We start from the raw sequence: 130,493 nt of genomic DNA, 5'->3' as shown, positions 1-130,493 counted from the left end.
GTATAAATGATAGTAAAAGATGAGCACAACTCTTACAATACCATAAAGTACTCAATCTTACAACTAAATTCACTATTATTTATAGATACCAAAAGTGAAAGTGCAAATTAATCCACCTAATCTCTATTTAAAGTATTATTTACTTTCATTACATGCATTGTTTACAGCAGGCATTCTATAGAATGTTTTGAAATATCTACGTTAAATGTACTTTTCACAGACAAACAATAGAAAACGCCAAGATTTCTCTACAATATTTAATTTATATATAAATACGGCTTGAAGCCTGCATGGGGGTGTCGTGGTTAGTTTTCCTCAAGCAAGATTGTGTGAGGTTCGAGTCTGACACTTTCTGAGTCATCCTCCTTTGAGTACATGGGAATTTTGTCCAGGTACTACAGTCTCCTCTTGTGTGTGAGAACATGATTTTTATTTTTTATCTTATTAGTAGCTACATATAGTATGTTGTACTTAAATATGAATTAAATCACATACTTGAAAATACTAATAAAAGTACAATTAGGCTAAGGGTTAGCCTACAGGGCCAACAGTGCTTGGAAGCACTGATTCTTGTGCCTGCCTTTGGCAAGTCGCAAAGATTACTACTATTTCTTATGCACACACAAAGCACACCAAAACTTGTGGGTTAGATTTTGAATAAATGCGAATAAATTTCCATTCAAAGCAGATGGGAACCGAGTGTAAGACCAAAGGACAAAAAAAAAAAAAACACTTTTCAAATGACATAGTTTAATGCATGACCCCATGTTGCAAGGATCTGTACACAATTCCTGGAAGCTGAAAACATCCCAGTTCTTGCATGGCCAGCATACTCACCGGACATGTCACCCATTGATCATGTTTTGGATGCTCTGGATCAGGATATATGACAGCGTGTTCCATTTCCTACCAATATCCAGCAACTTGGCACAACCTGTTAAAATATTGGCTAAGGTCATTTAGAGTACAAAGTACATATCCCTTTCGCCTTTTAAAAAGTCTCTGTAGTACTCATATCTGACCAGAGGAGGGCAGCATCACAATAGTGAATGACAAAAATCCAAACTAACAAGGTTTGTTTTTCCACTCTCAGGCGTCTCACATGGGAATATATAGTTGAAAGGGTTGGTGAACACAATGATATTAATATTCCTATGACTAGACATATTTCCATGGCTTTTTTCCCCCAAAATCTATCAGTGTACTTATCTGGACTTTCACTGTGTGTTTTGAGATATAGCATTCAGAGTTTATCACTGGAAAATGTCCATACTATAATTGGATAATTAATTTAATAATCGATATGTACAAAACAACAGTTAGAAATACAACAAAAAATCTTCATCTATCTTTTAACAAGATATTTAAACATTGTAATTATTTTATTGTAATATGATTGTGATGTGAATTCTTATAATTAGTTTGCTGTCACGGACAGTAATTGACATTCATCTGTGGATTTTTGTGTGTGTGTTATTTTGGGGCTTTCTAAAACTCTTTAAGGCTCAGCTTATCATGTACTGATAGTTAAAAGACAATATGAAAGTATATAAGATCCATAGCAACTACTAAAATCACTATAGGTACACTTAAAATCACATGTGACACAGTAGTAACTGGATGTCCACTTTTAAGATGGTAGCTTGCATTGATTCAAAGCAGGACTGTAACCGATTTGGAGGTGTTATACTACATTACTATGCATACGCATTGACGCAAAGATACACATTACTACGATGTGTATCTTTGTATCATTATCAAATACAACAAAATGCTATGTCTTCATGAACAGACTAGAAATATATTTGAAGAAAAGCTCAGATTTCTTCTGAATGTACGTCTACTATGGATTATTTATGTTTCAAGAACAATCTTGAAAGAAAACAATGAGCAGTATCAAAGGTTTATATATATATATATTGTATATTCTTTGTTTAATGATCAAGCACTCAATATATAAAATGTGTTTTAAATAATAAAAATACTGATAGTCATGTGGCGTCCTCATTCTATTCACGATAGAAATGTATATGGATAAGTCTGTTCATTTCAGAAGATGAGTTTGGAAATAAATCGTGTTTCTAAATGCTTGTTTTTGGAAGCTAAAAATATTATTAAAATGTTCCTGGATGACAAAGGACTGCTCAGTAATCGTCAGAGTATGTTTATGCAGTATTTGTCTGATATGTTGTTGAAAAACCACTTATTTTAATGAAATTTTATTTGTACACTCAGGATAATAAGGTCCTCATGGCAGGTACATTATACTGTATCCTATTTTGTCACACCCAAAAAACATGTTTTCTTCTTTTTTGACTTGTTTTACATTTGACTATGTGCATGTGTGTGTGCGTGTGTGCGTGCCTGTGTGATTTTTTTTTTTTTTTGCTTTAATCCTCAGTTGGATCTTGTGCACAGGCTGTGTGAGCTACAGCTTATTACAGACAACAAGGAGCAACGGATGCAAAGCGAAAGCGAGGTAAGCTGATTTCAGCTTTAAACTGCACATCTCAAATTTGTTTCTCTCATGTGAAGCGGTTCATTTCCACAAAAACAAAACCAAATCTGCCTGTATCTATGACTCCATTTGTAACGATTTTCTTTTTACCCACTTGTGTTTAAATGGTTCGTTTGTTAAAATAAGGAACAAAAGGCCCTGCATTTTCACTACTGCATCTGAACAATTTCAGAGTTCAAGTACAAAAAGCTTTTTGACTGATTGCTACTTATTCTTCTTGAACCTATATCAGGCTTTTGATCCGGGAAAAAGAAGATTAGTATTTTCTAAAACACCATGTGAAGTTGAATTTTCCCCCCCAACACACTAAAGCATGGTTTGGATCAAGTTTGTATCGATTTCTGACCCAAGAGCAGAACAAATAAGTTTATGTTGAGTGAATCTCCAACCCCTGTACCGCATCATCCAACTCAGGGTCTTGGTGGGCTGGAGCGATATCGTCTGACTGGGTGGAAGTTGGGAGGAAGACATACAATTTCGTCACTTCCATACATACAGCCTGTTTGAGTGTCACCAACTGACAATTCAATCAAATGCATGTTTTTAGACTGAAAGAAAACACACACCCATGCAAAGAGGAAAACATGCAAACTCCACACAGAAAGGCCTCTGTGCTCTATAACTCAAATCTTGGAAATGATTGCTGCTGCACTTTTGTCGGTTCATCAAAGACAGAAAAACAATGACATAAATGTACATTTGTGCCATTGGAATTTGTAGTACTTCTTTCTTGGTTTTTCGCCCTTTGACTCCTCCTTCCTTCAACATTCCAAAGCATGCATGTACAGTAAATCACATGACCACTGGCCGACAGCAGCTTGCTGTAATACTTTGACCGAGAGAATATCAGATACAATGTGTGACTTTTTCTTTTTCTACTTGATTAGTTCATTGGTGGCTGAAAAACAGCTGGTGCTGCATTACTGCCACTCTCTGAACTGGAGGGTGTGTTGGTCCGTCCATCCATCCATCCATCCATCCATCCATCCATCCATCCATCCGTCCGGCCGTCCATCCATTTGCTTTATCTAATCCAGGGTCATAAGTCATCCGAGCTGATTGCCAGCTGACTATGAGCCACACGCACACACGCAAACGCACACACGCACACAAGGTATACTTGCATTTCTGTAACACAGCCAATGATCTTCAGTATTGATCTGAATCACATTCTTGAAATTGTTTGCAGTTTTTTGTTCCACTCATTCAAAAGGAATCTTGAGATTATTAAATATGTCTTCCTTTAGTTTCCTTGTTCATTTCCTCCTGATGGTACTTCTTCAATAACCCATTGCCTTGCATGCTGCAGGATCCAGGATTTTAGTTAGAATGGCCAGCTCCAGTAAGAACTGAACATTCATCCGTCCATCTTTTACACTGCTTATCCTGTTCTAGAATCGTGGCCCACTGGAGCAGATCCCAGTGTTCTATGAGCCACTGCAGGATTCACCCTGGACAGGTCGTCAGAAAAACAAACAAAAGAAAATTGGATACTGTTTTTCTTCAATTCCTTTTTTTTATTTTTTTTTTTACCTAATGCCATCACTTCTTTGAGAACAATTGCTTAAGATGTTTATGTAAAAGTTGTTTAACAAATAGAATCAGGTGCAATCTTTTATTTTCTATGCCACAGATGGCCGCTGGAAAGTTTTCTGTGTGAATAAAGTGAATAAATGAGCAATCCAAACTGCTCTGTGATGCGTTTTAGTCACATTTTGCCAGTCAGAGAACCACGCCATCACAAGCGTTTGTGTTCGGTGATGGCATCAAGCAGACTTCTTAAAAGTTGGAACGATGATAATGATTTTAGCAGACTTTTTTTTTGTTGTTGCTTACTTACTACTGCGGGTCGACTGTAGGTTGCGAATGGTTGAAGTTTCTAGGTTACACAAAGATAAATTGTATATTTTAGATGTTTTTCCTATTTGTGTTAACCAGAGGTTACAATTATCACAAGTAGAATTTTGAAAATGCTTGGAATTTTTCAGATTATATGTTGTGAGTGTAAAACTATCTGACAATACAGTACCGGTGACTATTTATTTATTTATGTATTTGTTTGTTTACATGGAACCTCCATCCTCTGAAAGGAGTCCGACAGTGGACCTTAAGAAACTGTACACAGTAGGTGTAAAGTGGGCCGCTGAGAATATACTGATCGCTAAATATGTAAAGCTCTGGCTTATGGTATGGTATATATACAGTACATATACTAAGCCTGTTTAAACACTTGACCTCTTGTGTCTGAAGATTACCTTCAATCTGTGCCCTGACTGATTTAATCAGTGGGGTCAAAAGGACACGGATGTTCATCACAACTTTTTTAACTTCAGGTCGATTTTCAGTTATTACAGATTTTTTTATTTTTTTTTGCATCCACCAGAAAAGAAAAACCTGGTGGTTTAACCTCAATGCATTTATGATGCACAAACTGTAGTAACAGCTCCAGTTGGGTTTCAGGTGAATATCTCCAAACTCACTTTTATCAAACTTCTGGATACAACCAGACTTTATTGTTTTTACATTTTTTTAAAATAAGAAAAATTTCCCCACAAGTCAGTCATTTACTGTACATACCATTGACACCCATGCTACAAATCGATTTGTGAGTAAGTTATACATTTTCCCCCAGTTGAACAATATGGAATTCATAAAGAATATATGCAAAATACTTGTGATGAATCCATTACTTGTTATTGTTTTGGTTTTGGCTTTGTTTTTTGCAGGGCTGCCTCCTTTCTCTTTATGGTGCAATTAATTATCAAAAATCTGGGCTTTCAAATTCCTGAAAGCAGGCCTACATATGTCTCCACTTATAATACAGCGCATTAAAACGCTGCCTTTTGTCTGAAGTCTATCACAAATGATGAAGCAATCTTTTTTTTTTTTTTTTTTTAAATGACATGACTGAGGGGTGGGAAGGAGAAAACAATTTACATAATGGAAAAAAATCTGATCTAATCTTCCATAGAAATCAGCTTGGGGAGAAGATGAAGGAGAGGGTGGGGGGAGGGGGGTGGTGGCAGAGGAGAAGCCAAGGATGAGCCTCTAAAGCAGACTCGAACCAGAGCTGATGTCTCTTAGCTCTTCTTAAACCTCTTTGAATGCCCTTTATCTTTCAGCAATCCCCTGGACAATGCTTTATTCTCCAACAAGCTGCCCACTGTTGAAAAATACTCATGTTTTAGCTGTTTTTCCCCCTGACAAAATGGTACGCTGTTATCTAGTTTTTCTTTAAAAAGCAAAAACATGTAACTATCAACTTTTAACATTTAGTGTTAAATTAGAGATGCTGAATATATGAATTGCTTTGCATAATGTAAAATAAAAATCTGAAGTTCTTTATTATCGTATAAATTCATTGCAGATGCTCTGATACAATACACACTAACATTATGTACTTTCTTGTAACTGGTAAAAGCACCATTTATATACTTAAATTTCCTCTAACAGCCAAGGGGTGGCAGTGTTGTTTGTCCCTCAGTGGCCTGTATTTACTCCTGATGTACGTTCAAGATTAAGAAGCACATTAAGACTGTCTTGGCAATAAGGAAATATTTGAATGAACATAATTATTAAACCTTTTCTCCCATGTCTGTGCATTATATTGATCTCTTGTACCTGAATAAAACCCCAAATAGTTATGACTGTAATGTAATATTTACAATCTCTGTTCAGTCCAATGAAACAGTGAAATTTAAACTGAAAATCAAAGCTAAGATAAGAAGTAATTCGTAAAATCCGATTAAATGTTTGTGGTGAAAGAATGGGATAACAACACTAAAATATGAATGCTGATAATTGCTGATGTATGATGTGTGTATATTTTGTCAGAACACAGAGGCATCATATTAGTTTGATCTTAAGTATGAACGTTATACAATGAGATACTTCAAATCAAAATCACATGTGTTGATTATAAATGTTTGAGGTAAACATATTAGAGATTTAAAAAAATTGGTTCTATGTTTTGTATTAGTGATATGTTATCTTAAATTGGACTAAGGTTATGAATACAATGTTTAGTTTAGCTGACACGTTCCTCTTTAATGGAATCATTTCATTTCATCATGTCAGGAATCCACTCAAACCTCTAGTCTTGGATGTCACAGCACAGGAAGCATGATGGGAGCGCTCCACAAACTCCATCAACTATTAAAGTATATGTGCCTTTCAACAGATTGTTTTGGCCCGGAGTTGTATTTGATCTGAAAACACGTCATGATCATCCACACATTGCTGGTAGCTCCTAAAAACAACATATGGAGGTGAAGTTTAAAAAATATTGATTTGTGTTGCCAGCTTATACTCAGCCCCTTCTGCCATACTGAAAACAAGCCGTTGGCGACCATTAAGCCGCTGCAAGAAAGTTATCCTCGAATCGGGAGAAACAGCAAATATACACACTGGACTGGAGCTGATCTCGTTTCACTCCAGGGGGATAAGTCAAAGAAATGTGGCTGGTGATGAAAGGAGGTTAAGGCATGGGGAGGGAAAAAAAAAAAAAAGAGGACAAAGTGAGTGTTGTACATACATCTTAAAGGAGTCCAATATGGACAGCATGAAAGCAGAAATGTGTGTAGGGTTTTACATGTTAGCATCTGGGTGTGTCTGTGTGCCAGCTTGGCGCATGTTTGTCGATACATCAGCTTATACATCATCTGTCCATGTGTCCTTCTGCGCGTATGTACCAACGTATGTGCCACTCTTGTCTGTCTGTCTGACGGCGTGATAATGCTTGAGCCTTGCGAAGCCGCTTGCCTCTCTTTTGTGGCTCCTTGTTCTTGGCCTACTTTAGGTGAGGTGAATTGAGGGCAGCTCGAGTCTATGGGTAAGGGGATTAGGTCTCCAAACACGCTCCTCTTCAGTTTGGGATTTTGCCCTGATGCCAGACACTTAAAGTCTGCCAGGGATTAAGATAAAGAGAGAAGTAAGAGCGGCGTGTATTGTGCTGCGCGTGGGGAGATGTTTTCAGCCACAGGAAAGCAGGGACAGGGGCGGGTGGTGGTTAATATATATATGAAAAAAAAAAAAAACAATAAGATGCAGGGTGATGATATGATCTAATACAATAATGAAGCGTTTGTTGACCTATATGTCTATGGCTCGTGCCACGATGCCGGTCACCATGTTTTCAAGGGATGAGACACAATAGTGGAGAAGCTGTTCTTTTCATTTCCTTTGTATTAGTGGATGATCTCCGCTTAATTCAGGCGTTTAATTAGGAAATGGTTGAGATCTTTGCTCAATATTGTTCACCTCACAGTTTCCTTATTTAGAAAGACAAAAGAATTGCATTCAATTGGACCAAGAGCACAAAGTGTCGAGGAGCATCCCAAGAAGGATCACAAGCCTATTTGACTTGAAGGAAAAACTCGGGGACTCACTGTTTTTGCCACTTTTTCCAATGATAAACTTAATTCTAAAGCCGACAACAAATATAATATTGTCTGCATAAAATGATGTTTTCAGGAGTTCAATGTCTCCTTAAATAGAATGATATTAAAGGAAAAGGAAAAAAAAGAAATCTGATGCACGACAACAGGTGCAATTCAGAATAAATGAAATCTCCAACTAACAAATAGTTTGCACAGAGCAAAAAGTGGCACATCCTCTGAATTATTTATTAGATGGAAATGATAAGAGCATCAAGTTTAGGTATTAGAGGTCCTGAACCTCTTATTTGGCTTTCAGGAGTTATCATCGGAGTCTGCCTTTTCCTTTGTCTTAGCAGAGTGGGGGGGGCTACTCCACCCCTCCACCCCACGTCTGGAGGCTTCTCCTGAGTAAGAGGAGGCTCCTGCTCCATCATGCTCCTTCAAGAAAGTGGGTCATGAGTCTGAGACTGTAGGATTACCGACTGTCATGTAGGCGTGTGCCGGGCAGCCTCTTATCCGTAATGTTTAGACCACCCCACCCCACTCCCCTCCCTTTAGAGCAAAAAAGGGCAGAGAGAGAGAGAGAGAGAGAGAGAGAGAGGAGGAAAAACATGTCCTTTATCACTGAGTTGTACATAAGTCTAAGACAATTCTGTAACGATGCTCAACAATTACGACACAAAGAAAACAACGAAAGACCATGAGCACCATGGTTTGCAAAGAGAGAGAGAGGGAAAAAAGGCCAAATCCTTCGCTCAGTCTTTGCTATTAATTTATTTCTCATTTACCAAATCTTCACCAGCTCAGCAATAATAACTTCAAATAATGACATTATGATAAATGCTGGCATTAAACTAGTTGACCCCTATGATACTAAAGGCAGACTGTCTGTCTGCTCTGCTCCAACATGGAGTGTGATTAATCGGCAAATAAATTACTGATAATAAATACATTAATTTTGGGAATGATTACAGCTATCATCCCAGCTCCCTGCAGCAGTGTGTAGCGACTAATCAGTACTGCTCTCTCCATTCACCCCCAAATGAAGGCAATGGAGGAATAAATCAGTACAGGGGGAGTTTCAGGAGGATACAGAAATACAGAAATGTGTGGTTGTTATTGAGCTAAAACAGTTTTTTGTCTGGGTTTTAAAGTGGGGGCGAGAAGATTCTCAGCATTGGAGGGAACTCGATTAGACTTTGATTATTACATATTAGTATTAGTATTATTATTACTACATATCTATTACTGAGTACCTGCAGTGATATTTTAAACATCTGTGCTCTATGAAAGATATATTATATTGTGTGCTTGCTAAAGAACAGTGGTGAAATCTTTTATCAATTCAATTAACTATGTTGTTGCAAACGTCTCTCAAATATTGTGTAATTTGATGAAGATATTCACTTTAGCTGTGAATCAGCGCTTCGGAGTTTCTTGAAATCTAGGTAGTGAACGGAACAGTATAAAATAATCGCCTGTTGTATGAAGCAGCAACACCAGGCTTTTAACGATGTGTTTTGAGAAATGGAACAAATCATATATTATTAATGCCTTAGTTAATGCAATGCAACATCCCCATCAGTCCAGTCGCAGTCTCCTTAGATGTGAACCGATTTGTGTACACTTAACCTGTGTCATGAATCTCATGGGATCTTGGTAAATAATCATAGTGTGTGTAAACACTCAGATTGTCAAGATTTCTTTTCAAAAATAAATTCCTGATTTGCAATATAGACGTCATCACACATTGACACATTTCAAATATATCTGATTCTGGTAAGACAACTCAGCCATGATTCTGGATAAGAGAATAGCCTTGGCCACCCTGTTGTTCAAAACATTCAAATAAATATCCTATCAAGGGCTTGCAAAGCTGATTATGACTGCATAACTTACTTTGAACAAGCTCAGAAATGTAAAGCTTAGATAACCAATAAGCTCTTTAAAAGTTCTTATTCCCTCCAGTTATTTATACTGCAAAACATACCAACTACATACCAGAAAGACCCCACAGCAGGTCAACATCTGTAATGACGCTCCAGGTCAAGCCTCCGCTCTCCCTGAATGGTTTGAACTCTGACCTCGGGGGCATTATGTCTGCTTCTGGGGTGGCTTATCATTACTCTACAAAGCTGATATTTCCCACCCAGGACAAAGACGAGTAAAACACAACTCAACCAGTCGAGACCCCAGACGGTGCATCGGAACGGAGTAACAGCAACCCCACACAAATGGATGGGCAGTTGTTGGCCTTTATTGTCTGCGCATGAAACTAGGGACACATGTTGGGTGGTAAAAGTGTCAAAGCCTGACCGAGAGCCCATTGTGTTGGCTTCCAGTGGAAGCAGTCCAGCATTGTTCACTGTGTTGTTCATCATTAGCATATCAATATTCAAAGGGGCTGATAGTGGGCAGAGGTGGCAGCCTTTTTAGCGTGGAGTAGACCCTTGCTCACGAATAATGAAACGTGCATTCACCTCTTAAGGGCCAGCTGTCCAGTTACACACAATTATTTCTAAGAAGTGAGAGGATTCACAACTGATCGCAATGTTAAGCTGACTTTGAAAAAGATCCTCGACCATTTGTCATTTTGCGCTTTTCTTGGGATATCCAGCGACATTTTGAAATGTCTTGCAGTGCACATGACACACTTTTGACCTATTTCTTCAGAGCTCCTGCATAAATAACAAAGGGCTAAATAGTGTCACCCATTCTGCCCCACAACACCCCTCCAGCATACCTCCCTCCCTTATTCGACTCAGGCCAGCTGACCCTAAGGACTGGCAGGCCAGCGGACAGTTAGCCTTGTGTCAAAGTGTGTGTATGTGTGCACGCATGTGTGCGCATGTGTGCGTGTGTTTCAGGGGCAAAGCAAGCAGAGTGTCGGTTAGTCCGAGGGCCAAGCCTAGAAGCGGTTGGGCAGTTTAGCCAGCTGCTGGGGGAGCGAGCCACGGCCGGCCTGGTCAGTGAAACCTTGCCAGATGGAGCCATTTCAAAACAATGAGAGTTGCTTGCTATGGTTGGAAGCTGAACGCTGGTCAATCAGGAAACACACGACCAGTCTTTAAATAGTGTAAACACCATCCTGCAAAAGTCCAAGATATCATGTTTGATTTTCTTTGAAAAGTTGGTCACCAGTTGCACTCAAATACTTAACACATCCACTGTGAAGGCCTGTTTTCAGGCTGATCTTCGTCTGATATTCATCAGTGACATATTCTCGTGAAATTCTTGACGTTGTTTTTTGGTCACCATGTTGCTCTCCGCGTGTTTTTGTATCATCCTCCCTGACACACGTTTGTCCCCATCCTCTGTCCCTCCAGACAGCAGCAACAGGCCGAGGTGTCTTGGGAGTACTCCGCTTAAGAGTAACCAAGCCTGGTTAATGAGGCGTGTGATTGGACCCCTCCCTACTGGACAAGGCCAGTCATTGGAGGACATGATTGATCATGACAGGAGCACAATGGCAACCCGGTGTCAGAGGGGTGGCATGGGTGCACATGGACCCCCCGCGGTAGTCGGTCGCCCATCTCAGCTGTGCATAAGCAGTTAAACACACACGCACACACACACACACACACACACACACACACACACACACACACACACACACACACACACACACACACACACACACACACACACACACACACACACACACACACACACACAGAATTGTGGACAGAGCATCACTTGTTATAGAGTGGTGCATATATACAGTACAAAACAAAAAAGCCATGTGCTCTTCTCTCTCTCTCTCTCTCTCTCTCTCTCTCTCTCTCTGTATGTATGTATGTATGTGTGTATGTGTGTATATGTATATATACACACATACACATATAGGTTTTCTCATATATATATATATATATATATATATATATATATATATATATATATATATATATATATATATATATATATATATATATATATATATACAGGTATATATATATAGGAGAAAACCAGAGTACCTGGAGAAAAGTGCACAAGCATAGAGAACATGGAAGCTCCAAACAGATCGCCCTTCTTCTTATTGTGAAGTGGATATCTAATCACCACACCCTGCTGTGCATCCCACTTACCTGTTCATCACACCGGCTGACTCTCGCTCCAGAAATGGACTGTAATGGTTTCAGGATTATGAAAAAAATAAAAAAAATACCTGCATTGGTACAAGTACATGGAAAACATACAGTATCCTTAGTGATAGGATTCAGTTCAGGAAATAGTTGTAAGCTGCCCTCAATCCTTACACGACCTTTAGATGCATGCAAAGTTTTTCAAGATGTCATAGAAATATTCATGTAATATTATTTCAGAATTTACTTTTTGGAATACATTTTCCTCTTATTGATTACTGGTTATGATTTTAATGATACATTAAGCCATTTCCTCAATATTGATTCACATAATGAGGGTTAAATAATTTGATGATACATACTTGATGGAATCATTCAGAGTACCCTTTGAAATTGACATATCACAAAAAAGTGAATTTTTCTATGTACATTTTCATGATTTATTTTTTTTAAACACACAAAAATAGCTACTGGATATATTTTTCAACAAAGAAATTCACTTTGTCAGTCAAGATGATCTTATATTATGCTTGAAACACAACACATCTGAATAAATGTTTGTATTCATAAACTTGTTCTGGTAGCACTCCTCTTGAAGGACAGAACAGAGGTTTCATAAGCAGCATATCATTTGTTCTTTTGAAGACACCCTCATTGACAAAGCTCTTGAGAGCCTGTTGATCCAGCTCATATTCAAGGTCAAAAATTCAGTTCCCACATGTGCAAAAGGCAGGTCTTGATGGAGGACCATTAATAGCTGATTGCAGCCTCTTTCTCAAGTGGGTCCCAGGTGTATTAACACTTTACGAATTTCCTCTGAGGAGCTCTTGTGCTTTAAGGAGGACAAACAAAACATGACAAAAGCTTTTGCATGTTGTAGAGGTTTCATTCATCATAATATTCATGCATTACAACAGAGGATAGAAGATATGAAACCATTTATAGACGAAAAGAAAGTTGATATGAAAAAATTTTTGCAACTGTATTCCCATTCTGATTTCAGCATCATGTATAATTCTTCATATTTTCTTTGGCGATCTTAAAAGACAATAAATGCAAATCTTTGGTCATGGTGTGCTGAAATAATAAAATATATCAACAATATGTTGTTGTTTTTTTTGTTTAATAGGGACATTCCTAATATTTTCCAAGCCATGCAATTAAACAATCTTCCCTAATTGCTGCCTTTGTAAAAGTGATAATGTCTAATTTGCCTAAAATCATCAAATAGGTTTTAATATAACATGCTTGATTATGTAATCTGGAGTGATGGATTTGATCGAGGGGTGGTTCTAATATTTTGGATACACCATCAAAAAAAAGAAAGGGAGGTAAAACACTCTGGACCACTTTGAAAATGATTAACTAAGGTATACAGATAATGTGTAGGTTTTGGAAACCAGATCTCTGGATTGTCTATCACCTTTATGTGACAATAATTAAGTTGAGATCCTTCTTCTCTCTTCTATCAGTTCTTAACAGGAAAAAGAAACCCTTTTACTTGTTTGTGGTTGAAGTCTAAGCCCCTTTGAAGGCTTTAGGACTCTAGTTACTGTATACAGCTCCTTCCAGATTTACAAACAGTTCTCCCTTAATCTGTATATAGATCCGTGCTGACTTGTTGACCAGAGATTACTGCCTGCAAAAACACAAAACCTCAACCAGGAAAAACAAGCATTGATGAGATGCTGTTTTTGAAAACCCTTAGTACAATAATCTTGTCAATGGCTTGTGGAAGTGCGGCATAGCTGAGAAGAAGACAATATGTGGTTGAGTTTTGATGAGAAAAAAGATTTTGTTGACTTGTTGTCAAGTTTTGAAAGGTTAATTGCCCTGAGTGAACTAATGAAGAGCATAGCAAGCCTAATTGGCTTACGCCACTCCTGGGCGGGCTTGCTGAGCGAGTAAAATTGAATCAAAGCTGTAGGACTACGTCAGACTTGTTATGTGTGTTACGTTGTTAATTGGCACAGTCTAGAAGGCGTCAGGCATGGCACTCGGCCAAACAGCCCTGAAGCTTTCATCTTAAATAAAAATTCTTGATTACGTGTTAAATATTGAGAAAACGGTGTATATCCAACTGAAATGCGATTTCAATCCTGAATCAGATTTCTCACTGCCTAATCTGAAAACTTTTCAGGTTATACAGCTCAATAAATAAGTGATTTTGCGTTCGAACCAAATGAAAAAGAAAATAAATTCACGTACCTTAATATAAGTTTTGTTATAATTGTCTGAACAGTTTACATTACACGGGCTGAGATAACGGTATGCCCCCCCCCCCCCCCCCCCCCCCCCCCCATCCACTTGAATCGCTAATGTTATGCGTTTCTATTTTTAACAAAACAAAAGAGAGACGCAGCGATGGAAAGGCAGGACAACAATGTCTCGAGCGATGACCAATTGCCCCATTGTGCGCGTTGAAAGACGGACACGTGCAACACAACATAGATAAGGAGAAAAGGGGTGTGTGTGTGTGAGTGTGTGTGTGTGTGTGTGTGTGTGCGCGCGCGCGCGCGCGCTCCTCCGGGGATAGTGGAGCAGCACACACCCCTTGAGCCTGTTCAGAGGAAACTCCCCTTTCAGCACCCTGGACAGTGGCAGCGCTGACCGCCGCTGATCTCAGTTGAAGTAAAGTTGCGGGCTGCGGACGCACGGTCAGGTCAGCTGACGCCTCTAATGGTCACGCACTTTTCCCACCTCTCTCTCTTTTCTCTCTCTCTCTCTCCCTCTCTCTCTCTCTCTCTCTCTCTCATCTCGAGCTCATCGTCACCGCATCAGGAACTTGATGAATATTTTAAGTTTCACGGTGCTTGACGAGAGGAGAGGGGTCCACGGAGGTCCCGTTTTTTTAACGTTTTTAAGAAGTCAGGCTGCCGATTAAGATATCAACACACTCGAGAGGATACATCGCCAAGAAACACACCGTTGACTCTTTCATACACAGAGTGTGTCATATATATATATACGTCTATATATTTGAATCGCAGGTGTGCATCTTTTCTTTCGGCGGAGCGTCACCAAAATGCTACTTGAACACCCGGGTTCAAGTTGTCAAAACACCGGGAATTTCTCCCGGTACAGTTCAGGCCAAGGTAAGAAACCACTTCTACTATTTCACACTTAATATATAAATTATAGTTCAGATTTGGAGGGGAGCGGTTATGATATTAGAGCGACCTGTCGACTGCGAATTTGTCATGGCTGGTTGAAAAAAACAGGATAATGCAGCGAATCAGCACAGCAGGAGTCAAAGTTAAAGTGTGAAATTGATGTTGTAAAATGTTCTATTTCGTTTAAAGGGGCATTGAATGTCAGACGGTTGGGAGTTCCGTGCGTATTTTATGTTGAGTGTTTTGCAATGGGTGCATTGAAACGACTTCTCAAAAAAAAAATCGAGTTTACAGTGACAAACAAACAAACAAACAAAAAGCCTCATATTCTGCATGCAGGCTGTTCAGAGGCGCTTCTGCGTGTGCGAGACGTTATGAATCCGTAATGAGTTTTCATTGTTGGAGAATCGCACCAACAGATGTTATGCGCGTGCTGTCATTTCACACCGCCGCGTGCGGCCGTCTCGGGAGCCCACGCAGGGCGCGCAGAGGAGCGTATCTGGACGTGCGCACACCGGACCCGCTGTGGCCGGCAGCAGCTTTTCTCTGCGGATGTAACGACAGACTGCAAGCAGGCGCACGCAGGGCTGCTCCCACCCGCAGCCCGGCCTCGCGGAGGGATCAACAGGTGTCACATTCCTGCCCCGACAGGTGGGACACCTGAGGTCTGCGGTTTATATGGTGGTGGGGGTACGCAGAAGTGTTCGCCGTATATGCATGAGAGATATCTAGTATTTTTTTGTTTGTTATTTATTTGTAACAATATCAACCTGAATTTAATTTTAAAAGAAAAAGTCATTTGTGTGAAATTACGAACTCAAAGAAAAAACAAAACAGTTGCGATAATTTACCATTCTAAACCAAATTAAAAAAGAAAATTTCGGTTTACTTCAAACAAAAAAAAACAAAAAACGTGGATTTATGTTATCATCGTTTCAAGTTATTCTAACGGACGAACCATTAACCGTGATGGTCATTTTATGGCTTTGTTGTCACATTACTGTCGACTCCCTCGCTCAAAACTGAGCGATCAATATGACATAAAAATTATTACAAAGCTGAAAAGTAAGTGGGGCACCCATGAACCCCACACCTTTCTCCAAAACGACTTTCATATACTTCTGAAATACAGGCAAATGGGACATTGATTTTAGATTCATCAGTGGTCCGGCCGCGTGTGGCACTACCAGTGATTTCCCCAGGCGCTCTTTTGTGCCAAAGATCAGTGTCAATAAAATTCATTGGGGTGCTGGCCCGATCAACATGTTATTGAACATCCAATCTCTCCCCTAAATAAACACTTGTCTTTGAGAGCGCGACACACATGGGATGAAGATCGTGTGTGTGCTTGTGTGAGTGTGTGCATGTGTTGCATATTTTAAAATACAAAGTAGGTTTGAATCATTTCGATTTTTTTTTCTCCAAATAATGACAAAACATTTTTGATAATGTCCTAGTAACATATGGAATTCTTATACAGAAAGCGTTTTGGGGTATAAATTAAATCATACTGTTCACCAACTACAATTAAAATTTCAGTGTGGAACTTCACGTTGATGTGAGAAATGCAGCCACTTGATAGTGCTGATAGTACAGATATTTTATCTATATATAATAGTAATCACATCTAATAAGTTATTTTATTTTGCACCATTAAAAATAAAGCTTACAACTTGATTTGACACGAAACAGCAATAAAAAGAATCAACAGTTTATTAAACAGTAGTCTTAAAAACACAAAGTTACAGAATATAATATCAAAAGCGTTCGAAATTATATTTATCAATGAATTGGTCATAATTTACAAATAATATCCACCCTAAATAGTTTGCTGTTGCACACGCATTATGTCATATTATTGTGACACTTTTGACAAACCTTGAGCATTATCTTTCTTTTTCTTTTCTTTTCTTTTTTTTTCTTTTGTGAGCATTTGAGCCAAAACGATCCTTAAGTAACGTATTGAATACTACTTGATTCTAGGACACATAGAATCCTATAGATTTTAGTCCGGAAACCAAAATATAAGTGCAGATTAGAGAAATAATTCCAATAATTTCTGGTCCTCTCAGTTTTAAATGCAATAGGTTAAAACACATAAAGGCGCACCTGAGCACTGAAAGTCTATTGGTTTCTCCCGACTGACCACCTCTTTATTCTCCTTCCGGGTAAGGCAGCACTCAGTCTCAGTAGGTGATGTTAATCTATCCGCCTGTCGCCCAGGAAACGGCGCTGCGTAATCCTGCACAGGCTCCAACGCGCTGAAGCACAAAAAAAAAGCAAACTGCACCGCACGCTGGCGCGCCTGTGCTCCCCCATCGTGGGACGGAATTTTGACAAGTACCTGTCAGGTCGACAGATGCGTGGCAGGTTTGAATGAAAGATACGCGTAAACATGAACAATGGATGGACCTGCTGAGCGCAACTCTCCAAAAGAGGCACCGAAAGACGCTGAGATGCTTCTGGCTTTGCTGTCGCACAGTGAGGAGATACGGAAAGGTAGTAGTGTGGGGGGCATTTTTTTTTAGTTTTACGAGTTCGATTGCTTGTTCGCGTTGCATACGACTGCGTGTGAGTGTAATGACAAACAATGGTCGAGTAATAGGCCACCTTTTTAAAGATGTGGGGTCGGTTTCAGTCTGTTGAGCCTTTGTTAAAAGGCCATCAAATGTGCTATCCTTGGTGAAGGATGCTGCACAGCTGTTTCGTTTTGGAGACGTTGTCATGTCAGAATCGGTTTAAAACGACCGGAAATAAAAAAGGATGTGTTGGCTTGATGGCTCCAGGTTTCATTACTAGCTTTTACGCACCGGAGTTTTCTTTTTCCTTTTCTTCTTTTTTTTTTTTTACGTTTGACCTGCCTGAATGGTCATTTGAATTTTTGTGCACAGTTTGATTCCATTTCACTCAGATCCCTCACTGGTTGCATTTTGAGGTTGGCTGCGTGCATTTTATACCTATTTATACATGTTCGATAGTGCACAATCAATAAAAATAATTATTTTATCCAGTTTAATGTTTGTGATCACTGTAAGGATACGCGGGAAATCACAAATGATTGGCGTATATTTACTCCATCGTGTTATTGGGATGACGGATACATCCAAAATACATCTGAACTTTATGTATTTGCCTATTTATTTAATTGTAAATATCTGCACACATAATATTCCAACTGGGCCACAAGGTGAGCAAATTGCTTGGACAATGCGCTGGTCTGTGCCGTGAGACGAAAGGCCGCAGCTTTCTAGTTTTACAGAGCTCGATGAATTAATGATGACCTGGATACACCTGTTCTCCACGTTGCCGCCATCTCTCTTGTGCATCGCTTGCCGGTGATGCCAGCAGAAATGCTTCGTTAATGTTTCATGGACTGTCCACAGCAGGACAATGGGAATGCGATTCCTTGCACGGATGGAATATGAAGTGGTTGCAGCTTCCTTTAATTAGTAATAAAGACGCCTGATAAAGTCTCACCTGGCTTTGGAGGCTGAGTTGTTGTCCTCATTTTTATTCTTGTTAGTTTATTCTCAAACATATTTGACAGAAATTGTCAAAATACCTCGAAAGACGTGTTCACTGTGTGTTACATCACGTAGGCCTATTTGGACCTGACCTTGCGTAAATGTAGGCTGTTCCTTGTTGAAGCTGATTAAGAAGCAGATGTCTCAGTCTCAGTCTCTGATGTTTGATTTTTTTTGAAGACTTTGGCTCTGCGCAACAGGATTTATAGTCAGGATAGCTTTTAGTAGTTTACATGGAGGCTGTGCCGTCTTTGTTTTTGTTTTAAGTTATTTCCACACTCACACAAGATTAGTAAAACCTTTTTTTTAATAATCTCAGAATGAAAGCAGTTTTGCAGACTTTGTAATGAATGACAATTCATTTTAGATAATTGTATTGTATATAATTAATATGTCGGTTAAAAGTTGCATTTTAGGATAGTGGTTAAACTTTCCAACAATAACTTCCAATATTTAAAATATCAATACAATATGTTCACAAGGCAGATGTTCACAGTTTCACATTTTAGTCTCTTGTGTTTTTTGTTTGTTTGATTTTTTTTAATTACATGATATGAGAGCCGCTTTATGGATTCGATATCTTAGATTTTACGGACTTGATGAAATGTCAATACATCTCTGCATCTAGAAGACCCCGATAAATAACAATATTGGCAGCTCATGATAAGTTCAATATGCGGATAGTCGTGGCAGTCCTGTGAACTGAAACGGCATTCAAATTTTGTGAGATGTTTTAAAATGTCGATTCACACAGCGACAATATCCGTGCGTAAAAATCACTTTGCAGGTTATTGAAGGACGCAAGACTGATTGCAGTCAATGGCACAATCGATATATTTTTAATTTTAATTTTCCTTTCTCCAAAACAGCGTGTTTGTGTAATTATTTGATAAGAAAATATGTTAAAAGAAAATATAAACACTGACGCAAAATATTGAAACGGAAATAGACAATTTGCGGGTGAATTGAACAGTGGAACACAGCTCATAATGATGGCGTTTTCACGGCGCTGATCTGTAGTTCATCCGTAAAACACGATGTCTCCCGGTTGTCACTGTTGAATAATTAAACGACTGTGTCCATTAACGGGACAATTATTTGGAATTTGGCAGCTGTGCAAGCGGGTAAACTGTCGTCTGCGTCAACTTTTCGAAATGGCTGAATGTGCAGTGATTCCGCGTTGTCTCTTGCAGAGATCCCAGTCTGTGCAGGCTGCAATCAACACATCGTAGACCGCTTCATCCTGAAGGTGCTGGATCGCCACTGGCACGGCAAGTGCCTCAAGTGCAGCGACTGCCAGGCGCAACTGGCGGACAAGTGCTTCAGCAGGGGCGACAGCGTTTATTGCAAAGATGACTTCTTCAAGTGGGTAGCTTTTAAGTTGACTGTTCACCGTTGTGGTAATTATGACGTGAAAGAGTGCACTTACTGATGGAAACCGTGTGATTTCCCAAAAGGAGATTCGGAACCAAATGCGCAGCCTGTCAGCAGGGGATTCCGCCCACACAGGTGGTGAGGAGAGCGCAGGACTTCGTCTACCACCTGCACTGCTTCGCCTGTATCGTGTGCAAGAGGCAACTGGCGACAGGAGATGAATACTACCTGATGGAGGACAGCAGGCTGGTCTGCAAGGCCGACTACGAGACCGCCAAACAGAGAGGTGAGCTGCGGCTGCTGTTTCGCGTCGCTTCACGTTCAACATGCGCGTAAAGTTGCTTTTGACGCCATGATGAGGTCATCCGAAAATTCCCACACATCTGCACTTACTTGCTCCTTCGCCTGTAACAAAATCGATACTCAACTGATTTCAATAACTCTCTCTGTGTGTGTGTGTGTGTGTGTGTGTGTGTGTGTGTGTGTGTGTGTGTGTGTGTGTGTGTGTGTGTGTGTGTGTGTGTGTGTGTGTGTGTGTGTGTGTGTGTGTGTGTGTGTGTGTGTGTGTGTGTGTGTGTGTGTGTCACAAATTTCTCCATGCTGTCTGTTTTCACATTATAGGTGCAGCATTTCAATTGTAGCATTTAAAAAAAGCTCAAATTGGGGACATTTGTGTTGCTTACTGCTTTCAAAGTCTCAATCCTCGCGTTCATCTTACTTTTTTACTCTTATCCAATGACATTTACAGGGTTAAACTGTTAAAACATTTAAGTGAAATAAATAATCACTTCTCAAAACGCTGTTCATGGCATTATTCACTTTCGATTAAATTTACTTGTATATTTAGGTTGAAAACAGGTGTAAAGTAAATAATAGGTTAAAAACACCAAAGCACTGCTATTAAATACAAATGTAATGGTTTGCATGTTAGTTCAAATTGTAGTCATATAGAAATTTTAAATTTCAGTATAAAAAAACTACAAAAAGTACATTGAGAATCAAAGGTATCAGTAAAATTGCCCACTTGAAGAAAAAATGCTCACAGGTAGCCATAAATACCATAAATATTACTCTATCACAGTAATGTAACTATAGTTAATTCATTACTTTCATCACTATTATATTATTTAATAAATAATAATAATAATAATAAGTATTATTATTATTATTATTATTATTATTGTTATTATTATTATTATTATTATTATTATTATTATTATTATTATTATTATTATTATTATTATAGTTGTTGTTATTATTATTATTAATTAGGGAATAACAACATGCATGTTTGTTTTGTTTGTTTTATTTTCTGACCTACAATAATGCTTCACCTCAATTGTATAAATTCATTTAATTGCTGACCAAAAGTGTTAAATTAATCAAATGTGAACCTTCCAATGAATCCACAATTCTACAAAACCCAACTTTCAATTCCTGTTGTTGGTTGGGTTCACAATTCTTCTTTTTATTTGAACTGATATTGTATATTTTTTTCATTATTATTAACTGTAGTTGATTCATAATGGACGGCTGTGAAACTAAGTAGTAAAAATGAAAGTAGTTTGCCTTGCATCACATCAACTCCACTGAAAATCCCAGCATGCAGGCTCAGGCCCAGTTTTATCTCCCCATCTGTTTGTTTGAATTTACTGCGCCACACTACAGCGCAGATTTATGCGGCGAGTTAACACAAGTTTTCACAAAAAACACACACGTTTATTTTACTAATGACAGGGTGCAATTACTTGGGCAGCATTCATTTGGATGATGGTGTTTTTTGCTGTGCTGGCAAGCAGATGTGCAGACGCCATGCAATTATGCACACCAGTGCCAGATTAGGGTTTACAGGCATGAGAAAATTTATCCATTTGTGTAAAATGGTAAAGTGGTGTGTGAGTGTATAAATTGTAGAAGTTTTATGCAGTGAGCTGCTGTGTTGATGAGCTTCTACCAAGGATTTCCATGTTGCTCACCTGGATTTTCATTGGTTTGATTGTGTCTTCTGCTTTTTACCCTGTAACATTAAAATCAACAAGTCAATAAAATGGTAAATTAGTGAATGGTGCTGTACATAGAGATACAGGTGGATTTTTAGTGTTGCTGAGGCTTGATGCAATGGACAATGGTTGACACTTCTCATAATAACAATTGTTGTGTTTTGCCTCTTTGACACCATATTTGACGAAGTGCATTGTACAAATAAAGTTAGAGCAACCATTTATCCATAAAGTCATGTTTATTACATTAAACATGTATTGTTATATTCTCGGACATCAGTCCCAAGTAGTGCATGGAACGGGGAAAAAACCCAATGAATAACCTTTTCTAGCACTCAAGGAGAATATTTGTGTTCAATGAGGTACTTTGAAGACAAAACCCAAGTAATTTGCTGACAAATAAACCCTTCAACTTTAAAAAGCCATTAAAGAAAAACAGGTCAGGTATTATACTACAATAACACGATTACACTATTAGTGTGTGTTCTACAAAGGGTTAATATGTCATTCATTCATTCATTCATTCATGCATGCATGCATGCATTCATTCATGTTGTATATGTAGAGGAAGCTGCAAATTAACTTAGCAATTCATTAACAGGATATCTGTTGTTGTGATGCTTGTAAGGTATTTGTCAAATTAAAGGACAACATAACTATCAAATCAAGCAGACATTACATTATTGTCACACATTTCTTCACTATTTCATCACGGTGGATCTTATCATTTTGGCCCCCATGGATATAAAACCTGAACTCTGTCAATACTGTTGAATATTAACTTTGTCTGACTTTGTGTGTTGTTTTTGTTTTTGTTTCTCCATCCCACAGAAGCTGACTCAACGGCGAAAAGGCCACGAACAACCATCACCGCGAAACAGCTGGAAACCCTGAAAAACGCTTACAATAACTCCCCCAAGCCGGCCCGCCATGTCCGAGAGCAGCTATCATCAGAGACAGGCCTGGATATGCGTGTGGTGCAGGTACATTATAATCCATTAAAGGCTCTTCCATTAGTGTCCCGACTTCATTATCGGGAGACAATAGTCGCTGAACTGGCACAAGTGTGCTATGCGAATGTGTGTGTGTAGGTGTGTTCTGGGGGAATTTACGGCGAGATGGAGTAAAATGAAGTCCACATGAAAGTCAGCATGGTTTAAGTGCAAGCTCGTTAACAATGCTATGAGAGCCCCTCACATATTGTCTACTGCCGAGGAGCCTCACACTGGTTTCTCGGCGGCGGTCATATATATTGTTTTATTTGCAAGGACAAAAGTAGAGAGAGAGAAGCCACTAAAATGCTCCTCATTATTCAGTGAAAGGGAAGGGGTGAAAAGGGCCCACTCAGGGTGGAATATCATTAAAGAGAAGGTAGAACTGCTTCCTGTGCATGGGCCTGGGATGAATTAATTTTGTGTGCAAGATAAAATTCAGAAGGAATTAGACACTTTTATATTGGATTTTTTTTTTTTGCGAAATGAGATGACAACACACCAAATGCGTTGTGAATTTCATGTGTGTGTGAGCGCGCACACACACACACACACACACACACACACACACACACACACACACACACACACACACACACACACACACACACACACACAAATTACGTTGTATTGAAAGTGAATTCCAAAATTTCAGAATGATTTACGTCGTTGGCGGGCTAACCTGTCTGCTCTGCCGGGTGAGGACAACTTGTAGCTGTCGACAAGTTAATTAAATGCATGATAAATCTCATGTTGGTCCAAGGATTACTGTTCAGTGTCGCAACTCTTGGACTCGGAAAGGTTTGAAGTAGTGTCCAGACAGTCCTTAAACATTAATTTTAATGCTTTAAAGCCTAATGTGTGCAACTGCGAACAAGCACAAGCGTTTGATGTAGAAGGCTGTGTGAGAGAAGGAAAGAACTTTTTTTTTTTTTTTCCATTTGTTTATTTGTTGTATAATTCATATGGCTTTATTTAATGAGTTATGCTGCCACCGCAGCTTGCACTCACTATTTCCCAATGGAGGGCTCAGATTCTGCAGTTCAGCATATTACGGTTAAATCACCGCTTGCTTTGCTGATTCTGACACATTGTGTGTTTCAACCCGCAGGTTTGGTTTCAGAACCGACGAGCTAAAGAGAAACGGCTGAAGAAGGACGCCGGGCGGCAGAGATGGGGGCAGTACTTCCGTAATATGAAGAGGTCGCGAGGAAGCTCCAAATCTGACAAGGACAGCATCCAGGAGGAGGGCATGGACAGTGACGCAGAGGTGTCCTTCACAGGTGAGATTAATAAAAAAAAAGAAAAGAAAAGAAAAGAAAAGGCAGGGGCAACCACACCAACATCCAGAGATACACAGGTAATATCCAGATCATGGCAGGCTCAAGTGTTTCACTCACTGATATAAGAGCATAAAGAAGATTTAGAATCTACAGTGCTTTGTGCAATTGTCATTTTTCACGATTTTAAAGCAGAAATATGCAGATCCAACTTAGTAGAACCTGTAACATCTCATAATTAAGTATTCAAGAGCTTGAAATAAAAATGGGTGCATAGCCATCTGTTTTTCATCAATCGAGTTTCTGAAAATTAATTGAATGTATTACTATTATTTTTAAAACAATGACAAAAAATAGAATAATTTTTGCATGCAAAAAAAAGCTACAACAAAAAAAAATAATATATATATAAAATATGCACAAAACTTGAAGACATTAGTGTTTGTGGATTATTTCTTTGTTGTAGCAATACTTCTCTGCAGTAAATCTTATTCTATTGGGAAGTCTTCTGCATTTGTAAGGGTTAGCCACATAGCTGAACAATGTACAAAACATTCACATACTTCAGATTTGCCCAGATGAAGCATTGTTTGTTTATATCAATGAATAATTAGTCTAAATCAGATTTAAGGGATTGGAAGGTTATTTCACATTAAGTTGTGCGCGCACGTACATGTTCGTGTGTTTACTGGAGGATTTAGGAGTCTACATCATATTGCAGGGACGCACAGTGATGCAGCTTCTACTCTTACAGATGTGCCACAGTTGAAATACTGTAACTGCAGAAAGCTGCTAACATGTTAGCCAGCTGAGAGCTATGCTGCACAATCCCACTACAGCACCCCCACTGGCTTTCAGTTTTCTCTTTGCTGTGAAATAAATCTCATTTACTGCAATTTTGTTGTACATTTCACACATTATTTCCGACAAGGCAGGAATACTGGAAAAATAAATGTTTCTTGTTTATGTTGTATTCTCAGGGATATTCGTACCATTTACTTTTTTTACTTTAAATTACCGGAAACCAGGAATTGTCAAAACTCCATCGAAATTAATGATTTCCACAGTATACACAGAGACTCCTGCATGGTATGAAAACATGTTTTTAGCAGAAACTGTCAATCAGCTTCTTCATCTTCCTCTTCTTGTAAACAGACGAACCGCCCATGTCGGACCTCAGCCACACTAACGGCATCTACAGCAGCCTGAGCGAGTCCTCTCCAGCCATGGGGGGCCGGCAAGGAGGCAACGGCCACAACTCTTTCCCCCTGGAGCACGGCGTACTGCCGTCTCAGGACCAGTTCCATGACATGCGCTCCAACAGCCCCTACGGCCTCCCGCAGTCACCCGGGTCGCTTCAGGCACTGCCCAGACACCAGCCTCTCATCTCCAGCCTCGTCTACCCCGACTCCGGCCTTTCTATCATGGCCCAGGGTGGCGGCCCCGGGATCAACGCCGCCGGGAGGGTCTCCATGGGGGCGGCCAACGGCCCCAGCTCGGACCTGTCCACCGGCAGCAGTGGTGGATACCCAGACTTCCCTGCCAGTCCGGCCTCGTGGTTAGATGAGGTGGACCACGGCCAGTTTTGATTGGTCAAGAACAAGAAACCTGACCTGACACTTTTATTTTTACTTTTAACTCTCTTGGGGTTTTTTTTTTTGTTTTGGTTTTTTTGTGTGTCTTCTGTCGGGTGGATTTCAAAACTTGGGGAATAGTCACACAGGACAGTGACTGTGTGAAGGAGTAGAATCTCTCCAAAACCGACATTTTGATTCATTCAGTACATCTGAACTGAGTGGAAAGCAAGGATGAACATTAAAAGCACTTGGCTGATTAATTGTTCTTCAGTAGTAAGACTGTACGCAAAGCAAGGAAGTTCTCTCTATAGGCTCTTTTAGAATAATGTAGAGACCACAGAATTGGACGGAAATAAAAAGTTTAGACATCAAGTCATTTGCATTTTCACCAACAGTCCCTTTGTTAACTACAGCTGCAGATTTCAATTCGACATTCAGAATCTTTAAATGTCTGGTTGTTGCCAAATGTCTATATATAAATATATAATGGTTTATCATTGTGGAGACTTTATTTTTATACAAACCTCTTCTTGAACATGAATAAGAGCACGGACATGAGGACTTTGTACATTCTTGACCAGGGAATTAGGGGGAAAACAATGTAGATGTTGTCTTAAAGGGTACCAAGGGGTCCAATAACTTCTATGCATTTGTGTGTTCTCAGATGTATCTTGTTCGTTTTGTTCTACCGCAAACGGCCCCATGGACGAACTGTAGCACCCGGGGGTCTGATGTATATGTTTGTTTATGTGGAAAATGTTTTATGTCTTATTTATTCCTGCTGGTAATGAAAATGATGATGATGATGATGATTCCTAATTAAATGACAGGACTTTAATAAATTTGTCACCTAAATGAAAATGGGAGTTTGATCCTTTTTGATTAGGTCCAAACAAGTAATGGTCATTGTGAAAAAGCATTCAAGTCCCACCTTTCCAGAACTCTTTTCATTTTCAGAGAAAGGAAACAAGGTAGTCATCTTGTTCATTTGTTTAATATGCATGCAGCGTATATTTATGTTGCATTTATGGCACGTCGCTGCACTTCTGCTGAAACCAGAGTGCGCCTGCTGTTCTGCCTGTGTGTGCAAATTGAGCATCTGGCTAACTACCAACACTGTATCAGGGGTTCAACAGCCCTTTAGTGGAGAAATTTGATGCAGTCAACTCATCAATTCAGAGATTACTGGGCCTTGTTTGCCCAAATGCCCCTATGGGAAAGGAATCTCCAATCCATTATCCAAGAAGGGATCAAGTGCCCCTTGTGAATTTCCTCATTTGTTTAGTTATTCAACGTCAGGCTCAATTAAATAGATTAAATGGTAAATGTGTATGTGTGTGTGTGTGTGTGTGTGTGTGTGTGTGTGTGTGTGTGTGTGAGGGCGTGCATGTCTCGGTGCATCTAGTTGGATGTTTATGTAATTTCTTTTTCTAATGGTTTAGGACATGTGAGTATGGAAACACCCCATGCATAGCTTCAACTACAGCCTATATAATTTGAAATTAATTTCTATCATTTCAAACTCATCATTTATTTATCTTAATATTCAACCCTTTAAAACCATGACCTCCCAAATGGTGGGCAGCTGGAATCCATAAACAACAACATAAAACAATGCACTTATTTAAAATTATTAACATTTTCAAATATCAAATTTCAGTTATCAAATATAAAACACACAAACTTCATGTAGGAGAATAAATAGGCCATTTTTAGAGATCAAAATAGAACAACTCCATGTTCAACAAAATGAAATACCAAATATCTAAACTTGTCGATTACACTCCACTTAGCAGTGCTATGCTACTGTATGCAGCCCATGCTCACGCACACAAACTGCATGATAAATGAAAACAGAGTTAACAGAGATTACCTGAATAAAGCTTACAAACAACAGCCAGATTTGTTTTTGTCTTCCTTGGTGTTTATAGGAGGAAAGTTGATTTAACAACTCAATCCACATAAGATTGACCTATTCTCACAGATGTGCTCCTGTATCATCCACTGAGACTCAGTGAAGTAAAAAAAAGTACACTTTTTCAACTTTTTTTAATGGAACAAAGTTTCTTTTATTGTTTTGCCCCCCAAAATAGTTTTGTTAATAAAAATTACAAAAAATAAAATCCCTTCCATTCGTTAAAATATGACATTGAATTATTTTTGAGATGCAACTTTTTCCCGCCTTTATTGAGGTCCAAAACATAGTCTTGCTCTTATTGACCTATATTATATTTGACTGTGACTTTTGAGATTTATTCAACCCACCCTGAATGAAAATAAATTCTAATTTTGCCTAACCAGAAAGTGAACATAAGCACTGAATCGTTTTGACTGTTATCTTCTAAAAGCTAATGATCGCAACTTTTGCATGTTAATGAAAGCCCATTACATTTACACCATGCATTACAGCATTATTTGTATGTGATTGATGTTGTTTAAATGGCAACATTTCAAACTGAAGTTGTCAGAAAATGTGAAATAAGAGATTTAATTAAAGAAATATCAGAAATGAGAGGACGTTAAACAAGCTAAACTTTTTTCAACACGCAGAAAAAGTCACAACTTACTGCAGACAAAAGAACCGTGGCAGTTCTATAGATATTAAAAAATCACTGTGTTAAGCAGCTCATTCTTCCATAGTTTAAATTATTGTTGAACTTCTCTTTAACAGTTTAAGTGGATGTTGAATTCAGCCCAAATCAAAGTGAATTCATGGTTCTGTTGTGAAGTCTTACAACACGTACATGCAGCATTGAGCTGTAATGGAAACATGCAGACATTAACCATCATCCAGTGACACAGACAGGAGTTGTAGTGAATTATGAATTTATCTAAAAGATTAGGTAACACAATGATGAAGATGACCGGGCGTGTCAGGAGAGGAAAATCTGGTCGCAAAGTGTTCACATGATTCCCACGCTTACGTTTTTGTACGATAGCTTAAGTTATTGTTTAAATCCTTCTCAAAGTCAGTGCTACGGTGGTGTGCTTTCTTTTCATTATAACTTCTTGTGAGAAAAATTATCTTGGGAAAACTCATCCTGCCTGAAGCTCTCCACCATCGCTCCCATACACTTTGGAAACTGCTTCTTTAAGTAAAAGCTGCATGCCAGCAGTGTGTATATAAGTGTGTCCACGCCGAATTGTTCACCTTTATATGCAGCTTTGTAAAATACAAAAAAAAAAAGGTAAAGGATCCATTTACTTTTTGTTTGGGAGTGCAACCCCTCCAACTTCTTTCAACATTAAAAGCTGCATGTCCGGCTCCTCAGGTTCCACAAAACAAGAAAAGGAACACCCGGGTGGATATTCAGCTGGATCCGTCCAGCTGATTGGCAGGTATCATTGTTGCCTCGCACAGGGAACCGGCGCGTAACATGAGCCAAACTGTGTTTGGCAGGATTGTGAGGGGGTGAGAGTGAAGAGTCAAAAGCTGTGTTAATCTTCCACAACACTCACTTTGGCTTTTTTTTTTTTTTTTTTTTATAACTTGGTTGCTTGTATTTGTGTTTGTTGCAGACAAGAAGTACAGAGTCAACAAGTTGTTTATTGTGGCTCTTGTTTATGTGAGTGACGACATGATTTTAACAATAGGGCACCTGTGTGATGCTGGCATTTCTTTATAAGAAAACAAAAACCTACAAGTGTTTATGTTCTGTGGAAAATCCCTCTTTTCCTTCACCCTCATTTCTCACAGCAGGTGTGAGAGTTTTCTGACCGAGGCATGAACTCTTCCAAGAAAACCTGAGATTAGCTCGCCACACTCAACCAGATTAAGGTGGAAATCCACCGTATTCTGAGTAAAGAATTAGATTAAGTCAGGTATGCAATTTGACAGATGAGTTTTATGAGACCGGTTGACTGACACAGAAAGGAGGTTTTTATAGAGATGTTGAAGTCAATCATTGAATTGGATCACAGTAAACGGTGGGAAAACTGTGTGAGAAATAACATTATTATCATTTACACAGGCATGTGATAAAAGTTGCTAACTTTATAAAAAGATGGAAATGTCATGTTTTTAGACTATATCAAAAAACTCAATAAAACTAAGTGTTTCAAAGGGACGTTTCCTGCTTATTTACTGAATTTGCTTTGTTTTCATTCAACTTAAAGGCCACATGAAATGTTCCAGCAAATAGTTTTTAGTAAAGAAAGGAGGGATGCTGCCTTAAAAAACAATGTCTCCATGTTACATTTGGAGATATTCCCCTTACTCTTTTATTCAACATCATCGTAATAATCCTGTTTAATTTGAAGAAAGTGAAAGTTTTGTACAGCTTGTAAAGATCAAGGACTGCCAAAAAGCAGATAGAGACAAAATGTTCTGCAAATAATAGTTATCTGGCCCATTAAATAGGATGGGCATGAGGCTGGCTTCTTCTTATCTTCTTAATGGATTCCAGCTATAAAAGTGAATTTTATGTAAGAGATTGAAAAAAAAAAAACATTTCCATGCGTTAACTTCAGAAAGTATATTTCACACCCAGATTTCCATATTTTCCGGTCAAACAAGACTACAAACAGGATCAAAGAACACATTGCTGAACAGATATCTCAGTATGCATGAGTTTTCATCCTTTTATTTTGTCTTTGGCTGAAACTGTAATATATGAGTTCAGGCTTTATAAATGACACCTCAGAGATAAAAAAAAAATAAAAAGATAAAAAATACAGTCTCGATAAAGTCACGACTGCTAGCAGTATGACAACAGTGTTTTATGAATTACAAGGTGTAGAATATGAATTCCCAATGACTGTTAAGGTGGCCCATTGCTTTGCAGCTACTGTTAAACTGTTGCTTTTAAACTGTCCTTTCTCCAAAGGACTCCCGGCCTGGCAGAGGGCCTGTTGTCTCCTCAAATGGAGACACACACACACACACACACACACACACACACACACACACACACACACACACACACACACACACACAAAGCCCCCCCCCGTGCCCCATGTCAGATGGCGCTGAGTAAATCAGGCCTGACAATAACACCTCCCTTGGGTCCCACACATCACAGCTACAATTCAGACCTAATGGAGCAGCAACAGAGGGGTGTGTGTGTGTGTGTGTGTGTGTGTGTGTGTGTGTGTGTGTGTGTGTGTGTGTGTGTGTGTGTGTGTGTGTGTGTGCGCGCGTGCAAATGTATGCATGGGAGAACCGGCGTTGCTCCTTTATATTTTGGGCCCTCTGAAGGAGGGGAAGGATGAGGGTATGAGGGAGATCGAGGAGAAACAGGAGGAGGGGGAGGAGCACAGTGGATTAACTGTTACAGATATCAATCAATTAACGCAAGGTGTTAATTGAATACGATTATGGGAGCTTTGTAGTAAAGGTCCTGTGAATTAAAGAGCAGGTGGGTTTGTTAAGAGGTATCAAAAGGGAAGTTTACAGGAGCAGTTGGAGTATATGATTGTAAAATTGTATTTGGAGATTTTTTTTTTTAAAGAAATTAGAGCATACTTTAAAACTTAATATGTTCAGAAGCTAAAACGACAAGACAAATCCAAAAGACAAAGCCAGAAGTAGTCTTCATGATCCACACACACACACACACACACACACACACACACACACACACACACACACACACACACACACACACACACACACACACACACACACACACACACACACACACACACACACACAAACAAACAATCTGCAAACACAGCACCCACCCCAGCATGATACTTTTGTTCATGCTGTAGATTAATGGCGCCAGCAGCAGCATTAGAGCAATCTAACTAATCAACACGGTCATTAGCGTGTGTTTTCACTGACAACTTTAATCAAATCCATCACAGCTCCAAACCCCCCATTACGCCGCAAGCTGCATAATTATTTCTTCATTTCATTCTTAGACAGGAATGCAATATCCTGTAATCTGTCTGCAATAGTTGACTAAAATGCATTCGGGAACATTCATATTAGAAACGTATTGGCTCATGTATCACTCCGTTCGTCCTCTCACTGATGGAGTTTAGATGTTTGTCATTTTTAAAGCAATCATCAAAGCACTTTATATGGGCATTGACCAGTGAGCAAGTACATGAGACTCATACTAATTTTCATATGGGATTTTCTTGGGTTACAGAATTAACAATGTCATATTTGGGTTAATGACAAAAAAATGGTTTAGCCACATTAACTAATTAAAGCATCAGGTTTCATGTGTTTTGATCATATTATGATAAGATAGGTACAGAATAGAGTAGCATGTCTTAATTGTATTCATGTCTTCAAGGTATAATGATACAAGAACATAGAATCAGATATATAAAATACTAGCACGCACCAACAATATGCAATGTTTGATGTAAATGTAGCTTATAGGCAGAGACTGTTTATGAGTGTTAGCTATAATAGCCCTCTTGAGTCATTGATCACAATGTGAGTTAAGTCTGGGGATTTTTTTTTAAACTATAAAAATATTTTACAATTTTTTAATTTATTTTTTTAAGTTCAGAGTTTGTTGAAACTGGATCTCAGGGGATGCTTTTTCTCCAGGATCTTTTTTTTTATTTTCATGAGAAATTGCGTAAAAAAAAAAAAATAGGTAGTGCTATTCATTATTTCATTAAAATGCCCATTTTAATAGTTAATGGGTTATAAGTGGAATGAAGACATAAAATAAGTTTTGGTGCAAAATGCTAAATATGACAAACTCCTATTTTACATGATCTAATTTATTTAATTTGCCTATCTTTGTACAACCGTTCGGCTATATCTAATGATTAAAAAAAAAAATCAAAGAGGCAAGTCTCTCTTTAACTCTGATTTATTTGGCCTACTGTACATTTATTAATATTTCTGTGGAGCCACTCTCCAATCAAGTCATCATCTGCACATGAATTGTATTTTATAGGTAGTAAATCTTCCATTTGCACTGTTTTAATTCATACAATGGAGCAGTGATGGTGGTCAGAAGCTGCTCTGGAGTCAAAACTTGCAGATGATGGAGGGAAAAAAAATGTCTCGTTTCTTTTCCTGCTCGAATTCACCTCCTTCTTACTGTTGTCTAGATTCATCGCAGCACGTGCTCATATTTGCCTCGCAGTGGGATAATCACCCTTTTTCTCATTAGGAGCCTTGGCTCCGCAAAGGGCCAACTCGGGGGCCTTTTGGCATCTCCGAGGTGTTAACAGCTCCCCGGGGGAGACTGTCTGGCTTTCACATAACCCACGACCTCCCCCCGCCCACGAACGCAACACTCACCAAACCACTCAGACTCACAGATGGTGGCTTCGCCAGCAGCCAGCCATCACACTTTTCAATTATCACTATGCCCAGGGAAGGGCCATTGCTCAGCTGTCACCTCCGAGCCACGCGGCAAATCGGCGAGGAGCCAGCGATTGAAAGGAGGCAGGAAATTCCTGCATGCAGAGCTCGGATATCCCGAAGAGAACATCTTCCGCTGGGATGAATCCAAGCAGCAAAACAGCTGCGGCTTGTCGGCCATGACCATCAAAGAGGGTCTTCCTGGTGCACGGTGTGTTTTGATGTTTGGTCGAAGTAGGCGATAAATCACTTAGTTTAATTGTCGTTTTTGAAGCCAGCATTTGATGTGAGAAAAAAAGAAGGAAGGCATTGCTGAAGCACTTACAAGCTTACAAGCTTTGGAAGTAAGACATGGAGGGCAAGGCCTGAATTCGTTAGCGTGTCAATTTAAATATTGCTCCATGGGGGGGGGGGGGGGGGGGGCTCTATACTCCAGTTCGTTTATGAGGAAAAATTAACTTGCATAAGTTTTCAATTGAGGTATATTGTGTCATTCATAAGAGATTTTCTTTATTTTTTTTCTGGGAAAAGAAATTACTGAAAAACAGTGGCAATGTACAAATGTTAAAACAATTTCCAAAAAAATAAATCAATTAAATGAGTTAAAACGGGTGCAAATGTTGATTTTTTGGGGGGGGTTTCCTTTATCACTGTAACAATATGTTGAATGAAGACAGTTTTACATATGAATAATGTTGATGTGATGGATGTCCAGAATCCAGAAAGCACTGCTGCCAGTATTTTATGACAACTGATCTTTTCTTTTTCTTTTTTTGGTTCACCGAATAACATAATTATCATCAAACAATCTGTACTATTCAAAGGTAACTAAATCAACCAACTCTCACTTCTTAACAAGATGTGATGTGTGTTCATGGATAGATGACATAATTTTGGGATAGAGACACATTTTGAAATTTCTGCAGCTATCAATTCTAGAAAATTACCCCTGTATTTGCTGCATAAATAAACTGTTTATTCACAAACAAAATACATTCATCTTAATTATTATTACTAACAGAAAGGATCGGATTGCTCCTGTTATGAAGCTTTCAAATGAAACCTGAAATGTTTTAATATGCAGCAGACAGATGTTTCCACCTCTCTCCATGCTGACCCCTGTTAAGTGCTCAATCTGAAGCCCAACAAGTAATCAATGAAGCGAGAGGTAGTGGGAGCTGACGTTCCTTCCCAGGCGTCATCGCATTATAAAATATCAACCCAAAAAACTGTGATCGGCGCGATATTATACATTTATGATTTTGGTTGATTCAGTTTTTCAGTGGAACTGGTTTTTAAGTGGATTTTCTGATTTTTCTTCTGGGGGGGGGGGGAGGGGGGTTGATATGCTTTAACCAGCTGAAAAATTTTAATATGCTTGTAAATCATTTACTGCATCTACGATGAACATGAGTGTCGAGGTTTCTATTTGAGTTCACTTCCAGCCGTGCTATTCGTCTTTCCCTGAGGGAGGAAGTAATCCTTTTGCAGGCTGATGGCCCCCCAAGGTCGTTGCCATCAGTCGCCGGTACTCAATCCAGGATCCAGGGTTGACCATTTGTTTGTCTCTCTCTCTCTCTCTCTCTCTCTCTCTCTCTCTCTCTCTCTCTCTCTGAGCTGTTGTTTTCTTTCCCTGTTTTTTTTTTTTTTTTTCATAATTCATGTCAAAGGATCTCTGGAGAGATGAGTGAGAGGGTGGTGTGTGTTGGGAGGGGGTTGGAGGGGAGGTGGCGGGTGGAGAGGACAAGGGGGTGGAGAGGGCATACACTTAATCCCTGGGTCAAGATGTATTTATTGAAGATTAATAACCGAGCAGCAATCTCATCATGCTCTCGATGATTTTATAATTTGGTTTCTGGGGGTAGAGAGGGTGGGGAGAGATCAGGGACAAAGACAAGCGGGAGACGCTGAACTGTTGTTCATGCAGGAGCTGAATACAGTACAGTGCACAACTCCTCATTTAGTGGGGAAGGGGGGGGGGGGGGCATCTGGGAAGGTCTGTGCTTTGCAAAGAGCAAATAAATAGAGAAAAAATTAAATGAAACGTATAAAATGTCATGTAATGCAGTAAACTGCAGTGTTTCTAAATGACAGGATGCAACTACGCATGACTGCATGTTGAACAAAGCTTAACTCTAAACTTACTTAAGAGACAGAAACTTCTCCTTTGATACGATGCAGCCAAAACTCAAAAGCGTCTGAGTGCAATATTTGTTATAGCTGGGTTGACTAGCATCCCTACAATGCCATGCAGCCTTTTTTTGGACAATATTTAACCTTCTAGTGCTGAAAGGTGGCTTTAAACCCTTTAGATACATTCTTTAAGGTGTCCCAAAAAAAACTACAAATTAAGTTCCTTGTCATTCTATAATACTGTTTAATTTGAATGACATTGGAGACCTGAACAGGCCGCAACCAAGATATTTTCAATTCTTTCTCTCGGGAAGCAGCATATCCGAATACTGCATATGTACAGTGACAGCCTTTATCTCATTCGGCTAATGGATTTGTTTTGCGTGGTTGGAGCAGAGATGAGGGCACAGACAGGTTGAAGGCTGAGACACTTTTTGTCACCAAGCAACAGGGAAAAAAATGGTAAAAAGATAAATTTCAGCTGAGGGTGAAGGTTCAGAGTTCAAGGTGCAGCCCACCCCCCACCTCCATCCAAATTTTATTTATACCTCCTAATAATAATGAGTGGATTGAATAGATTGTTCGTCCCTGACCTTGGTCATCAGCCGAACCTTATGCCACTACATCAAAGCAGACAGGCCGACACGTCTGCCCGCCATGACGGCTGCCACAGTCGGCCCAGAGAAGGAAGGTAGGATGAAGTAAAGGAAGGAAGGAAGCGATGGAGGGAGGAGGGTATGTAAAGCAGAAGTGATGAGAGGTGAAGGGGCACCGTGTTTGCATTTTGTATGGCATGAGAAGAAGGCTGAAGGATATGTGAAGGACATCAGTGAATGTGCTGTATGTTGGGTTTTTTTGTGATTATTATTTTGATAAGTAAAGATCAGCACCAAAAAAACCAGATAAACAATAAAAAATATTTTCAGAATGTACGAAAATGTCCCTCTTCCAAAAATTACAACTCCAGAGTGGCGTTGGTTCATTTTGTTAAAGTAGTGTACAGCCTATAGTCATTCCCAAAGAGCATGTTTGTGATTTTGAATGACTGTAAAAGCAGGTTCTATTTGTATATGAACTGAAAAGAAATCAGGTTTCTTTTGAAATGCGCACACATTTTCACTCTGGCAATGAAGTCACGCTCGAATTTTCCCCTCAAATAAGCTAAGTCGTTACGAGATGAGGGGCTTGAAATTTCCCCTTCACAGCATATCTCTCCTGAGACAAGCCCATCACTTGAACCTCTGAGCATTAGCCATCAAATGACCATCCCCAGATACATTAAATGTATTTAGATCTTTCAAAGTGCTCCCCCTTGACTCCATCACTTCTTTAAATGACTTAGGAAGCAAAAAAAAAAAAGAAGAAGAAGAAAAAAGAGAGATGAGGAGGAGGGAGTGGCGGCACAGAGAAAAAAGGGGATTTACGGTGACAAAATGCCAGGGTCAGGCAGGATGTGTGGCAGTGGTATTGATCAGTGAGGCATGCAACGCATACGTGGCCCGAACCCTGACCCTTAAATAGCGAATGAATCTCAATCCAATAGACTGAAGTGTCTGGTACAGCCTACACACTGAGAGAGCCACATAAAAACACACACACACACCACACAAATATTTATGTACAAATACACTCTTGGTCTCACTGCCATTGCTAAAGCACGGCACACTCCCCCCTGCAACCTCGATCAATATTAGCAGAGCATGATTTCCACATTATGGATGGGCGGTTTCTTAATAAAAGAGACGGCGCACAACTGTGCATGAGCCATGATGTTTACACACTTGCGTCGTGTTTACCGTGCATACACATTTATACATACGTAGGAAGAAGTGAGATGTGCAACGTGCAAAGGAGGGGGGGTCACACAAAGGTATTTCCAAATGCAGCCACAGTCTCTTAGGAAAATATCATACCAACAAAGGGCAATATCCAAAAATGACAGAAAATAACAGATTTTTGTGACTGCTGAGTGGATCTCCTGATTAAATGTATATTTTTCAGCAAACAAACCAGAATAGCTGCATGTACCGATGCCAAGAAAGTATTGATTTTATATTCTCTTTTGGTTTCTAAATACATAAATTCACTAATTTGGACATATATGTTAGGAATTGCAGAAGCAGTGCAAAGTGAAGAAATAATAATACACACTCACATTGACTCAGAATTCAGTAAACGTCATGAACGTGATAAAGCATTGTATCTGCACAGTAGAATTGATCAACAGCACTATAATGAATATAAGGTAATTGAGTATTTGCAACAATACATTTAAAAATTTACATAATAAATGCCCAAATAAAGCACCGGGTATTTGTTAATAAAAATGATGAACTCTTTTGTTGCCATATCTTGCTTTGTAGCTTTGATCTGGTAAATTAAAATGTATAACTGAAGATGACTAAACATACTACACTTGTGTGGTGTTTGAACTGCAAAAAGAAACAAACAAAAATTATATATATATATATAATTTTTATAAATTATATATATAATTTTTGTTTGTTTCTTTTTGCAGTATAATTTTATAATTTTTATAAATTATATATGTATGTATATATATATATATATATATATATATATATATATATATATATATATATATATATATATATATATATATATATATATATATATATATATATATATAACAAAAATTATATATATATATATAATTTTTGTTTGTTTCTTTTTGCAGTTCAAACACACACACATATATATATATATATATATATGTGGGAATTTTTGCATTGATTGAATAGTATTCTCAATATGCTGATCTCAAAACACATGACGAAACACACTCTCCAAAGCAGACTTCTAATCTTCATTTACGTTTCTCATAAGGTATATCGAAGTTGAGGTCATATCGCATATTCATATTACTTTAGAATATTACAAATTATTGGGATCTGACCTTTTCAGTTCAGCCTCATATGTAAATGGCTCCGGAGCGCCCGGGCGAAATCTCCAAACAACAAACTGCTGGGATTATTCTAATGTCAATGAAAGGCTCTCCTCTTTATTTAATGCCTCAGTCCACTTTGCATTTCTGAGATCTTGATGTTGACACACATTCACCGCGCAGCCCCACGCGGCATGCGCAGACATGACACAAACAAACATAAGGCTTTACTAATAATCACTTCTCCCATCTTCTTAACCCCCCCCGCCACCATATACAGGAACACACACACACACGCACACATACACACACACCCTGCTCTCGAACAAACAAAAAACCCTTTTACGTAATGAAATTAAGTAGAGTCATATGTTACATCGTAGACTAGAGTTATGGGTGCATTTTACATAAAATTCACATCGGAGGCATTGTCCAGGATGTATGCATGTGTGCATACGGATTTACATTTTAGAGGGTATTAAATAAATGAGCTGGGTGCAGTAAAATAGGAAGAGGTGAAAAAAAAAAATGAAAAAGCGGCCCAATTTCCTGTTCTTTCATCTCAAATCCTGGCAGTCATAAATAACATGAACACACACCCACTTTCTTTCTTGACCACACACACACACACGCACACACGCACACACACACACACACACACACACACACACACACACACACACACACACACACACACACATCTGTGGAGAGTGCAGTTGTTTTCTCTTTTAGAAAAAGATTTGTTTGTATATTTAAATTTGAATTTTTTTGGGGGGGTGGGGTGGGTTCTTACTGGTTTATTGCACACTTTTTCAAGAATTTAATCCCTACAAAGGATAAAGAAACAATTTTACTTTGACGTGTGCATTATTTTAGCATCTGGAACTCTTGCACTGAATAAATCGCTGCTTTTCACACTTCTCCTGCCTTCCCATCCATCCAAAGCCATGATCACCAGGGGGCATAGACATACCGCCTCTGGGCCACGCTAGGCCATTCTTAATCCAACGTGGCTTGCCAGATTCCAACAAGTAAATCGCATATTTCTAAACACTGGATTATGCTTTTCTTTTATTACTGCTCGAGCTAAAGGAGAGGCGCAGGGGTTAGAGGGTAAGGCCGAACTGATGGGATTACCAGAAAAGCCTCTGGACTTAAGTATGGAGGGAGGAATAATAATAAAAAAAAAAAATACATATATGTCTTCATTAAGATGATGACTGCATGAAAAACCTGAATAAAAGACGGGCAGAAAAACACTGATAAAAGGTAAAAGTAGGTCTGACACAATCGTAATCCCAAGATAAGCTCAAAAGCAGTCCAACAATGACACACAAGACGGCAGGACAGTTGATTACACACCGAGCGCAGAACCTGCGCGTGTACCGTGTAAGCTCTTCGACGTAGAAATGTGCACATCGGCTGAACCAAAGCGTGGAGAAAAGGCCGACACATGGACAGCATGCAGACACTAACACACAGCCAGAGACCGAGGGGCAGATTCTACGATACCAGAGATCACCTTGGCACCTTGCGGACCTCTGCTCCTCCTGCATGTGTATACCCACCCACCGTTCACACTTTTATGAACGTAATAACACCATTACTGCTTGGTGTCACTGAGAACAGCAAACGGGAGAAGCTGAGAGAGACCCGGAGAGAGAGAGACAGAGAAAGAGGGAGAGAGAGAGAGGTTGACTGTAAGATGCTGGTCTGCTGCATGTCTGCAGATGGGAGTGGGGGTAAGAGTGACCTTGCTGGGGAATAACAACAGCAACCCTTAATGTGTTGCATTACAAGATATGTGATAAAACACTTTTATGGGGAGGGCTGTAAATGCCGTGGTCTCATCACACACGGTGCCCACTCAGCGGCCCATTTCGCCCACGTGTGTGTGTGTGTGTGTGTGTGTGTGTGTGTGTGTGTGTGTGTGTGTGTGTGTGTGTGTGTGTGTGCGTGTGTGCGTGTGTGTGTGTGTGTGTGTGTGTGTGTGTGTGTGTGTGTGTGTGTGTGTGTGTGTGTGTGTGTGTGTGTGTGTGTGTGCGTGTGTGTGTGCGTGCGTGTGGGAGGGGTTAGTGTCCACTCTGCGGCTCCAGTGATTCCAAATGGGTTCAGCAGAACTGACTGTCTTTGTTCTCACCTTGATGCAGGTCTGGCAGCTGCTTTTGTCCCCTGCTGTTTTAAGTCATGTAAACACTTGGACTACAAGGATTGTTTTTGATGAAGCAAGACAGCTGAGAATCATTAGTTTCATCAGTTCCTGTTGAAGCCCTGTATCATATCAAGGGTTTTATTGTGATGACGGAGATTTCAAGTTGGCTTGAGCACTTGTTTTCCATGTTTTCTTTTGAGTGCTGACAGAAGAGGATACTTTTATGGATTTAAACTCAGCATTGCCCCCTAATGGACCAGTCGCCCTACAACAGCATACTAAGCTTCTTAGGTCAGGTTTACTATTTTAAGTTCTGACTCTTTTAAGTTTTACAAACACTTGGATCGTACAAAGATTGTTTTTGATTAAACATCAGAGATGAGAACTCAGTTACCTCTTTATGTGTCATACTCCCAAAGTAGTGTTTTTAATCCGATTTTTAGGCACATTTTAGGGACATTTATTTATGTAGCACCATTCAGATACCAGGCAACTCCAATTGTATGCCATAGACCTGGAAATACATTAAATACAGCAAGGAAAACATTTTAAGATTATGATCATTATCATGGATGGATAACTAAAAACAAAGCTACAACCTGAAAATATAGTTTTCACAGAAATAACAGAAATTATTTTTTTAAGGTCAAAATGAGTTTTACAAAAAAATTAGGCATTAATTTTATTTCAGTTTATTTATTTATTTCATTAATTGAAGTTATTGTGGTTTTTTTTATTGTTACATGTATACGTAATACTTGGTTTTTGTTTTTGTTTGTAACTTCTGGAATTATTTGTAGTTTTTGATAGCTTTTTTTCTATTTTATTTTCAAGCGTGACTGAAAAACATGTAAAATAATTGTCTTTTCAGTAAATGAAAAGGCATCTTTTGTAAATCTGTATCATTTTAGATGGACAAGTCACTTTTGTTGCCATGTCTTTTCCTTTCCTCCATCATTTTGATCTGTGTAATTGGTTTGGGTTTTATATTTGGTCTTATTTGTAGCTTTTCCACCACAGACAGGTTGAACTGTCTTGAGGATTCACTTTCCTTTGCACATAATTTGCCTTGTCCTTTCATTAAGGTTTTCAGTCTCTGGTAGCGTGTCCACCATCGCTCCCCGAGTGCGCTCTTTGACCATCTGTCTTTCTATTTTTGTCACTCTTCTCTTTTTCAGCAATTCGCTTTCTTCCCCGTTTGTGGTCCCTGACACTCCTCCCAACCCTCACATCCAGGCAGTGTAGATGTTAGGCCAGGACTTATCGATCAGACGATAAATTATCCATGCATCACCTCTCCTCTCCTCATTGCATGTCTCACAAGCCGTCTGAGACCTTATAGAGAGAAGAAGAGAGGGGAGGGATGGGGAGTCGAACAGGGAGGGAGGGAGAGAGAGAGAGAGAGAGAGAGAGAGAGAGAGAGAGAGAGAGAGAGAGAGAGAGAGAGAGAGAGAGAGCGAGAGAGAGTGAGAGTCTCCAGCAAATTGTTAATTAAATACGAATCAATCCTCTGCCATTTATCAGGCCATGCGTCCACCTCACCTTTAAGAGAGGGGCTGAGGAAAGTGGGGGGGAGAGGGGGACGGGGGAAATCAATAAGGCGGACTGAGGGGAGGGATAAGTGTTTAATCCACCAATCAAACTATATCATGGCCATTATAGAGAGACAACTGGACATTATGGGGTGAACGGGGTGGGTTCACTACCTTTTTAACATCTTTACATCACTTAACTTCAGGACTTGTGATTTTTGTCCTTCATCACTGGATAAAAATATAAAAGATGCATCTGAATTTGAAAGCTGTGCTTGTATTTGAAAGAGCACTTCCCTGATTTATAGACAGACGATAGAAAAATGAGACTTGTGCAGTTTGTGTTTCCCACTTGATTTGTCCTTCTGACCCCGGACCCAAACCTTTGACTATACAGAACCATTTGTACGGAGGGGAAGTGACCTTCATGCAAATTGAAGAACAAGCTGGAGGTGACAGGAGACAAGCCCCATGATCAGATTTCCCTGTTAGATATAATGGATGTTGCTCATTATGCATTTTCTCCTTAGGTGCATGTCATAACAAGAAAAGGAACATTGTTTTGGATGCCATGATTAACTACAAAAACTCCCATTTGCCAGCGCCCAAATTCAAAAACATTTTTACTTTATGATGCGGATAATCTACATGCATGTGTGTGTCTGACTTACATTCTATATATTGTGGTGTGCACCTGAGAGGGAGGTTCTCCCAACCAGAATGGAGTGGGTGTGTCGGTCACGTGGTGTGGTGTTGATAGTGGGAGGTGTTTATAAGGGGAAGTGCGGTGACACTGGGGGTTGGTTATCTGACAGGTGAACTGTCAGACGGTTGGAGAAAATAAAGGAAAAAGCAACTCGACTCCTTCGTCCGTCTCCTCTTTCTCCGCCTCCACAATATATATATTTCATTTCTTCTTAGCTTTTTATTGCAGCTGCGTGTGTGTTTGTGTATCTGTGTGATTTCAGTGCTGTGGTAATTCTTTCAAGCCGAACCATAAATCGACAAGCGCTGAGAATAACAAGAGTTCTGACCCTTACAACTGTAAATCTGGGAAAGAGTTTAAAGAGTTTCCTTAATAGCACATTTACACCCACTGATAGTTAGAGCAGTTGGTCATTGTCTTTGTAAAAGAAACATCCAGTTGATAAGGTAGATTTAATTTGAAAATGAAGATGTCGATTATTTCTTTAGGAAGATCATATCAGGTAAGAAATTATGTTATGACTTAATATGAATAACCTGGATTTGTAGAAGTCAATGATTTGGAAGAGTCAGAACAGACCCCATCGGTCTTCAAATGCTGGAATTATGGAGCCTTTAAATGAAGAAATAGGTCAATCTATGGCATTCTTTCGGAAAAACAAAGCTGCTATTTACAGCATAACTCATCACACATGTGGAAAAATAAGTTTTTTGATGGGACAAGGTAAATTTGTAGTAACCATGAAGGTTATTGAAATTCAGACAAAGGTTTTGTTTTAAACTGCACAGATGTGAATTCAACATTGGTGTTAGGGAAAAGTGTAAGAATAAAAAAAAAAACAAGTGGACATATATCGTATTAGATCATTAAAAACCTTGAAATTTGACAAAGTAAAGTGACAAAGCTAAAGCTAAAAAATGTTTTGGTTGTTATTCATATAGACAATATATTCTGGATTTTATCACTGCGCTCATCCTATCATCAAGGAGCAGTGGGTAGTCACTACGCAATGTCCAGGGAGCGGTTGGGGACCTTGCTCAACGACCTCAAATGGTAGCATGGCAGCAGTGGGATTCAAACCTGCAAACCTCAAAGCACAAGCTCTGAAAAGTAAGTGGGTCAAACACATAAGATGATATTGTATTAGTACAACCCATTGGAAAGGAATATATCAATAGTCTGAAGCATACATTAATGGTTAATTTTAAGTAGACTCAAATTCACAATGATCAAGGCGTCCATCAATTTGCAAAACTATGAACTGACTGACACTGTGCTATTTTTGTAAGCACTGTCAGACCACGGCAGCTCGGGCTTCTCCTCTCCTAAGAACCCTGGGAGCTTAACAATCATCCAACATCTGTCTGGAGCCCAGAGAAAGGCAGAGGCCCAGATGTCAGAGAGATTGGTCTTATGGGAGTAGGCTTCTTGGCCCCTTTACTGGGCAGCCCAGTTAGTGAACTCGGATTAGAGTTACGACACATCCTGGAGCCAAAGACTGTTGGACTCTAACCTAAGATTTAGAGTAAGCAATAAGAAAGCTTCTGTGGTTTTACTTTTTGAGTAAAAAAAAAAAAAAAAAATGAACAAAAGAAGTCGATGTTTTGCTTATTTGATGCTCCAAAAACATTTTCTTCTGAAATGTTTATCTCCAGTTTATCATGGTGCAAAAGTAAATTTTGTTTTGACGCATTTTTTCCACCCTTTTATTAATGACTGGTTAAAGAATATATGATAAAGATTCACAAAATGAAAGGTAAATATGTCTTCCCCAGCAAAGATGCTGGTTCAGCCCCAACCAGCTACACTTTTTTTCACGTCACTCACATTAAAGCAACTACTATAAAACCTTAAAATAATCTATCTTTAAAGGATGTACCAGTTCGGGATTACTCACAATGACTAATAATGAATCTAAATTAGGATGACTTCACAGGTAAATACTACATGTCGGCCTCTCAAATATTGTTCCAGGCATACTTATGCATGTTTCCATTTCCAACATTTTATTTCACAGAATCCACAATAATGGTGCTATGTGAATGTTTTAAAGTGTATTTCTCCACGTGTTTGCATCTCTCTCTCTCTCTCTCTCTCTCTATTTTGCTTGTGTGTCTCACTGTGTGGGTGGGAGAGCTTGTTCCAGGCAGCTGGATTGTCCTCTATTAGTGTTGCTTCTGTTTCGCAGCTGTAATCCTCTCCACTGGAGCCTCGCCTCACTCCTAATCTGAAGCACAATCTCTCCTGCAGATGGTTCTATCCTTAAGCACGGCAAAAGAAGTGAGCTCATCCCTTTCTTCACCGTTATTCCTGTTTTCTCTCAAAGTCTCTCTCGGCCCTCTATCCTAACGTTATGCACTCATTTATCATATCCAATTCTTCATTTTCCCTATGAACCATAACATATAGAGTACTCATGATTGTGTCTCCCACTTCCTCCTTTAAACACACAGTTGCTGTCAATATATGAAGGCCATGTGTCATTTATAGCAGATACGACATATATAAAAACCATTGTTGTGCATGCATTGCAAACTGCACAACTGCTTATTTTTATTATTCACTATAACTACTTTAAAAAAAAACTATGATTGTAAGAGCTAAGGTAATGGGATTCTACTAAATCTTCTTTGGTCATTGTTCATTAAAGATTACGCACCTTCTCATTGACATGTCATACTATATATCAACAACAACTACATTATCAGGAATCGTGCATATTTTAAAATTCAGTTCAATATGTTGAACCTTTAATAGTGTTTTGCTTAAGGTAATCCCCAACTTTCGAGAGAGAAATAGCTACAATTTCAGGTCACTAATTTACGAAATATGATTAGAAAAAAAGGTTCCATTATTGTGATTTGGTGTAACTAACGGTTGAATATTTTTCAACACTATTTGAAATTCTCATGCTACTTGTATGTGTTGGCAGGCTTTAAGAATGTGAAAACTGGATCTAAAAGCGGAAGGATAAAACCCACTGAAGATAAATAGATATTAAATGCAAGCATTGCTTGAGGTCATACTAGTATATTTTGAATTATTTCCTACATTGATTGTCACTGATTGTCTCCATTTTATTGCATTTCCTGCATAATATTTTCAAAAAATGCTCATCATTGCTGGTTTTTAATAGTTAGAGAATTTTTTTAATTGTTATTTTTTATTTCATAAGATAAAATGTGGTCTTTTTCCAAAACATGGGACACTGCTATCTGAAAAATATATATAATAAAATCTCTACAGGTATGTGTGGGTTTTACTAAACTTGCACCTCATCCCACTCAATTAGACAATCTGCGTTGTTCTATCTTGAGGACTTTTACGTTTTCTTTCATTCGTCCCCGTGCAGCTTCAGTAATAGCCTTCAATTGATCGTTCACCCTCATGGGTAGCCTTCTCTAAATGCTGCGCCAGGAGGGACAAACTGAAGAAAAGAACACAGAATAAGGTGTGTTACAATAATCCCGGGCAGGTTTCTATGGCAACAAGGAAATGAAAACCAGGTACACAATGCGTGTCGGAAAAAACAACCAGGAGGCCAGAAGCCGTGATCAGGTGCTGTCAAGACTACTGCGGGAGCGGGAAGTAAAGCTTGGGTGTTGGAAATGGATTGCGGGGCGTGATTCACTGCAGAGAGAGGAGCCCGAAGAGAGGCCAAGGAGCGGGGGGGGAGGGAGGGAAGAGGTGGTGGTGGTGGTGGTGGCGGGGGGGAGTAGCAGAGATGAGAGTTGCGGCACCATTTTTCACAGCAGACAAAAACATTTGCTGGGATATCAATTTGGAGCTGAGAAGCAGTCTTCCCCTCCTGCCCCATCATCCATCATCTTTTCGTACTAACCACCACTTGGGCACTCTGCAACCCCACCTCCTCCTCCTCCTCCTCCTCCTCCTCCTCCTACAACCACCCACACACACACATGCACACTTAAACAGTCTCACCCTCTGTTTGCCTCCCACAGCCGTGGCCACACATATCAGAGCACATGAGCCCGCTTTTTCTGCAATCTCACGCGGCCCCCTGGCAGGCGTGCATGCACAAACCCGCCGCGCATGCAGAGCAATGCAAAAAAAACCCGGGACATAAAAGCGTGACCCTTAGGTGCTCTGTGTGAAAAAGGAAATGCAAAGTAGAGTTGAAAACGCAAGCACCTTGCGCGGCTGGGGTTGAGAAGGCGGGGCTGAGCGGCTGCCACAGCGGCCGTCTCTACTAGTCTTCTCCCATTAGCACCAGTAGGGGAGACCCCACCCTCCGGCTGCCCCCTTATTGGCACCTTTGCCTGCACCCCATCACTCATCTCCCAGCCATCATCCATCACCCATCGCGATCAATAGGAGGCCACGCATTCATCAGTCCCCGGGTGCTGATGGGAAAGAGGAGGGTCAGCGGGAAGGGAGGGGGGGGAGATGGAGTGAGAGACCACGTAGTACAGGGGAAAGGCAGAAACCTCTGAAAGTGAGGGGAAACTGAGTGAAAGAGGAAAAATGAAGGAGGCGGATTCATGTAGGGTTAAAAAAAAAAAAAAAAAAATCTTCTGAATTATAGCTACACCGAGAGGCAATGATACAGAAGCGCACTGTTATAGCAGCCGGGATGACAGTAGAATTTCTACTTATTTATTGTTTTTGGTGTCAGGAAAAAGACTACGTTTGTGGCACAGGGTATGAGAATATGAATAAATGCATTACAACCCACCCACCCCCACCCCCAAAAAATAATAATAATTGTGAGATCAGATGAAAGTCATTACTGTAGCAACTGTGAGAGAAGGCTTGTTTATTATACCAGAGTTACATTCCTGGATGACAGTGATGAAGCCATCATAATGATGAGTGGTATTTCTGTGCATCTCTTTTCAGCATGAGGAGTGGCATCAGAAAAAAAAAAAAGGTGTTTTAGGGTGAAGACAGAATTATAACTCATAACCGACGGAATGTTTAATGCGCACAATTATACACAACAAGCACGCAAACATGCAAACACACGTACAGAGAACATAATGGTGCAATGTCACTGTCAGTCATTCAGGGGTTGTCAGTTTCCGGCAAGGCTCTGCACTTTGCGCTGACAGCCCATAAGTTGTGCTGGGGTATACACACACACACACACGCACACACACACACACACACACACACACACACACACACACACACACACACACACACACACACACACACACACGCCTGCTCATTAGGCCCCCACCCAACCTCGACTGAAGGTGGACCGGAATAGATCGCACTTTAAGATGATGGATGCTCCCTCTGCCCAGAAAGGTTAGGGACGGGGCAATAAGTTACTGAGCACCACATGCAGGCCCGAGGCATCGAGGTGGCTGACAAATATACAGTGATTGTGATTGCTTGACAAGCTGTAGCATGAAAATATTCAGTGGGAAAATTCTCAAAGGATGTAACATTGTATTCTGATTTGAACTCATTAATCAAATTATGTATTTTTGACCATTTCCACAGGTGTGTTGCATGAAGAGGTGTGTCAAGTCCAAAAGCGGAGACGCTACGCCATTAACCACACAAGCTCATCCAGTCCACAGGTCCCCCATTCTGTGTGTGTATGTGTCAAATGTCACTCTCAGGTTTCGAACCCCAGGTCTCCAGCTGCCGGATGTTCTCATTGGATTATTCAGGAGAGGCTAAACGCTCTTTGTACCGAGCTGGCTGAGACAAAGCCCCACCTGGGCAGGATAAGCCACCACAAGCTCCGTAGCAGTTATAGCGTTGATATAAAGTCACATGCCAGAGACTGTGAAGGAACTAATTATTATGTAAATTAGTGTGATTTTGGATTCAAACACTGGATTTTATTATGTGTGCCCTCCCTCCACCCACAGTTGGCTGGAATTGGCTCCAGAGGCCCGCAAGAAGCGGTATAGAAGACGGATTAATGTATGATACTATTTAAAAATGTACCCATTTCTCCAACTCAGTATTTGAAACTAAGAAGTTGTCTGCATAGTATAAGGCTGGAGAAAATAGGACGTGTAGTATGACGCTCAACTATCACCCGTTATCAAACATGGGGCCTATTTTTACCCTGTATAAATTCAATATGTGTTTACTGCATTAAAGAATTATCCAAGCATTCATGTTCGATAAAGATCAAACCATTTGTGCACAGTGGTGGCGAAAATAAATCGAGTAAAATATGAAGTACATAGCTGAATATATTTACTAAAGTGAAAGAGGAAAAAGCTCAAAGATTAAATGAAAAATTAAAAGCAAAAAAATTGAATACAGTCATAGCAAGAACAATCTTGCTTGTGTTTGGGCTTGCTGGTAATGTCTGAGTGGAGTTTGCATGTTCTTGCCGTGAGTGCATAGTTCTCCAGTTTCCTCCCACAATCAATGCACAGGAGTAAATCGGTGACCGTAAATTATCCACGTGTCTCACTGTGTTTGCTCTCTGTTGAACTGGATGCAGTGATATAGAAGATGTATGGATTGAGAAGCTAAAAAAAAAGTTCTACTTTTCAACTTTGTTACTTCCTGCATTTGATTGAAAGCTATAATAAAATAAGTTATCATGCCTGTTTGGTTAATCATGAGTCTGTGAAGAAAAAAAGATGGATGATTTTGTGTTACCAAACTGAAATAAAATGTCTCGCTAGTATGGATACAGAGAAAATTTAATGTGAAGTTCCTTGTGGAATCAGACTCAAAACATTGTTGTTTTCACTTCACTGAATTTCTTTGCTTCAGCTTGCACAAATTTTAACAGTGATGAAGTGCTCAAAAAATTTACTTTAATTATATCTACACACATATATAAACTTCAGTCATGTTAAGTTTCAGCTGCCGAGACATGTCCTCTAAAAATCTGCAATAACAGGATACATACAGGAACTCTTTCCACAGACGTCAACAGGATCTCGAAGCGTATAACCACAAAGTTTGGTGCTGCCTGTTTCCTTTTCTCCACCTCTTTCTCATGACAATGTGACCTCTAACACCTTACAGACTCTTTCATAAATATTTCATTGTGAGCCCAATCATTGTCCTCAGTTCACACACATGAACATAGCACAACTAAAAAGAGCATGTACTGTATGCACACATAAAGGTGGATACTTGTGTATGTGTGTCTTTGTGTGTGTGTGTCCCTGTGTAAACGGAGACCAGTCGCAGATAATAGATGTCTGTTGTTTAATATTGGAGGAGTTTGAGGTAACCGCAAACCTGCAAACCTGGGGTCACCGTGTGTGAAGCCGGACACCTGATCTACCAGCGCTGCTGAACACAGCTATTGTAAAAACAACTGCCTAAAGGGCCGATATCCTTCACCTGATTTTCGTTTCACGGATACATTTTATGTTGGCTTTACTGTTTTGAGAATGCATTTTGTCAGCGGGAGAGAAGAAAAATGACAAATATGCAAAGGGATCAAATGCGAATAGATATTGCACCTTTCAATAAGAGACAGGTTGTTAAACAGGTTTGCGGGAATCCCATAAAGACTAATTGACGCTGGTAATCTCCCGTCAGCAAGTGAAGAAATATGAGGTACAACAGCAGTCAATCAGGTACTTAGAGTCCCCTGCTGACATCCGGAGCAAAGGATGGAGAGGGGCAATGTGCAGGACATGTTTGGACGGTGCAGTTAGCAAGTGCAAAGACAGGTGATGAGATTTGTAGATAGACATAGGGAGGTTTGAGATCCTGACTTTACATTTAATTGACTTCTATTGAGCAACCACAACACTAACCCACTGGTGATATACTGTAACCTGATGTAAAAATCAGTTTATTTCTAACTCCGTGACAAGTTAAGCATCATGGTTTTATCTCAAAGTCAGTATCTTGAAAAATAAAGTTTTCGCTTGACGGGATGAACGTATCCAGAATTTACCCACAATCCTTTTTTCTTTTCTTTTTTTTTTTTACTAACCTTTAATGCTTCAGCCTTCAAGCAAAGGTCACAAAAGGCTTTTTCTTCTTGAGGTTGAAGCAACGACTGGGGGAAAAAAAGGATAAATTAACAAGTGGGAAATGCCTTTGGACAAATACAACTTCATAAAGACCCACGGTTATAATCATTTCAAGGCATTTTACAAGTTTACTGAACTCACGTCATAAGCAATAAAGTAATCTTTGTAGATATAAAACACACGTAAGAATTCCTTGAAAAGTACAAAAATTAGATATGAATTATCAAAACTATAAATTTATAGGAAAACTTTTCTTAAAAAAAACTGACACCCCAGATAAGAAGTGAAAACAGCAAATGTTCAGGCAAAAGACATTTGCTCAACAGAATTTTTCCTTTTTTTGAATTATTATCATTTTTATCCTATTCGGGGTCAAAGCCAGTGCTAGCTTCCTGTAGCTTCCTGACTCAGCAGTCATGAAGCAAAACGTAAGACTTTCTTTCTTACTTGAAGTATTGCAGCAATTTCCTTTCCGGGAACTGCAGCTAAAACTGTACATTTACTGACAATTTACGTCTCTTGCAGCACACACTGCTCCCCGGATCCCCGGCTAATACTCTCTCTAATATGGCAGGAACTTGTGCACATTGAAGCGAATGTGGGAAAGCACCATGTCGGAGATAATCTGTTTTCTCTTTTCTACTTCTTCAGGCTCAAATCACTGACCATGTAACATTCTGTATGGAAGAAACACAACCAAGAGTGAAGCGCAGAGGTTCAAAGTGCAGGAGGACGAGCACCATCCTCACAGATGCCACTCTGCACATGCTTTGTTTAATACTGAGTAATACATTTTCGGGGATAATGTTGGACTTCGGAGTGATTTTCACATAATACGACATTAATTTGCTATTGGGAATGGACAGGCAGTAATAAAGGAATGCCTGTGCTGTGTTTACAGTGCGCTGTCTCCAAGTGGCAAAAAAAAAATCTAAATCAATCCATGTAGTGTTAACAAAGTTGAATAACAATCAATGAAAGAGAAACGATCCTACACAAATCCACTGGCACTGACATGTTGATTATCACAATTTGTGTTTTCTATGTCCATCATACCAACATACTGCACTTCCAATTGTCCAATAATTTTAGGTTCAAGCTCGAATGTCCACACAAGGTTCTCTCTACTTTAAAATGGCATCACTACAAAAAATAACTGTTAGAAATTCTGTCAATGGGGGGAAAAAAACGTATAATACAAAAAAATTATATTCAATGTTAGACCTTTAGAGTCAAACACAGAATATGATGTTCGATGTGTGTTAATGTTGTAATTTGTTTTTCTGATCTCAAATGTGTGACTATGCTTTAAATGGTTTTAAATGATCACGCCTGGTTTGCTGATTATAGTTTGTGCTCAGTTTGTATGTTGCTGTTCAAAACAGTAATCAAGCAGGAGCGGCACGAAACCACGCCTAGCCGAACCAACCTCCTGTATAAACTTCCCCTCCATGCTCATTTCTCACAGCCCTTTACTAACTTCTACCTGATGTTCTGAGTTCACTTTCACCAACATTTGACTTTTCAGTTATCAGCCTCATTATACTGCTTTCTTTCTTATAAACCACATCATGTCTCAATTACTTCACTCGCTGTTTTTGAAAACTGGATGACGTTTTTATTATTTTTGTCTTCCTTTTTTCTTTTGGTTTGTGATTCTCTATATTTCTCCATGCTGTTTCACTTCAAATAGCAGCTTATAAATATTGTGCATACAATCAGATTTGATCTTCACTGTCAAACTGTGAGACGTACGCTGGCTTTTGAACATTACAAATTTATGTTTGTATCCCTGTTATATAACAAATACACATTTTGTATAATGGTTTATGTTTTGTATATAAGTAACTGATTATACACATAATAAAAAAAATTAGGTGCTACTGAATGAGTTGGCTCTTTTTAGCACCAGCTGCACTGAAAGACACATAATTCCCATCACTGCTATGTCTTCTTCTTTTACAAAAACAGTACAACACCAAGGGGAGAAACTACAAACAGCAATTACTTTCATTGGAAAACAGTATTCTATTTTTACTTTGCAAGGTTATCAGGCAGTTTGGAATGAGTCCTCTTGCAGGTCTGTTTTGGCCCGATTAGAAACACTCACAATTTGGCAGTTGTTGTTTTGTTTTGTATTTTTGTTCTATTTTAAAAAGTTTCAGAGAAAGAGAATGTTTTCACTGAAGTAGCAACTGAAGCTTTATTGCTTTGATTGTACAAAAGGGAATTGCTGATTCCATTTCACAGCACTTGAAAAGAGTTTGCATTTCAGATGCGCCGTTCAATCCGCTTGAATCAATTTATGACTACATTCGGCTATGCAAAGACATTAGGCCGCCTGCTACGCTGACCCTTCACCTTTTGACCCGAGCATGGTGTCACTGGGTAAAGGTGGAGGTATTTCATTCTGGTGGCTCGGGCACGTCCGGATTTGGCAGCTTGAGGGAAGAGTGGTATCTGAGCTGCGGTACTTTTGTACGTGCTTTATCATTAATGGGGTGCAGATAAAGATACGCAGATCTCCTGACACTTTGCTGCAGATTAAGAAACGGGCCTCGAAAACCGATGCGTTTATCTTGTGTTTTCAATCAAGGCCACCGTTTTGGTTCAACTCCCAAGTAGGTCTGGCTTCTTTTTCTTTTTCTTTTCTTTTTTTTTTTTTTTAAAGCTGATGAGTGTAACTGATACAGGAGGGAAACTATGTGTGGGAGCAGCATTATATGTTGATTAAAAGAGTTAAATGAGATGGTTTTGAGAAAGAGGTTCTGAGAATAAATCACACTTAAAACATCAGATATTTTTATTTCTCTCCGGTTTGAAAAATCCAACACAAACACGGCGTTCAGATGTCACGTCCCATGCACTCATATTTTACCACGCTGAAATAATTTGCAGCATAAATCTTCTTGCATTAAAATGTTCGCATGAGCTGGTCAAGAGGGTTGACAGGGCACAGCAGTCCAAACGTAAATCAGCATAAGTGATCGGATAGATTTTTCTGTGTTAATGTATCGTAGTCTTGGCATGCGCAATAACTCAAGACGAGAGGAGGGAGAGCGAGTGTGTCCGGCATCCAGCCCTCTGTTTGCCAAGCCAGTGTGGTTGGGTCATCAAATCGACAATGTGATTGACCCATCAATTGACCCCTGCTGACCTCTCAGGCCAATCAGGCTAATGGTGGCAAGTGGTCCGAGCTTTACTTCACTAGTATACGTCAGTTGCACCACTTATTTGTGGGTCTGTACACAAACGCACACACATGCAAAAGCCAGCCCAACATCCATGCGGGTCTCGACATCCCGGGGGTTTCTAACCCATCTAAATTTGTTGGTATTGGCACGCTCTTAACTGGAAGACTGTCGTTAGCATTGACCTTTCTCTCTTTGCATGCTTGTTAAACTCGGCGGGCCTCCGAGCAGTCCGTTTTATGACGCAATAACACAAAAAGACTGCTGGACTCCACTTGATTAGGAATCGAAAGTTTATTTTTTCACAATCTCCGACTTATGTAAAATATACTAAATACATTTGGGACTACTTGTTCATATTAATCATAAAAATGCTGAATCACCAAATTGCCAGCAGGCTAGCTTCTGTGGATCGATATGTCTCTGCAGGTTGGATCACCATAAATCAATTATATAGTAAAATTCTTGGTGTGAGTGTGTGTGTGTGTGTGTGTGTGTGTGTGTGTGTGTGTGTGTGTGTGTGTGTGTGTGTGTGTGTGTGTGTGTGTGTGTGTGTGTGTGTGTGTGTGTGTGTGTCTGTGTGTGCGTGCGTGTGCAGATTTGAAGTGGGGACTGTATTGATTTGATCCAGTATGTGGTCACTGTATCATGCTTCCAATTATTTGATGTAATGATAGTGTATGGATTCTTAATTGACAGGAGACTTTACATCAGTGGTCCCCATCTGTACACTATCTGCACACACCTTTCAAAGTCGGATAAAAAAAAAATAAAAAATGTTTTAAGTTAAAAGCCAGAAAATAAAACAAGCCTCCACCAAGGTTTAATGTGATTGTCGCTGCTTTGCCAATGGCCATAAGCTTTAATTCTTAAAGAAATTTTACGTCTTGTCCATTTCTCCCATGTTGGCTCTGTTTAAAGACAGCAGCAGTAAAAAAAAAAAAGTCTACCTTAAAGGGCAATGCACACAGATCTAAATACAAAGTCACACCATGAAACTACCAGCGCTGTCAACATAGTCCAAATTCACATTTTTGAGGTGACTTTGCATTTTTCTTTATCCAAGCACTTTGCTTGTGTCATCACGAGACCATCTTTTCTCAGTTATTCCACATGGCATTGCGGGGTCTGTATGAGAAGTCCAATGCTATGTCCCGACGGGCAGAGATTCTTGTTCTTTGACCTTTTCACCCCAGCATCATGTCACCGGATAAACTTGGACGTACAGTATTTCGATCTGTTGGCTCAGGCGACCCGAGATACGGCAGAGTAAAGGAAGAGTGGTATCTGAGCTGGGGTGCTTTTGTACTTGTTTTATCATTAATGGGGCACAGATAAAGACAGTAGTACATACAGCTGGAGGCGGAAAAAAGGGTGGATCATCAATCCTGCTTTTGGTTATGTGGTATCGTAGGAAGAACTGAAGTACAGTCATCAGTTGAAAGTATTCCAAATGCCAAAGATATAAATCCTTTTCATTAAGTGTGCCGCATTTTTCATAAATCCTTCCAGTAATTTGGCCCCCTGGTAGTGAGGACATTTTTGCACCCCCTATAATAATCAAAGTTCCCCAATTCTGAGCTGACCACACAGCCTATACCTATAGAAGAGATAAAATATAGAAAAATATATAATTATTTTGCTAGTTGTATGGTTTTAATGTGAAGTATGTGGTAAGGCTTTATATATAATATATAACATGTAACAGTTGTAACTGATAAACCTATAATTGTGCATTAAAGTTGATTTATGATTTATCTTTATCACACTTACAATAAACTCAGTTTTAAAACTGTTAATTTAATCACATATTCAATAGTTTTATTCTCCATTCAATTCTTTAAAAAAATAGAGTTAACAACAATTTCAAAAAAACTAATGCCCACCCAGAACCCATAGATTTTTCCCGCTATTATCTTCAACCATCTACTCCATAGTCATACAGTCTCCGAAAAACATTTGCACTGCTGAATAACGCATCGAAAGCAAAACAGATTACAATGAAACACCCATCTACTTGCCACAAGCATGAACCAGGTTCAAGTATTTTTATATAATTTTATTGTCCTACTTTCATTCTTTCATCATCTCTAAAATCATGCAACTATAGATCAGTTAAAAGAAACAAATAGATCATCACTTCTGTTGACTAAGCTCCACCGGCTCTTCATGTTCTGGCTTCATCATAGAAATGTGTAATATTTAGGAGGTGAACGTTACAAACATGGAGGCAGAAAGCGATGAGTTTGCATGAACTGCAACAGCGCTTACAGCTTTGCTAGGGCAGCAAAAACAGGTTTTTAGACTATAATGATCTATGGATGCACTATAAGACTGTGAAAACAGCGACGGAATGGAACTTTATGCAGCCACACAATTAATTTGTATTGTAACAAAGCCCAGTCATATAAATAATAACCGCATTAACCATGCACAGAATACTGAAGAAATTGCAAGTGGTAAGATAAAACTAGACAAAACTTAATGAGTACCCTGTCGTATCATTCACAAAATGTTGATCAATAGTCCAGAAAAGCTTCCAGCTGAACCATTTTCTTTACTTTACAATGTGATGTTCACGGCACCTGCTTCTACAGTAACCTCATCTCAGCCCTCCTTGTCAGCAACAATCAATTATTCCTCTCTATGCTCCTGTGTTTCTCCCTCTCTAATATCAACTGAAATAAATTGAACATCTTTTCCAAACAGAGCAATTTCTCTGCCATCTGTTCACCAACGTAAATCAGGGCTTGTTGATGTAAACCTCCTCTTTCTCCAACCCCCCCCCCCCCCCTCCAGTGAGGACTGAGGCAAACCTAATCCCCCGGTCTCCCCTGCCCTCTAAATCATCTCCGCATATTAATGGCCTCCATGCATCACTACCGGCTAGAAATAGGTCTGTATGCAAAACATGCAAAACACAAAACCAGGCTCCTGGTCCCACTGGAGGGACGTGGCGAGCAACAAAAAGAAATAGAACTTTGATTTTGTGCATGAATGCACACAGGGATAAAAACACAAAAAAAGTAGTCATGTTTGTTCGTGATAGTTTTATATTTCCATGTGTTATTACAGCAAGTTGAGGTGAAATCAAATTCAACATCTTGACAGCAGAACGATAAAGGTTGAGATTGGAGGAAGTGGACCCACAAAGTCTTCATTTATGCAGAACATTTGTCCGGAGGTTCAACTAACCAATACATCAAAACTGCAAATGCCAAACTCTGACACTGAGTGTCCATCTAATCTTTATTTGTTAACGTCCCCGGCATCCTCTTTTCTGCAGCTGGTTAAACATGCCTCTACAAGTCACAGTCCACCCAGAACATCCCTGTCTCCTTTTCTAGGTCCAAGATTCATAACCCTCTCACTCACTCATACAGATGTTTCCACATCAGTCGATAATCCAGCCTAACCCCCTTATGCCAGGGATTAACACTCGCCAGGCCCAATCCAGCCACATGTGGTTGGTGACACAGACAAGACAGTGAACACCAATGGGAGAGACGACTTAAAAACTCCTCTAAACTGCACTGTTCCAGTGAATAAATTAAACTTCATGGGGCAGTTTGCGTCATTTAAGTTATTAAAAATATTTGTTGAATTTAGTTTATGTCCTCTTTAAGTTAAACTAAAACAATCTTGACTCATGTGAATTGAGGTTTTGTCTGTTTTTGTTATACGTTTTTGACTTGAGTTTACATTTTGGGATAAGTGTTGGTGGGGGGGGTAATTTTTTCAAAACTTTGAGATACAACAATCTAAAGTAACATCTGGCCAGATAAATACTTGGGATCTGTACTGCAACAGGAGCAGGTTTTAATGACAACAGATGGCTTGACAGGATTATGAAACACACACATACACGCACACACGCACACACACACACACACACACACACACACACACACACACACACACACACACACACACACACACACACACACACACACACACACACACACACACACACACGAGATGATGAAACTACCAGAAAAAAACACGAAAGAGGGCTTGGCGAGAGATGTGGTAAGTTACTTCGCACTTCATTGTGATATAGCCAAAGAAACAAAAGTTAGTGTCTGACCCAGCAGTTTTATTTTAATTAGTTCAATTGGGTACTTAATTTCTTCTCTGAAGCTTGACATACTCTGCACACCTCAGTATCCTGGAAGCTCTTCTTTGCCAAGCCCTTTTTCTCATATTCTATTTGTATTTATTTTACTTGAAAAATCTAAATAAATACAATGTGATAATCACATTTGCAGCTCAAACTATTCCTTGGAGAAAGAGACCTTGTCGGGAAGGTACATTTCCTAAATGAGACCATTGGACTGAAACTTAAAAAAAAGTTAAAATATGAAGACATAAAACTAAGCATATGCACACGTTTTAATAATATGAGGCCTCAGTTCTGTCTCACAGGCCTGATGGATCTCTCTATGGGAGATCCATGGAGCTGCTTCATAAGGCAGTGCGACACAAACACGGTTTTGATTAAACTTTCACTAATTAAAACTCCCCCTCATCTTATTAGCCAGACTAATTGATTTAATTTGTCTGAGCTCAACTATTGGCTGTGACCTCTACTTAGTTAATGAATTAATTGATTTAGCCCAAGTGCATTTGAAGGAGTCAAAGAGGATTTTGACATGTTGCCCCTTTAATCTCGCTTACTCTTGATGCTGGTTGGGTCATGGTGGCAGTGTATTGGCAAAGGGGCTTTTTTTTTAGGGGGGGGGGGGGGGGGTACAGCTTTGACTATCTTTGGCAAACAGGCAACAACAAACTTACTGGAAAACTTAGACTTCAATAAAGAAGTCGTCCAAACAAAACAAAAACTTTTTACTTTCTTTTAGTTACTTTTAAAAACTGAAAACTGTAAATCAATGCAGTATTCAGTTTCCCTCACCAACCTTCAGGAATACGAGTCAAACCACTAAAGGTCTACATGTTTTGGAGGAAAATATATGAGCCAATAATATTGCCATAATGCATGATTACAAACAGTATACATCCTTTGCAAGGGCACATGGATGGCTAAATTACTATCAGCCACTTTATTGACATCGTTTTTCTTAGTAATGGTGCGACACAGAGGAGCTTCCTCAGCTTGGAAGCAGTTATTAACCAGGGGAAAGGCGGCGTTTAGACTTGGCAGCGTTAAGGTGCTGAATGTGTCCATTTATCAAATAAGGCAATAATATAGCAGCTGGATTTTGTTCAAGGGAACCTCCTATAGGAAGTAGGTGAGAGATCTTGGTGCTTCGCCCTTGAATGAGCTGCTTTTCTTAAGGTGAAAAGGCCTACGTGCTGTGAAGTCTGGGCAAACAGCTCTCTCTAGTGGTGGAAAATAAAAACTCTGCATCTTCATGCTCTGTAAACCAACGGGCACTAAAGAAAAAGCTTTTCTGATTGTAACAATGAACATGTCATTATAGTTAGGAGAAAACAGAAATATAAATGACAGTGAAGAGGGGGGGAAAGCCTTGTATGGAATTCAAAGGAATATATCAACCAGGCCTGTGTTCTTTGTCTGCATATTATATCAGATCTCCCACTGGGCATCGCAAAAAAAAAATAAAAACCCTCAAACATTGCACTGCTCTGTTTCATCAGAGAGCCTTGTAAATAGGTCAACCCATGTGATTTGCACTTATTAAAAAGAAACGTTTTGAAAAGCAGTAAGTTGAGGATTTTAACTTCATACAACTTCAAGATTATCAAGAAGTGGATAGTTCCAGATTTCAAGTGTGAACAACACATATGAATTCTGTTAAACTGGGAACTTCCCGTTGAGAAAGTGGGGAGATTAAAAGAGCTGTGGCGGGCAAAGTTGACGACACTCAATCCAATGACTTCTGGGCATCGAGATGAGAGAATGTTTTTGTTTAAACGGGAAACATCAAGAAATCATTAGCCTAGCAGATATGCTTTCCCCATATGTCCATGCGTGTTTAAGGAAAGTCTGCCTCTTAAGTCTTATGTATTTTGATTTTTATAGGAAATAACTATGTTGTTTGTTATTGTTTGAAGATTTTTGGGCTGTCATTTGAACCCTTTCAAGTGGGCAGTGGGAATGAATGTTCCAATTTGTAACTGATTTTCCAGCTGCATTAACACAGTCACAACTTATTTTCGATCATCTGCAGCAAATCTTGTTCTTCCAGCTAGTTTTAAAAAAACTAAATCTTTCTTAAAAGTAGCTGTATATTTGCGCCACAACATATTCACATTCAAACAACTTCTTTATTTATGATCCAAATGTGTCCTTTTTCTATTGTGCTTTCGTAATCTTTTCCCCCAACGAAAGAATCGGCCTCTTCACCATCTGACAAGCTCGGATAACTGGTGAGACACGTCTCTAAATGCCCCCCATTAATCTTCCCACCAGGAAATACTGCAACCCATTATAAGTTCCTTTCTCAATGGGGGAATTGCAGAGAAAAAGACGAGCAGGAAAGTTTCTCTGTGAGTGGAATCAATTCAGCTGGGACAAATGGTTCAACAACCTGAGTAGAAAGTTTCAGTCAGAGATCCAAAGATTCAAGAATCCAATTCAGAGGATAGGAAAAAAAAGAAAGAAAAAGATTCTTATCCTGCAAAAAAGTGTCCAAATCTGTCCACTGGCAAAGGGGTGAGATAACACAGTGATTTACAGTACAGCCAAGTATGTAGTTCAATAACAAGCTGTGGCTTCAAGACAGCTGTGAGATAAAAAAAGTTTCAAAGATTCCCAGCATTGGGCTAAGTTGTATTCTTTGATATCGTAGAATCAAAAGCGAGCCTATGAAAGTAAAACCCAGCAATATTTGCCTGATCCAGCTCAACAAACTGTCTCCTCTATAACATATGAGCCATGAATTACAGCCATTGTCCTTTGTATGATTTGTTGATTCCAATAATAAGTAAATACTTTTTAACTGTTATTTTTCACAGTGGCACACATGACTCAAATTAACCACGTCGAAGCAATAGGGCTGCACTAACTCATGTTTCAATACAGCAGTGAAAATAGCTCTTAAGCTAAAGTCAACTTACATGTTTGGATTAAAAACTTGGGTTTTACATCAATATTTAATTAAAACGTGTCTACACAGAAGTCAGTTTCAACCATCCACACTATGTAAAGATGTATAAATCCTATTTCAGGAACACTTCGATTAATTCATTTGCTTAAAAATGATTGTCCTGGTATATCTGCGATCTTTGTTTGTAAGTTTGCAGCTTCTCAAATATGAGACTCGATAAGACTGGACCTGTTTCTACTTTTGTCGTCTAGTCAGCAATATTGAGAGGCATGAAGAGCTCGCTATAGTAAAATTGTAAATTCTTTCCCAGATCAATACATCCTACCAGCGACAGTACGAGACTACAAAAGACAGATTCTTTGTTTTTCCCAATTTATCATGTAGGTTATTTAGACATAACGTAAGTGCATTTCTTGGATGTGAATCTGAAAGCTGGTGTGTACTGGACTTTCTTTTAAGCATTTTTTTTTTTTTTTTTAAGATGTCATTAATTATTTTCCGCAGGAATAAAAACAATCCAACAAACATCTACACACACATTGAAGCAAAACCAAACGAAAACAACTCGAGGCACAAGAAAATTATCGAAGGAATATCATCCAAGGATACCAGGAACACTTCAGGGGATACTAATTAGTTTCAATCGTTGGAAGAGAAAAAGGAAAGAAACACCTTAAAAGAACATTAAACGCATCGTTTCACCATCTTAACCACTACCCTATAGATCTTCGCTGAGGGCATATTGGGAGTTATTTAATTAATGAGAATAATGACGTTTTATTGCTGAGGAAACAAACCGCTGATGCGTAGTGGGTTGTAATGGGGGAAACATAATTGAGTTTTATAATGAAAATACAAAAAGAGTTGGTTATGATTTAAACCTCAAATGACAAATGTTCTTTTCCAAAGTGGGTGCTCCATGAGTTTTTCCGTTTGAAAGGACCTGCTATGAATATTATATTTAAAAAAAAACTAAAATCTGCAGCAGCATGGTTTATATTGGAGTCATAATAAGTAAACATCCCTGGAATCTCACTGTGGAGTTTTCATATTCTCCCTATGCACGTGTTGTATTTTCTCTCGGGTCTCCACTTTATACTCACAGTCCAAAAGTCTGCATTTCAGTCTTGATGGTGGTCCAGATCGGTACCTGCATTCCCTCATGGTCAGCTGGGATTGGTTAACATCCCCATGACTCTAAGTTGAACAAAGCAGTACAGAAGATGGATGTTTGATGATGGATGTTTGTTTTCTGACAATAAAACAACAATTAAAACATTTTGACAGGCTGGTGGTCTGTGACTGTGGGTCTCTTGTATGATTCCACAGAAAAAATTGTCAATATTCTGAACAAGGGATTGTGTGATTAATAATCTGTCCCCTGAGTGAAAAACAGAACTAACTGCCATGAAAGGTCAGATTATAGCAACTGATGCATAAAGGTTAGTTGTGGATCAGGAGGCTGAGCTGGCCGTCTTCCAAACTGTCAGATCAGTAGTTTGAGCACTGATCATCACCTGTTTTAGAATTTTTTATTTTCTGTGATCTGGTTGAGTTTCTAAAAGCTTTTGCTGACTGGGATAGTAAATGACAAGTACGTTGTTTTGAAGATATTAAATATGACTACTTGATTGTAAAACCACTACTACTACCAAAACGGTCATATCTTCAATACAGTTCTCCAAGAGAAAAAGTGAAGTCTGCACGGTGGTTTAAAGTCTTTAAGTGACAGTGAAGACCGCTTAGTGGCCACATAAAATACTCCCCATTTTATCAAACATAACCTTTTAATTTTTAAGACCCCAACTGATTTCGGAATTTGGCTACCACTCAAATTAATGACCGATATAGATTTTATGACTAAACCCAATCATAATTTGAAAGCAAAATACACTGATTAATATATTCAGCCTCACTGACAGCTTAATGCATGTTTGATTAAATATTGCAAGGTTTGTTTTTCTAATTTTGCATAATACACCTTTAAATTCACAGCAATGTGACCCTGCACACTATTAACAACTGTAATAAACTCTTTTTTTAAAATGCCTGCCTTTATTATGACTTATGGATACCTGCTGCCATCTGGCTTGTTGACAGATAGCTGAGATGTAATCCTTCAGCGGTCCCATAAATCTGCCCAATGAAGGTTATATAGTCTACAGAGAGAGAGAGAAGACGCACACTTATGAGGACATGGAAGTGGAGACTCTGTGCGACCTTGAGCTGGTCGTACAGAGATGAATGGAGATGCACACAGGCCCCTTTTCACAATGTTTGAACCACATTTTCAAAAAAAAAATTCTTTTTGGCACAAATCTGTTAAAAACTAGTGTATATTAATTGTAATTATCATATGTCACTACTGACTTTGACTGAAACGCAAACCTAAGTCACTGTGCAATACAGAGCTCCATAATCACAAGCAACTGAAAGACTTTTTAATTTAATGTTGATGACTAGATATTTATGTGTATGGATGAAAAACCCTTTTTTAAAGAGGGTAGTAGTTAGTTAGAGAACAATAGTTTGAGGAGAGAGGTGAAGCTGTGCAGCAGTGGGTGAAAACCGACACCCAGAAAACTGCATATGCATTCCCATTAGAGCGCGAGGAAGAAAACACCTTCCAGTGCAGGTGGAGTCGTCACACGTTTGACATATTTCTTAGCATCAAAAAGGAAGGAATTTGATTTTAAAACAACCCCTATTGTAATTTGTTAGCAAAAGTAAGATTATTAGATGCTGGGTTTCCATAACTGAACCAAGAAAGGGAATAAAACTGTAAAGAGCTACTATCAGATATCAGATAGGAAGACACTGTTTTTTTTTATCAAGCAAAATACTGTAATCATTGGCTATAGACCCTTGGGCACTTTCACATGATTAAATGTGGCCCTCATTGGAAAAGGTTGGGACATCCCTCCTCTAAATTATCCCAAGGTAGAAAGTGAATTTGTGTGGTGGTGTGTCTCTGTTTGTTTGTATAAAATGAGAAACTAGAACGCCAGGGGTCATATATGGGTCCTGCCTTCATTATTTGTGGTGCACATTTTAAAACCACAGTTACACTTTATATCATTATTACTTTGTAAATATAGCATATCTAAGTGTACAAGCATCTTGATTTAATACACTTAATCTCAAGTCATATGAAGTTATTTTTTTAATAAACCATGTTTTTTTAATAGAAATGCCCAGTCACAATCTATTTTGAGAAATCATTTTTTTTTCATTCAAAGCATTTGTGTATTCTCGTTTTTATATAAAGCTAAAACACATATTAAAATCACTACAGACATCAAGCACAAATATTTACTTCCAGCATTAACTTCCAGCTTTCTTTAAAAGTGCTTAAACGACCCTACAATATTGTTATGTACAGTTCGTCATTCACGTTGGAGATTACTCAGAAAAGAAATGTCTTTTATCTCCAAGAAGTCTGATGTGAGTCTCTCACATGGAAAAAAGCTTAGTCACAAATCTTGTGACATACTGGGAGGACATAATCACGCATTGCATCTTTGTTTTTGTTTTTTTTGTTTTTTGTTTTTAATCAATAATGCTGAAATGTGGCCGAAAGGCCAAATGGTTGTGAAATTGACCTTACCGCTTCTTAAATCGGTGGAGTTTCTTGAACAGTGGAGTAGGCCCAAACTCGTATCGTTAATCACTCATACAAAGTCCAAAATATTGTGAGGGTGAATTTTTAAATGTGTTTTTTTGTTTTTGTCGGTGCGCTTTTCCTTTAATTACGCAGCTGTCGTGGCGTCACGCGCAGCAGGATGACTCGTATTTTTTGCGACGGTACGTGAACGCACCACACCGGCTCCCTCTGCGTCTCCGCCGGCTAAAAGCTAGCACATCTTGGTAGGATAAATTTAAAAGAAAATAAACACTGTGTGTGTTGCAAACACTACCGTCAGCTGTTTGCAATGTGCCGCGATGCCACAATAAGCCAGAAGTCATCATCTGCTTGATGTGGAAGAAAACGTCGTCGGATTTGTTGCATGTAAGGTTCTGCACGATCACTCATCTCTAAACCATAACACCGAACAGAAACTTGCTTTCTGGAGGTAAATGTGCTTATAGCAAGTAGCTTTTTCGTGCATATTTTTTTTAAGGTGTCTACTTATAGATTGCAGTGACTTGCATGCTTTCTGATGGGTTGACATCACCGCGCGTGTGTGTGCACACCATCGTGTCTATTAATTAATACAAACTGTGCTAGCTGTGTTTTAACTATTTAAAACCACTTTATTAATATTTCCTATGCATGCAAAAGCTTACACATGACACTGGATGTATGCATCCCAGTAGGTTAACAACACTGTGTCTGCACAATCATGAATGTGTGTTGAGTTTTACAAACTAATAATGCCTCCTGTGTTTTAACCATTCAAATCATGCCTCGGTTACTGTGCATGAAAAGCTTCAACATCTCTTGTGTTGGCTGTGTGTATGTGTATTTCATTATGTCTAGTATATATTGGGTTTTGCCCCCCCTCCCCATCAACACCACCACCACAACCACCACACACATCGTAACAACGTTCCTTTCAGGAATAAAATATGTGTTTAAACTGTCCAAAACATCATAAATAGTCTCATGTGCATGCACAAGCTTACAAATATCTCCTAAAGAACCTGGTTACAGTTACAGTATCCCTGGCCCCCATAGGTTTGAGTTTACAACATTTCGTCTGTGGCAAATACAGTGGAAGTTGGGGTTTGAGTAATATCCTGTTTCTGTTTTTATTTTTGCAAACACCTTCACAATCTTAATGTCAATATAAAACTTAACAATCGTCTCCCCCCGCCCAAACCCCCCCCCCCCCCCCCCAAAAAAAAAAAAACCTGGTATGCATTAACACAGGTCTGCATGCATTTGAGTTGGTTGAAAATATTCTGTGTGCATAACCTCTTAGTTATAGAGCAAATGCATGTTGGAGGGATGGAATTTGTGCGAACTGTGTTTGAAATTAACAATTATCCAAATAGCTTCACATATATGAAAAAAAACCAACTATGTAGCATTTCAACATTATTACTTATTTCTAGACCTGCATATAGTGGGAATGTGTTTGGTGGTTATAACTATGCTGTGCTTGCTGCGTTTTAGTGATTCAAACATCACAAGTACCTCAACGTGCATGTAGAAGCTGTACATTTAAGGAAAATATATATTGCCAGATGACTTCTACACTATTTATGGCTCTTGACGTCAAACAGTTCTTATATCTTTATACATATTAATCCACAACATATTGTACGCGTGTGCATTTTCGGCTTGCATGAAATCTGATACTGACTGTAATTTCTTCACAGAACCTTTGTTGCATTTCAAGAAGTGATAGAAACCACAGACAAGATTCCCGGACACCCCCTCCCTCCCCATCAGGAGCCATTCTGAATTCCACAACCAAATGAAGCTAACCTCCAGCCCAGAAGCAACTCTCACAGAAGACCTGCCCAGCGACAAGGACCCCCGTGCAGCGTGCTGGGCTCCGGTAGCCCATCCATGCCTATAATCCCCATCCCACGGCGGGTGCGCAGCTTCCATGGCCCCCACACCACCTGCATGCACTCAGCCTGTGGGGCGGCCAACACGTCCAAGCTCGTGCGCACCAAATACAACAACTTTGACCTCTACCTGCGTTCCCGCTGCATGTACAGCTTCCTACGCTTCCTGCTGTACTTTGGCTGCAGCCTGCTAACCTCTCTTCTCTGGGTGTCGCTCTCCGCCCTTTTCTTCCTGCAGTACATCAGCGTGCGCGTCCTGCTGCGGCTGCAGTACAAGTTGTCCGTCATGCTGCTATTGTTAGGCCACCGCCGCCTGGACTTTGGCGTGCTGAACGACCTGATCATCTACAGCATGCAGATCACCATGTTTCTGGTGGGCGGACTCGGCTGGTGCTTCATGGTGTTTGTGGACATGTAGCTGGATCACCAGCAAAAAAAAAAAATTCTATATGATTGATTGTGTTGATTCATGATGTGAATAATTAACGTGTATGATGCGGATACTTGACGCTGTAACTTCAGCAACATTCACCCTCTCCTTCAGTGCTTATATTAAAACAAAGCAAATACTTTGAACATCAGCAAATAGAATCTAAATTTTTTTTGTTTTGTAAAAACTGAAATCCTTTATGAACACTGAGTCAACTTAAAGCCACCGAATGAGTGGCTTAAAGCTCTTAGTCCTTTACTAATGTCAGTCCTGTTTCAATCAGCGAACTATCTGGACGCTGGGAAAAAGAAGCTCCGTTTGAACTTAAAGTCAGACTTTATTCATAAAGGGACCAATAGCATAAACATCTTGTATTTTCTACTGTATTTCTTGTTGTTTGTAAACTGTTTTGGGAAATATTCATGGAGCATCAACTTGTTTACAACTGTGGAAAATATGAATGTTCACGTCAATGTTGCGCGGAAAAGTGACACACGACCGGTGATGCGTGCCGACGGTGATGCAAGATGGTCACTGGTGCCAATGTGAGTCAAGCTGTGGTACCAGAGTTGACATGTTGTAAATTTAGTTGTGCATGAGCACAACAGCATGTAAATATAAATATACAACAGAAGTGAAGATCATATACGGTAAGATATTGTGGACTAAAGTGACCAAAACAAGGGAACTCATCAATAACAGTGTGCATAATGTAGCTTGTTGACATGACGGGCAGAATTAAGGGATCAAAAGCATTGTGTAGCTCATGTGACAAACATCAAAACAATTTTGTAAAGTTATTTAATAAATTCTTGGTTCATGCAACGTTTTGTGGTGTGAAATGCATGGCCGAGTGAATGCGTTTACTGTGTAGTCTAACACCCATGATGCCGTGCCCCGAGCTGTGTCATAAGAGTGTGTGACAGTTCAAATTGAGAACAGCTTTGGGTCAAGTGTTCCATCAGTCGCTCTTCACATGGTTTCAGAGCTGCTCTGACAGACTTCTCTGTTTAGCTTCCTCCAGCACACAAACACCAACCACAGCAAGACCCTGCTGGTTCTGCCAAGCATAACAATGGAAATGTCTGTGTCCCAATCACCTTATATAGCCTCATTTTCACATGGCGTGTAGCAGGAATTAATGAGGGCACAGCAGGCCGAAGCACTGAAATAAGCCTTTTAATGCCTCACCTGCCAAAATGTGTTGACATTTTACCTCGTTGTTTGCTCTTTGTGTATGAGCGTCAACTTGAGTTTACATGTTTTAGCACATGACGCTTAAGACAAAAGTAGAGACAGCACCAGTCTGAGTGGAGACGTGAACTTTCGACACAGTTGCACATAGGTTGGCTGAGACATGCTTGGGACCAGTATGGCCTCGGGCTGTAAATGGATAATCGGGGCAACAATACGCTTTTGTTCCCGAGGATCAGCACATCATATGCTTCATATTGTGAGCTGGCCTGATCGGACAAACTACTTACAACAGAAGTAAACTACAAAACGTGGGACTGTCTTGTGATGTTGACATTGTGCTCTTGGTAGACTTGATGATTAAGTCAGTGAGTGACGGATTTCATTTCTTCTTTTCGTGTAAAGGGCTGACGTTAAAGCCTTACTCGAAATGACTTGACACTTTTTATTGAGAGACATCCGGATTTGTTTTGTCCATTTCTCTCAGGAGCCTGACTTTTTAAAAACAGCATATAGGTATAGACTATATTTACAATACAGTGCCGTATATTGTTTAAGTTCATTTACAACACAGATACTGAGTTTGATCTATGATATTATTTAGAGACAACAACACAAACTAATAACATTAGATGTCATTTCCTTCAGGCTAAAGCTACCGCTTTCAATCATTTGCCATTGAGCAGCTAACCACAACAACAAAAACAACTTAATTGCTTGCGTAAACACCAATGAAATTTTAACTGTGCCAAAGTGATCAGCCTAAATACATAATAATTCCACTGCAAAAGGCAATGTACAGGTTCATACAAGGTCTTACAAAAAAGGGAACCTTGTGGAACAGATCCTATACAGTTATGATCAGTGATGAACTAATGAAAGACAAATACATACACACATCTTTTGTTTTTTGTTTTTACATTTTCTATACAGTTTTATTCAGCTTGTGGTCACAGGGTCCAGCTGTGTGAAGACATTGGCAGTCCATCACAGAACAAACAATCACACACTCCCATTCGCTTTTAAAGGGAGAGTTCAGGTTACCAATTAACTTGAAGACAAGTTTTTAGACTGTGGGGGTAAAGTTGAGTATGTTGACAAAACCTACACAGTTACAAATACGTGTACTGTTGTGAAGCATGTATTGTTCAAAGCATCATGTTTTTAGATTTTTAAACCACATTTAATTTCATTATCAAAAACATGACTTTTATTCTATCTTTGGCATCTACATATGAAGCAGATTTCTTATATAAAGTGTGTAACAACCATATTATGGTAATGTGCTTTGCTATAGTATAATGTGGATTAAAACATAGAATTTTCTTATTCAAATAATAAACTCATCAGCTGGAAAAAAAGGAAACATAATCAAAGGCATTTGGTTAAAATCAATGCATTTACTCAATTTGGTCATGTTTTGAGTTGATATTGAATTTGGCAGCTAATTGTTTTCAGTTTTACGCTAAGAAAAGCACATTTACATTAGTAGAGGAATTTAACTTTACTGGTATTCTTATGTAACAAGTCATTAAATTAGTCCATTGTCATTTTAGGGCAGTTTCACTTATGTTGGCTTTAAAAGTCAGGAAATCACGAGTTGACTAAAATGGAACTCAAACGCATTTTTTTTCCTTTTCATTTTAGCATGTCTCTCACTTGGTATACAATTTGTAACTAAACTAAAGGAGGAATGTTTCAGAGCTCAGAGGGGGGACGTGGCCTTATTCCAACTTTGAGGGGAAAAAATCATGACAAAGAAGGGTACATCAGAGTTTAAAAGGGAAATAAATCTCACTCAAGATACTTCTGTATTTGATTACTGTAATTCTAATATTAAATAAAATCACAGTTACAATATGTTATTTTGTTTTAGTGCAAAATCAAACTTATGACTTAATAATCTGCCTTTTCCAATAGGGCTTTTTATTCTCTACAAGGTTCCAGCTGATGGGAGGATGGACCTCCTTTTAACCAACTACATTTTATAGCAATTGCGATTGTTCTGTAATCATAGCATATCTAAATGTATTTCAATTTGAAACACACAAACCATATACATCTGTTCTAGCACCCTGCAGTCCTCAGCAGGATAAAGTGACAGAAGATGAGTGGATGGATCAAAAAAGTCCAGCATTCAACCACAAATTACTGCTTAACAAAAAATTTAATATGTGCAGTGCATGAGTGTGCACTTTAAAATAACAGCAGGGCATCGAGATGTATATTTGAGGATTTGTGTGTGACATTAACTGACAAATATTATGGCTGTTGGAGTAGATGAAGTAAACATGTCTTCGCACTTCATTACTGCTTTATCCAGTTCAGGGTCAAAGGGCACTGGGGTCAATCCCAGGTAACTGTGGGCAGTGTACATCACCCTGGGCAAACACAGAGACAGACAGTCACATACACACTATCTATCCATTTTTCATAATGTTTTATTCTGTTTAGGGTGGAATGGGAAGAGGAGCAAATCCCAGCTGAATATGGTCGAGGACAGGGTACACTCTGTTCAGGTCACCAGTGCGTCAAAGAGACAATGGTCACCAATCAATCTTACATGTATGTTTTTGGACGGTGGGAGGAAACCCGGAAAACAAAACCTGACACATGTTCTCGCAAATGTTCTCACCTGCACAGTGAGAACATTCAAACTCCACACAGAAATGCCTAGCCCAGATTTGAAACCCATGGAATCCTCCAAATAATAAATGAATACATATATTCAAATAAAGGGGTTTGAGAACAAAATGATCTAAACACAGACTGTAGTGAAGCATTGTTTCAAGAAAAAGCCAAGATAAAGGACGCGTAACGCAAATCCGAACAGACAGGGAGGCAGCGGAGCCTCCTGCAGTGATTTGCGTGCGGTGGTGGGGGTGATCGCATGCCTGCAGTAAAGAAAAGTTGACTTGAGGTCACACCGCCAGCAGTTGGCGCTTATCATTGAGCAGAGCAGCGCACATGCGCGTCGTGCAGCCTCGGCTGTCATCACAAAAGGACACGTGAGGTAACCACACATGTAAATGTTATTTAGGATCTCATCCGCGCGCCCCTGCCCTACTTAAAGCCCCAAACACACTCCTCTGTGCTGCCTTATTTTCCTTTTTGTTACCCCCCTCCCCCCAATAAAGCTCCACTCCTCTTGTGGGCTTATTTTAAAAAAAAAAAGAAGAAGAAGAAATAAAAACTAGTGGCCTTCAGCAGTGTACACCTTTAAGCCTGCGGAGTGCACCGAGTTCATGCGTCCGTAAAGGCGCACGTTATGACCGCGCGCGGCTGACGGTCCATTGCGCGCACAGATTATTAACATCAGTAGGACAGTTCAATGTGTGTGTGAGCATATACATCTATATGTGTGTGCGTGTGTGTATGCGTGTGTGTGTGTGTGTGTGTGTGCGCGCGCGCGCGCGTGCTTCCAGTCACCTCACAAGTCCAACATGTCTGTGTCTTTAAAAAGAAACTCTGGCGCATGATGTCAGGCTGCTCGCAGTCCCGTATACTGTTCATGTGAGAGCGCCGTTTACTTCCTGCACAGGGACCAGCGAGAGAGAGAGAGAGAGAGAGAGAGAGAGAGAGAGAGAGAGAGCGAGAGAGAGAGAGAGAGAGAGAGAGAGAGAGAGAGCGAGAGAGAGAGAGAGAGAGAGAGATGGGGGGGACGAGCGGCTATAGAAGATAGGACTGAAGTGATAGAGTGAGCCAGCGGACGAGTGAGGGGGGAAACCTGGGGCCTGCCTTCTTTTTTGAAACAAACTTTAGAGGTGATCCGAAGAGGAGACAAGCCTTGTGCCTCGCCTGCGCCAGCTGACAGCCGCATTGTATGGAGTAGCGACGTGTCGGGTAAATATATCCCCCCCACACCTCCTCTTGTCTTGGCTTCATATTTACTGTGCCTGATTTGTATGACGCATAGGCTTTTTTGGCCATGCATTTACTCCCTGGCTGCTGCGTCTCCCGAGTGCGTTTCTCCCGGGTTGCATGTGTGTCGACGAGCGCTGGCACCGCGGCACAAGCAGTCATTCCTCAAAACTCCCACCCCAACTCAGCCTTAAACTTTAGGAAGAAGCGACGCGAAGGTGTTACCCGATGTCTCGTGAGGCTCCAGGTGGATTTGATCAGTGTTTTTCTTTTTTCTTTTTTGGTTTCTTTCCTCCCCTCCACAGATTTGCAGTCTAATGATAACAACCGTCGGAAATAGTGTTGTCATTAGCTGCAACTGTATGAGGGTTGAAAGTGGCAAACTGTAGGCGTTGCGTCATTATGAAGTCTAAAGTTTAAAAAGAAAACTTCATTGTAATGCTATATGTCGACTTTCCTCTGCACACAGATCAATTGAAGTTGCTGGTGTAGTGTAGTATTTTGTAATAATGATATGATCCAGTGGGACTTGCTTCTCAGATTTCCCACCAATAAGCATTTTTCTTGCGTTATCCATATCTGTAAGGTAATTTCATCATCTTTCCCTTTATTGTTTTTGAATTTAAAATCTGCTTGCATTTTGAAAGCTGTATATCTTTTATCCGAAGTGGCATTTTAATTATGTTAAATAGGTTTCACAAGATAACATTGGTTGTAGCATTGAGTCAGAATTGTTTTATTTTAATTTAAAAAGTTACAAATGGAGCACTGTGTTGGAGCACTCTTGTTACGTCAGATCAGTGAGTTAAGAGTGAGTTCACCTCACCTGAACCCTGCAGGCTCTATCAGGCTATACATACACTCCTCCTCTCTCCTGTGTGTACATGGTTGCAGTTGTGTGGCTCACCAGCAAGTAGATTGTGGCAGTTTTCTTCATTTCCTGTCACTTTCCTTCCCTCAGCACACACAAACACACTTTCTCACTGTCACTGTGCTGCCATGGTTATTGTCTGGTCCTCTGTCGCCTTGTGTGATTGTTCCAAATATGCCTGTGAAAAGATTTTTGTAAAAAAAAAAAACCAAGTAGTGTTAGTTGCATGTTTTTTTTGTTTTGTTTCGTGTACATTTTGTTTTTGTCAGGTGATCAAAACCTGAAAAAAAGTGTAACTTGCAGTGTATCGAGCATCCCGCTCTCCAACAGGTGTTGCACAGGTGGGATCTTAAAACTACAGATTTAAGGGTTCCTTAGTTATATGAATCATTTAAAGTGGTGTAGTGTGAAGTTCACACTTCTGCAGTTTTGAATCCAGCATTTTATTGCCCATCTGTTTCTGTTTCTCCCATGTAAAAATATCACTGTTGATAATAAAATGCATTTGCCCGTGCTTCCAAGCAGCCCTTTTAAGACCAGCATGTATCCTCAGATGTACCTGCGTGCCCCAAGGCAACACAAAGACACATTTTTATCATGGTAGTTTATAGGACCCACCCTCCTCTACCAAGAAATCAGTTCAGCGTAATGTGGGTTTGTACTGCCAAGTTTCTATCTTCGGTGTTTAACACATACTGTACATACATGGAAAAAGTAGGACTTTTTGCTCTTTCTCTCGAAAAGGAGGCCTTCCAACACCACTCATCTTTGACTTGGATGTCTGCCAAAGGATTGTGATGGCTCTCAACAGCTGTATTTGTGTGTGTGTGTGTGTGTGTGTGTGTGTGTGTGTGTGTGTGTGTGTGTGTGTGTGTGTGTGTGTGTGTGTGTGTGTGTGTGTGTGTGTGTGTGTGTGTGTGTGTGTGTGTGTGTGTGCGTGTGTGTGCGCGCGCGCACTGGAGTCGTGTCCCGGGATGCCCTTCCTCCATAGGCCTCTCTCACTATACAGCATTCCACAAGGGGGCCCGGGGCTGTGTGCAAGTGGGGAGTGTCAAGGAGAGAGAGAGAGGGAGAGAGAGAAAGAGAGAGAGAGCGAGCGACAACACAGACTCAATAAATATAAGCACACAAGACCATGGGGCTCTTGTCTGATCTCTTGTTAGACCCATAAATGAGCAAGAGTTGATGATATATCTGCACATGACAAAAAAAAAAAAATCCCAGCAAAATTAAATAACTGAATAAAACCGAAGATGAAGGATAGTTTATATAAAATCCTTCTATAGCTTTGTTAGAAATAGGTTATTTGCACTGTTAAATCTTAGGCAGCAAATATTTAATATGAGTTCATTACAATTGTCATATACAGTATCCAATCCGAAATATGCAGCAATTGAACCATTATTCTTTAGTAAAGAAAAAAAAAAAAGCACGCCTATCAATTCAAACTGCATTTATAAAACATGGCAACCATGTTTGGTCCCAGTGCTGCTTCGTTTGCCGCCTCATACTTGCAGCACTTTTCTCTGTATATGCGTGTACACTTGTGCGGGGAGTGTGTTTATGCCTCTTTATTTTCCTTTTCCTGAGACAGTGATGAGTCACTGCTGATGGTATGCGATACAGGGCACCAGTCATACATCAAATTCTCATACATTAGTCCTGTGCTTGTGCAGAGGCCTGTTCAAGTTAAACCTCGGTGGATAAAAACCTGCCTCTGCTTGTGTGTTCAGGCTTGTTTTTCTGTTCTTTGACCTGCAATTCAAACAGTTATGAGTAGCAACTGCAAATTGCTTTTCTATTGAAGGCAATACAACAAGCACAGACTTAAGAAGAATCACATAACATCACTTATATTAGACTTTGAGGTATTTTTTTCAATGTATTTAAAAAAAAAAAGTCAACAAAATCATGAGTCTTCGCTGCTGTTTTACTCCTTGAAGTTGCGACAATTAAACCTGCCTGAAAATTACTCTCAAGATTTTCAAAGTACCGGTATGTCTGCACATTTGGTTTTCTTTGGCTGCCGAGCTGATCATTTGTCATGGAGTCTGTCCCCTTGCTGCATTTTTATTTTTGTGGGATGCTTATAGTAACAAACTGCTTTATGTATCTTCTTGAGGCTTCAAGGAGAGAAAGATAATTGGGTGTCTTTAATGTGGAAAAAAAAATACAGCTAGAACTTGGCAGGATTATACTTCTCTTAATGTTAAAGTAGTTCAGTGAAAATACTTGGCTTTTGATTACTTTGAAGTTGACTGAACGGTATGTTTGAAAGATAACATTGCCGGAGTATCTTCTTGAAGTTAAAGCACTGATTTATGTATCTGTGAAGCTCATGAAATGCATATGAATCGTACACAATGTTGGAAGCCTCTGTGACCTTGTCCTGTCTCAATATTTCCTTATCACAGCCCGAATTAAGCCGGGAGTCACATGAATCAGATGGACTTGCAAATGGTGGTATTTTGCCAGCTGTACTAAAGCATGCGCATACGCTAAATTGCGTCTAAATGTAGCCACAGAGTGACGAGAAGATACCTTGTCAGCTGACGCTTTACCTCTGAATAATTTGAAAGTTTTAAAAAAAGTTCTAAAACCATTTTTTTTTTATATTATACACCCAAGATCTGACTATGATTCTTATTTATCTTCATTTTACTATAGCACTATTGGTTTGCACTCAAACTATTTGCATGTCACATGTTTGTAGCATAGCTGGTGATTTCCAAACACAAGGTTTAGTAGTTCCTCTGATTACTTATTACAAGTGTAATGATAGTACACTGGTAGGTTTTTGACAATCTGGCGCTGATCACTTCACTCGATGGCAATAGACACAATGCTTAGATGAAGCATGTGGGATATTCTTCTTTGTGTATCTGTGTGCATTATCTCGAAGTATTTTCTATTTCCAATTGATGTGTTGTGATGCATGCACAGAGATAAGAATTTTGCCCGTGCTTCAGAAATACCAATCTCTTTTCCATATTTATTGCCATTTTCCAAACACACAATTCATGTCCATGCTGAAATACAGGGGAGTGGAAAAATAATGAGGGAGTAAATGAGAGAAAGAGAGGATCAGCCAAAGCTATTAGGAATCGTGAAATGTAACTGATTTGGGCTGCTTTTGGCTCGCTACACGCTTTTCAGGAAGCCTTCCAAGAATTTAGACAATGAACAGTAAACATGGCATGTTCCTTAGAACAATTCCACATTAGATCGCCGAGATCACGTGTCTCTTTTTTCTCAGAATTGACTGCCCCCACACCACGCCACACTACATTGCAGATAATTGTAGCAGCTAAATCTCATGTTCCCCGTGTATGTACTGTACTTACACTTGACAAGGAGCTCTCACAAACTGACAAATGTGCAGAATTTCTCTCTCTCTCTCTCTCTCTCTCTTTCTCTCTCTCTCTTTCTCTCTCCCTCTCACTTGCACTCTGTCTCGCTCTCTCACACTGTCTCAGAGATTTCTGGTAAGTGACATGTTTGGCCGTTGGCATAATGCCTTGCAAGATCACATGGCATGAATGTCGTGCCTGCATTGTGTGAGTGTGTATGTGTGTGTGTGTGTGAGACTGTGCATGTGTGTGCATTTGTGCTTGAGTATAAGAAGAAACAAAGAAAAGAAAGGGAGTATGTGCACATCTGATTGCTCCAAGTATTTCCAGCATGAATAGAAGCACGTAGCCATAGCAGAGAATTACAGAGTGCTAAGAACTATGACGAAGATGTGTTTCTGCAACAGTCACAGGATGGGAAATGGGATTTTTTTTTTTTTTTTTTTTACTTACTTCATAGCCATAGCCATTTATATTTGATGGTATTTCTGGCTATCAGTCCATTAAGAATTAATTAGGGCTTACCTGGTGCCACAGAGTGCAGTTCTGAAAAATATAACACATTTCCTATTTTTATGTACATATTAGAATGTATAAAACTTTCTAACCCTGACTATATTTGCAAATTCTTATCCTGGTTTGGGGCAAAACTGTTGTCTAATGCTCCTAGAGTTTCGGTGAAGGGCCGTTGGACGTACTGTGAAAGTCAAACTTATAATTCAGGGTGTGATGCACATGAACTCAAACAAACACACACATAAATACACATAAATAAACCCCACAGGACACACAGTCACACAGACAGACTGAGAGAGAGAGAGAGAGAGAGAGAGAGAGTACAGAGGATGGCATTTATCCTCGCAGCCCACCTCAATTTTCCGTGCTCTTTTGCTGTGTGCTGCACAAAATTAAATTTCTGCTAACTTCAAGGCTCTCTCAAGATGCCTGCCCGTAAACAAAGTGTGCTAATTAGTGCATAAGGTAATAGTGAGGGAAACAAATAGGTGCCCCCTCCTCTCTCCCCGCACTCCTGTTCCCCTCCTCTGTGGCAATGACCTGTCCTGTATGTGCTCCTCATGTCCTAAACAGCCTGGCAGAAAGCTCACAGGGGCCCAGTGGAAAAAGACAGGAATCTGAGGCGGGTGGTTTTCAGTACACAGCCCACCCTCCCTCGCTCCCATTTCCAAAGGATAACATGTGTTAGCAATTAGAGCTAAATTACAGCATTACTTACCTGATGCTTTCATGACAATTGTGCTCTCTGCAAAAGGTGAAAGCCACTTTGACTTAAAATTTTGTCTAAATGCTTCTGGCTTTTACTGCTCGAAATCCAGTGTGCTTTGTGGTTACTTCCACTGCAAAATGTCTCATAATCCCCTTTTTTGTTGTCTGACTTTTCATGCTTGTTTATATGGTAAGGAAATTTGCTTATTCCCTTTCTTGGAAGGAGTTACGTGTGTACCTTCTTTTTGCCATTCCTCCCTTTTGTACAGTCATTGTAAAGCTTAACATTAACAAAAAGAAACAAAAGAAAAAAAACTGTTTCAAAGGTAAATAAAGAAAATACATAAGAGGACCATAACAGCTTGCTATTTACCATGGCTCAGGATCATGCAGCAGCAAGTATCTAAAGTCATTTAAGTGAGGATTAAAACTAACCAGTTCCTGGAAGTATTATGAAAATAATGTCCTGTGTAAGCATTTCTTTAATTTTGTGCAACAGCCACACAACATAAATTACCCATCTTCAACAGAGAGACTCAAATCTATACTCCTGTGTATATTCTGAAAACTCAGGTGGCTTTTTTTTTCTTTTCTTTGCCATGTGAGGGCATTACTGTTTATTTAATTCCGACTTGAGACGGGGATAAACAAGCTCTTGTTCGCACGGGCATGCCATAGCTCATTTCAGCATTTTACCAGCGTGATGAGGTTATCCAAGGTGACATGTTATTTGAGCACATGTATGCTAGCTTAGTGTGGTGCTGACTGGGGGATTCTTAGGTCACAGTACAGTGCACGTTGGTGCGTGCCGGTGAGTGTGTGTGTGTGTGTGTGTGTGTGTGTGTGTGTGTGTGTGTGTGTGTGTGTGTGTGTGTGTGTGTGTGTGTGTGTGTGTGTCGGGCAGGGAGTTGTTGTTGTGTAAGCACTCAAAATAAATGTATTGCTGTGTACTTGAACAAGCCATCTTTTATGATACATTTTAACACTGGACAACATTGTGATTTTGATCATGGGAAATCTTTGCTGCATGTCATGAGACATCTTTTGATTCACCTTCCCTAATCATGATATAAAACAGCATTTTGCCTCACAGCAGTTTACCCCCCCCCCCCCTCCATTTCCATGCAGGAGAATGAATTAAAGCATTCTGTCTGCTCTAATTGAAAAATGTACATGGGGCACTGAGGCGTTGTGGGCACGGCTCCCTCTGTATGTCTTTGTCTGTGTGGGTGTGTGTGTGTGTGTGTGTGTGTGCGTGTGTGTGTGTGTGTGTGTTTGTGTATTCCTGTCTGTACACAGTGGGGCACTGATGCTGAAAGATGTGTCCTCATTTTTTTTTCGCATAGCACTGGGCTCCTCTGGCGGCCATGTTGCTCTGCTCTGATGTCACACATGTGTCATTGTAGAACATTCAGCTCAGAAACAACGGCGCAGGGTGATCAAAATGGCATGTTTATTCCCTCCGTAGCCCCCCCACCCGCCCTCTCTTTCTCTCTCTGTCTCTCTGTCTCTCTCTTCTTGTGTCACTCTCTTCCTGTCACTCACTCCTTTGCTAACTGATGGTGTAATATGGACTGGAAGGTTTCAAAGACAATTTGCCTACATTTATTTTGTCATTGAGTAACTCTGTTTTATCCAGAAAATTACTTTTGTGGAGGAAACGCGGCCCTATCCTGCGTGTAATAATCCTATCACAGATCTCGTGGGTTGTTGTTTTTTTTTTATTTCTCTCACCTTGCATGCCCTTGTTTCAATGACACTCTTGCCACAGCTGCTCTCCACCATTAAATACCTTTTCATTTATTTCAATTGTATAATGCAGTATGTCACATGTTGCCAATAAGTTGGAGAAAAAAAGAAGCTACCTGCTATAACCCTGGAGAGGAAATGAAAACTCATTTGAACTTGTTCAGAGGTTAATTTGACATACCAAAACAGTTCTTGGGGTTGAAATGAGTAATTATTGACAGAAGTTAAACAGTGTTCAAATGGGAGTTTGTATTCTTGTTAACATATCAGAACCTTTTTCAAATTTCATAGATTTATTTGGTCAGCTGAAGTATTCCTAAACAAATGGATTAAAAATAATTATAGATATTAATTAGTATAAGGCTTTTCTTTACTTGCGATGTGCACAGTCAGATTGTCTGCGTATTCCTTTAAAATTCAAATATTTGATATTATGTTGGTGTAGTATGCTCATATTTATGATGATAAATAAAATAGCCCACATCTATGGTGATTTCTCACTCGTCATTTTGAAACCACAATATTCTTGTTTCCGTTAATGTTTTGAAACTCCCCTTAGTGAAAAATAAGGTGGTTGATGTGAAAATGATCTGGAAATTCCCAACAGTTACTTGAACCAAGGAAACATCTTGACTAATAATACAACTGCAAAACAAGCTGCTGGTAAGAGTTGATTTATATATATGTGGACAAATGTATCATGTTGGATTGAAAATCTTGGCATGTTTTGCATCTTTGATGGTAGAGTGTCTTTAGAATGGTTGTGTCTTCAGATAAAACCAGAGCAAAATACATAACCGCTAATGTCTATGTGTGCATGAAATGGCAGCATGAGTTATTAGCACATTTTGAAAGTTGGGCCATTTGTAGAGATCAGAATATCTGAAAACAGTTCATCCAAGCTCAGTTTTTGCATTTACTCCTACTTAAGGATTGTCTTTGACTTGATGTCTATATTTATATATTTATTTATTTATCTATATGAGACACGTGTTTCTGAAGTACAGTCTTAAAAGACCCACAATAGGTGAGTCAATTCCCCCTGTTAATGGAGAAGGTCTATTTCAACTATGTGGAAAATGCACATACAATTTAGAAAAGTAGTGAAGTTACTTACTTGTCACTAAAATAAAAAATAAAAAAATTGTTGTATTGTAATATAGTTATATTGTTTTGACAAATGAGCTGAGAAGAACTGTCTCATGACTGATTCAGTTAATTAGAAGTGAAATGTTGCTGTACACATTTATTTTGATGTGTTTAAGTCAGTCTTTATTGATGTTTGGTATTTCAAACGGTCAGACATAACCTTGCATAAAACATTGATCAATGATTGAAAGAAAACAAGAAGAGGCAGCAACAAAGTAGTAAGTTGAGTATTATAAAGATAAGTTAAATACATCTCTGTACTCTGGGTCAGACTGATGTCAGTAAACTCTAAAACCTAGGAAGCACCCCAGGAAGCAGGACAAAGAGAAACTGCAACCTCTCTCTACCTCCCTCTCCAACCTCCAAGTAATTGTAGCATCACTGTTAATTTCACAAAAGTCACAAAACAGGAATGCGTTACTCCATAACAATGCTGCTCAGTGCTACGGAAAGGTAAAAGTCAGAGACGTCAATCCACAGCTTCCGCAATGAATTCTGAATTGGCAAATATGAAACATGATATGCTTTTATTAAAACAACAATAACAACAACAACAGATACTTGAGTTTGGACTGGAGCTACTCTCATGTCCACCCAAATATTTAAAACCTCCAATGATTTTTATTTAAAATGTATCTTGAGTTTCAATATTTAGTATGCAGTTTGTTGTTCAGCCTGAATCACCCTTTGTGCATTTGCAGGTTTTCTCCAGGTACTTTCAAAGTGTAAACACATCGTTTAAGGTTAAATGACGTGTCTAAATAGGCCAAGTGTGTGTCTGTCTCTCTGTGTTGCCCTGTAATGGTCACTTTGTGACCCAGAGTAGTATCAACTGTTTTTGACGATGGATAAACACGGGTGATGAGACATCCTAAACTGGTGTGCTACACATAATGTAGTTTATACACAGTGCATTTGCATGTGCAGGCCCAGCACTAATACCCTTTCATTTCACGCTGACTTATTCCATTTTCTCCGTGTTTTACTGTCTCATGCGCCACGGAAATCAAATCGTGTTTGGAACTAATGCATAGGGCTGATACTCATACTCTCACAAACATGCAGACATCCTGTGAAAATCTAACCTAATTGCAGTCCTTGTGTGACAGTGACACTCAACAGGCCATCTCATGGTCCCTGTGTCCCCAGATTGAGGTCATGTTGAACAGGCTATCCAAGGTTAGGTTACCAAGCAAGCAAAGTAATGTACGCATGCTCAGGATTGTCCTGAAAAGGTCCTGAAAATCTTGTTTAATACAGTTGTGTTGCATGAAATTTCTTTCTTTCTTTTTTTTTTTTTTTTTTTTGTTTCCTAGTAAAAAAGATAAGATTAACGTTTAAAGAGGCTGTTACCAGAGACTTTGGGCCTTGCCGCCTAAATAATGACTGTTAAATCTCTTATCAAAATTGCAGCCATGCCAGCCTCAGAGTACTTGTTGTTCTCTGTGTGGCTGAAGAAATATCAACACTATCGTGCATAATAAGGGTCAGCAGGGGATTCTTAGGGAGTTAACGGGCTAAATATATGGATGCGGTTTGAAGACCCTGTGTTCATGGATCAAAATTGGAAGCTGCAGCATTAATCCACTGTGTTTAAGACTATTAGATTATCATTTAGCCAGGTGTGCTTGCACAGCAGCAGTGACACACCCGTCTTAGGATTGTACTTGCAGGAATAAATTACCATGCGACTTCAAATACAGGCATACGGTGTGTAGCCAATTAGCTCCTTTTTGAGAAAGTACGATCACCTGCTGAGGCACAATCACATTCTGGAAAAGTGCCCCTTTGATATGCCAAAGTAGAGTCACAAGGCATGGCTGCAATAACCCAGGTGTGATGCCAAGGTCAAATCCAGTTTGATTTAAGATCGGTTGGGGGGGTGGGGGGCTGTTTCGTTATTTGTTCAAATTTACCTCAGTTTGAGTAGTGACCTGGTTTTATTACGATCTGCTTCAGACTCAATTGACTGAGCCTAAATGAGGTTACATTTCAACAAAACACGCTTAACTCTGCTCCAATAAGTTTTTGTTAACTATTATAGAAGTATTGACTCAACTTTATTATTGTTTCAAATATAATTTAGTACCTGAGAAAAATACATTGTGCACAATAGATAGTATAGTTAAGTTAGCAGTCTATTTAAATTGCAATTTGCATAATCCTATGTTCTGCTGATATTTTCTCATAATATCCATCCATCTTTTATAGAGACACACAAACACTGAGTGTGTACATATATATGTATATTAAAAAATAACAAGCCATAAAAAGCACAAAACAGACAGAGTTTGAATATTCTCCATCCTCTGCTCATTAAAACCGATATTGTACTGGCAACGCATCACAAGCATGAAATTCAATCTCGGAGGCTCATGGAAAATATATAGTTATGCGCTGTATTTTTGACACCCCACAGTCACGCGACAGCTGCAAGTTGGTATCGACGTAAAGGATTTATCAGTTCGCAAACACTACTCCCCCCCCCCCCCCCCCACCGAAAAAAAAAGGAATATCACATGATAGTCATTGTGCAGTACTTAATACTGTGTCCACACATGCAAATATTGCTGCTCTTTCATTCTGCTGATGCCTCCTGAATCATTTCTTGCACTTTCAGGTTTTTCTCTCGCTCTCTCTCTCGCTCTCTCTCTCTCTCTCTCTCTCTCTCTCTCTCTCTCTCTCTCTCTCTCTCTCCTCCCTCCTCATCCTCTTCTTGTGCTGCTTATGTAGTTTCCTTTTAACTTGGATGTCAGGGGAGTTTCTGGTCTTGTGTCAGTGCTGGTTCAAAATATCTCGGTCTTGCGTGAGTCCCAGACCCAAGTTTCGCTGCTGCTCTCACGTCATATTTATGTGTTGCTATAAACTGGAACGACCCGCAGGCCCCCATGGTTCTGCAATATGAGCTTAATATGAGTGAGAAATCCAACCTGTCCTTTTTTCTCATGTTATTTTATGACACCCCCCCCCCCCCTTTTTTTTTTTTTTTTTGTTTCTCTCTGTCCCAGAAACAAAAGGTTCTCTGGGAAGCCTCTTTGGTGGAACTGACATTTTAGAGTCCGTTATGTGCAGGTAGAATCTCTTTTGATTAGAACAAAGTGTCAGTTTGCTGATGTGACTTGGCTGTATCTGTTGCCCTGCTTGAAACAGCAGGCAAGAAATAGTTTTAAATTATACAATATATCAAATCTTTGCTGTAGTAGTCACAGCTTAATAGGAGTATGCCTAGCACAGCAAGTAAAGACTGTTTTACCTTCTGATTCTTTTTCCACCCTTCTAGTTTTCTGTATTTTTTTTTGTAACTCAATTTTTTTTCCTCTCAGCTCTTTTTGAGCTTTACATTCCTCTTGTCTCTCGGCTCATTTCATTTCCCTTTTCCTCTCTTAGCCGTGCTCTCCTTGTGACTGTGCCTTGTCAACTTCTCCCTTGTTTTCTATTTGCATCTTTCACACACACTCCCTCACTTTTTCCTTTTTTATTTTGTCCTCACTCTGCATGCTGTTGTCACTTTTCTCCATTCAAGTCCCCCTCCCTCCCTCCCTCCCTCCCTCCAGTACCCCCCCCCCCCCCCCCCCCCCCTTCTCATTCGCCATGTCCTCAACTCTCCTTTATATTTGTGCGATGTAGTAGCCACTGCTACTGTTTGTTGTTTACCTCCCACAACCACTTGGAGTCCATTAGCAATGCTGTTGCCTCGGGAGAATCACTCACACATACTCAAACAAGCACGTATATACACACACACACACACACACACACACACACACACACACACACACACACACACACACACACACACACACACACACACACACACACACACACACACACACACACACACACACACATTTACTGTACATACATAATCTTCCCCTTTGTCTGGTTTGCACTAAGACTACAGGCTGAACTGACAGGTAGTCCACTGTTAAGGTCGGTTTCTGGAGCAGCTTTGTGTTGGATACTGTCTCCAAACCACTGTGGAATGTTTCTTTGGTGCGTCGAAAGGTTGTAGTTGTGAATGTGCCTCCCTTCTGGTTTCTTCTCCAGGACTGCTGCACATTAATATAACATGTACATTTTTGTGTTGGAGTGTGCATGCTACTTTTTTTCTTATGGTTATGGAAAAGGCCTTCAGCTGTTTAATGATTAGGATTCTGACAGGGATTATAAAGTATAATAGCAAGACATTTTGTGTTGAGTGCAGTTGTGCAATGTATTGAAGAAGTTCAATGGAAATGAATTCCAATTGCTTGAAAAGTAAGTGCAACACTTTTATCATAGGCATGTCACATATAGACAAGAATCAGTAAGTCGTGGCATTTACCAGAGATGAGCAACTTTGAGCAATGTGATATTGTGCAGGAGACAAAAATGTGACCATCTCTACAAGAGTCAAATTGTGTTTACATTTTCTATAAAGACTTATAGGAAGAAGAGCAGCTGATAAGAGGACTAATTTTTGGTTTGTAATTTTACCCTAACTCAGACTTTGGGCTAAAGATGGTTGACATCCTTGTCAAGACACTTGTATATCACAGTGCGAACTCAGAAACACACAATATGCAATTTACAGTCCCCAGTTTAGCTCACAACCATGTCTTTGGTTTGTGGCATTTGAGGAAAAACAGCACATGCTCAGGGAGAACATGCAAATTCACCTGGACTGAATTAACCTTCTTGCCACGAGGCAAGCATGCTAACCACTACCCCACTGTGTCGCTCAGTTGTTAAATCAGTTACATTAAAAACTATGACGTAAAGTAAAAGAATAACAATACACGTTTTTTTCAATCTTAATTTTTCTTATTTGAAAAATGTGAAATGTGGCAATATGAGTTTTAAGTCAGTTTTTGTGTTTTATTTTTTGTGTCACTGCACTGCTTTAGTTCACACTGCAGTACAGCTGTTCATCTTATCCTCCTTCAGACCATGAGTTACATTATTGGTGCGTATTGAGTGACTACAAGTGGAACGATACCAGACAATATTCAGCCCACAACAAATCATTTCATAGTTGTCTCTTTGTTACATAACAGCAATGAATCATGGGGATTTGTTTTTTGTTTTTTTTAAAGGAAAAAAAAAAGATTTTGATCCTGACTATGCACAGACAACTTCACCCAGCAGGGTCTATACGCAGCGAATGATGTTGCATTACAAGCACTGATAAGCAACCTCTCTCTACCTCCCTCTCTCTCTCTCGACATCCCATAATGATACTCAGACAGACTCCGGCAGACACCCGCTCATCCCCGATTGGTAGAACTGTTGCCAGGGAGCGTTGCCGTCTCAACGTGGATAGAATCTGTTGTCTGGTACACTTTAGACATGAGAACAACTGCAGGATCTGAATATTTATAACGAGGGGACTGTTCATATTGAGATTGTATAGAGGCAACATAAGCAAGAGAAGGATGTGTGTCTGTTTGACTCAGTAGCATTTTATTTTTTTTATAATTATAATTAAGATTTTTTTTTTTTATGTGTTAGCTGTACTTTAGCAATGTAACTAATGTCAATGACTTTTACGTGCCATGACAAGACATGCTTTCAGTGAAGTGTTTACAACCAGGTCATGCGAGATCAGTATTAGTATTCATTGAACTTACTTGAGCTACTCCACAAAGCGGTAAGCACATGAATCACAATAGCATAAGACTTTTATGGTTTTATGCTTGAATGTTCAACTATTGTCAATTTGTAGACGGCTACAGTATAACTGATAATTAAAACCTGTGTGTGTATGTGTGTGCGCACACGCACGCGCATGGGTTTGTTTGCCATCTGGCGAATCGTCTCATTTCTTCATATTATTCAAATATGCCTGGACCTGCTGCTACAGTTAATAACACTGTGCGTAGGTATGAATCCTTGATTAAAATGGATGTAACACATTCCAACAAAGCAGACAGCAGCAATCAGAGCTGCATTCAAATCCCATATCTAAACTCACAAACTATGTCCACACACACACACGCACTCACACACACACCGCCCCACACATACACATGCCTAGCATAAAGTGCCAAAAGTCACAGCCGGGTATATTATGATGATTATAAAAACACGCCTTGGTATGCGAGAAACTTTGACATGGAAATGCAAACACACTCGGTTGGAAATGAGGACACAAAGTACAGAGAGGCGCACACACACACACACACACACACACACACACACACACACACACACACACACACACACACACACCACACACACACACTCAATCACTCATTAGACAAACAAGTCGAGGGAGTCTGTGCCTTATATTTTTTTATCAAGGTTGTGCAAAGTCTATATTTAATGTAGGCTGCATGAGGGTGGAATTTGCATGTGCATGTTTCTGTGAGTACACGTGCACATTATTCATCTGTGTGAATGTGTGTGTTCCGTGTGCGCACTCCGATAATGTATATGCACCTTTATTTTCATCACCATTCAAGCATACATTTACATGAACCTGCGGCTCTGTATATGTGAAATGTGGCACACCGCCGTCCTGTCTGCCTGACTCAACATATTCTCTGTTCACTCTCCTTTGCTCTTTCTCTCCCCCTCCCTCTTCCTCTTTTCCCTCGCTCTGCCCCCCCCCCCCCCCCCCCCCTCCCTCTCGCTCTGCCTGGCTGGCACGTACATGCATGTCTGTAGACTCTGTACTGTGCTTGCTGCCGTGGCACGCGCCAACCTCACTGCAATGCAGCCCTGTGTGCATTAATTGGCAGAGAGACAGTGGGTACGTGGTATGCAGGGCGGGAAGGATAGAGAACAGGGAGAGGAGAGAAGCACGAGGCAATGCGAGGACACAATAGGCAGAGTAATTGATGGACGGACCGAAGGACAAGCAGTGTGGAGGGTTCACAGAGGGACAGACAAGACAGACAAACAAGCAGAATTTGTACTGCTGAGTATGCAGAGGGAGATTACCTGACTGTGTGTGTGTGTGTGTGTGTGTGTGTGTGTGTGTGTGTGTGTGTGTGTGTGTGTGTGTGTGTGTGTGAGAGAGTGTGAATATGTCTGTTTGCATTAGTGTGTGTGCATATGCAGGCTTGTTTCTCCTGCGTTTTGACTGTGCTTTTTGTGTGCGCTCACTCATGTGTGCCTATATGTGCCGTGCAGATATCACACTGCTGGGGCACAGCTCTCTAAACCAAAGTCTGACTCACTGTATTCAACGCTTTGAGATATCCTCCCTTTCATATTTCCGCTGTGACTGAAGAGTAAAAGTTTGCTCAGTTTAGTGCAACTTTCTCCACTTCAGGTTTCTTTGGCAAAGAACGAAGCTCAATCTGCCTTGATACTTTCTGGTGACACCTTCAGATGTAAAAATGCTCTGCATCAGCTCTATATACACACATTTCCTTCAGATCGCATATTGTAACAGGAACGGACGCAATGAGATTTTAAGATAATTTATCACCATGTTTACTGTCTTCATGTCTCATCACTTAAAACACAGGGTGGCACTGAGCGAGCTGTCTCTTGTATTTTTTTTTTCCTCTACCGAGCAAGAATTACACAACATTCATGTGTATGTGTGCGTACACAGATACTGTAAAAATTCTCTTACTCATCCGTTACAGCAGTTTTGCATTTATATCCTCCCACACCATCACACGTCTTTCTGGAACTTCTCCTGTGGTAACTGTACTTCTTTTCGCTGTTGTCCTATCACAGGCTGCGACATCTGGCTCCTGTCCTCCCTCATCCACATCAAGTTACATTTAGGGAGGCCTTCTGTGTGCCGGCCAAAAACGAAACAAGAGAAAACACTGAAATGCCACCTGAATAAGCTGAGCGACCAAAGCGGAGGTGTAAATTAATCATTTAATTTATCAATTCATGCAGAAATACAAAATAGTCTTGCGTGAAGACAGTGCTTCGTTGTGTTTATGTGTAGGTGTTTGGCAGAGATAGCCTTGCATGATTCAGAGAAAATACACAACACTTGCTCAAAAGTAAAACCTCCTCTTTTTTTAAACTATTGTCTTCGAGAGATTGTAAGAAAATGGGAAATACCTTGACATAGCAGACGGTGTTTTTGATTAACCTTTTCAATTCTACATTTGGGAGGATTAGAGTGTTGCTGCATTGTGTATAATAAAGCTTCCACTTTGGTAAAGCTCTGTGACGCATTCTCCCTTGAATTGCGTCAAACAGGGATTTCAGAAGTTTCTCTATTCATTGTCTAATTAATTAATGGTGGCTATGACCTCGCCAAGCTTTTCCCATTTCTGTTTTGTCTTAGTCACTCTCCTCCTCTTTCTATCAGACCATATAGACATCTGTGTCCAGGGGCAAGTGGCAGAAGTTGCTTCAACCTAATTGTCTTTCTCTACTCGTACTGTCCTCAAATGACTTTCTCTCTGTCTCAACTCTCCCCTCCCCTCCCCTGATTCTCGCTAGCTCTGCCCAGTCTCTGTCTCTGTCTGTAACTGTAGCCTGTGTTTTTCTCTCCCTCCCACTCCCTGCGACGTATAGATACTGCATTGATCAGACACACGCGCGCAGACACATGCACACACACGCACACACTGAGCCTCCCACTCCTTTCATCATTGATTCGCTCTGCTCTGGTCTCTCTCTTTCTCTCCCCCCCCCTCCATTCTCTTTCTCCCTTTCTCACACTCCCTCTCTCTACAGCGGCACTTGTTGAATTCAACCCTTGGAGAATAGAGAGAGGGGAGAGAAACAGAGAGAGATAATGACAAGGAGGCAGAGGGAGGCTTTGAGACATTGCTAGAACAGACAGTGTGCAGAGAGAATGGGGCTTTGGAGGATATAGAGATAGAAGATAGGCAAGGGTAGACAGACAGAAAAGTCAGTCAGACAGCACAGAGATTCATCCTTGAGACAGGAGGAATGACACTTTAAGTGAAAGAGAGAGTCGACCAGACGGAGTACAGAGTGCTCTCTTTCCATCACTAACTCTTCCTCTTCTGTCCTGGTCCTGACTGCTGCTGCTGCTGCTGCTGCTGCTGTGTTTGTGTGACAAGACTCCATGGTGCTTTAACCAGAAGACTGGCTTACACAGGTCAGAACTGTCTGGGATAACAGTGGGCGCTCTTTTTGTGCATGTGGTAAAGGCTGCTAGCAGAGGAAAGTCATGTGGTGGTTCCTACACAGTGATGTCCCTATGCAGCCCCTACTGCATAGGGACATGTGTATTTATGCATGCCCACTTTTATGTAAGTAAGCCGGGTTGCATGGCTCTGTCTGTGTGGCGCGCATGAAGTGGGAGAGAGAGAAATCCAGTGAGTGTGTGTTTGAGAGAGAGGCGGTGACATTTTTTTTTCTTTTTTTTGTTCAGTTTGTATTCCTGGAAACTGTTCTGCAGCATTGCTCAATAATGAAACTAGTGCGTATATGTATGTGTGTGGGTTGGTGGGGAGACAAAAACAATGATACAAGGTTCATGGCAGGAGAGAAGGTGAAAATATGCCTGGAGAATGTTACTGAAAAGGAGACAAGGGAGCTATTAAAGTAAAGATGAAATAGCGGATTGCACCGGACGGATTCCTTGCCAGTTTAGAAAAAGAGCACATGCTGACAAAGGTACAACACTGTGTCAGCAAAATGAAGGAGAATCTCGAAAGCTATGACATGGAAAACTGATTGGGGTTTTCTTGCAAAGAAAAGTTGCTGTCCAGGCTGACTTGAAGCCCATCAAAGTCCATGCTGAGAGAGAGAATTGTTGTTGATGCATTTAGTGCAGGGAATGAGTCCAAGGTTTTAGACATGTAAAATAACATAGCCTCAAGGTGTTTCACAATCTTCTATGTACAGTAGACTTGGCATTGTATTTGCTTTTCTTCTTTTTTTTTTTTTTTTCCTTCTCCAGTGGAGTGGCTTGACTCCTCCTTTTTCTCTCCTGCCTCAACCCTCTCACCCACTATCGCCGCATATCCATCTTTCTTTCACACACCTCTCACTTCTCCCTCAACTGTATTCATTTTCTCACTTCATCTCAACTCTATTTCCATTCTTACTCTTTGCTTCCTCTAACGTTCTCTCAATTTTCTCTTCGCGCCTCCCTGCCTCCCTCCGGCATGTCTTTTTTATCTTTCACGCATTTTACATTCGCTCTTTCTTTCTCACTGTATATCTCTTCTACATATCTTCTCTTTTTTCCTTTGTTTTTACAGATGCCTCTCTCAGTGGCAAAATCTGCAGTGAATATCTGAAACCCCATATTCCTCTCCCTCTGCGGCCAACATGTCCCAGCTGCTCCATGTGGAGATCCCAAACTTTGGAGCCACAGTTCTGGGCTCTCTTAACGAGCAGCGCCTGCTGGGACACTACTGTGATGTATCCATTCTGGTCAAAGGTTGGTTTTCATCAATTCTTCAGGATTTATAGTGTATGAGGAACGTCGAAACATTGCTAAATGGGTGTTTGATCTATGTCCCTCACTTTTTTCTCCCAGGTCAAGCTTTCAAAGCCCACCGGGCCGTCTTGGCTGCCAGCAGCCTCTACTTTCGCGACCTCTTCAGCAGCTCCACCAAGACCCAGTTTGAGTTGCCTTCCTCAGTCACACCTGCTTGCTTTGAGCAGATCCTCAGTTTCTGCTACACAGGGAAGCTCACAATGGCAGCTAGTGAACAGCTGGTGGTCATGTACACAGCCGGCTACCTCCAAATTCAGCATATAGTAGAAAGAGGTATGGACCTGATGTTCAAGGCCAACTCACCTCACTGTGACTCCCAAACAGCAGGATCCTTGGAAGAAACAGGATCTGAGCCACAGAGTCCTTGTAATAATGGTAACGGCCTCACAGTGGCCGCCCTTTTGGGAACCCCAGGCTGGTCTCCATCCTTACTCATGCCACACCGCAAGATCAAGCTAGAAAGTGGTGACCCGACACCCGTGACAATACCCTCAACGCAAAGCAAGATTTCGTCTTCAGAGCTGGGGAGTCGTTTGTCAAGGGCAAGTTCACTCTTTTACACGACGGCTGGCGGGAACCCCATTCCTGGCATGCCTACTTTCCACCTTCATGCAACCAGCGGAGGAGGAGGCGGGGCAGGAGGAGGAGTTGAAAGATCAAGTCCTGGAGCATCCAGCCTGCCCACAACTGACAGCCCCACCTCCTACCAGAATGAGGATGAGGAGTTTGAGGAAGAGCCCTACGATGGGATCACTGAGGAGGCCTACAGTCACCTTTATGGACGTTCCGCTAACCCTTATGGGAGTGAGTAAAATCTTTGATAATATGTGCTCAGGTTTATCAAACATCACTATAAGTTTACTTTCTTTTTTAATATTTTACGACGAACCTCTCAAAAAATGCAGAACATTCCTTGTAAATGAAAAACTAACATTCCATTTTCATCCACAAATTTTTTTATTCTGTGACACTGACTTACTACATACACTTATAACACTGCCTTTCCAAGTCCGTGACTGTGCCCAGCTTCAGTTTTTTTCTCCTAGACATCCAAAATTTGCCTAAGTGCTTTATGTCCACCACTGTTCTTGGATAAGGGAAGTTCATTTGATATCAAACCAATCTTAAAGTAAAACTCAGCATGACTTGCCAAAAATATAATGATATATCCAGATCTGTTGTGGATTGTGCAGAGGAAAAAAAAAGACAAAGAACTGATGCACATTTATTTTATCCCACTTACATTATTTTCTGTTTCATAAATCACGTATCCTGCATGTCTTTAGAAATGCAGGATGTTGTGCCTCCAGTGTGTGTGTGGGTTCTCTCAGCATAAAGATAGCTTTATGGAGTTATGATTAGTGTGCATCGTGACCAACAACACACTCCTTATCACAGTTACGACAGCTGGTCTGTGCTGCCTTTTGTTATGGCATTCCACCACAATATCATATTAGCGTAGATCTGTCCACACATGTACGCATGGACGCTACATGCAAGTTTGTGCATGCACATAAGCACAGACTGAGTCCAGATGGATAGTCAGAAACTCACTTGTGCATACGCATGCCAGTATTATTCTTCACATCTGGCAGCTCAAAAGCATCACACAGGTTTGTCAAATTCTAGAGTTTCAGATATTTATGAAATACACTCTATCTGCAATCAGTCAGAGAGCCCGAGGGTGACATTGTGGGATATTTGAGAACCGTGCACATCATTCCTTTGACACACACACACACACACACACACACACACACACACACACACACACACACACACACACACACACACACACACACACACACACACACACACACACACACACACACAGACACACACAAGTTCTCCTAGAGGTTAAGGGAAAACATTTTTGTGAGCCAGAACCCTACACCCAGCTTTAGATATGTTCCCCTCCAAAACTGGAGTTGCTGATGCAGCATCATAACTTATCTGGGAGATATCTGCAATGCTCTAAAACATTCATGAAACACAACAAACTTGTATGAGATTACCTGAACCTGCTGGGATAATTATATCCTATAGCTTTCCCCTCTAATAGTGCCACAGAGGATGGGTGTATAACTGCTTCTGCAGATTGTATTGCACTGAGCTAATGAACGCTTGCACATTTATCTATAGCTGTAACACAAAACCACATAACTTTTTTGGGAGTTTTTTTTTTTGTTTGTTTCTAAAATCCGTTTTCCCTCTAACTTTGATTAGTCCAGGACAAGCCAGAGATGGCAGCAGTGCCCTTGGCCTTGGAGAACCGCAACTGCGTGCTGATCCGCCGGGACCTGGTGGCTCTGCCCGCAAGTCTCATAAGCCAGATAGGCTACCGGTGCCACCCTAAGCTCTACACTGAGGGGGACCCGGGGGAGAAGCTGGAATTGGTAGTTGGTAAGCACGCATTCACCCACTCACATAATTAAGTCATTTACATTTTTTAAAGAGAATCATAGTTATGGAGGTCGAAGGTGGACTGCCTCAGAGGGTTCAACTTATGTCACTGTGCCTGTTGGTCTTAAAGTGATAAAACAAAGCCAGAGAATGTATTTGCAGAGAGTTAGAACCGTGACAGAAGGAGAGCCATCTCTGTGGTTATCAATCAGGCTTTTATGGAAGAGTGACTAGATGGAAGTCACTCTAGAGTAAAAAAGCACATGACTGCCTGCCGGGCGTTTGCAGAATGGCCCTCACAGAACTCTGAGTATATGAGGAAAAATACTTTCTTAGGTGTGATGAGATAAAACCTGAAGTCTTTGGACTGGATGCCAGATATCGCTCTTGGCATTCAGACCTCAGACTTTCAAAGAGAACAGGTACCACTCAACATGTAGGTAATACATTTTTCCTACAGTGTGTGTGGCAAAAAAGTGGAATAAGTTCAGGATTGAATCCTTCCAGACAAAAGAATGGAGTCTGAATAGTTCCTACTATAATTCACAGAGATTGCTGAACACAATGGCACATGGCAGTTGCGGTCGATAATAAATAAAAAAAATGTCTGGTGCAAGAGTTCAGAATGTTACCACTTGTTCAGATTCAATCAAATCCTAATGTTATTCCATTAAAAACAGAAATGAATACAATGGAAGTGTGTAATTCAGTCTGGATGTAAGATGTAGAATACAAAACATAAATGTGAAAGAGACTGTGTTTTAAAAGAAAATGTAAAACTGTGTAATGTAATAGCCTGAAATCCTCGCTGCTCTCAGAGTTTCTGATCGCACGCTGGGCTGCTAAAGCTTTGTCTCATTCATGTTAAGGTCTCTGTGAATACAGAATTTAACTTTGGAAAAGATTGAAATGGAGTCTTTAAAAAACTCAGAAAGATATTGTCATGAAAACACATTTCCCTGCAAATCATTTCTGTATCCACGCTGCACAGGTACACAAGTGTTCATGACACGAGGCCAACTGATGAATTGCCATTTGTGTGCTGGTATCAAACACAAAGTCCTGCTCCGACGCCTGTTAGCCACGTTCTTTGATAGGTGAGTATAAAGACATGCACAAATAAGCAGTTTGTCTTTTTGTTTGGAGAAGTCTCTTCAATTTGAGGTCTGTGTGTGACTCCAACACTACTGCTGTTGTAACAAAGCAACTTTCACACTCCATCTGTGGCCATGTTGTGCAATGCGGTTAATTGTGTGAGTTCTCATGTTTTGTCTCCTTATATGCCTGCTGCTGACTCTGCCCCCTGGTGTCCACTCTTTATTCTTGCAGAAACACTTTAGCCAATAGCTGTGGGACAGGTATCCGTTCTTCTACTAGTGACCCAAGTAGAAAGCCCCTGGACAGCAGGGTCCTCAACGCTGTCAAACGTACGTGTATTATCCAACTCATCTAGTAATTGAAATAGAATTTACTACAAGCTTAATGTGTCTACATGGATTTTGCTGTTTTCTTTCTTTTACAGTCTACTGTCAAAATTTCAACCCTAACTTCAAGGAGAGTGAAATGAATGTGATTGCTGCTGACATGTGCACAAATGCAAGGCGTGTCCGCAAACGATGGCTGCCCAAGATCAAGTCTATGCTGCCTGATAGCATGGAAGTCTACCGTGCAGGAATGGGCATGGGTGCTGCTGTTGGTCTGGGCCTGGCTCTTGGCACCCCGCAGTCTGGTGTACCCCTCCCCTTCGAGTCTGACTTCAAGAACCTGGAGCAGAGGTTGTATCCAGATCGCAAGGAACCTCTCAGGACTCACCCACCACTGGCTGAAGGGAGCCCCGTTTCTGGGGCCGAAGGAGCAGAGGCTGAAGCTGAAGGTGAAGGAGTCGTCCAAGAGGAACCAGCGGAAGACGAAGAGGATGCTGGCTTGGAGGGTGTAGACGGATCACATAAGGCGCCTACTCTGATCCCAGGAGCTGAAGCGGGGAACTGTGGTGACACGCCATCTGAGCAGGAAGGGGAGAGTTTTGGACAAGGTCTAAGGGTGAATGGACAGTGAATGTCCTTTTGGGCTGCCTCTCAAATTGTGAAATCTGTTCGACACCGATATTTCTTTTGCTTGCTCTCTTACTCAACATGTTGTCCACCACTCTTTCCCCTCCTCTGTGCTTCCTCAACAGGAGTTTTTCAGCACAAAAGGGTTGCATTCATGGATCTTGCTATTCAGAAATTCACACATGCATGCGCACATGTGTGCTTGTGTATTCGCATACTTACCGATAGTAGAAGGAGACACAGGCATGGCATCAGCACATTCAGAAAATCACCCGTTTTTGCTCCACCCTTTTCTCAGTATACTCAATATGTATTCACTATTTTCAGCACCCGCAGCAATATTACAGAGGCCTGATCGCAAAACAAATGGCTTTAATAATTCATCATTTCAGTGCAATGTACAAGGAACACCTGCTTTGCTGGTCATTTATGGAATGCGGTCTAATGGTTTGTAAAATGATTCAGTTTTCTTGGAAAGCTGCATCTGAAAATAACCCATGTAACCTTGGGAATAACAGATCAGAGAAACACGACTCCCTAAAAAAAGAGCAGTGGTTGCAGTGTTTGACCACTTTACATTATATTACTGTATCATAAATATGTATGAATATATTACAAAGGTTGTATTACAGTTAAAGGTCATGTAGTGTCTTAGCACCATCAAAACTGTTTTCCTGTCCGTTATATCAGCATGCCATCTCTACAATGAGGACTATGAAGTGTTTTCCTGTGAATGCTAAAGACTTCTCAATAATCCCAACAACACATCTATCAGATGGAGCTTTTTTCCTGCATATTTGCCCATTACAAATATTGGAAGAGATTGTGAATGTGATGCCTGTGTCTGCTCCAAACCGCCACTCCCACCCATACATACACACACATGTGCACACATTTCTCACTCTATGATACTAGCCTTTGATATCTGCACCAATGTATTAAACACACTGCCCCCCCCCCCCCCCCCCTCCCCCAAAAAAGTCTTTTTTTTTTCAACGTATGAAATGACATCCTTCTGTCTTGGAGATACAGAGACGTGAACAAAGACCATGTGCTAAAGTCCAAGCTTGCATGCATTAATGGATACTGAAAACAACAACGACAAAGCCACAAACCTGCATCTAATTAAGATAACAGCTACTGTTGCCTCGAGATATGCCATTAATACGCAAAAGGACTTTCTCCGTTTCTCACTGGGATCTGACCTCAGCTTGACATGTTTGAACTGACCTGGGTGTGACCCAGGACTCACTGTGTATGACACAGGATACTTTTGATTTTGATTTGTTTGTTGTTGTTTGTTTTGTTTTGTTTTGTTTTTTTCAAACTACAGTGTGTTATTACCACAAATTGAGGAGACTGAATATTTGGAGTTGTAAGAGAAAGTGCACTACACTGAGTGGTGGAAGAGAAAAAATGGCAGAGAGAAGCATTGTTCCACCTTGATGTGGTGACGTGTAATGCACCGAGACTACACAGTCCGGGTTCCATCGTTCTTTTTGTTTGTTTTTAATGGGGGGGAGGGAGGGGTAAATTATTGAATAAAACTTATACGAGCAATTTATGCTGGCTTTTTTTTGCATTTGCACTTCAGAAGGTTGAAGGATGGGAAACGAAGAGTTTGGGAAAACAGACCGGTATTAAAGACTCCTGATCTCCATCACAGCGTCCTGTTTATGTAATTGATCGGGACGTTGTGGGTTTGGAAAGAAACGGCAGGTCTTCCTGACGGTGACTGTTTCTGTAATTTGGAACGGGGGAGTGAAGCAATGTCGCAGGGACATTAACCTGCATTTGTCATACCTATTTGGATTCTTCGTTTTGATATCTGTTCGTAAAGCTTTTCGTTTGCCACACTGAGGATGCAATCCGAACTGCCTTTCTCCCTTGTTTCCTGCATTAACTTTAAAAGATGCACTGTTCTCGGTTTTCCTTGCATTTCTTGGTTTCTCAATTTGATATTTCTGATTGAATTGAAATTGCATCGAAAGCACATTTGATCCTAAGGGCAGACCATTGATTTAAATGAATGAAATTCAATTTAAAGCCACCAACATGATGGAAAGGTATTTCTGAAATGTTTGAACAGTATTTTTTCTTCTTCGGGTAAATAACAATGAGGTAGAAAGTACTTTTACCCTGATAAATTGGATCTGTTCATGTTTCAGTGCTGTGCTACGTCAAAGGTTGGTCCAGATCATTCTCTGTCTGTGCTTCATGTGTCTTGCTTCAGACTTTTTAGAGGAAGCTTTAAAGCTTTAAGAAGGCCCTGCACAAGAAACACAGGGTGATAATTGCACTAGGTAATAATGATAAAAATTACGTTTACAATGTCCTTTTTCTTTTTCTTTTCTTTTTATGAGATGCGATCTGCCATGAATGAAATAATGGGGCTGTAACTGAGGCTGAGTTGATGGATGAATGTAAACTGTAGCACTGCTTTGGCAAGTGACTGAATATAGTATATAGTATATGTATATGAATATAGTAACATGTTTTTTGTTTTGTTTTTTCAATTGAAAACTCTTTAACACGAGCTGTAATATCAAATGAATAAGACTGTGAGGCTGGGTGACGTTCAGAGTTTTTTTTCCCCATTGTTTTTTTTATTATTATTTTTGACTCATATGAGCAGGTCTTCCAATATAGTCAACAGTGGGAGGTGTTTTCCTACTGTGTGCCCAACTCAGTGAGGTTCAAGTACTTATATGATTCATTTTCATCTCACCAGTGATGCAAGTTTCCAATGTTTAAATGACAAGATTCAGCAAATTATATCTTTATATATCTTCTTTTTTGTTTTTTTAAGCTTCATTTGTTAGTAATAGAAAAACCGCTGTCTAGATTACTGACCACATATGGTGTTATCCAGTTGTTTCAAATATGGATATGTTAATATTTCTTGGAATTTATCCAGATTCCCATTTATTACTGAATATCACAAACAGCTTCAACTTTTACTATAATTTATTTGAACATGCCAGTAAATCAAACAACCAAATTAAATCAGTATATTTATAAATATTTTCTTCCTTTAAAAAAAAAAAAAAAACTTTTTTAAAATCTAAATTCACATTGAGTTGAATTGAATTTGTTGTTGAATCTGATTCGAATACGCATAAGATGGGAAAACAATGAGATACTCCACTGTAGTGTAAAAGGGGTGTGGAGCAGTGCCTTAGACTGTGAATGTGTGGGTGTGGATGTGTGCCGTCGCCTTATGTTCAGACAAGACTTAACGTGTATGGTCTTAGATTACAGCCACTGATAGTTGTTTTGCCTTCTTTGAAATCGTGACTCAAATTTATAAATTTGGCCTTGAGACTTAAATGTCAACCAATGTTCTCATGACTTTTATATTAATTGTGTCATTCTTTAATAACAATGTTTGCGACAACTCCAGCTCAATTAGTGATAATTAACAGATTGTTAGTACTTAATACATTCGCTATTGACAGTGTAGCCTGAAAAGCTAAATTGAGTCTGAAAAAAAAAGCAATTTATGACCTTTTGAATCGGGCCCTGGGTGGTGTCTTCTGTCATTGAACGTCACCATCAACCAGCTGGTTTACTTTTCTGCCTATCTGCAAAATATTGTCAGCCAACAATACGTAATTGTTCTTTTAGGTTGCTTCAATGTATTTTTTTTCTTGTGCAGGGTAAATTGAATGGTATTGCACTATCATTTGAGAAATTCTCAGAGAATGTCATGGCTAACTAACCCTTGGGGGCATGGGCTCTAGTTGAGGTGGCTCACAGAGAAAGTCATGTAAATTATATGTAATGATATGTTTTTGTTTTATATTCTTTCTTTTTTTTTTTTTTTTTGACTGGCACCTGTGTCTCATTGACATCAAAATCATTTATGTGAAGAATGACTCCAAAACAACCGGGATGGGAGCTTTGGTTTAAAAGGAGCTATTTTGGAAAACATTTTGTTGCAAATAAATTTTTACTTAGTTACTTCCGACATAGTGTTCTCTTCATCCCTATTTACTGTAAAATCGATGCACACTGCAGTTTTTTGCTACATTGAATGTTTTATTCTGAAAACAATACATTTATATGCAACAAGACGTAAAATGCATGCCATTCAGAAACACATCCTAATCCAATGAAACCTCTGATCTTAATGCACCGTGTATTATATGCTGATTAACTGTTGTCACTGTTAGCAAACAAAGACTGAAGAGTCTTCTGGTGAGCAGGGTTGCATTTCTACTACACACCCTGGCCTTTCATTGAATGTTTGCATAAAGTTTAATCTCTTCTAATAATGACAGCGAAGGAGTGGAGTACATCGACTAACTACCCAGTTGAGTGTGCATTTGAACCTGCAGCAGACTCAGAAAAAAAAATGCACTAAAAATTTCTATATGTGTCTATGTGTCCTTGAACATAATGCCAGCACTTTAGAACTACTTAGAAAAAGTCAACTGAAAGAGGGCAAACATCAAGATCTTAGGCGAACAAGGGGTAAATGCAACTTTTAAAGCCATGTGTTCAGAGCGCTGACAATCAGAATAGAGGGAGACCCAAAGTGCACTATGGGAGACGGGACATGATTTGCTGTGCTCTTGCTATTTGTCTTTCTCCAGCTTGCTTTGGTCTGTGCTCGCTTACTTTCCAGAGTGGAAGGACATGGTGACATTAACTCCAGCCTTCTTGGTGATAAGTGTGTGTCTTTGCAACAAGGACTGACTCATACCTTGGTGCTTTGTGAACAGAGCTGTCCCATGTTAACATGGACTGTATCTGTCGTGCTCTGATATGTATGGTCCTAAGTCTGTGCTCATTGGTGACCTCTTAATGGACAAAAATACAACCTATGACAGTGGATCTTACCATGCATCCTATACTTCGATCATGGTGATGTTCCTCACTCTAAACAGGGCCTGGACCAGGCAAACTGGGATAGGACAATTTCAGTGTTGATACTACTTTACGTTTTAATTGAAAAATGTTAAAATGTTTATGCGCCTTCTGACTCGAGCATCAATGCTATATACAACAGAAATGCAAGTTGCCACTTTTGATGTTGCATAAGAATCTACCTTTCATTCCCATCATGGTAATTGCCATCACCAGTTTTAAGTTGTGTAGTCAATGAGTTCCTGATTTCTTTACATGCAATACAGAAAAATTTGCTTTTTAATAAAAGTCCTTACTTCACCTTATATTGCCCTCGTTTTTGTATGTGTGTGTGTGGTTTTTTTTTTGTCTCTGTCTGTATTTATGACTCATAGCTACTTTTACAGATCTGTCTTGTAATGACCTTGAAGATGTGCTCCACAGAAGAATTCTATTTGGTAGTTTTTCCTTGTTTTGAAGAGAGAGCCCTGCAGCAATTGGGTGTGGAATTTAAATAGTCCAAGCACAAAGCTATGAAAAGAACATGTTCACATGAAGCATACAAGCAGATTTTTTCTGCCGTGTATACAAAAATCGATTCACTGAAACTTGTCATACAGTCTCACATAATGCAACTCTCTATTAATATTCTATCATCTATACTGTTTCAGCCAATTCAGAACTGTGGGCAGGTCAAGCTGATATCAGAGAAGGATGGGTAAAAGTGCGGTAAATCTTGAACAGGTTCCCAGTCCCTCACAAGGCAAAGAGAGACAATACACTAGCGCTCACCCTGAGCGAAATATAACCTCAGAAGTTAACCTCACGTGTTTGTTTTTAGCATGCGGGAGAAAACCAGAGTACCACGTGCACGCAGGGAGAACATGCAAACTCCACAAAGAGAGGTCTGACCTGGACTGTAAGCGCAGACCCTTTTTGCATTAAAACTCAATTTAGAATCAACGATCATGGGCCCACTCATTTCCAACAGTGCACATTTTGAGGCGAGGGCAGACACAATAATTAGAACAGAAACTTGAGGTTAAAAATTATGTTTATTATGGTATGGAGAGTAGAAATGTAATTGTGACGAACACCACTGTTAAATCATTGATATTAATGTTTTATTATCATAATTCTTTTAAAAAAAGAAGAAATTGATTGAAAGTGCTATTTTGGTTATGAATTAGTACACTTACGTTCTCAAATGTATGTTTTTGTGTTCTTAGTATAAACGTCTTCGTATCCCGGATGTTGTAACAGCACGTCTCATCTACAGCTCGAGCGCTCTGACGTCGATTTGTTGTCCTCCGTGCATTTCTGTAGCGTAGAATCGCGCGGCGTGTAAACAGTCGGTCTGATGTGGCAAAATAAAACTTTCTTCACGATACACTCTAGCAGGGCGTAAAAACCACAACGGTTGTTAATTTTTCACAATGAGCGACGATACGGACTCCCCTCCTGAGAGGGAAATGAAGGTAGGTCACGCTGAGCACAACTTCTGTTAGCATGTCGTTGCTAACGTATCAGCATGTCATTAATGGACGAGGCTAGCTTGTTAGCTTGCGTTTCATTTATGTTTTATTTGCTGTCAATTGTCAAACATCTAGCACCGTGGTATAGAGACCGGTATATTGCCGACAGCTGAAAACTGCGCACGATTGGAAAATATCACAAGGAAGTCTGTTATAGAAACTTCTCTTGTCGCTAGCTACTTATGCTATCTGTTAGCATGCCAATGTGCTCTTATGAGTTAGATACCTTCAACTTCTGTGTGTCAAAGCATTTCTCTATTTATACCAAAGTACGAAACATAACAATATTGTAAATGCCACAGAGGATTTGCTTTCAGGTTGATTTTGCTCCCGGTGTTTTTAACCCATAACTGGACTAACGTAACGGACAGCATTGTGCCAATGTGACCTCCCCCTAGTGTGCTCAACTTTATTTTAACTTAAAGTATTTACTTATTAGCTGAATCCCATGTTCACCACCTAATACTATACCGATAATTGAACACCCAATTGAACAGATGAAAACAGCCTTTAAGCGCCATTGCAGCCTTCATAATTCACAGTGTCACTGATTTTAGCGTTGTCATGTCGTGTTGTTTATAGTTTCAACAGACCATAAGTTATATTTGATTTGCAAAACATCACAAATTTACAAGACCTCCAACGCCCAGTGTCTACCTTGATACTGATCTGTTCATGCTTTGTGGGAGATCATTTTCAGTATTCACATATTTTGTTCAGTTTATGTGTATTTTCATTAAATTAACATCACGTTCAGACGGTTGAGATGAAACAAAACTCTTGTTTTTCTTGCTCCAGGACTTTCAGTTTCGTCAGATGAAGAAAACCAGAGTCTTTGAGCCAAGCGAAGAATTGCCCAAAGACAGGTCAAGTCTACTGACCATCTCAAACAAATTCGGGTTAACCTTTGTGGGGCTTGACAAGACATTCAAAGTCTACCTGACTAAAGACATTCTGGCTGCGGATAAGGCTGATGGAAACTCAAATCAAATAGGTAGTAAAGCCTTAAATTTGCATATGCATCCTTATATTTACAACATTGGTCTCTTAATTTCCATGAAGCTGCTTATCGTTTACTTTTCTATAATGTTCCAGTCACAGATCTACCGGCAGTGGCTGAGGTGACTGTAGACTTGGCTTTGCACCACTTGGCTCTGAGCTGTGATGAGCTCACTTTGTCAGTCTGTGGTATGTCTGAGGAATCGGCTTTGTCCCTCACCTTCTATGACGTCCGCACCTTCATGAACAAGGTAGGCACTGTGATCTGTCTACTTCTCCTTTCGCAGCATTAGACCAAGAACATTTGCCAGAGTTGTTGTTGCAAATATCAAGGAACACTTTAATATTTATTAACAGCTTTTGCTGTGTTATAGACAAATATGACAAAAGTATTTATACTTTATTACTTCTCCTAAGTAGATTTTTCTGGTATCTTCACTTTACCAAAGTGTTTGCTTTGTCTCCTTACATTTGAAATGCTTTTTCTATTTACCATCTTTTAACCGGCTCGTTACTTATTTTAACCTCTTATGAGGATGATTCAGCATTAAAGTGAAAGGAACAAAGCAGCTGATTGGTGATGACTTTCTATAATGAAGTTGTAGATGTTCAGTAGTCAAGTTATATCAGTGATAGTTAAATGTCAAGACTTCTTATTCTATTTTTAAAAGAGCATTTTTTTCCCCATGTTACATAGGTTATTAAATTTTTTTAATATATACATTTTTCATTTTATGGACTTCACTTATATAGTGGGGTTTTTTTTTCAACTATGTGATGTGTCTGTGAGTCAGTCAGGGGTTCAGTGTCTTGCTCAAGGACACTGATGGGAATTGAACCTGCAACATTTCGATTGGGAGATGACTGCTCTATCAACTGAGCCATGCTGCCCCATTTGAAAATAATTAAATTTTGAACTCAAAACTATGATTGTGGTTATATGTATTACATTTTGGGTTTGTTTTTTTTAATGCAAGGACATTTTAGAATTTGTACTTGCTCGTTTTACTGAACTGAGGAACTTTTCAGACTATTGCCAGCTCTGGCAGTGAAAGCAAAGATAAATCTATATTTCTAGAGTACGATTGTCATCCAATTATCAGATTACTGGCTGAACATTCCATAGAAACATTAAATATTGGTTGTGCTAAATCAGAGATCTTGTTTGACTGAACGCAACACTTTGTTCACTTGATTCAAATGACAAGCCGTCAACTGTGGTCGTGAATATTTCCTGTCCAAGCACTAGCGTACGTAATAAAAATGCATTGTTGTTCCTTGTTTTTCCAGTTGAGACCGCAGAAGTTACCGTTTGCGTCCCTGCAGCCTTCAGTCGCCCCTGGTACTTCAGTCCAGGACCTGAAGTGGAATCCCACTCAGGTGTCCATGTTAGCAGCCTGTCTGTCTGATGGCAGCATGATGATTTTGGACGTTACCGATGTTGCGAAAGTTCAGGCCGAGCTCCCTGCTTTAAGTGGCATCACCTGCAGTGAGTGACACAGTTGAAACAATTGTTTGAATCTTGTTGACCTGGAACTTTTTGTCATTCATGCACCTTTTTTTTTTTTTTTTTTGTCCCACAGTTTGCTGGAGCCCAAAAGGAAAGCAAGTGGCTGCAGGAAAAATGGATGCCACAGTCAGTCAGTACACACCAGTAAGTAACACTGCTTCATGGCTGTGAAAATTGGGACCCTCTGTTGCCTTTGAAATTGCCAGCCGCTGATTTTCTGCTCTGTTTCAAAGGCGCTAGAGGAAAAGAAGGTTATTCAGTGCCCACACTTCTACACCACCGATGAACCTGTCAAAGGTGAGACGGTCATCCTCGGGATGATCGATTCGTCTTCGTCTCGACTGCGATTCATCTGCCTTCATGTCTCACTATCCCCTGCCTCCTCTAATGTTGCACCACCCATTTTTCTTGTCCTCCTTCACTACATCCTTGAATCTTTCTTTCTCCTCCTGATTCATTTCTGAGATTCTTTGTATCATCTTTTATTTATTTTTAAATTTTGTCCTCTCTGGCCACGCCCAATGTAGATTTCAGCCTATTCATTGCCATTAATTGAGGCTTATTTTGATGAATTGATCATATCTTAGGCTAATATCTGTTTTCTGTTGTCCATCTCAGCTCTGGATGTTCTGTGGCTGAGGACTTTCGTGTTTGCTGTGGTATATGCTGCTGCAGATGGGTCTCTTGAGACCCCTCCAGAGGTCGTATTGATCTCTCTCCCTGTGAGTTTTGCCAAACATCTATAATCCACATATTTCAACTAATCGCATATGGATTTTTGTCAAGCTATACATCGAAAGTCTTCACGACTGAAGCAACGAAGTGAAGAATCAAATGCAGCTGTCAGTGCTCTGTCAGGATTCTAACCATACGTTTATAGTCTGAAGCAAAACTTGCTTTATTCTCTTACCTTTTTCAAAATGCTGTTAAATAACAGTTTGTTACAGCAAAAGGTTCATATCCAAGTCTGGGCCTGGATCAAAAAGTCATTTTCTAGTTTAAAGAGGTGAAATCCAATACGAACAGTCAGGCCTGTTTTTAGAATCGTGGGGCAGTTTGATGAATAGAGTATTTTCAGCAGTCCCAGGTCTTGTTGAAAGAATCTGTATCTACCCTTTAAAGGAGCCAATTGTGCTTTATGGGGTACTGCTTGCTAAAGGTCTGACAAAATGAAGGTGTATTTAAAAGGGTTTAATGAGATAAAGAGGTAAAGTTTAGGAGAAGTCATATGGATCTGTTTAAATGATTTGAGGTCAGGTGTTCATTGCTTTTTTTTTTCTTTAAAAGCATGGTTAAGGGTTAAGCTGCAAAATCCAAGTGACTGCTTGTATCAAGCTCACTTCACTTGCATATTCTACAGGAGGTTTCATGATGAATCAGTTTGTTCATACAGTTTTAAAATCAATCAATGTGAGTTGCAGTTTTTACTCCCCGTAAGCAATTGATTTAAATGGGAAAGGATCTCCCTTAATAGGTAGAAAAGTATGCCTGTGACGAACCTGCTAATTCCTGTCCATAGTGGTATGTGTTTATTGCTGTGAAATATAAAATAGCTGGAAGTTTATATTTTGCATTTTGCCTTTGCAGAAAAAGGATGAGAAAGTGGACACAAAGTATCTCAACTTTGGCGACAGTGTGTATGGAAGCTGCACTGAGCGACAGCATCACTACTTTCTCAGTCATGTGGAGGACTGGTAAGAACAGTCATCATTCTTGCGGCCTGTTACCTACTTGATGTCATTAACATTCTGAATTTGTTAAATTGATGTAAACCATTGTCCGGTGTGTTATTTCTTCTAGGGACCTTGTGTTTGCAGCATCAGCAGCATCTATTGAGGTCAGCGTCATTGCCAGACAGGATGACAAGGTAATCCATCAAATGTTGTTTTTGAATGTTTCCATGAAAATAGTTGAATGCATTTACTTTACATGTTACTACTACTTTGTTTGCAGGTGGACAAAAAGTCACCAATACTAGCACAAACTTGTAAATTGTTTTTCATTTAAAACACCTTTTACAGATTATTTAGGTCAGAAAAGCAGGTCTGATATAGAAATGTGAGACCTAGAAACATCTCAGTACTTTGCTGGATGTCCTTTGAATATCATCTAATGCTCTATATTGTCCTCATGGGTACGGTTCTTCACCGCAAATACAGCTGCACCAACACAGACCCACATTTCATAGACAATATAAAAAGAGACCTGCTTGCAGATGTGCTGAAGTTTCGGCATATTATAAAACGGTAAATCTCAGCGCTACTTGTATTGACCGTGCTGATTGTTGCCCCCTTCAGATGTGGGAACTTTGGATTTTGGAGGATGCAAGTCGAGCTGAGCTTCCAGTGACTGAGACAAATGAAGACACTTTGCCCCTTGGCTTAGCTATAGACTACACCAGCCAGCAGGAAATCCACATCAGTAAGTGAATTTGGCTTTCGGTGTACCAGCTCTCTTTTTCCGTCTCAGCAGAAGTTAATTTCCCGTCAGCGAAGCCAGAAGAAGATGGCTGTCACTTATACACCAACTTTTAGAGCTCCGTAAAGTCCACTATAGCACTTTCCAACAGAGATGCTTCCCTATACAAGATTTTTATTTTTGGGAAAGATTGTCTGACTGTGTCGTGTAGCTTTTCATCAAATCCATGGTCTTTTCAATCATACTTGTACTAAAGGGGGGGAAAAAAATCCTACATCTGTTGAAAGTTGTTTAGTTGATGATTTGAGATTTAAGGAAATTTCAAATAACTAGGCTTCGGTGTTTGTGGAGTTTTTTTTTCCTTCTTCTTAGCCCAAAGCTTTTTTTTTTTTTTAACTATTTTAATATGAAATTCTGCAAAGTTGCACAGAGAGACAGACTTGAAATAGTGTCATGTAAACACTGCTATTTGATCGGTTCAAAATCACAATTGGATTGGATGAGGGGGTCTATCCATGTATATGATCTGATCAGAATCCATGTTAACAACCCACTGGATTGGTTCCCCACCATTGTAGCTGTTTGTAGAAATCTGTCCCATAATGTCACATTTCCTTTAGTAACCTCCTTTCTACACGTTGACTGAAGTGATATTGCCTCAAGGGCTTTGGCAAGAACCTTTATTGTGTTAAACCGGTGGATAATCCTTAAACACGATCGAGATTCCTCAGCACGTCACTCATTTTAAAGTAAACTTTAAAACACACAGGAATGTTAAAGAACTGATGAGAAAGTTGAAGTTTTCTTGGAAAGAGAACTCGAGTGTTTGCTCGACGACGTGTACAGCTGTAAAATCCAAATAAATCCAAGATTCCTCGCTTCAGGAAAAAGAAAATCTGAATAAATCTTTTTTTATCGTGATTTCTTCACCCCCACAATGATTTATTTGTTTTCAACAAATTACAAACATCCTGAACAATACAAAGAGACAATTAAAACTCCACTGAACAATGGTAGAAATGGCTAATGGGGATAAAATATTGAATATAGACAAAACAACAACACAAGAAAGCAACAGATGAATGAAACTATCTTGGCAAATATGAAAAATAGTGAAACTAATAATTTTATTGTGGTCAGTGGGTATTGCTCCTTTTCGCAGAGAATATGTTAGACAGAACTTTATTGAAAACTTTGCTGGGGGGGAACTGAAGGATATTAAGCGTATAAGTAAAAAGATATGAAAATAATAGCTGGTGATTGTTGGTTGATGTCCTGAAATCATTAAGTCAGGTGTAATTTATCTTAATTTTAGATGTGACTTGACAGTAACACAAGCTGGAAGAGGTTAGCAGAATCGTTGTATTTAAGTCCAGTGAAAGTCCATGGATATCAACGAATGGAGTGGTAGACCCCGTTAGCTTGTGTGTCGTCATTGTAAAAATGTGTAGTGATGTTCTCTTGTCCCAGTATCAAGCTCCACAGGCATCTGGCAGAAGGTACCTCCTCCACCCCCCCCCAGACTTGAATTGATTTCAATTCTTGTTTCATTCAAGCAAGGTTTAATTCTATAGTCTTTAGTGTCTCTTGTGCTGCTTTTCTTCCTCTTTGTTTCTGCCTCAGACATGGTTTCTGTTGAGCACTCCTCACATATGAGATAAAACTCCAATCCATCAAGTCTCTTTGTGCATACGGCATCCACTGCAGTGCTGTATAGCAGCGTGTGTAAAGAATAGTGATCAGCTCCCGGCTCAGTACACTGTTTTATCTTAAGCGGCCCAGCCTGCCAGACATTCACGTAGAGCTGCTGATGCTGTCTAGTCACATCTCCCTCCTTTTACTCCTCCAAACTCCCTCCACATCAAGAAGAAAACCTGCAATTGGAGCAACATTATGACATGATTGTACTCTGATCAAAAACCTTGATCCAGAGTGAGACATTAGGTTGGAGAAGCACAAGGAGACTAACAAGAGCGATATCTGTGAAGGGGAGAGAAAAAAATGCACTCATTAAAATGGCTCAGGCAAGCTAGAGGACCATAACAAACAACAAAGCCCAGACAATCCTGTTGCTGAATGCTGATGAGGTTTGCCGTGTGCCTTTCCCGTCTGTTCCCTCTTTCTTTCACCCCCCCATTTCCTTGCTTTTCCAATAGCTCTCAAACTTTAGTTTTCCTAACTGAAAAACATAACATGCTGTATTGTTTTGTGTTTGTAGAACTGAGATCATAGAACACATGAGCTGTTCAGCATTGTTTGTCTCAGTTTGATTGTATGTTGTGTATATACACGCACTGTATATGTTTATGCATGTCAGCTATTGATATTAACTGTACTAACATGCCTTTGCAATGTTGAACGCATCCAAGGTGTATTGAGGAAATAGAGATGAAAGATTCAGGATAATTTAGATTTACTCAGACAGTCGTGATATTTGTCCTCACAGAAATTGTTAACTGCAAAGTTTTAACTTGGAAGTTGCAGCAGTTTTAGATGAGGCATAAATGTTGGAATAACAAAGAGGACAAAGTGTCCACTGTGCCTTTTCTGGTGTTTCCAGAATGACTAGTATTATCTCTGACTAATGCATCTTTAATTTAGTCGTGAGTGCTCCATTTCATCGTTTTAACCACAGTTTAGTCTTGCAATATTTTTTTTTACTTCTAGCCCACATAAATGACAAGAATTTGAAAGTGCAGTAAAGTGGGCGTGAGGAGTGGGAAGGGTTTGAGGGTTTGGCATGAAGAGGAAGGCATTTTGTTGGGGTTTTTTTGTTTTTTTTTAAACACCATATCAGGCATCCTCGGCAGTTTATCTCCTTATTTGTACAGAAACCTGGATACTTATTTTAACCACTGGAGGGCAGAAAAAGGCAAGGTCAGTGAGGCGTATAGCGCTTCAACATGCAGACTTTGTGCTCAGTTGTTCTTATATCTTTCACCTTTTAAGTGTCAAAACAACATTTTGTCATCATTAACGGAGCATGCTCGGTGTGCACATGAAATGTTCTCTTTATCTCTGATGTGTCAGTTGAAAGCACAGATCTGAGCTCAATGCAAAATAAATGTCCTTCAAACGCTCGTTATTGTCTTCTGTAAATGTAACCTGATCATTTTTAACAAGCACTTAATAGATGTTTCACAAAGCCTTCTAATACACAATGCACACTTTAAAGAGGAAAATGGAAAAATAATTTTGAAATGTGGTTGAACTGCAATGAAGTAAAAAAAAAAAACAAAAAACATGTTTTGCAGGTAAAACTTTTAACTGCAAGATATCGGATTCCATCAGGCAGAGTTTGATCCTGTCTTGTTTTTTTGTTGTTGTTTTTTTCACCTTTGCAAAGCTGATGAGAAGACCCTGCCCCCAGCACCCACAATGCTGATGCTGTCCACTGAGGGATTGCTCTGCCCCTTCGCACTACTCAACCTCAATCCTGGGGTGAAACAACTCGTGGCACCTCCGGCCACACTCCCCTTGGAGGGAGAGAGACTGCCCAAACCAGGTGAGAAAGTAAAATGGATGCATTTTTAACAAGATGTTTGAGAAGATCACACATTGATTCATAGTTATCCGCTCCAAAGTTCTATTTTCTAAAGTGATGATTGATTGATTGATTGATTGATTGCAAGCTGTTGTCAGAGCTTCAGAAACGTGCAGCAGCTGGATAAACTTGGGGGTTAGGGGAATACACTTTACCAGCATAACCTTTTCATTGTCAATAATATATTTTCTCAATAATAAAAATTAAGAAGTAGCAGCTTGACTTTATTAAAAGGCACATCTTTGAATAGTAATAAATCTACAGTATAACAGTAACAGAAACCCAAATATACTGACCAGATACTCATTTTAAAGTGTCGAAAAAATAAGAGTAGAGACCGTTTTTATTCCCTATTGAGCCCAACAGTCAATAATAACAATAATTTGTGAATTTAAAAAAAAAAATGCTGGTATTCAACCAAATCTTACTCTGTAGTTTAAGAAGAGTAATGTGCAGTATGAGACTTGAATACCCTTTGATCAGCCTTACTCATGCTTTATTTGGACTATTTGGACTTTTCTTTTCTATTTCAGTTAAAGCAATGATAATCAATAATCTGCTTGTGTTAGGAGCAGTACCATCTTCAAAAAAAAATATGTTGGTGATGACAGCCCCAAACTCGAGTGTCAACATGTTAAAAAAGTGAATATTTCTGATCAAAGTGTTTTTTTGGGGGTTTTTTGTCCACAGGTTCTGTGACAACTCAGCCACCCAAAATTGCTGCTTCCCTTCCAGCAGCTTTCCCGAACCTCAGCTTTACTTCAGCAGCTGCCTCCAGTTCTCCAGCTCTTTCTGCCCCTTCCTCGACTGCCCCATTCAGCCTTGGTCCTCCGGCTCCTGCGTCGTCATCCTCCTCCTCATCAAGCTTCAGTTTTTCCCTTCCGGCTAGCTCCTCCACCTCAGCGCCCTCGGCTTTTTCCCTGAGTGCATCTACACCTTTTGGTTCAGGACCCTCGAGCTTCTCTTTTGCCTCCAAACCTCCCTCCGAGACTCCATCTGCACCTTCAGCATTTTCTTTCAACACCATTCCCATCAAGCCGCCAGCAGTGGTAGCGCCAGCTCCTGCTGCGGCTCCTTCGCCGGTTCCAGCTCCTCAGAGCCTCGCTGCTCCCTCTCCGCCGACAGTCAAAGTGAATCTCAATGAATGGTACCGATCCACCTAATTTTATTGCTTTTAGCTGAAGTGTTTGTATATATATTTTATGTGTCAACTAATCTAGTATGCCATTTCCAAGGTTTTCAGCTGTGGAGCCTCCCGCTCCTGCTTTCTCCTTCAGTCAGTCGCTGCCTAAAACAGCTGTTCCCAGCTCCAGTGGTCTGACTGCTCCTGCCGTTTCCACACCTAAGCAACCAGCAGCTTTAGGTTAGATACACAGTTTATGAAAAGATGCGTCTGTACGAGTGATTTTATGGTAACAATTCTGATTATTGACTGTTTTTCAGCTCCAGTTCAGTGCAACACACCACTCACTGCAATCCAGAAACCTGCTCCCGCTGCCCAGGCTCGTACCCAACCTCCACAGGTCCTGTCAGTTTACTGAGGAAAAGAGCTTGTCTTTTCTGAATTGGCTTCACATTTTTTTGTATAAATGTGTTTAATACTGTTCCTTCAAATGTCTACAAAAGAGTTGGTGTGTCTGATAAATGCAATGTTTTCTGCAAACAATTTAATCATGGCGATGCCAAAATGACTCGACAGCTGTCGGCACGGAGGCAAAGGGATGATTAGTAACTGTTAGCTCATTACTCAGCAGTGAGGAGTTAATTTATGATTACTAAATGTCTGTTACATGAAGAGCAACATGGGGATTTCTGAGAGAGTACAATTGCTATCTTTAACTGTAAATGAAAATGAACAAACTACAAATGAACTAACAAGAAAACAGATAACTCTTATGGATTTGGAACTGTTGATGAATAAAACTGGACTGAATACTTACGGATTGTTTTAAAAATTTTTACTTTTGATGTGTTACCAGTGAACTGCGAGGTATTTGTGACACTTGTCTGAAAAAGGTTTTCACGATATCTTTTCACCTTTTGTTGCAGGCGGCAGTTAGTGTGAAGACCCTGGAGAAGCAGCTTCAGCAGAAGAAAGACTTTGATCCCATTATGGCTGGTATATTGGAAGAGGTGAGACATAGCATCCAGACACTATTGGAGTGTCATGTAGTAAATAACAGTTTTAATTGGTGAACTTGATGGAGAACGTGAGATCTTTGTGGCCCAGAAGCTCCGAGCCTAAACTGAGCATAATTTAGGCTGAAGGCAATAGGTGAAGATTGGCTCATTACTAAAACAACGTTGATTGCAAAACAATTAACAGCTAGTCTTTCGGCAATGACTGAGTCATGCTCCATATACATGGCTTGAACTTGATCAGAATACTGTTTGATGGTATAAACGTATTTGAATTTAGCTGTTTGGTTTTAGCACATTTTCTATGAACATCACCCATATAGTTTTTGTTAAACCAAAGAAATAACACATGCTCTTTCCTTTTTTTTATATATATGGCTTACATACTAAGGTGTGATGTGTGCCGAAATGTCATTTGCATTTCTTGTTGATATGAGTATTCAAACGATCTAATAACTAACCATGCCTTTGATGCCATATCAGATTGCCCACTTCCAGAAGGAATTAGATGATCTGAAGGCACGGAGTGCAAAAGCGGACTTTAAGGTTGGCACTAACGAGGAGATGAAGGAGTTGAGGAAAGAGTCTGAGGACCTTCACATTTTCACCTTGGAGATCAAGGAAACTACAGAGGTAAAGATTGTGGCTCAAAGAAACAAAACCTTGTTGAATGAAAGTTGGTGCGATTTAAATGTTGGGGTTCAAAAGCACACCAGCTATCTTTCAATTAAAAAGAAATTTAAGACATTAAATGTATCATCATGTAGTTTTTCACTATCAATTCTTGGCAGTTGTTCAATATTACTGTGTTTTTGAGAAGTTCACATTACAGATGTGAGACAAACTGATCTGTGATTGGATGATCGTAGTCTTGGGGATCATTGGAAAGACATAACGCTCGACTTCTCTCCCTTTTAATTTCTTTTTTACTATTGTAGATATCATTAACAGTCTTACAACTTAGTTATGAGAAGTAATGATCCCAAAACATGGGAGCAGGCACAAGATAGAAGTAAAAGTGAAAATATGTGTGCACTTCTATGACTTCTACTTCTTGTTTGTTTTTTCCAAAATCCTAAGTTAAAATGTAAAAAAAAAAAAGTTGCAGGCTCACCTTATATGCTAATCCTTTTGGGGTAACTTGATTTTAACATCAACAGGCTGCCAAATCTTGTTAAACCATGTCTCCTGCTCACCCCCCCCCCCCCCCCCCCCCCCCCCCCCCCCAATCCCATTTGCAGTCTCTTCATGGGGACATTGGCACTCTGAAGACTACAGCGCTGGAGGGTTTTGCAGGGGCGGAAGAAGCCAAGACCCAGAATGAGCTGAGCAAGGACAGAAGCTACAGACAGCTGCTATACAAAAAACCTCTGGACCCACGCAGTGAGGAACAGATCAAGGTCAGACACATTTGGAAAGTTGGGGGTGTTTGTGGGTGCTTTTAAAGTAGAGTAAATACTTCAAATGGATAACCTACATGCTCATAGCCTCTGGCCCGATTGACATTTTTTTTTTTTCCATTGATCAGGAAATCCGAAGGTTGTATCAGTATGTCATGTTTGCTGTGGAGGATGTCAATGACGTGTTGGATGTAGAGTGGGAAAAACATCTGGAGAAAAAGAAGAAGCAAAAGTAAGTGGATGGAAATAGAAAAGGCAGACAATCCTGCGAATGATATTCTAAAAAAAAAGGAAAAGTATTCAAGATGAGATATGCTCTAAAATCTTTTTTTTTCTCCTCACAGACACATGGTTGTGCCTGGACGCGAGGGTCTATTCACAACACTCTCCAACAACTTGTATATAATCAACCAAATGAAGAAAAAATTGGACCAGCTGGTGAAAGAACTCACTTCTCTGCGCCTCTACAGCAAATCAGCCACTCAAACTCTTAACCAAAGCAGTGCTACAGCACCAGCAGCTGGGTGAGGAGCCGGACTAAAAGAAAACGAAAACACAAGTGACACATAATTATGAATTTCTGGTGACTTGGAATTTGATATGAGAGTGGAGGAGAACCGCGGTCTTAAATGTTTAACTTTCGTGTGATATGCTTTTCATATAGTTTTCTATTCTTTGTGTGAATGATTAGTAAAGCTCTAAAGCTGATTAACTCCGACCTCCGAAAAGAAAAAGATTAACTTGTCTTTTTGGCTTTTTTTAGTCTGGAAAGTGAACTCGAGTCTTTAAGGGATGCACTGCTGAAAGCCAGGTTGGACACTACTCCTCAAAAGACCGAATCTCCAGGTATGACCTCTGATATTTTGAATGTATGCAATGAAACTGGATGGAGGTGGGTTGTAGTAACCTAACCTGTAGATTAGGGAAGAAAGTTTTTCTGCATCGTGTCTCATTGTTGACAGGTCTCCACGTGGGTCTCTGAGCACGACTCTTCACTCCTAACTGCTCAGCTTACTGTTTCTGCCTGTTTCTCCCCAGCTGTCAAGATCTCTCCCGTGAAACAATCCCAGCTGCGTAACTTCCTCTCAAAGGGACAGATGCCTCCAGTGCGTTCAACTGCACCAGGTACCACAATGAAATTCTTGCATTGGCATGTTAGTATCACCAAACGAAATGAAAGCCTTTGTCGCTAAATGAAGTCTGGATGGGTTTATCGTAAGGTGCCGTCTTCAAATGGTCTTCCTTTACTCTTTTTTTTTTTAGCTAACTTGTCTCGCTCAGCGTTCCTGTCGCCAAAGTACTACGAGGACTTAGACGACGTGAGCTCGACGTCCTCGCTGTCTCAGTCCCTGGACCCTCACCCATGTCACTTGGAGCTGGAAGAAGAGGAACTACAGCCCCTCACTCTTCCCATGAGCACTCTGCCTCCATTGTCCAACCCCCGCCACCCCACAGTGGTGCGCACCCCCTCAATCCAACCAGGCTTCGGCGCCATCCAGTCCACACCTTTAACCAAAATTCATTCAGTGCCAGGTGTGGGCTTTGGAATCAGCCCGATCGCAAGTCCGAGTAAGTGAAGTTATAACTGATGAGTTTATCAATGAAGACCTGTTTAGCGTTTCACATCATTTAAAAACAAAACAAACAAAAAAAATCACATTTGGCACAAATTAACACTTGGGGACTTGATGTGCTTTATTAATTTCAGTTCCAACAAATAAGATCAACCTCAGTGGCGCTGATAGCACGGCTCTGGCCACAAAGACGGTGAAGCACGGGGCTCCACCGACTGAAAGGACCGTACCGGTCACAATTCCTGCCCAACAAGCTGCGGCCACTGCTGCTCTACGCAGACAGATGGCCAATCAGAAGACTGGTATGAGAAGCATGATAGTATCTTAATATTTGTTTGTTTATTTTTTTAATTCTTATTATTGTTATATGATGTAAAGGGGCTAACTCATTTGAAAGCTTTGTTGTACCTGCATGGATCCTCGTGTTGCTATGCTACTTCCAAGTCACCAGAGGGAGACAGAGCCTTACAGACTAAATCATTTAAACCAGATGACTTTTTGTGCCAATTCAGTACTCATCACATCATTTGGCAAGAAAAAAAAAAAAACATTCATTGCATGTACTTGCATCTCTTGTCTTTTAAGTATGCACATGTGAGATTTTCTCCTGTCCGCATCTGTTTGCGTTGCAGCTGTCATCAGCACTTCTTTGACAGAGTCTACTTTGAAGACCGTTCCACAGGTGGTCAACGTTCTGGAGCTCAAGGACAAAGGGCCGGCTGTGTCGGTTCCTTCAATCATTAGGTATGACCGAAAGGAATAGCTTCGACAAGTCGTTGATACGCGCGTTTCTATTTTTGACCATGTCTGTGTTCTAATGTTGGCGGGTGTCTTTAAATATTGTATTTTTCTTTTTTTTTGTTAAGCCTTTTAATCTCATCCATTCAATTTGTCACGTTTAGTTTTACCATCACATATTGTATAGTAGCAATATTGGCGTCAACAATATAGCCGGGGGTCCCACCGCACTTTTTGTGCCGGGATGGGTTTTCGCGTGGTCCCACCGAAAGAATTGTGGATGTAAACAAATGATTTAATATTTTTGGCACTTGCCATCTGTGTTTATAATTCAAAATTGTATTTATTTATTTATTTAATTCAAAATGACTGAAATAGATTGATCACACATGTCAACACATGTTCATTCTAATGTGGCATATTTTGAAATTATCGTTTTCCCTTATTCTAAACTATATTGCGCCGTCAAACTCTTATTTGTTCCATTCTTTTCATAGAGGTCTTTCCTTGATATTTAAAATCTCTTGCATGGTTTAGATTAAATTTAAGCCTCTAAATAACATAATAAAACTGCTCAACTTTTGATACCACAAATTGTGGGAGCAAAAACACTTTGTCTAATATCAACACACTTTAAGTGTACAATTCTCAGCAAATGGTTGTTTAATGTAAATGCTTTGTCCTTTCTTGTGCTTGATTTCTGCAGCTCCTCAGTCGCAGATCCAACAGCTCAGGCCTTCGCAGCACTTTCCTCCAACCAAGCTAAACGAGTGAGTCATTTCTCTGTGTATTGCCCCACCAAGACAGACATTCTCTTGTTCCTAAGTGACACATGACTATTCTTCAGATTTAAAACAAATTTTCTCTTCGGAAATACTGTTGTATTGCGTCGGAATATTTTCAGAGTTTTATCAATATAAAAAAAATATATATACATTTCTTTTTTCCCCCTTTATTAGTGTTTATTTCTTTCTCTCTGATCACCTCCCTCTAAACATATCACAAAATATAATGTTTTTGTACTGCAGTTACAAACGAATGCTTTTATTATGTTTTTACATGGCAACGAACAAATGCATAGACACTCAACTTCACCAGTGTTAATCAATCTTCTTACTCCTTTAAAGAAATTCTAGGCTGCTAAAATCCACAGATAGCTCACAGTTTTACATCTGAACACAGATGTTTCTGTGCAGGGGGTGAGAAATGGCCCACGTCCTTCCCATGTCAGTGCTATAAATTGCAGTTTGGTGATAGGGAAACTCCTCACACAAATTTTTTTTCTGCTGCACCCCCAAGTTCAGTTTAATAGAAACGACCCCAAATATATCGATCTCCTGCCATTTCTGTGTGTCCATATACTAAGATGACTGTTGATACTCTTCAACTGCAACCTGTACTAGTGTCTGTCAGACCTGCATGCTCCCATTTCCTCATTTTTCAAGCACTACATTTCCCCTGATTTTGATTCCCCTGCAGAATCCGGCCCAAGTCATTCAAAAGATTCCAACTGAAAGTGTTCCCAGCCCACAATCAGGCTTTGTTTTCGGTAAGTACTGGTGGATATGTGCGAATATGGAAGCCAGCTCATATCTGTTTCCCTTATGTGGTTACATCAATAAAAAGCTGTAGGCTTGCACATCGCTCTCAACCTCATAGAACTGTAAAATCTTGATTTTTTTTTTTTTTTTTAATTTGCTTTGGGATCTGTGCCATGACAGGTTCTTTATTGACTTCATAAACATTTTGTCCTTCAGGTCAGCCATCTAAAACGGATGTTTCTGTGGCTCCAGTGAGCGGAGCAGAGCAGACCAGCAGCAAGGCTTTCTCTTTCACTTCAGGGTAAGTAAAGTAATAATTATAGAAATATCGTCTGTTCCTAAAACTATCCATGTTGTTGTGTAATCTTAGAATATTGTGCATAAATGTATTCCAACAAAAAGGATGTCAAAAAGATCCTGAGTTTAAGCTGTTGAAGTAACTTTACTGGTTGTGTATTCACAGAATGTGGCCTAACTGTCTAAAGCTCCTGTTTTTGCCACATAGACGAAGCGTCTGACTGGAGATGACAAATTATATGTAGCGTCTAGTAATGGTGTAAAATTCTTGATGGTTTAAGGTGCTTATACCACCTGATATGATGTCCGGTAGATCTGATCAGTAACAAGATAGCATAGTAACTTTTTAGAAAGAAAGAAAAAAAAAATCTAAATGTTTAGCTGTGTTTTGGTCCCAATAAATCGGGGAATAAAAAAACAAATAATGAAAAATCCAATAGTATACTGTTTAACTGGACGATCTCATGGTTACATTGTGAATTAAACAGGTGCTTTTGCAGTTCCACAGGCTTCAGTTTCACTTCAGTTACACAAGGAGGTGGGATATCACAAGGTAAAGGCATTACAACCGAATCATATCAAGTTAAGTCCCTAGTAATGTCCAATTTGTTAACGCGTCAGTTTTGTGGTTTTGTTGTGTCGTTTCAGTGAAAGATGTAAATAAATTCTCATTTGGTGGTGGAAATGGCAAGATGGTCTTTGGACAGACTGGAGAGGAGCCATTCACACTGACTCCTACGTCCACCTCCCCTGCTCTTGGCAATGGATCTCCCACTTTGCTTCCAAATACATCGGTTGAAGCAGCCAAAGCTACCACCACATCAACTCTACGGGCAGAGACGCAGCCCCTAAAGCCAGTTGGAGGAGAGACCCTGGGCAGTTTTTCTGGGCTACGTGTGGGTCAAGGAGAAGAAGCAAAAGATGCTGCAACCAAACCGGCTTCTGCATTTAGCTTTGGAGACGCTGGACTTGGCATTGGCAAGGGGGTTGCCCAGTTTAGCTTCGGTGCAGGTCTTCAGAAGTCTGCAGAGGATTCTACAGCAGCAGACCTGTCTAAGGGGCCAGTGTCGGGTAGTCTGTTTAAACCCCCAGAACCAAGCGTCAAGCCAGCGTTCGCAGTTCCCCAGCCTGGCTCGGCCGCCTCACCTCTGCCTATATCTTTCAGCAGTCTTCTCGCAGCCCCTTCAGAGCCACCAGAGGAACCAAGAGCTCTCCCGCCACCGTCGGAACCAACACCGCCTCCTGAAAAAGAACCTGCTGTCAGTGAACCTGTCGAGCAGAGTGCCAGCCTTCTTGCAGAACATGAGCCTGCAATGGATGCACCTACCACAGAGCAAGCAGTACCAGCACCGGCAGAGCCAACACTGATGGCACCGCCGGCCATAACTGCCACTGCTCCAGACGCACCACCCACCGTCTCTGCACCCACCGAGGTGCCTTCTTCAGCACCTGCCATTGCTCCTTCCTCAACAGAAGCCACTCCAGCCTCATCGATTACTGCTCCCGAACCCGGACCAGCACCTGCTCCCACAGCACCGGCCTCTCAGGTAGCTCCGACTGCATTCCAGTTGCCCCCTTCCGAAAAACCTGGCTCCATTTTTACTCAGTCCGCTCCTGTGACGACAAACAGCGGGTCCCTTGAAGTTACACCAGTTATCTCCACAGCTGCTCCTTCAGGCACCACTGCTGCACTTGCTGTTGTCAACAGTGCAACAAGCGCTGCAGGTAGCACTGTGTTTGGCCAGCCGGCTGCTCCTCCCGCCTCGTCTGCTCCAGCATCCACAGGGTTTGGCTCAGCTACATTTGGCACGTCAACTGGAACCGGTTTTGGCAAGTCTGTTTTTGGCCAAGTGAGTGGCTTTGGTCAGCCTGCAAGCAGCACTGGGACGGCCAGTGGCTTTTCTTTTGGCCAGTCTGCATTTGGAGCCAGCTCGGGTAGTGCAACTACTGGAGGAGGGGGAGGAGGAGGAGGAGGTCTTTTTGGTGCTCCTACTGCTACCAATGCAAGTTCCTTTTCATTTGGCGCAAGCAGTGCCAACACGGCAAGTAGTACGGGCACAGGGCTGTTTGGGCAAAGCTCAGCTCCAGCATTTGGTCAGAGCTCTGGATTCGGGCAAGGATCTGTTTTTGGGAGTAACACCACTACGTCCTCGTCATCAGGATTCAGCTTCGGTCAGCCCTCGGGTAAGTGTGTGCCTACATCCAGTCAGCTCAACAGTTTCTCGTTTTACCTATTATTTGTGATCTGGGTGTCAAATTTTTCCTCTTCTTGTTCTTGTTTCTTTGTAAAGGCATTTGTTTAATATAATAAGCTAGAAAAATAACATTGTTACATCAGAATTGAGTGGAAACTTAATCTCATTGGGGGTTCATTGACACATGCAGAAATGTTTTCACATGAAGCTGCTTTAACTGGACAGTCTACATTTGGCTACAAAGGAAAGGACACAAGGTGTAGTTGCAGGGAGTTGCCCCATTCCCAAAGATTTCTTGAATTCCCAAAGCACCTTGGGAATATCTGTGTCTGTGGACAGCTGATGCTATTATATGAGCTCAGTACTTCGAAAAAGTCTGTCATTCCTGCCTGAAGTTAATGGAGTTGTCTGAAATATAGTCGGCTTAATTTGTTTTATAGCATGCGGGGGGGTGGGGGGGGGGGGGGGGGGGGGGGGGCTGTAAAATTTGTGTGGCATTACCAGCCAGATGCCCTCTTAATAATGTGACATTAACTAATATAAAGTTTCTATCTTGACTGTTATTTTGTTCTTGTCATAGCTTTTGGTTCCACCCCTGTGTTTGGCCAGCAGCAGAGCGGCGGGAGTGTATTTGGACAGGTATTAATTCACTGTGTGTCTGATGGAGCAATCTAATGAATACTTTTAACTCAAAATGCTAATTTCTTCTCCACTTCTTGGACAACCCAACATTTTCTTCCCAGCAGCAGCCATCGTCTGGCGGGAGTCTATTTGGTCCTGGGTCAGCCAATACAGCCGGCTCAGCAGCTGGTGGAGGATTCTTCAGTGGCCTTGGGGGCAAACCGAGTGAGGACGCAGCCAATAAAAACCCATTTGGCACCACTGCCCCCACCGGAGGCTTTGGACAACCCGCTCAAACAGGTAGGCTCACTCAGACTTTAGAAAGCTCGCCAAGCTTTTGGTGAATTCTCATTGGCCAAAGGAGGTGTTATCATTCGACATGGCTCGGTTTTCCACCGAGTCAGAAAACCCAGGTTCAAGGGATTTCTTTTCAAATTCTCGTTCTGTTTTCATGGACCTCATTTGAAACAACCCCTACCTTCCCTTTCACAACCAAGAGTGTCATATTCATTTCAGCCATGTGGAAACCTTTTGGGTTCCTGGTTAATATCAAATAGGACAGCAGCCATGACATGATCAAACATAGTTTGTTGTCCACATTTTGTTAAACTTGCCGTGGGAGGGATTATCAACACTTCAGATACGCAAATTCATATGCAGAGACATTGCATTTACTCAGCTCAGTGGCGCAGTAAGCCGGGAGTGATTCGCTGGATAGGTCTTAACCCATCTCTAGTTTACACATGCGCGTCGCTGCTGAATTTATTTATCTTTTTGTTTGTGGGAGGGAATTGATCTCTGTCTCACAGTAATTAATGCTTCTTCAGGAGCAGACCAGACAAAGCACATCATCCATTTGCCTATTTTCTATATTGCACTATCCCACTCTGGGTCATGGGGCACTCGAGCATGGTACATCCTGCCTGGATAAATTACCTGTCCTTCTAAAACACAGGGTTTAACAATGTGTGTTAACAGTCAGCTCAAAGCATCTTTTTTTAAATTTATACCACATCTTAGGCTTTTGGTTTTAGTCTGTGATAGACGAGATAAAGTTAAAAACAGGCAATTAAATGTTGTTTTTTTTTAACACAACCTAAATAATCCAAACTAAGTTCTTTTGAACTGTGGGAGGAAACCAGAGCACCAGTAGAAAACGCATGGAAAACTTGCACATGATTTGAGAGTGCTAATTATTATCCCACTGAGCAACAAACAATTAAATAAAAGTGTTTTGAAATCCAAATAAAGTAGAGCTGCAAACCAATTCTACCCTCTTTAAGTAATGCGATCTTGATCTGAACTCTGGCTCCTGGTTTATGGAATCATTTGTGTTTGTGGTTTGCCCTATTTGATATTTATTTGCAGGACTCTTTGCTTTATCATATACCTAAACACATTGTCATATTGGCAAACATACCAGTAATAAACCTTATTTATTGGTTCTATGAAAGTTATTTTATCTGCTAACTTTTCCTTTAGGTGCCAGCACTCTGTTTGGGAATAGCGGTGCCAAGCCTTTGGGTTTTGGACAGGCCGCCTTTGGGGAGCAGAAGCCTGGCGGCTTCAGTACTGGTGGAGGGAGCGTCGCATCACAAGGCTTCGGCTCCTTTTCCACACCAGCAAAACCAGGTACAACCTCACCCGCATTTTTTTGTTCTGTAACTCATTGTTGAAAGTGTTCTTCAACCTTGACTGTTTCAATGTGTATGTCCCTTTTACCCTCTGTGAAAGTTTTTCCGCCTTCAGAGTGAACTTTTTGTAAGAGCCTTGGACCATCTGACATTTATAGACCAGATTGTGTCGTTCATACCTCCTCAGGGCAGAGATTAATTCGGTTAATTAAAATGGACCAAACCAATGTCAGTGATTGTGTTATTAGGTAATTAAAAGAGTTTCTCATTACATCCACACACATTTACTTTATAAGACGTCTAAGTGATCGTCTCTGCTTTCACATTTTTCAGGAGTCCAGTTTAAAGTCTCGGGTTAAGCGACGTGTGAGTCAGTGATAGAGAGCTGGCTATGATGAAACTCTGTGGAGCAACACATAATTCCTGTCTACAAAGACGCAAACTCTTGACATTGCTCTCTCTTGTGTCATCTGTGTGACTCCTCTTATCTCCTAAACCCAGCAGAGCAGAAAGGAGGAGGTCAGATGATCCATTATTAGCTGTCATAACCTGACTGACAATATTACAAATGGAAAGTTGCTTTTCAACTCTCAAAGAAAAAAACATTTCACTTTATCTCAAAACTCTAGTTCTGCATAAGTGACCTTCATCTTTTCCATATGAAGCAGTGTGGCTGTTTGCTTAAAGTCAACCACAATTAAAGTGAATGAGTTGTAAATACATTTAAGCGAAGGTCAAATTCAAGCACAAGCTCATTCTCCCCCCCCCCCCCAATTCTACAGTTCAGCTTCTTTCTTAAATTTACATTTTGTGCTTTTGTTCTATTCCCACTTCTTGGTTTCTAAAGTGTAATCGCAGCTATCCAAAAAGATATTTGTACCTCTCCGCACTCTAATGCCCTGTCACTGGCCTATGTAAGGGGAGTGTAATCTTGTTACATTAGCTCAATCAATTATTTACCGGGGCATGCTGCTTGCCAGGCTGTAATTTCAGCACAGCCTTTCTCCCCCCTGCCACTCAGAGGCATTGAGTCGGTGTGAAGTATTCATCATGTCTGTAAGCTGTCACAGTGTGCTGTTCCAAAGAAGTAATGTGTGGTGGACAACAAGACACAATACTTCTGCTGTACATTGACACTTTTGTCTCTATGAGAAACAGTTGGTTGCTTATCAACTCTTAATTTAAATCCAGCTGTCGACTTACACGGGTAGCATTAATGCTTTCCTTGGTTCATCCGGGATGTATGTAGATATTTACACAGTAGTGCAAACACGACTCCTCACAGAACAGAAGTGCTGCTCTTTACTATGTTTACCGTAGAAACCCTGCCTGAGAACGAAAATACCATCTACATATGTGAAATGTCACATAATGCCACAGAGTGCTCACAGAGGCGGCGTTGTAATCACCTCTACCTTTCCTCTTCATCCTTGACAATGCGGGGGCTTGTGTAACGCCACAGCAATAATGTCTCATCTTAATTCTTTCCCACAGGTGGTTTTGGAAGTGCTCCAGTGTTTGGGAGCCCTCCTTCCTTTGGTGGCTCTCCAGCATTTGGTGGCGCAGCGTCGTTTGGCTCCAGCCCTTCTTTCAGTAACGCCATGGGCTCTACAGCGGGGAAGGTGTTCGGAGAGGGAACGGCGGCCTCCAGCATGGGAGGCTTCGGGTACGAGGCAATTATGAAAGTTTCCTGGACACCACGTCGTATAATGTGCCTTTATACACTAAATCAACCATTAACGCTGGAGTTTTTGTACCAGACCTGTTGAGGCACAGTAAAAGAAAGCAATGCCAAAGCAATACACTGACATCATGAAGCAACCGGGGAAAAAATTTCTTTATGTGACCAAAGTAGTACTTTTAGTTTGGTCACACTGGATTATGAAACCAACAAATTACAAGAGTATGAAAATGTGCTATAAATGCCTAAACAAGCTGCAGCTTACATCTTCAGTAATTCTTACCTAACAAAGACATGCAAACTAAATACCCTAACACTGTAAACTATAACAAGCAATAAACTGAAAGTGATGGTTTTCAACTTGAGGGGTGGGGGGACCTGAAGATGGTCAACAAACAGAAAACAGCTCAAACAGGATCACTAATCTGCAAGACAAACATGCTTTATGCAACTGGTACAAAACCACACATGTGCAGTAGTGCAGCCTCATGAGTGGAGTTTTCCATGTTCTGTGGTTTTATACCTACAGTTTCTCATGAATTCATTGACTTAACCTGGTTTTCCTGTGAAATAATTGGGTGTTGTCAGCACAGAACACACAGACACACCCCTACAGTCTATATGCTCATTCATACTCGACGTACACATAAAAACAGGTATTTGTGGTGAAAACGGTGTAAATGTAAGTGATACTATCATGCCTTGGAATAAGCGTTTATCAATAAATCCACCAGTAGAAACTGAATACACTGTCTAAATACCAAGAAGAAAAGGAGAGTTTTTTTTGTTTTTTTTTCTTTTTTAGAGAGATGAAGAAAGTCAGCACTAACTTAGGTGATGCGAGAGGATGTATCGCTAAAAGCTACTTGATGTTGTCCCCGACAGGCATAATAACCAGTGTGTTTCTTCAGCCAATTTATATTTCTGTTATTCACTTCTAATCTCATTACTCCCAACATTTGGTTGTTGATACACAAGTGAGCCTTGTGGGGCTTCAACATATGAAAAAAAAATAAAAATCTGTCTTTTCGTTTTTATGTAAACTTAAAATTTGGTAATCAGCCAGAGTAGATTCCATTGAGAGCAAACCCAGCTTTGGCAACAATATAGAGACTAAACTGGAACTTCTGTTTTTGCAAACTCTTGTTACTGTGGTAGTTTCAGTCGGTGCCTTTTCAAACATCAAGGTGTAAAGCAGCAAATATTTTATTTCGCTAACAAGTGGGACACAATGCACCAACTGTTTAATTCCTGTTCATCACATTGCTGCAGATTGAAAGCCTTTGAAAATGTCACTGTGACGAGGCTGCGTGAGCCCACAGGAAGGGGGCGAGCAGCAGGAGTCTGCCTGCAGCATTGACTGGCTTTTTTTAATTTATTTTTTTAAGCGATCTGAACATCTGTGTGTTCGCAAGTGTAACACATAAAGGCAGTGAAGGGCAGCCGTCACCACACTGTTAAAGACGTCATTACAGTTATAGTGCCGAGAAACCTGGACTGTGAACTGAGGCAGCTTCCATGCCATTAAAGCAATTTTAATTACGTCCGCACGTAAATAGATTTTCTCGGTCAATTATCTTAACACCATAGCTCATGAAGTTAGTTTCTATGTCATAAAAGCGAAAAAAAATATTCACTTCAGGTGAGTGAAATTACAGTTTTGATATTGTTTGCTGTAAAGCCTTGATTCAAAACAGGATGGATTGACATACTGATCATTTTAACTTCAAATAAGTCTTCATTCTTTAAATCGAAGTTTTATTTATTTTTTAGTATGAGAGCAACAAAAACTGTATTGGAACCAGAACACGCCTGAAAAGTAAAAAAAAAAAAAAACTCATCCGTCTGCTCTGTTACTGGTCTTTAAATAATGATAACAGCTGTTTTATTTCATGTCTTTATATCATCTTTGTTTCAGAAAATGAAATCCACAATGGCTCATTTTATATTCAGACCAGTACAATTCATTTCTCTGCCTTTGCTGTTTCCGCTCTGACTAATTCAGTTGTCTCACATCAGTGTGTTCAACACGCCCATGTGTTTTCGCCAGGCCAAAACTGTAGAGGTCTGAGCAGGACTGGATTATTCCCCTCAGATAATCTCACTCCGGGGTCATACTGCTGCAGATTAAACTGGCCTTCTCTCTCTCTCGCTCTCTCTCTCTCTCTCTCTCTCTCGCTCTCTCACTCTCTCTCTCTCTCTCTCTCTCTCTCTCTCTCTCTCTTGGGAGTCAGTAAGCGTGGGTCCTGTCGAAGAGATTACCATTTAAATCCCTGCCTCAATCCTCACACATGCCAAAACACGCGTATATCCCACATTACATCTTCAGTTGAGAGTGGACATTATTCAGTTCTCTTGTCTGCATAAACACTCCTAGGATTCCTCACCTTTTTGACCTCAGGGTCCAATGACTGGTTTATCTAATTGATCTCACTCTTGGTTTGATTTTCATTCGATAATTGAATCATGTGCACTTACAGTGCAGCGAGCAAACAGCTTGTCAAATTAATGACAAGTGATAAGATATGATCATCACAAAGATTCAGTGGGTTGATATGAACCTGCAACAACAAACAACGCTCATGTCCCTTATAAAACTGACCGCTAATTCGGTTCTGCTGTGGAAATGAAGAAGGTCCTCTCAACTTGTGCTTCAGGCATGTCGATGGTCGAGTGTTTCTTCTTGTATAAAAATAATTAGCCATGTCGTTAATGAGCATCTCATGAAAGACTGATATTTCCAGTGTCTTTAGATAATAACCTAAGCGGTCCCTCTACGGGGAGCTCTCACAGCTTTACACATTTCAACTTACTGTTTTAATATATTTACTTTCTTCAGTCCCACTCTGTGTATCTCGTATGTCGTACTGCTATTACTCTAATCTTACCCATAACGCACTCTCTGCATTTGCATGCATTTTCAGGTTCGCCTCACCTCCTAGTGCGCCATCCTTCGGCGCCCTAGCCAATCAGAGCGCCCCGTCCTTTGGTAGTCTGGCTCAGCAGGGTCCCGGGTTTGGAGGTCAGCCCAGCGGCTTCTCGAGCTTCGGACAGCAGCCGCAAGCTGGAGGTGAGACAACTGACTTCAGTTGGCGGGGGCGGGGGAGGGGGGGGGGGGTTATTTCGCTTCCATCTTCATTATTTGTATTGGACACTGTCCAGCACCTGCACTGTGAGCTCCAGGTTTATTAGAAGGTTCTCATCTGTGTCCTTCAAAAGCTGACAGATGTAGGGTTTAGTGACGGATTCCGTTTTGTTTTTTTTTAGTTGATTTCTTTTTCTGATCACATGGACACCAGACAAAGGTTTACTCATTGAGTTGATTATTTTACACGATCATTTCGCTTGCAAAGATAAATACTATAGATATTTAAATGGCGAAATTCTCAGAAATTTTCAATTCATGAAAATGAAATATATATTAAGTCTTACTTGTTTTATTCTTGACAATCAGAAATAATTTATCAAAATATTTTAAAACCCCTGCTTTTAAGTTTTTCCTATTTTAAATTTTTTTTTCTTTCTAGTGGAAACTTTACATTTGTTTGTTGATTTTTCAGTTTGCATGACCAAAGTTAACTGATTATCTTTCTTACGTCTGCACTTCTTCTCAATTTTTATCACCCTTAGTTATTCGGTTACTTTTTTCTTCCTGCTGTTTTCACTCATTTCGTTATTGCATTAACTTGACAGGATTCTCTGGAAACACCTTTGGGTCTGCAAACCAGTAAGTGCAATCTCTCCATCTCGTGTCTATGGTTTTGTTTTGTTTTTTTCTCTCTCTCTCTCTCTTTTTTTTTATTTAATTTTTTTATTTTAGAGATGTTCCTCTGCTCCTCCTCGGCTGCAGTTGTGTGACGCCTGTGGTGTCTTACACTGCGCTGAAGCTCAAAGCTCGTCCTCTGCTACAGCGCTCCCTCTAGAAGCTCTCACTTTTAATACCGCCTCATTTAGTTCCTCTTCTCCTCCTCCTCCTCTTCTCACTTTTCATTTCCAAGCAGCTCCATTCCCCCCCCCCCCCCTTGTTTCGCTTTATTAAAATACACTGGAGCGCTCTCTGTTGGGCACTTTGAATAGAAATCACAACACTGGAATGAATAATGCATTAAGTCATCACTAAAGTAGAAAATAATAAAAAAAATACAAATAAATCCTGGACATTGCAGCACTGACTGAATGTTTGCCTTTCGTGCAAGTCGTCAGCATGGATCACCTGTAGCCCCCGTCGTCCCTGAAATTAGTTGTGCACAATTCTAACATCTGAGTTGCAATTTCCTGCCGATTATTCCCTCGAGATCCGCTTGTCATCACATCGCGCTGCCTCCTCCATCGCTCCGTCCTTCGTTTCCCCTGCTCTTCCCCCTCGTGCTGCTCATTCATTTGCTGCTGCTTCGCGTCACATGGCTGCCACTGTTACCCCGGGGTGTGTTCTGCTGGAATGCACTCCGAAGTGTGTGTGTGTGTGTGTGTGTGTGTGTGTGTGTGTGTGTGTGTGTGTGTGTGTGTGTGTGTGTGTGTGTGTGTGTGTGTGTGGAGACGAGGACACACTCGCATACTGTTATTAATCCTCCTTTTTGCCCCTCGTGTCGCTGCACTGTGATATTTCATGCCTCTTGTGTTCGTCTCTTGCCAGACTTAATAACATGGCCAGACTTTGTGTCTCACAAATATGCAATTTGAGTTTTTTTAACCATCGCCATGACACCAGGGAGCAAATCCTTGGTAGTAAAAAAAAAAAACAACATTTAATTTCAGGAACACTACTTCAGTCAGTCTGAAAAGTATTTTTAGGTTTGTATAGTCCTGTTCAAATCATAACCACAGAATATGAAAAGTGTTGAAATTTTTCTCCAGCCGCTGCCCTTTTCTATGTAATTGTGACTTTTTTCTTTTCTTTCCAGATGATACCACGTCATCAAAGCCCTAATGTAATTATGGAGCCTATAAAAACATACATTGTTTAAAGAAAGAAGGCAAATTCAATCTTTTTAAAAGTCCTTAATAAAAGTCCTGTTTTCTATAGCGCCACACTTTTGCCAAATTGTGTCCGTTGTGGTTTTTCTTTGTGGCTTGAACTGAACTGCAGGACGAAACAAATCAGTAAAACTCCTCACATTTGAATTTTTATCTGATAAACCTGTATTCAAATTTTAAATCCAATATTGAGAAATCACAGTTCAGTATGACATTTATTTAGTTTATAACGTTATAAAGCACAAAATACAGGTGCATCTCAGAAAATGTGAACATCATTGTGAAGTTATTTGATTAATTTCTACCCTCTCATCTTAAAAAAAAGTCAATTTTGAGGTATTGTAATTATTCATTTCACGACTTGTAAGAGAAAATGTAATGAATAAAATCATTAAAACTGTGTAATATGAAATATTTGGGAATTTTTGCAGTTTACAAAAAAAAAGTTATTGTATTAAAATTTTTTGAGATGCACCTTTTATGTTCTTGACTCTTTATTAAATAACACGACACCAATTCTATGAAGACGCTGGGAGAGCGGATCGTCTTCCACATCTGAGGTTGGCGGTTCGATCCCCCATCTTGCCCGGTCCTTTTGTCGTAGTGTCCTTGGGCAAGACACTCAAAGTTTCTCCTAATGATGAGCTGAAGCAGTGAAATGTGTGTCGTAAATAAAGTGCATTCAGCATTATATGTTAGGGGGGGGGGGCGGGAATGACTTTGTGGGATTTCTTCATTTGCTTCACAAACTACGGATCGAATTTAGGTCTTTGTCATTCTTTTGCTGCCTTTGCAAGCATTTAGAAGCATTTCTGCTTTGTCTGTCATTTCTTCCTGCAGATCATCTGCTCAAACATTTGCCTCCTGGAGAAGCTAGTTTCATTAAACCTCTGTGAGCTCCTACTTAGACGCCGGGGCGGCAGCGCTTCCATCAGTCAACTTCTCAGTGCCACACAGTGGGAGACGGGAGGGACTGTGTTGCATTTGTGTTGGAAGGGGTAAATGAAGTCACACAGAAGATACGATTACATGTATTTTCTCTGCAAAACGTGTGTTCTTTTCTTTTTTTCTTTTTTTTTTAATGTCGGCAGCTGCAAGCAACGCGTAGGATGACACAGAAACAAAGACGGGTACTTGAAACTATGCGTTGATGTTGTGTACAGACTGTGCCAGTTTTATATCACCTTCTGGATTGTGATCGTATACGTACTTTGCAGGAATGTTTCCTTCTGTGTTCCTTTTCAGCGTTTTTAAAAATGTTGCCGTCTGCGCTTTGAAACATGTCGAACCTTTCAAACTTTACTTTTTGAACAGTTCTCATATCTAATGTCAAATTTTACTCCAGGCTTTGCTGTTTATTAAAATTCAACCTGTTTTCCTATAATGCTCTGCAGCCATGGGTGGTTACAGGATGTTTATATATATATAAAAGATGTACACCAAGAATGTTGAAAAAGTCTAGTTTAATTTAGAGGAAGCAAAGTTTTTTTTCTTTTTGTGCTTCATTCTAGAAATTCATCTCTTGATGTATATTTTTACAGGAAAAACATAAAATAAATTGATTTCCCCAAGAAAATTGTCCCAATTTGAATTTTTTTTTTTCTTGAAATAGTTAAAATAATTGTTTAAATCATGTTCCAAAGAAAACAGTTTGCTTAACAAAACGCCATTTGGTCTTTGAAAAATGTTTCTTATGAACACGTTTAACCAGAAAATACTTTAATCATAGCTCAAAACATTGATCTGATCCTCACTTTTTAAAAAGAAAATGTAGTTGCAGTTAAATCAAAATTGAATGTTTGTATTGTTGAATTCAAATTTTTAGTTTCAGTCGAAAAAGTACATAAAAAAACCATCTCGCATGAATATTTTTCATATCTGAGCTTGATATTTATTTAAGTTGATATTTATTTTAAAACCAGGTAAGTCATTCAGAACAAATT

General features: G+C 40.1%; 4 protein-coding genes across 7 annotated transcripts; all 4 read left to right on the top strand.

The window, feature by feature from the left end:
- Positions 1-17,493: 17,493 nt before the first annotated feature.
- Positions 17,494-25,850, top strand: lhx3 (LIM homeobox 3; the record flags this gene model as incomplete). Its single annotated transcript, XM_080509800.1, has 6 exons — positions 17,494-17,590; positions 19,809-19,980; positions 20,073-20,275; positions 22,821-22,972; positions 24,093-24,264; positions 25,417-25,850. The coding sequence occupies 6 exons, from the start codon at positions 17,494-17,496 to the stop codon at positions 25,848-25,850; spliced, it is 1,230 nt and encodes a 409-aa protein (XP_080365926.1).
- Positions 25,851-64,624: 38,774 nt separating this feature from the next.
- tmem250 (transmembrane protein 250) lies at positions 64,625-67,364 on the top strand. Its single transcript, XM_080510411.1, has 2 exons — positions 64,625-64,722; positions 66,039-67,364. The coding sequence occupies exon 2, from the start codon at positions 66,232-66,234 to the stop codon at positions 66,649-66,651; it is 420 nt and encodes a 139-aa protein (XP_080366537.1). The 5' UTR covers positions 64,625-64,722; positions 66,039-66,231; the 3' UTR covers positions 66,652-67,364.
- Positions 67,365-71,584: 4,220 nt separating this feature from the next.
- nacc2 (NACC family member 2) lies at positions 71,585-95,823 on the top strand. Of its 3 annotated transcripts, none has more exons than XM_080509741.1 (8): positions 71,585-71,700; positions 89,055-89,092; positions 90,204-90,385; positions 90,485-91,249; positions 92,672-92,848; positions 93,840-93,945; positions 94,178-94,275; positions 94,371-95,823. In XM_080509741.1, exons 3-8 carry the CDS (start codon positions 90,274-90,276, stop codon positions 94,901-94,903), a joined length of 1,791 nt encoding a protein of 596 aa, XP_080365867.1. In that variant the 5' UTR covers positions 71,585-71,700; positions 89,055-89,092; positions 90,204-90,273; the 3' UTR covers positions 94,904-95,823. The 3 variants fall into 3 exon arrangements, with proteins under 3 accessions (XP_080365867.1, XP_080365866.1, XP_080365868.1); XM_080509742.1 differs by lacking the exon at positions 89,055-89,092 and adding an exon at positions 86,710-86,794 and having other exon boundaries at positions 71,683-71,700; XM_080509740.1 differs by lacking the exon at positions 89,055-89,092 and having other exon boundaries at positions 71,588-71,700.
- A 5,278-nt stretch (positions 95,824-101,101) lies between these two features.
- Positions 101,102-129,194, top strand: nup214 (nucleoporin 214). 2 transcript variants are annotated; one of them, XM_080510426.1, is made up of 36 exons: positions 101,102-101,228; positions 102,084-102,279; positions 102,381-102,535; positions 103,575-103,773; positions 103,868-103,938; positions 104,028-104,091; positions 104,413-104,516; positions 105,382-105,488; positions 105,595-105,661; positions 106,092-106,215; positions 109,559-109,717; positions 110,447-110,903; positions 110,992-111,119; positions 111,200-111,279; positions 111,806-111,889; positions 112,379-112,528; positions 113,137-113,295; positions 113,424-113,527; positions 113,640-113,819; positions 114,059-114,141; positions 114,334-114,420; positions 114,559-114,864; positions 115,004-115,171; positions 115,502-115,613; positions 116,314-116,377; positions 117,087-117,156; positions 117,365-117,449; positions 117,946-117,998; positions 118,094-119,629; positions 120,221-120,279; positions 120,387-120,561; positions 121,744-121,893; positions 123,390-123,561; positions 126,501-126,646; positions 127,270-127,303; positions 128,478-129,194. In XM_080510426.1, the coding sequence occupies exons 1-36, from the start codon at positions 101,187-101,189 to the stop codon at positions 128,479-128,481; spliced, it is 5,934 nt and encodes a 1,977-aa protein (XP_080366552.1). In that variant the 5' UTR covers positions 101,102-101,186; the 3' UTR covers positions 128,482-129,194. The 2 variants fall into 2 exon arrangements, with proteins under 2 accessions (XP_080366552.1, XP_080366551.1); XM_080510425.1 differs by having other exon boundaries at positions 120,384-120,561.
- Positions 129,195-130,493: the final 1,299 nt, after the last annotated feature.

Source organism: Blennius ocellaris (genome assembly GCF_963422515.1).
Source record: "Blennius ocellaris genome assembly, chromosome: 15".
NCBI lineage: Eukaryota > Metazoa > Chordata > Actinopteri > Blenniiformes > Blenniidae > Blennius > Blennius ocellaris.
The sequence above is the reverse complement of the archived record's forward strand: the minus strand, read 5'-3'. Positions and strand labels throughout refer to the sequence as shown.

What these genes read in the sequence shown, in the direction of transcription:
- tmem250 (XM_080510411.1), top strand. Translation starts at nt 66,232, where the DNA reads ATGCCTATAATCCCCATCCCACGGCGGGTGCGCAGCTTCCATGGCCCC.
- nacc2 (XM_080509741.1), top strand. Translation starts at nt 90,274, where the DNA reads ATGTCCCAGCTGCTCCATGTGGAGATCCCAAACTTTGGAGCCACAGTT. An exon ending in TGTATCCATTCTGGTCAAAG is followed by an intron (nt 90,386 to 90,484) that starts GTTGGTTTTCAT and finishes TTTTTCTCCCAG; the next exon opens with GTCAAGCTTTCAAAGCCCAC. An exon ending in TTAGCCACGTTCTTTGATAG is followed by an intron (nt 93,946 to 94,177) that starts GTGAGTATAAAG and finishes TTATTCTTGCAG; the next exon opens with AAACACTTTAGCCAATAGCT.
- nup214 (XM_080510425.1), top strand. Translation starts at nt 101,187, where the DNA reads ATGAGCGACGATACGGACTCCCCTCCTGAGAGGGAAATGAAG. An exon ending in AGATCAAGGAAACTACAGAG is followed by an intron (nt 112,529 to 113,136) that starts GTAAAGATTGTG and finishes TCCCATTTGCAG; the next exon opens with TCTCTTCATGGGGACATTGG. An exon ending in TCAAAAGACCGAATCTCCAG is followed by an intron (nt 114,142 to 114,333) that starts GTATGACCTCTG and finishes GTTTCTCCCCAG; the next exon opens with CTGTCAAGATCTCTCCCGTG.